This window comes from Adiantum capillus-veneris, chromosome 13 (genome assembly GCF_014529385.1).
Source record: "Adiantum capillus-veneris isolate H3 chromosome 13, ASM1452938v2, whole genome shotgun sequence".
Classification (NCBI taxonomy): Eukaryota; Viridiplantae; Streptophyta; class Polypodiopsida; order Polypodiales; family Pteridaceae; genus Adiantum; species Adiantum capillus-veneris.
Genome location: NC_140943.1, coordinates 35,023,400 through 35,167,578, shown reverse-complemented (window position 1 = coordinate 35,167,578; position 144,179 = coordinate 35,023,400). Strand labels below are relative to the sequence as shown.

The following is a 144,179-nucleotide window of genomic DNA, read 5'->3' as shown; positions in this document are numbered from 1 at the left end:
AGCTCCACCTGTGTGCTCCAAAAACCTGCGTCTTTCAAGAGACCACCTCGATGGTGTGTAAACGCCTCCGTACTTCGTTGCCCAAGTCTACCAAAAAACCCTCAAACCACAAGCTTAACACAAGCTGCAATTGCATCTTCAGCTCAGAATTTATGCACTCAACTTCAAGTATCTCCCGTGCTTCCAAAAGTGCATCAAACTCGCACACAATGCGACAACAGAAAATCTGGAATTTTTGTATACAGTCAGTCTGAGCTGAATATCAGCAAAACGGTGAGGAATTTGCAAAAAGTTTCTTCTGCAAAGTTGTAGACCACGTCGAAACGGATGGGCATGGTGGACAGAATTCTTAGATCTACATTCTACAAGGAGAAAAACGAATCTGAAAACAGTGCTGCTGCGCACACAGTTTTAGGGCAGCACCTTCACTTACACACAATCTTCCTCACTCCTTTCTGAGCTTCCACAAGAGCATACATCACTCTCAACTGAGCTCACAAGCTCCCATTCCATTCTCACAGCAAGTCTTCTGCTTTCTTAATCTCTCTACCGTCGAGAGAGAGCGAGCTATCGCCTCGAAGCTCTCAAAGCCGTCGTGCTCTCCGCGGTCACCATAGCTCTGATACCAATTGAAGGGGATCGGGGAGCACCACAGACGGAGAGTGAGAGAGAGAGGAGACACACGACACGCAGATATGGGTGGGGAGACTCAATAGAGTGAGCAGCCCTCTATACACTTATGCTATGTATAAGGTATACAAGTCAGTGGGCGCCTAGACTCTGGGCGGCCGGGCAAGGCACAGACGCCTATACCCCAACACCAACCGCTAACACAAAATATCCCTGAGAGTTCAGCTACGTCTATCTCTAAACAGTGGTCGCAGTGAACTGGCCACGGTGTCCACTAGACCACTCGTGTGTCTGCCACGTGTCACTCCAAGTGAGAGTCCACCCAGTGTGAACCCAAGACCAACCGTAATTGTCCATCCCGCCACAAAATCACTCACCGTCTCAGTGAGAGAAGACAGTGAAAACTGCTATGAAGACCAAGATAGCTGAAGAATCTGCATATTTATAATAAATGCTGAGCCAAACTCTCCAAATCATGTCAACAAGAGGACAACCTTAAACTGTAATTTAAAGATCAATCTCGCTCATTACATGCTAAGTGAGTAGGGTAGGGCAAGAAGAGTGTAGGTAGGGGCGAGCAAGGAGTAGGAAGGGGCAAGTGCTAGGTGGGTAGGGGCTAGGGGGATGGGTAGGGACGAGTAGGACAGTAGGGGGTGGGTAGATGTGAGTTGAAGGGGGGGAGGGGGGGGGGATCTGCGAGCCGTACAATCACTGGTCTTACCAGAAGTTCACAAGCCTATCTCTTTCAAAATTAACAATGCTTGACTCTTCTATCCATAAGGAAGAGGCTAATCTCATCTTTTGGGACATAGGCCATAGCAAATATGGTTGTCTACTCAGCATCTGCCAAGGTGCTATAGGGACTTGGTCTGGCAGCACCGGGTGATCCCCCATCCATACAGTCGAAAGACAAGCTGAGGGTTGTCAAAGTCGTCTAAGTTGACTTCATGTATTTGGTCCGGACAAGGCACTACTGAAGATGTCTCTGTAGATGAATAGGTGCCACTTCTTGGAGCTTCGAGACCTCGAGCTGGTGTCTAATCAATATTGAAATCAGCATATTCTTCTTGTAACATCCTTGGGGAAACTCATCGAAGGGAAGTTCATCAGAGACAGAACAGAGCTTTGCCATGGTCTAGGAGTCAAACACAAAGGAGGTTGAGAGTTGGGGGAACTCTTGTAAAGGAGATTTCTTGCCTCTTCTATGGTCCTTGATAGGCTCACCAAGCCCATAGACTTCCATTGTAGGAGCATCTAAGTCATCAGGTTCTATGACCTCGACACCTGCTTCTGAGTTAGGCAGCATATTGGCCAGCTATTGTAAGGACATTGGAAGATGGGGTATCCTCAAGCAAGGATTGAATAGAAACCACATAACACGGCATAGACTTGGTAGCTTCCAATCACTCAAGCAGGTCTTCCTCTCGCCCTTCAGGTGGGGTAGGCTGTTGGAGTTCGGGGTTGGACCCCAGTGACAAAGAACGATGATGCACCATTGGATCCATCCCCCTTTCAAGGCGAATAGGTGTCATTGGGGAGCTATGAGTATGTATCCACATGGCATCATTTCCTTAATCATGTAGCGCTTTAGTGTGCCGCAACCATGTGGGGAAGACGAACCACAACAAAATTCAAGCTAAAGGTGAAGTCTGGTACCTAGAGAGTCACCTTGTCTACTATGTCCAATGGGTAGATTGTCCCCTGGTCGGCCAAAGTAACTGTGAAGGAGGCGGGTCAAGCAGGCTGCAGACCTAATGCCAACATAGATGCCAGATCCACCAGCCACTATCACAACTGAAAATTGACGTCCCAAGACGAACACAGTGAGGCAAGGGCTTCTATAATCATTGAGGAGAGCAACGGGGTAGGATATCATATAGGACTCTAATGGTTGCACTGGGAAGTCAATCGCCACTAGGACCTGCTCTAGGGTAAAGCGACTGAATAACTACATCACTTTGAACATCTAGCAGAAGCATGTCATAGAGCGACACTTGCTGAAAGGTATTCTTCAAGATAGTTTCCGCTGTAGATTTTTCTCTTTGGATCAGTGTCTTCTTTGTAGCCCCATTGATATCAGAGAGCAGAGAATTCGGTCCGCCTCTAGCACTAGTGGATGGCTTGTCAACTGCGGGAAGAGGTGTATTCATTGGAGCTGTTGGAAGATTGAGGCTGAGGGCTGCCCTTTGTGCCCGAGTAAAGACACCATCTGGCTCCTCTACCAGTTGCAACTTATCTTGAGGGGCAACCACATGGGCAGAAGGAGACGGTTGAAGGATAGTGCTAACTGCTATCAGATTGATCTTGGAAAAGGTGAATTCAGGTTGGCTCTGACTTGGGCTCGAAGATGTTGATGCGCATTGTTTTGGACAATCCTTTCTATTGTGATCCTTAGCCTCAAGGTAATGTCGGCAAGGAGGAGACTCTTCTAGCAGAGGACATTTGCTTTGGTAATGCCCATATTCGCCGCATTTGTAGCACAAAATGGGCCAATTGGATGGGCGAGTCGGGGGACAAGGTGGTCTCTGCGCCTGCTGCATGGAGGTGGATATTAAGGTGTAGAAGATCTGAGGGGCTGAGGGAACATTAGCATGATAAAAGTTCTGAGATGGAAAAGTGCTCTACATACCTTGCATAGAGGGTGTACTCAGCAAAGGTGGCATGTAGTCTCGATCACCTTGCAATTCTTTTTGCAATGCATTCCTCATGCGCTCACACACATCATTCTTTCGAGCTTCCACAGCCTCATACATCTCTCTTGCCAGCTGCTCCTCAGCTCTAGCTATGAGCTAGATGATTTTACTCCCCAAATGAACTTGCCTGACAGACTAGTTAAAGAAGTACCTTAAATTGAAAAATAATAAATAGGCTAAGATTTGGGCATTCACTTGTGATGCATAGCTTCAACATTGTCGAGGTCCTAGAGGGCAAGGTAGCGCCTCAACAATAACTTTGGAGAGAGCGAGTGTTGAAACCTTTTTTTCTTATTTATTGAAACTACTTGTTGGCATGTCAAAGATGTTTATTAGGGTCCTCACGAACAACACCGAAACAGTCTCTTTTGGCAGCCATTTATCAAATGCATGCTGAGACTCATGAATATACTATGCACTCTTAAGCACTTTATCACTCAAATGTGTAGACCACCTGAAAAGCCAGTGAAGTTTGTATGGGATGCACCTGAAAAGCCAGTGAAGTTTGTATGGGATGCACCCAGGTTCAAATCGAGTCTACAACTTTCGCATTCATCTTCTTCTGTTCACATGGATGTTCAACACGCCAAGTTTGCTTTTCTGCCACAATTCACATACATCAAATCGTAATGGTATAGTTTTGGTATGAAATCTTCTGGACAGTTTCATAAGAGCCAAGACCATGTAAACTCTACCATGGTATGGTAATATCTATTGCAAACTTATCATCTGAATCGCAATAAAGCTTTCTATTGTGCATGAGCTCTAAACCATCATAATTTAGTAAGACCACAACAAACACAAGCTGAAGGTCTCTGTTGCAAAGTTATCATCTGAATCGGAACAAACCTTTCGATTGTGCATTTGCACTAAACCATCTCATTTTAGTAAGACCACCACAAACACAAGCTGAAGGTGTCTGTAGTTACGCTACTTGGATTAGTGGCATTATCATCTGAATCAAAACAAAGTACTTGATATCCATTCCACTGTAAGCATACACATTGCTATAAATATACATCTCACAATTAGAGGGACAAGTTGGCGCTTGTCGATATGTTGGACACCCTTATAATATGATGCACATCCTCACAATGGTTTTGCATACAAAACCAAATTAGAAGCCAAAAGTGACATATAACAAAAGAACAGTTATAAAGAGTTTACGATTGGCAGAAAAGGAGACTATTTGACAGACACCTTAGGATTATCATGCTCAATTTACATTGTGAATTCTGAAAACAACAAAGCTAAACGTTCTTGCCATTGAGAATATCTAGAAGGTTTTTAATCTTTCACAGAGTGCCAAAGTATTCTCAACAAAATAGCAAAGTAGAAAAAAAACCGCCAGTAGGTGCACCATATGATGTCAATAAGAAACACTGCCCATAATTAATATGTTATATTGTCACAAATGAGAGGTTACATCAGTACCCGAGTACAGGTTAGAATTAAAAAGTTGGGGCTTTGGAAGCTCAAAGTGAAGATGCAGATGGGAGCCTTGTGTCACCATAGACTATGAAGCAGCAACAGATACAGTCTCTGCAGGCACTGGCAATGTATCACTCTCAGAGATTTGCGGCGTCACATCTGCAGCATCTACTTCGTCCTCCTCTTGCCAGAGTACAGGCAATGCCTCTTTCAAAGCATGGACACTTTCAATGCAGGCAACCCCTGGAACAGAGCTTCCAACCACAACGCCACGCAAACCAGCAAGTTTTGCTCCTTCAATATTTCGCCGACTGTCATCGAAAAAGAGAGATTTGCTTACATCAACGCCCATGATGCGAATTGCATGCTCGAATGCCTCCAATGACGGTTTACATACAATGCGGGTAGTGGCATTGCTATTGAGGGTCTCAAAGCAGATGACTGTCTCGAAGCAATCCTCTATCCCGAGCCTGGAGAGCACTTGACAGGCATGAGCACGATCCGCATTGGTGAACACAAGCTTCCTGTGGGGCAAGCTTAATAGAAGGTCACGGAGCACGGGCTCATGGTGCAGGGCATGGTAAGGGAGAGGGCCATGTACGAACTGGTGGTACTCGTCGAAGTTGAAAGCGTATCCAAGAGCGACAAGGCCAGCCATGGTGGTGCCGTGGTTTTTGTAGAGGGTGAGGCTGAGTTGGAGGGCTTCATGGGCGGGGATGCCCAGTCGCTGCACCATGAAATCGATGATGTTTTTGGAGCAGGCGGCAGAAATGCCAGAGCTGAGGGGATAGAGGGTGTCGTCCAGATCGAAGATCAGGCACTCCATCTTCTATTCTGCTCTGTGAAGCTCGCCAACGAGAAGAAGAAGCGAAGATGGATGCCCCTTTCAACGATGTGGGGAACAAATTTCAACGTGAAGGGGCGTGCCAACCCCAGCTTTATGTGCCACGCGTCACATGCCTCGTGTGAAATTAACGTCTTTTGGCTTGGTCGGCAATGGAGATCTTTCTCGTCACTAAATGACACCTCCACAGGGAGGTGGGATCAATGGCCCACAGTAAGCATCACGAGGCGGGTGCAATCCGGGCCGTCCGATCGACATTTAAACTAGGTGTGAACTAAGCGTGAACTCGGAGATATGTGCACCACACCAAATTTGATGTGAACTCGGTGTGAACTCGACGTGAACACAGTGTGAACTGAGGAGGGCATGCACACCACACCAAATTTGGTGTGAACTCGGTGTGAACTAGGTGTAAACCTGTCCGCGACGTCGTGATCTATAAACTTATCCCCCACACCTCTTTAAACGAGCGCGCGTTAGCCTAGTGGTTAGAGTCAATCCCGTGGGGGAGAGGGTAGTGGGTTCAAGTCTCGGATCCGAGAAAGTGGAAATCTTTTACATTCCGTAGGCAATCCAACGGTCACGATCAACTGGTGATCATGAGCCATTGATCCCACCTCCAAATGGAGGTGTCAATTAGTGACGAGGATCCGCCTCCCCGGTTCACAAGAGAGCCGGTGCGAAGTGGTAATGTTTGTTGACTTTGAAGATCAGGCACTTCAGCCAATGAAAGCAACTTGCACTCTCGCTTCATGCAATTTCTGTTGAAAAGGAAGGCGGAAGTTTGCAATTTTCGAGGGGGATGGTGAGGGGAGGGGGGGGGGGGGCAATTCATCGTGGGCCCAAAAAAATGTTTCCTTTAACCAATCTCTACAGCGCACGTAGGGTACACAACCCTGCCCATTTCTTTGCATTAGGACCAAAAACGACTCAAAAAGGGCTGTTTGTTAATCTAAGGATTAAGGAATAGTCCAATAGTTATTTGACACGTATACAAAAGTATGGCACTCTTGTCTCCTCTATCGTGGGTTTTGGTGGTCCTATTTTGACGGAGAACCACTAAATATTTTGATCACAAAGCTGAAACTGCTATATTTAGGTGCTTTCGGCGAAAGAGCTCATTAAATTTGTGGCTCAAAGCAATGAAGTCTCGTCTTTTATTCTATTTTATATTTCACAAAAGCGTTGTCAAAAGATACGAAATCTATGTCAGAAGGCTCTCAAAACAAGAGCATTAATGACAAATCACCTACTTTTTTCAAACGTATACCTTTCTCGCTCTCTAGTTTGTGAGAGGTTTTAGTTTCTCTAGTTTCCGTCTATACTTTCTTTCTTCTCTAATCTCTGAGTTTCCATGGCGTCTTTTGCACGTCGCCCTTCACATAACATAACTTCTTGTGACTTTCATAACGTTAGAGAGGATGGTCTTTGGAAGTCCATATCTTTTCGTGTGAATGACTGGGTAACAATGCTTCCTTCATGCAAAGGTGTACACAGAGTGAAGAGAACTAAACGCGATAAAGTAAAAAACCATTGGACAGTTCGTGTTCTTGCTTTCAAAGTGACCGACAATGGCTGGCTAGCTAAGGTTCAACATGTGTACATGGCCAAGAATATGGTGTTAGACTGGGAAGAACATCCCACACTGCATTCTTACTGTAAGTACAAAAAAAAACTATTTGATACGGTGAATTTTTTTCATTATCCCATTGTTTTTCTCATTTTTTGATTCCATTCCAGATATATTTCCTTCAACAGCTGTGGAATGGCAGCCTGTGGAGAGTCTGAGTGGGACGTTCAAAGCAATGCATAAAGGGATTGCAGATGCTATGTATGCTGACAAGCCACCTTTCTTTTACAAAACAATGGATTTGTTTGTCTATTTTGCAAAATACAAAGTTCCATCACGAGAAGGTGCATATGGAGAAGTACATCAGTTACCCGTTCCCACCATAAGTTCACTTGATTGGGAAGCTCCTGATGCATGTACTATATCAAGCTTCAAATCCAAGATCAAAGAAGACATCCTTAAAGCTATGTCTCCAGGCAGGATATCAAGAAGGATTAAAATTCAATGGTTCTTGCCTATACATGTCTTTGTGGTATGTTTCAAAACAATGGATTTGCAGAGGACAAAGACGATGTGGCTTAATATAAAACTTTCGATGACTGAACTTGATAATGTTCTTGGAGATGGATGGAGCACCAAAGAAACTTTCCATATTGGTGACAATATTAGTTGTAGAGTAAGCCCAAATTCTATGTCTATCTCATATCAACTATGTCGTCAATCATTAGTTCTGGGCTACGACTATAGGAGATGGAGAAGCAAATTAGGTAGCTGGGTTCCTCTCGACTCTGAGGAAAATTGTCCAAAGTTTGAACTAAAGGTCACAGTACATCCACACACCGAGTATAGAAGCCTGATAGTAACAACACATTGGAGACTAAATGATGTTAGAGAATCTCTTGAGTTTCTTGATGAAACATCTCCCGAGTATAGATTCAAAGTGGATGAAATTGTGGTGAGCACAAGGATGGAAAATTCAACCTCTTGCATCACATGCCTTCCCCCAAAAAGAGTTGTATTTGAGCCACTTGCAAGGACTTGAAAAAACAAGTTCAATATTGTAATCATTTTGCAAATATATTTATCTTTTCTCTACTTATGTTGTTTTAAACTTACATGACATCATGATACACATTTAAGAATCGACAGTTGGTATTAAGTATTTGAAGTACAAAATTATGAATCACCAAAGGGTATATATATATGTTCATATGGACAAAATGAACAAAAGTGTACATAGATTTTGTGGACTATTCAATCATGAAATTCCACTTTTCTTTTTGCCTGAGAGGATTCTGCATGCTCAAAGACCCTTTTCCTTTTGTGTTCAGAAGGGGGTGAAAGTTCAGGAGTGGGTGGTGGTGGTGACTTGGCAAGGATTGGTGCTTTGGACCCCTTAGGGCTTGGCACGGGTGACTTGGCAGGGGTTGGTGCTTTGGGCTCCTTAGGACTAGCTGTCTTGGGTGATTTGGCAGCTTTCTTTGACAACATAAATGGTAGCTTGAAAGGTGAGCTAGGTGCCTCCCCCTTATTGTTCTTAAGTGTACGACGCTTTTGAACCTTGAATTTCAATGGTGAGTGGAATGGATGGCCCTTTGTATCTGCTCTTTTTTTTTGCAGGGCTCTTAGTGGGACTCTTCTACTTGGCAGGGATCTTCTTTTTGGTAGGACTCTTCCCCTTGGCAGGGATCTTCTTCTTGGGACTCTTCCCCTTGGCAGGACTCTTCACCTTGGTAGGACTCTTCTTGTGATCCTTTTTCTTTGTATGGATCTTTGCAGGACTTTTCTTCTTTTGATCCATTTTCTTTGCATCCAAACCTTTGGTGCCTCTACCTTTCTTTGGTGGCAAAGGAGAATCTGGATCATTTGGATTTATTGATCTTTCCAAAACCATAGAAACAGCCTTCTCTCTCACCCACGTGACCCAAGACTCTGGATAGTCATGCAACTGAAAAAAATAGAAAAAGGAACTAAAGGACATGACATACATACATAAAACATCAAAATAAATACATGAACCACACTTACAGTGAGTGTAGTCATCCGGCTGAAGGAGTACGAGTGGAAGTGCGACGCAAGAGAGAGTGTGAGAAGAAGAGCACGACGATATGGTGAACTCGCTCTATTGTAATGTGTAGAGCATAGTGAGTTCTTATTAGGTTTTTACAAAAGAATATGTGTTCATACCTGGCGTCCCGCTCACTTACCTAGGCGACCACATTGGGCTTTATACCCCAACAACCTCCCACTTAAAGTCCAATGTGGTACTTTAAGTGTGAGAGAAGCTACTATACAAGCTAATATACAAGAGATGTAGAGAAGTGATGTACTACCCTACACCTAACTACTTGCGAAAATGCGCAAAGCTCTCTGAGGGAAGTCCTTTTGTAAGTAGATCAGCAGGATTTTCTGTGGTGTGAACTTTGACAAGCTGAAGTTGCTTATCCTCAAGCATTTCCCTGATGAAATGATACTTCACATCCACATGCTTTGTCTTTGAGTGATAAACTGGATTGCGAGCCAATTGTATAGCACTTTGACTATCACAATATAACACAGGCATCTCTTCTTTGATTCCCAAATCTGTTACTAGTAGATTAAGCCAAATTGATTCTTTGCATGCCTCTGATGCTGCAACATATTCAGCCTATGTAGTAGACTGAGTAACACAATCTTGTAATCTAGAACGCCATGATACTCCTCCACCAGCCAATGTAAAGACATACCCTGACGTAGACCTTCGGTTGTCTAAGTCAACTGCATAATCTGAGTCTGTAAAACCCTTTACACTTAGCTCCTGACTCCCATAGCATATACGCATACTCTTTGTAGCTTTCAGGTATCTCAATATTCCTTTCACTGCCTCCCAATGTTTCTTGCCTGGGTTTGACATGTATCGACTTACTACTCCCACTGCAAATGCAATGTCTGGGCGAGTAGCAATCATTGCATACATCAAACTACCCACTGCAGACGCATATGGAATCTTATCCATTTTAGCCTGTTCTTCCTCAAACACAGGACAATCTTGTTTGCTAAGTTTCACATATGGTGGCAATGGAACACTCGATGCCTTTCCCTTCTCCATATTGAAACGTTGCAAAACCTTGTCAATATACTCTGTTTGAGATAACCAAATCAACTTCTTTGATCTATCTCTCTCAATGCGCATACCAAGTATATGACTTGCCTCACCCATGTCTTTCATGTCAAACGATTTTGCCATCTTTGACTTCAAAGCTGATATCTCTTCCAAGTGCTTGCCAACAATCAACATGTCATCCACATACAAAATAAGGATCATCCAACTACCATCCTTAGCCTTCTTTGTATATAGACAGTGATCGAACTCACTACGTTTGTAGCCTTGAGAAAGCATAAACTTGTGGAATTTATGGTACCATGCCCTCGGTGATTGTTTTAAAACATAAAGACTATTTAACAAATGGCATACCCAATCTTCCTTGCCTTTCTCAACAAACCCTTCTGGCTGCTGCATGTAAATTTCCACATCTAAATCACCATGCAAGAACGTTGTCTTGACATCCATTTGGTGCAACATCAAATCTAATATGGCAACCAATGCAAGAAAGCATCTCAATGTAGTCATCTTGACCACCGGAGAGAAGACTTCATCAAAGTCAATGCCTTGTTCTTGCTTAAAGCCCTTGGCAACAAGCCGTGCTTTGTACTTTGGCTGACTATCATGAGCGGTGATCTTGTGCCTGTAAACCCATTTACAGGGTAGAGCCTTTTTGCTCCGTGGTAATTTAACTAGCTTCCATGTCTAGTTTTTATGCAGAGCTGTCATCTCTGACTGCATGGCCAATTGCCAATTCCCGGAGTCCTTCATTTGCACTGCTTCCTTGTAACATGAAGGCTCATTGCAATCAGTCAACATGACATAATTCATAGATGGAACAAACCTATCAGGAGGTCGCGTGACACGTCCAGATCTACGCACAATTGGTGGCTCAGGCTCAGCCACAACCTATCTTGCCACAATGGTAGCATTCTATGTCACTCTTGCCTTTAGCACTGCGGGACTTGCTACGAGACTGATTCCTCTTTCCACCTTTGTACTTTTCTTTGGTCCTTCCCCTGACAACTAAGGCTGTTCCTTTGCCTTTGTCCATTGTCTTTCTATTGGTTTCTTCAGTAAGCAGACTTCCTTCTACACCTGCTATGTTCAAACCATCTGGAGGTGCAGAATTACTCAAAGATGTGCGAAAAGTGTCCCAATTTTCCAGCAATGTGATCAATAGGAACATAGCTCTAACAGGTTCATCAAACTTGACACCTTGAGCTGACAACTGACTGTAGATTGTGTTGAATTCATTCAGATGATTGGACATAGGTGTCCCTTCTTTCATCTTCAAGTCAACAAGCTTTAAGCCAATATACCTGTGAAGCTGCACTCTGCTTATCATAAACATCACTCAGCTTTAACCATGCTTGATAAGCCGACATCTCGTCTGCTACATTGAAGTAAACGCTTTCTACCAAAGTCAGCATAATGGTAGAAAGTGCCAATTCATCCATTTCGCTCCATTCATCTTCGTCCATATCTTCTGGTTTTATCCCCTTGAGCTTTATAGGTTTTATCTGCTTCTTTTGTACCAACACGTGCCAAATCTGCTTCTTCCACAATGGGAAATTGGTTCCATCCAGCTTCTTGATATTGTAAAGAGCAGTGTCCTGTGATCCAGCCATAGCTACGCTTCACAGTAGTTTACTTTTCTGGGAAAAAGTCGGCAGGGTTTCCCCTGTAAACTGACCTCTGAACCAATATCAACCTGTCAAATGAACCAAGAAAGCTTCAGATTCTGCAGAAATTTTGGCAGAGTCTCCTTTGTAAAATGGCTCTGGTGTACTAAAAACAGACCAAAAACAGCTCAAAAAACACTGTCTCTCTGACACTATAAGCTGCGGGTAAACCTGTCCTGCACCTGTACTGTCTCTGACTGTCCTGCCACTGTCCTGTAAGCATAGACTGCGAAAATGCCTCAACGGCAGTAAAGCAAAGATGCAATCCCAACTGTCTAACTCACAGTCAATACATCCTAGCTGCCTATCTAAGGGTGCTCGAGGGATCGCTCCAAGACCTATATCACCGAAAGGATCTCAACATTCGAGAATCCCCCAACTCAATAAAACCTCACTCGACCCTTAACAAAGGCTGCAATAAATCTGACAGTACATAGACTTCCCACAAAGTCATACATCCACAAATTTCCCACTATATGCTGTAACCGCTGCGGCGGTTGTTTGCTGCGTGACTCACAGCCAGCAAACCCTCAACAAACATACATCATCTCTGACAATACATCCCATGTGGAAGTACCTGCAATGTCAGGATGAAATATGGAATATCAAGCAGCAAACACAAGCTACCTAACGAACTAGTGGATGTCGCCTACAGTCTGTGTGTAGATGCACCCATGTCGTATGTGACACGCCTCCAAGAACTGCGAGCCGTCCTTCGATGTGTAGACAGCCACAAATCAACACTCTGGGAGTGTCGATATCCTCAGCACCTGCAGTCGTAGGCCGAAAAACCCCAAATTTGCAGAGTCAGATCTGCACCTGCCGAGACCACGTAGTCAAAAATGGCCTGTGCAGACCTTTGTCGAAGCCGAACGGTGGCCGAGATGACCTCAGAATGAATTTTTGAGAACACCTAGCCATTCGGGCTTTCCCACAGGATTTGGGGCCATGTCTTCGCCTGTCGAATTTCACTCCAATCTGAGCTGGTGACTCTAGCCTCCTGCAGTGCTACCCCGAGCCTCGATCTGAGCTCTGATACCAGTTGAAGGAGTACGAGCGGAAGTGCGACGCGAGAGAGAGTGTGAGAAGAAGAGCACGACGATATGGTGAACTCACTCTATTGTAATGTGTAGAGCATAGTGAGTTCTTATTAGGTTTTTACAAAAGAATATGTGTACATACCTGGTGTCCCGCCCACTTACCTGGGCGACCACATTGGGCTTTATACCCCAACACCGGCACCTTGACTCAAGATATCTCCATGCATTTGCAAGCACCCTCCATCCACAAGATGTTGAGTCTATCTGTAAAGGCACTTTTTGATTGTAGTACTTGAAAGCTTCTATATTGTAATCCTTGTTTGTGGTACTCAGGTGACCAACAATAAGTTTGGCAGCACTGCAAGAAGACATTGAATCAAAAAGCTACTAATAGAAAACAATGGGCCATCATCAAGCATAGATTATGCTTCATACTTACAGTTTACTTTTCCCATGGATACTTGACAATGAATTCATAAATATAATATCTTTCTCCAAAAGATTGAAGATAATAAGACTCCAATTTCCTCTACAAAATAAAAAACAAATTAGCTAAGAATACCACAAAATGTCAAAAATAACATGTAAGGAGTTAAGAATTACCCTTCAACATAGGGGTATAATATGTAATTGCAGGTCAGCATGTTAAAATCATCAAAAAAACTTGAAAGGGTTCCTTGCTTGTTGAAAAGGCACTGTGTCACTAGAGGGTCAAGTATGGCAATTTGCATAGCTAGAGCCTCTGGAAGATCCCTCATAAGACACCTGGAAAAGGAAACACAAGCCACAATGAGCCCCTTGTGCCTGTCTGCCATGCACATGCACATTATAATAATTAGCAAAGCAACACACCTGAGAGAGATATAGAGCACAGTGTCACCAAGCTCAATGTTGGGATTTACAAGCATACTTGTGTCTTGAGGGAATATGTCCAAATATGCCTCAGTATCTCCAAACAAGGAAACATCCACCACCATTTGGCCTGTGACTTTTTCATAAAGAAGAGAGTTGGATGCTCTTAAAATTTCAGCTTGCTCTTTAAGGATAGCGTCCTCGGATATCATGTCTTGCTCCCTCTCAACTTCCTTTCCTGCTTTAATATCCTGAGACTTTCTTGTCTTGTATTCATGTGTAACATCCTCAATGACAACCCCACAATCTTTCTGCTGCCTCGAAGGAGGGATGTTTAAAATTTGGAAGGCTCTAAGATCCTCACTAGGAATGAGCTCAAGAGACTTATCAAACTTGTACCTTAGCCTTGACACAAGCACAAAATCTTTGCTCATAAGTGTGACCCTGTGAGCAAATGCAGCTGCAATGTAGCTATCATTCATAAAGTCTATGAGAAAATCCTCAGTAGCTTCCTAAAGGCACATCACAGCTTGAGACTTCCACCTCACCGAGACAAAAGTTTTGATATTCATCATGCTTACAAGTCTATCAGATATCTCTTTCACAACCCTCATGAAAGAGAGCTTTGGAAAGTAGACAAGTAGACTTTTGTGCTTTTCTTATTTCTCTTAGGGACTTCACCTGATAATTCAATCTCTTTCTGGCATTGGGCCTCTGAAGAGGTTGTGGAGGGGGTGCTTTCTCTGCATCTTTCTCAGCATCACCTATTTCTAGATCGGTTGGGGCTTGGTAGACCTTCCTTGCAGTTTGCTTAGTCCTGGCCATTTGGGTACAAGAACACACCACGCGACAGAGGGGTAGGCCACAACCTTCAAGATGTTTCTATCGCGCCGTGTGTGAAGAGAAGGATAACACGACGCGATAGAAGGCTGACAAAAGCTGTGGAAAGCGTCGTATGTGACCACCGGAACGTGCGAAAATAATATCACAAAACTGCCTGTACGACGCGATAGAGGGCGCAACCACACCCTAGAACATTGTCGTATCGCGCCGTATGCGAGGTGAAATCTTTAAGCCGAGAAGCCCCGTACGACGCGATGAGAGCCCCACCCAGCAGTTGCAACATACGCTTATCGCGTCGTATGGGAAGCCATGAATATTTGGAGGTAGAGACTACCACAACATTATAGAAGGCACACAAACACCTTTGGAAATGGTATAGAGCATCGTATGCGAGGTCAAATTTTTATGCAGTGTCGACCTCCCACACGACGCGATGAGGGGTTCACCGAGACTCTGGGACTTGCACCTATCGCGTCGTAAGGGACGCTTAGGAAGCGGTACAAAGTAGAAAGTGAGCCCACATGCCCAACAGTTCCGCTCGCGTCGATGAGAGGAAACTTGGTTTGGCTTAGTGGACGGATGACAAGTGTACGGGTAGTTCAGGACGACACGACGCGAATGTCGACTATAGGAGAAAGCACAAAATGAGTACGTGACAAGTGTTTATATACATAAATCCGTCCGTACGACAATCGTTGTACGCATGCCATGTGGCACGTGTGCATGGCTGACACGTATCACTAACGATCATATATCGGATATATATATAGCTTGGTCTCAAATTTTAAAAATGTTCCACGTTCACTTGTCATATGACGCGAGATATTATCTATTTTTGTGTAGTCCTTTTGCCTTGCACAATCTTATCTTTGCAAATTGCACATTGGTGGACTCTATCGCTTCTTGTTTGCCTTGTCACGTACAACGTGCAGGGAAGAAGTTCCCAAGGTTGGGTCGAACGCCTATCGCGTCGTTTGGTGTTGTTTTACGGTTTTGGTTGGCTTTGTCCCGCACGACGCGCAGGGAAGCAATTCCAAAGGCCAGGTCCAACGTCTATCGCGTCGTTTGGTCCGTTTGGTGTTTGTGTGACTTTGTCCCACACGACGCGAAGGGAGGCATTTCCGGAGCTTGGATCAAGCGCCTATCGCGTGGTCCGGTTTCGTTTTGGTGTGGTACATTGGCACTTGTACCTAGCTTCACCTGTCGACTTTTCCTCTACTATGATGGAAGGCCGAGAGGAGATTTTGGAGGAGAGTCCAAGTGAAAAACTATTGGTGGCTGTGATGGATGGTGGCGACATGGAGGTGTACACCAAAGCATATGAAATATTCAATCCCGTGTTTGATCTTGCAGCTTTGTTAGACCATTTGAAAGACTTCTTGGTAGAAGAATTCAAAGAGTTTGAAGAAGCAGTTGAAGGCAAGTGTTTGGTTTTAGATGGGAAGGCGTATTGTCATCTAACCGAATATACTACAAACTCAATTGAGAAGAGCAAAGTAACAAGGAGGTTTGGAAGATTTTCTAAGAAGACTTCCTTTGTTTTTCCACCTACCATTTCTTGTCAATTACATTTGAAACCTTGTAACCTTGTTCCAAAAGAAGTTTCTTTTCTTTTCTTTTTGTTCCTTAAAGTTGACATGCAAGGCAAAGTTGATGAAGTGAAAGATACAGATGAGGCAACAAATAAAAATGTTTCCACAGTTTTGCATCTTGAGAAAAGTGAAATTCTAGAAGAGGAGGAGGTTGATGTTGCAGTTGAGGAGCAGGAGAGTGCAAATTTTGATGTTGCTCAATTTAGAGCTAGTACTGTCATTGATGAGCCAACAGATGAGGTAGAGGTATCTGAAGCTTCCCTTACTATTCCAAACCTTCCCTACTTCTTTATCAATGGGAAAGAGTATATTCCTCTCCATCATATCCAGTGTTTGCTTAATATGAGGGAGGACTCTTGTATTGCAACCATTTCTGAAGCTTCTGAGGTGGCCAAAGATTTTATTGACACAGAAGAAGAGTCAAAAGAGGAGTTTTTGGCACTCGATCTTCATACATCCAATAAAGATTTTTTGCCTGCTCCTGATGCACTTGCTCTATGCATGAGAAGAGTGGAAGAGGAAAAACCTTCCCTCAAAGATGAGGATTTTGAGAAGAGGCTTGTTGAGCTTGACATCCAATCTTTTGGCAGAGACTTTAAGCTGAAAAAATTTGGAAAGGAAGTTGACATAAGAGAGATGACCGGATCATGCAATCTCCTTCAAGAAAAAGTCATTGCCGAAGATGAATTGCAAAAGGTGATCCTACTGAAATCTTTCTTTTTTTCCAAGTTAGTTTTAATTACTCATTGTCTTGTTTTGCAGATTGAACTCCTTGACAAAGAAAATTTTCTTGGAAGAGCTAAAGGCTCTAGAGGGAAAGCAATAGAGGGCTCTTCAAGAAGGGATGCCTCCTCTCTCATGCACTACATGCCTACATTGGATAGTACCACCTTCTGTGCTTTCCACATGCAGTATTCTGAAGATCCTGAGTTGCCAATGTTTGCACTGAAGATATTGTCACGGTTTTTAGGGTACACTCCCCTTCAAATCAATGCAAACAAGATTATGCTACTTGAGAGAGCAGCAGCACTTCGAATGTTTGGATATGCTGCAGGATTCAATGCCTCAAGAGCAGGATACTTTCTTTGCTACTCTAGCTATGCAGCAGCAACTGAGGAGACAAATGTCAACCTTCTTGGGGGCTATAAAAGAAGAAAGTTTTTGAGATATAGGGGTGACATGCCTGGAGATATAAAAAAAATCAAAAACTGATGTAAATTTGACAATTTTTTGCACCAAAATATCTTTTTTGAATTTGGATCTCTTTAGAAAGAAGTACAAAGTTTCAAAGTGAAGCATTAATCTCAGATCTGTGGTTGAGCAGCATGGTTGTTTGATCTCATCCGTTGTAATTGCCTCCTATAGAACCAATTGAAAAATTCCTTTAGTGCATTGCTCCTTCTTTGTCCACCTCCCTTTCTCGTACATTTGAAAAAAGAAGTCCTCGCTTGATAGTGAGATTTTTCCATTCCCTGAGTATTCCATGTTGCAAGGGGTCCTTGTTTTGCAAAATATGGTCCATGCAGGTACAGAATATGCTAAAAATATAAAAAAAGTTAGTTGAACTCAATAGGATGCAAAGTAAAATACTATCCAAACTTTAGAAAGTAATTGAATACTCACCAAGTAATATGTGATGTCTTTTTCTCCCTAAGCATCTGTAATAGCAGTTATTAAAAGCTTTATTGTCTTTTTAAAGTCATCTGCATAAGTAGCAGAGCTAACTTGTTGTCTCAAAACTTTCAAAAAACTATCGAGCTTCTTCCACACTTCCATGCGTTTGTTGGCTACATCTGGTCTACTTTTGACATTGGTTGTTATAACACAAAGATCCTTCTAGCAGTTCCACATAGCATCAACTTGTTTGTTGTCATGGTTACTCAAAAATCTTCTGGCTTTTTCTCCACCCATTGAAACATCTTGCAAAACATCACCGGTTCCTTTTGAAAGAGTGGGATCTTTTTTTAGATGCACTTGACCACCATGAAAACCCATTTGAGAGAGCAAAGCCTCGCATTTTTCTATGCACTCGTCTGCAAGTTTATTTGGCTTAATAGAATATGCATAGTCAAGATGGAGTCGAAGCAATTTGTCCAAGATTCTAATCTCTACATGCATTGTGCATATATGTACATTTTTTAAATCTATTGTTAGAATTGGATCCCAAATCATAGAAGACGATGGGTAGTCGATGACGTTAACACTATTCCTCGATGGTGCTCTTCCAACCTCGTGTTCTGCAAGCCATCCTATTGTTCCAATGCTTGCCATGCAATATAGACATGGATACTTGGTATTGGCACCTCCACATACACCAAACATGCACTTTAATGCTTTTAGGTTGGCACTCAAGTACCATTCTACAAAAAAGTCACCCATGCCATCTACACAGAGTTTTTCACCTGCATTTTGGTCCTGTATAACAAAAGGGATATCGGTCTGCAAAAACAACCATTTCAATGTATCATGATTTTCTACTGGTATTTGAGCTGCTCCGATCCACCAAAGTTCCATTTCTGATTGAGTTTTGTGGTATGGGGAATCAAGCTTACCCTGGCTATAGTCCAATGCTCTATTCATAAGGGATATGGATACTCTTTCCATTTTTTGACATTTTTGAATTTGAGCTTCATCCAATTTCAGAACAAATATAAGTTTTCCTTCACAATCTACTTCTTGCATATTATAGTATCTCACCATAGTAGATTGAACATTTTTTATACTCATCCAAATGTTATTAAAAACATTATACTCAAAAAAAGATTTTTTTTTCTGTTTTTCATATGGCATCGTTCCTTCTATATGATAGTACTCTCCAAAATGTTCGGGTATTTCTTCGTTTAATAGAGTCCTAACTTTCCCAACATTATGAGGCCTAAGCAACCCAAAAGCTTTAATCTTGTAATACTTTAAAACCTGAAACCAGGTTTTAGAGATGGCCCTGTAACCCCTTCTACTCACCCCCACTGTGTCACAAACTTCTTGCATTTGAGAAGGTTGGACTAGTAAACCCATATCTTTCAGTAAACTTTGAAATACCAATTTTTTCTGAGTTTGATTTTCAGGAAGTTTCAAAAGTTTAAGAATATCACTTTTGTTCATTACCTCATTCAAAAATCTCACCTTTTCTTGACCATTGGACATATCAAATCCTAAAAGACTAGTCACATGTTCTCTAGTAATCTTTAATCTTTTTTTTCTTTGTCCAGAACCTTCTGTTAAGTTTACTACATCTCTCATTCGTTTTACTCGTGCTCTTAATCCTATTGGAGTTTCTTTTAAATTCCGAAGTTGGTGATTTTCTTGTTTTAGAGATGCTATTTGGTTTTCAAGTTCTAAAATTCTTACTGCATTTGAAGACAAAACAGTTTTGAGATATTGAATGTAATGTGTATGATCAATGTGTAAATGAGATAACCTAGAACTATATCCTAATAAGCCATCAACCCCATCACCAACAAATCTCATCAAATCATGAGGAGTGTTAAAAGATGGATACCTTCCGGTGCTAGGATCCGGTGGATACAAGCTCCCATCTGTCCATATATCAATGTGTTTCTTTCCCTCGTTGCGAAGTTGTTGTGCTTCATTTGCAGTTGTAACTGGTCTTTGATAGACACTCCGCGTAGTAGCATATTCCTGGCTTAGCTTAATGTTCAAGTGAAACTTGCGGTTATCACTAGTGGAAGATGTATTAGTCATTGTAAGTAATGAAGAAGAAGAAAGTATAATGAAAATAACGTAGCAGCAGAGAAGAAGGTGCATCAGAGAAGAAGAGAAAAAGCTCGCGAAAGGTGAGAGATTCAAAAGTGGAAACAACTATTTGCCGCCAAGTGAAGTAAATGAAAACAAATTTCGAGGTGAGCCACAAAGGAATGTGAAGAAAACGATATATTTTTGAATATTTAGAGATATGTACCTAGATACGCTTTAGATTGCGTAGATATGCTTTAAATGACCAAAACGGACAAATTTGGAGCCGTTTTGACCACAAACGGCTCTGCTAATTAGTACTTTAACCACGTCTCACTAGGAAGCCTTCCACATTAAATGTTGCAAAACCCAAGATATGTGCCAAAGATCACGGTTGGGATCTATACATGCCTATGCACTCTAGAAGTGCTACAAACAGAGGCGCAGAAGGACCTGCAAAAATACTGAAAACAACATACTTCAAACAACATATTCGCATAAGGCTGCTAATCACACTTGCACATAATCGGAGCTATACACGACTGGAGAGAGACAGAGAGCGAGATAGAGTGAGAGAGCGCGTGTAGGTGCACCTCCTAAAGCGGAGTGCTATTCCTAAAGCGGAGTGCTACACCAACACGACAAGAGAGAAGAGATGAGAGGAGAGAAGTACACAGGCATTGGGTGCAATCTCCACCCATGCAAGAGTGAGCATTTTCCTCTTGCATGTATTTATTTATAGATTTCTTGAATGCTCAAAGTGATTACATACTGGCCGACGATACATAAATGGCCATAGCTCATAAAGAGCACTTGAAACCTCATCGTGAGTAGTTGGGAGGGTTTGTCGCTACTCTTGTTGCATGCTAAGGTGATGTTGGAATCATTGCTGGCTATTGTTGTTGTGGGTGTTGACGACAATGCCAGTGTCGGCCCTGCAGTTTGCTGATTTTTTCCATGCGTTGATGTTGCACCCACGAGGGCTTGTCCTCTATGGAATTTTCTGCTCCGATAGATGATTGTTGGGTCAAGGTGTCACTGTCTCAAAATACTAAGGTTTCCCTTTATCCTACGTCCTTGTTCAAATCTTAACTATTACTACAAACGTAGGCGCGGAAGGCCCTGCAAAATAGTGAAAACAACATACTTCATGGCATAAAACAACATATTTGCATACCTGCTAATCACACTTGCACATAATCGGAGCTATACGCAAATGGAGGGAGACAGAGAGTGAGATAGAGTGAGAGAGTACATGTAGGTGCACCTCCTAAAGCGGATAGCTACACTGGCACGACAAGAGAGAAGAGAGGAGAGGATAGGAGATAAGAAGTACACATGCATTGGGTGCAATCTCGCGCCGTCCAAGAGTGAGCGTTTTCCTCTTGCACGTATTTATTTATAGATTTCTTGAATGCTCAAAGTGAATACATATTGGCACGCCATACATAAATGGCCATAGCTTATAAAGAGCACTTGAATAATAAAATATACATAAATGTGATTTCCTTTCACGTATTCCTTAGCTTTTTGCACATGTCACTTGTAATAAATAGTCATATTTTATTTTCATTATAGGAAGCACGTCATGCGAATAGAAGTGTTGGGTGAGAAGAACAATCCCTTTGTGATGCGCCCAAGATCGCGATCTATCAACATTGTTGCCTGCACCAGCAATGAGAGTAGAGTCGAGCAACCCCAGATGGTGTAGATTGCTATTGGCCATACATTGGAGCTAGTGCTTGTTAAATCACACATGCCAATTGAAAGCAACATGGATAAAGCCGGCATTCAAAGACACAGGCTGAGAGAGAGAGAGAGAGAGAGAGAGAGAGAGAGAGAGAGAGAGAGAGAGAGAGAGAGAGAGAGAGAGAGAGAGAGAGAGAGAGAGAATTCTACTCGCTCCTGTGTGTGAATACGTATGTATGTGTGTGAGAGAACAAAACATGAAATCCCAATTCATGACGTGAGAAATTGGTGCCCAAATTGGACAAGTCTCTGTGAGAAAGATTGTTGTGTGTGCACTTGAAGCTTATTCTCCTCTCTCTAGACTCAGAACAATATGTTTGTGTGGTGGGTGGGTGTGATCATGAGGTGAATGAGAATGTAGAGCCCAAATGGACACAGGCAAAGCCTGCGTTTGAGAGAGACAGAGAGAGAGAGTGTCTTTGTGTGTTAAGTGTGACAAAGTGTCGTTCTTCTAGCCAATTAGCAAAAATCGCTCCACAATCCGAGCAACAGAAGAGAGATAAAGGGAAGAGGAAAATTGTTGTTCCACTATAGATGGATTCTTGAGGTATTGGGTCTCTACACACCCCTATATGCATACATTGTGTATGCACACACACACACACATGCAGGAGGCCACTGGATATGGAGTTTTTGAATTCATTTGGTTCCCTACTCATTGGTAGAATGTGCCATCATGATGGCGAGGAAGACTGTTGAGGGTTTGCTGGTTGTGAGTCACGCAGCAAACAACCGCCGCAGCGGTTACAGCATATAGTGGGAAATTTGTGGATGTATGACTTTGTGGGAAGTCTATGTACTGTCAGATTTACTGCAGCTTTTGTTGAGGGTCGAGTGAGGTTTTATTGAGCTGGGGGATTCTCGAATGTTGAGATCCTTTCGGTGATACAGGTCTTGGAGCGATCCCTCGAGAACCCTTAGATAGGCAGCTAGGATGTATTGACTGTGAGTTAGACAGTTGGGATTGCATCTTTGCTTTACTGCCGTTGAGGCATTGTCACAATCTATGCTTACAGGACAGTGAGAGACAGTACAGGTGCAGGACAGGTTTACCCACAGCTTACAGTGTTAGAGAGACATTGGTTTTTTGAGCTGTTTTTTGAGTACACCAGAGCCATTTTACAAAGGAGACTCTACCGAAATTTATGCAGAATCTGAAGCTTTCTTGGTTCATTTGACAGGTTGATATTGGTTCAGAGGTCAGTTTACAGGGGAAACTCTGCCGAATTTTTCCCAGGAAAGTAAACTACTGTGAAGCGTAGCTATGGCTGGATCACAGGACACTGCTCTTTACAATATCAAGAAGCTGGATGGAACCAATTTCCCATTGTGGAAGAAGCATATTTGGCACGTGTTGGCACAAAAGAAGTAGATAAAACCTATAAAGCTCAAGGGGATAAAACCAGAAGATATGGACGAAGATGAATGGAGCGAAATGGATGAATTGGCACTTTCTACCATTATGATGACTTTGGCAGAAAGCGTTTACTTCAATGTAGCAGACGAGATGTCGAATTTTCAAGCATGGTTAAAGCTGAGTGATCTTTATGAGAAGCAGAGTGCACCTTCACAGGTATACTAGCTTAAGAAGCTTGTTGACTTGAAGATGAAAGAAGGGACACCTATGTCCAATCATCTGAATGAATTCAACACAATCTACAGTCAATTGTCAGCTCAAGGTGTCAAGTTTGATGAACCTGTTAGAGCTATGTTCCTGTTGATCACATTGCCGAAAAGTTGGGACACTTTTCGCACAGCTTTGAGTAATTTTGCACCTCCAGATGGTTTGAACATATCAGGTGTAGAAGGAAGTCTGCTTACTGAAGAAACCAATAGAAAGACAATGGACAAAAGCAAAGGAACAGCCTTAGTTGTCAGGGGAAGGACCAAATAAAAGTACAAAGGTGGAAAGAGGAATCAGTCTCGTAGCAAGTCCTGCAATGCTAAAGGCAAGAGTGACATAGAATGCTACCATTGTGGCAAGAAGGGTCACATGAAAAGAGACTGCAGAGAATGGAAAGCAGAAAAAGGCAAAGAGAAAGCTGAAGACCATGGTGAGAAGAACAAGTCCTCAGTGAAGATTCAAGAAATAAATGTGACAAACACTGTTGCAGAGGATGACAGTCTAGTGTCAGGAGACATCTACTTCTTGAAGAATACAATGGACTCAGCTCTTCTTAAAGCATCTGATGGAAATGCACTGAGTGACTGGATTATAGACTCAGAGGCATCACTTCATGTGTCTCCAAACAAGGAGTGGTTTACCTCTTATGTGACCACTAAAGATCATGTTCGGCTAGGCAATGGGTAGACATGTGAGATCTTAGGTGTTGGAGGTGTTCAATTGAAGTTTCAGAATGGCTCTTCTTTCACGCTGAAGAATGTGAGACATGTTCCCGCAATTACAAAGAGCTTGATCAGCACAGGTTTACTTGATGATGCTAGCTACGTCACCACTTTTGGACAGAACATGTGGAAGATATCCAAGGGTTCTATGACAGTAGCACATGGAGTAAAGTCTGGAGGATTTTAAATGATTTATGTATCAAATGTCTCTAAAAATGTAATCAATGTAACCGAGCAGCAGAGCGTTTCTTTGTGGCATAGCCGGTTAGGACATATGTCCAAGAAGGGAATGGAAATCTTGTCTCGTTCTGGTTATTTGCCTGGCTTTTCATTTAATGATTTTGAATTCTGTGAACATTGTCTGTATGGTAAGCAAACACAGCGGCCACATAAGCATAGAAGCAGTAGAAGAGATACACAGTTGGCACTTGTTCATAGTGATTTGTGTGGACCTATGCCTAACCTATCTCTAGGGGGAGCTTCTTACTTTATGACATTTATAGATGATTACTCGAGGAAAGTATGGGTTTACTTTCTCAAGCACAAGGATGAAGCGTTTAGTGTTTTCAAAACGTTTGTGACACTTGTGGAGAATCAGAGTGGCAAGAAGCTTAAATGCTTACGCACTGACAATGGTGGAGAGTATGTTGCAAAGGCCTTTCAGGACTTTTGTGAGTCAAAAGGTATAAAACTTGAACTTACTGCTCCTTACAATCCTTCTCAAAATGGTGTTGCTGAGAGGATGAATAGGACCATACAAGAGAAGGTCAGAAGTATGTTGTCCAATGCATAGCTGCCAAATGGGTTTTGGGCTGAAGCTGTATCAACAACTGTTCATCTTGTAAATAGATCTCCTAGCAAGGTTTTGCAGAAGGATTCAGTGCCAGAGATGGTATGGTCAGGCAAAATGCCCTCATACAAGCATCTCAGAGTCTTTGGCTGTAAGGCATATACTCACGTTGCAAAGGAATTTAGGAACAAACTTGAGCCAAAGAGTAGGAGGTGCATCTTTCTAGGCTATGGTAATTTTGTGAGATGGGATACAGACTTTGGGATCCCGAATCCAGAAAGGTTGTCCGCAGCAATGATGTTCACTTTAATGAATCCAAATATCATTCTAAACCAGAGAGGGTTGAGGAGATTAGAAGAGTTTTCTTCCAAGAAGATGGACCTGCACGTGCAAGACAAAATGTCAGGGCTCAAGAGGAGCAAGGACAGCATAGATTGGAACCACAAGTTGTGGCTGAGCCTGAGCCACCTATTGTGCGTAGATCTGGACGTATCACGCGACCTCCTGATCGGTTTGTTCCATCTATGAACTATGTCATGTTGACTGATTGCAATGAGCCTTCATGTTACAAGGAAGCAGTGCAAATGAAGGACTCCGGGAATTGGCAATTGGCCATGCAGTCAGAGATGACAGCTCTGCATAAAAACCAGACATGGAAGCTAGTTAAATTACCACATGGCAAAAAGGCTCTACCTTGTAAATGGGTTTACAGGTATAAGATCACTGCTCATGATAGTCAGCCAAAGTACAAAGCAAGGCTTGTTGCCAAGGGCTTTAAGCAAGAACAAGGCATTGACTTTGATGAAGTCTTCTCTCCAGTGGTCAAGATGACTACATTGAGATGCTTTCTTGCATTGGTTTCCATATTAGATTTGGTGTTGCACCAAATGGATGTCAAGACAGCGTTCTTGCATGGTGATTTAGATGTGGAAATTTACATGCAGCAACCAGAAGGGTTTGTTGAGAAAGGCAAGGAAGATTGGGTATGCCAGTTGTTAAAGAGTCTTTATGGCTTAAAACAATCACCGAGGGCATGGCACCATAAATTCCACAAGTTTATGCTTTCTCAAGGCTACAAACGTAGTGAGTTAGATCACTGTCTATATACAAAGAAGGCTAAGGATGGTAGTTGGCTGATCCTTATTTTGTATGTGGATGACATGTTGAGTGCTGGCAAGCACTTGGAAGAAATTTCAGCTTTGAAGTCAAAGATGGCAAAATCGTTTGACATGAAAGACATGGGTGAGGCAAGTCATATACTTGGTATGCGCATTGAGAGAGACAGATCAAAGAAGTTGATTTGGTTATCTCAAACAGAGTATATTGACAAGGTTTTGCAACGTTTCAATATGGAGAAGGGAAAGGCATCGAGTGTTCCATTGCCACCATATGTGAAACTTAGCAAACAAGATTGTCATGTGTTTGAGGAAGAACAGGCTAAAATGGATAAGATTCCATATGCGTCTGCAGTGGGTAGTTTGATGTATGCAATGATTGCTACTCGCCCAGACATTGCATTTGCAGTGGGAGTAGTAAGTCGATACATGTCAAACCCAGGCAAGAAACATTGGGAGGCAGTGAAAGGAATATTGAGATACCTGAAAGCTACAAAGAGTATGCGTATATGCTATGGGAGTCAGGAGCTAAGTGTAAAGGGTTTTACAGACTCAGATTATGCAGGTTACTTAGACAACCGAAGGTCTACGTCAGGGTATGTCTTTACATTGGCTGGTGGAGGAGTATCATGGCGTTCTAGATTACAAGATTGTGTTACTCAGTCTACTACAGAGGTTGAATATGTTGCAGCATCAAAGGCATGCAAAGAATCAATTTGGTTTAATCGACTAGTAACAGATTTGGGAATCAAAGAAGAGATGCCTGTGTTATATTGTGATAGTCAGAGTGCTATACAATTGGCTCGCAATCCAGTTTATCACTCAAAGACAAAGCATTTGGATATGAAGTATCATTTCATCAGGGAAATGCTCTAGGATAAGCAAATTCAGCTTGTCAAAGTTCACACCACAGAAAATCCTGCTGATCTACTTACAAAAGGGCTTCCCTCAGAGAGCTTTGCGCATTTTTGCAAGCAGTTAGGTGTAGGGTAGTACATCACTTCTCTACGTCTCATGTATATTAGCTTGTATAGTAGCTTCTCTCACACTTAAAGTACCACATTGGACTTTAAGTGGGAGGTTGTTGGGGTATAAAGCCCAATGTGGTCGCCTAGGTTAAGTGGGCGGGCCGCCAGGTATGTACACATATTCTTTTGTTAAAACCTAATAAGAACTCACTATGCTCTACACATTACAGTATAGCGAGTTCACCATATCGTCGTGCTCTTCTTCTCGCACTATCTCTCGCGTTGCACTTCCGCTCGTACTCCTTCAGTAGGATGGGGTAAAATTACATGGCATATGCACTCAGAGTGCATTACATGATTTATACAATGATAAAAAGTAAGATAAGAATGAGAATATACACAATTTGATGGAAACCACAAGATGGAAATGAAATTTTCCACTTATCTCCTCCAATGAATGAAGCGGTTGTAGAACTCTGCTGGGATAGTTCTTGTGACCATGGAAAAGTTGAATTTTCCATGATCAAAATCCTCCTTTTGCAGAGCTTGAGCTTGGTTATTTGCTGATTTTTTCTCTTTTTGTGAAAGTATGAAGAGGTTATGGTAATATGAATTTGATTCTAGAGAGAGAAATTGAGCTATATGTGTGTAGAGATGATAATTTTTTAGCTATGGAGTAAGGGAGAGATGGAAATGGTGAAGAAGATAAAAGAAGCCATGAAAGTTGCAGGTTTTAGTGAGAGATGGAGAGGAATGAGTGTGTGTGTGTGTGTGTGTGTGGAAGTAGGAACGGAGGTGAGAGAAGACTATGGGTTACTTTGTGAGAAAAGTGGGCAGACTGGGGTCCACATATAAAATTCATATCTCACTGTGGTAGCTCCAAAAGGCCTTCTTTACTATGTATGGTCCCTGCCATCTAGTTTCAAACTTGGCATCAAAACGATTGTCAAGTCGATTGTCATACCTTAGCACAAGCTCTCCTTCCTTGATGGCTTTGTCCTCGAGTTTCTTGTCAAGCTTCTCCTTCACTTGTGTAGCTTTCCTCTTGTAGCACTCATAGGCTGATCCTCTTTTCTACTCAAGCTCCACTAATGTAAGATGTCAATCCATCCATACCTCTTGATCATCTTGTGCACCTCTGCCATGAAGTTGCATTGTTGGAATGTTGAGCTCAATTGGCTGTAAAGCCTCTTGACCGAAACCAAGTGAAATGGTGTGAACTCTGTGGCTTCTCTATACGTGGTTCGATACGCCCACAAGGCACCATCCAAGAAGTCATCCCAAAACTTTGTTTTGTTATTCACCATATTTCTAATGATTCCTGCAATGACACCATTAGCCTTCTCAACCAAACCATTTGACTATGGGTAGTTGGGTGTTCTATGATGATGTAGAATGTGAAGCTCTTCAAAAACTTCCGTGAGTAAACCCTTCCTGAACCCTGGACCATTATCAGAAACAATCACCAAAGGTGTGCCAAATCTACAACAAATATTAGTGTAGACAAACCTGCTCATTGTTTTTCCATTTAGAAAAGCACTACTCCTACTTTCTTGGACGAAGCTTGCCCTAACACCACTGTCGAAAGTGACCCTTTGTTCGTCAATCTGTTGCACTCTGAAGTGGTTCCCATGCAAGCACAAAGCTCCATATTTGTGATACTGCAGCCACAAAATTGAAACATACTAAAATTTATTAAAGCAAACTAATCTTCATGTGGAGCTCGAAAAGGAAGTTGTGAAATATACATGCCAATTGCAACCCCTTGACATCTCTTCTTCCTCTTCAGTAATCAACACTCCATTCCTCTTTGCCTTTGAGAGTGTCACATCTAACCACTGCCCAGTTGGAAAGTCGGGCAATTTTTGAAGATGATTTGTAAAAGGAAGGTTTCTAGTTGCACGGTTGCGCTTGAATTGAAGGCGATCTGTCAAACGTTGTTGCTTTTCCCCTTCGTACCTCTCTAGCCACTTTTGCATGATGTCTGAGTTCAAAAGGCAAAATCTCATAACATTTTCTTTCATTGTGATTTCCATCTTCCTGACGATGCCTTGTCCCTACGGCTCGTCCCCTGTCACGTTGACGTTGACCTCAGTATTCCACATTTGGGTATCTTTGGATCAATTGAGACCAAAAATTCACTGATGAGGACAAGAGACTCTTGTATAAGCCATCCTTCGGCCATGCTACCCTCGGGGCAAGCCCTTTGACGAACAAATCCCTTTAAAGTCTTCATAAATCTCTCCAAGAAGAACATTCACTTGCTATGGACCACCCCAACAACTGCAACTTCATCGACCACATGCACAAGTACATGCATTTGGATGGTAAGAATGTTTGTTGGAAAGTACTTCTCCACCATGCACACTGCTTCAATAGCATTTAAGCGTGCTGCATCGATGTTGTCTTCTCTTATCTCTTTTGAACTAATCCAGCGTACCAGCTCACTGATTTTGTAGATTGTTCTTCTAATGTCACCTATCAAACAACCCTTTATGGCAATTGGTAAGGTGAACTGTAAAATTTTTTGCCAATCGTGGGACTTAAGACCACTGAGATTTTCATCTCTCATAAAAGCCGTTTTCAAACATCGCATGCACCCTGTGGAAGTCTTGAATGAAGATATAGTCTTCTTCACTTGTTGCTCTTCTGTGCGACTCAAAAACCATGGACCTTTTGGTATAGACCACTTTCCATCAGGTTTAAGTCGAGGCCACATCTCTGGCATTCGACCCACAACCTGCAGGTCATCTCTTTGGGCCTTGCTCTCCCTTTTTCCAGTGATGGTCTTCTAGATGATCTCCCCCACATTCTTGAAGATATACATTGGGTCGAGCAAATGATTAATCAGCAGGTCACTCCAGTACGGGAGATCATGGAAAATACAAAGTCTTTTCATTCTAGGTGGCATCCAATCTCCCCTCTCCAGTCACATGTTTTTCCAATCGCTTGCTTTCAGTGGATGCATGTCATGTTTGTATATGTTTGGTCCACGTAGCTCATGTCCTTCATGCAAAAATCTACCATGCTCCTCGTAAATTGTCTTGCTCAAATGCTCAGAGCGGTGAAAGCCAAGTCGAGGACCACATTTCGGACATGCATGATTGCCCGAGTAACTCAAGCCTGAAACATCACAAAATTAAACTATAAAAGCGTTGACATAGCCATGAATCACATGTGTGTGAGGGTTTTAAAGGCACTTACTTGAGCACTCACCAAAGCCTGGCCAATCTTGCATGGTCCACATGAGAATGCCTTGCACATGTACATTCCGTCGTCCGATTGGTTGGGACATATCAACCACATCGATTCCTGTCCACAAGATTTGGAGCTCTTCTATAAGTGGTTCTAGATAGACGTCCATGTTCTTTGCTTTGTACTTTTCTGGGACGATCAATGACAACAACAGATGGCCCTTCTTGATAGAGAGCCATGGTGGAAGATTATAATTAACCAGACAAATAGGCCACGTGCTCCATGACAAACTCCGTAATCTGAATGGGTTTACTCCGTCCATTGTCAGACCAAAGCGGATACATCGAGGTTCGTTCTTAAACGTAGGACAACTTTCCTTTATGTGCTTCCATGCACAAGAGTCAGCATGTACCCGCATAACATCATCTGTCGATCTAGTATTTGAGTGCCATGTCATCAAAGTGGCTATGGACTTGCACCTGAACATGCTCTTTATTCTTGGAATGATAGGAAAGTGTCAAAGGACCTTTGCAGGGATAAATTTTCCTTGTGTGTCCTCCTTGTACCTGTTTGATCCACAATTGGGACACTGTTCCAGGTTTGCATACTCATTGTAAAAAAGTATACAATCATTAGGGCATGCATGTATTTTTTGATAGTCCAATCCCAAATTAGTAAGAATCTTTTTAGCGGCTGGATGGGTAGGGGGCATGTGATTCCCTTTTGGCAAGATTTGCTCATTCAGCAACCGGTCGTAACATGAACAAGTCAGCCCTTTGATCACTTTATATGAACTGTAATTTGCACTTTACCATGCTTAGGACAAAATATGTTTACATGAAAATCTCTGTGAGACTAAGGCGTCATACAAACCTTAGACAAACTACAAATTAAGCATTGCCAACGTGGTCCAGAGAACTGAGATTTTTGTACCAGTGTAGAGCGGCATGCGTGCAAGACTTTGCATCATCTCGCCCTCTTCATCGTTGCTATCATGCCGTCGATATAAATGGGATGGCTGAGCTTGGTCCACAGTACTGCATTCAATGTTGTCACCTTCTATGTTCGAATCCATGATAAATAACGCATCCAACATCTGCTCCATCTCTACTTCTTGAAATGTTGCTTTAGGTAATTAGTTGGGAGGACTCAGTCGATGGATGCTCATTTGAAAATCGTCTTCTCTAGGATGAAGTTGGAGCCATATCTACTTGCGGAATTTGACCTTTAATCTCTAGACCATGAGATCGATAACGCAGGTCTTGTACTTGCTCTATTGGAAAGAGACCGTGATTGTGTATGTGTTAGTCGTAATTTTTTTTTTCAAAAGATCTAATGCTTGCAATGCGCACAAGGACACGCCATCCTATCGTCCATACTTTATCTACCAATGATGCAACAAATAATTAAAACACTCTAGTTGTTATAACTACACACTACTAAGTACATGACAAGCTTTAACAACCTCACATTCTCTAGCCAGGCCCGATCCTTGCACACCTCGATCTAGAGGTGCACGGAGATTAGGACCACAGGGTAATAATCTCGTCTTTATTGGTCAATGACTATATATTAAATTTCTTCAAGTCTGTGTGCACTTTTGAAGTTCGATTGCGTTTTTTCAACTATTTTCTGCTAGCTCTAACAACCTCACATTCTCTAGCCAGGCCCGATCCCCGCACACCTCGGTCTAGAGGTGCACGGAGATTAGAACCACAAGATAATAGTCTCGTCTTTATTGGTCAATGACTATATATTAAGGTTCTTGAAGTCTGTGTGCACTTTTGAAGTTCGATTGCGTTTTCTCTACTATTAATTTGACGCTAGCTCTAACCTAACCGATAATCTAACATAACCTATAATATAAACCTAACCTAACTTATAACCTAAACCTAACCTATAACCTAACCTAACCGAAGTCCATTTGCGTTTTCAGAAGTACACGAGTCATCTTCGAAGTTCGATTGCGTTTTTTCTACTATTAATTTGACACTAGCTTTAACCTAACCTATAATCGTTATGCCTAACTATAACCTATACCTAACTTAACTTAATGTAACCTAACTTATAACCTAAACCTAACCTAACCGAAGTTCGTTTGCATTTTTAGAAGTACACAAGTCATCTTCGAAGTCCGTTTGTATTTTTTCCACTATTAATTTGTCGATAGCTCTAACCTAACCTATAATCTCACCTAACCTATAACTTAAACCTAACCTAACCTAACCTAACATAAAAACAACACAATGGTGAGGCGTTTAGCAAAATGACAAGCCATACAGCTTGCCCACAATGCATATGCGATGTGGGCGAGCTCTATGGCTTGCCAATTTGGCAAATGGCTCACCACTGTGTTGTTTTAAAGTTGTGAAGCGATTTTATGGCTTGAAAATCGCTCGCAGACATATAGACAACACAATGGCGAGCCGTTGCCAATATGACAAGCCATATAGATTTCCCACAATGCATATGCCTTGTGGGCAAGCTTTATGGCTTGTCGTATTGCCAAACGGATTGCCATTGTGTTGTTTTTAGGGACACGAGGAGATTTCAACGCTTGAAAATCGTTCGCAAATATATAGACAACACAATGGCCAGCCGTTGGCAATACGGCAAGCCATAGAGTTTGCCCACAATGCATATCAAGCTCTATGGCTTTCCGATTTGCCAAACGGATCTCCATTGTGTTGTTTTTAGGGCTGCTTAGCTATTTTAGGGCTTGAAAACCGCTTGCGGTCCTAAAAACAACACAATGGCAAGCCTTTTGGCAATATGGAAAACCATAGAGCTTGCCCTCAATGCATATGACTTGTGGGTAAGCTTTATGGCTTGCCGTATTGCCAAACGGATCGCCATTGTGTTGTTTTTAGGGACACACGGAGGCAATTTTAGCGCTTAAAAATCGCTCGCAAACATATAGACAACACCATGGTGAGCCGTTTGGCAATACGACAAGCCATAAAGATTTCCCACAATGCATATGCATTGTAAGCAAGATCTATGGCTTGCTGTATTGCCAAAAGGCTTGCCATTGTGTTGTTTTTAGGACCGCTTAGCTATTTTAGGATTTGAAAACCGCTTGCAGACATATAGAAAACACAATGGCGAGCCGTTTGGCAATACGTCAAGCCATAGAGCTTGCCCACAATGCATATGCATTGTGGGCTAGCTCTATGGCTTGCCGTATTTCCAAACGGCTCGCCATGGTGTTATTTTTAGGGCCGCTTAGCTATTTTAGGACTTGAAAACTGCTCATGGACATATAAACAACACAATGGCGAGCCGTTGGCAATCGGGAAAGCCATAGAGCTTGCCCACAATGCATATGTGTTGTGGGTAAGCTTTATGGCTTGCCATATTGACGAACGGATCGCCATTGTGTTGTTTTTAATATGCGTGTGGGTAAGCTCTATGGCTTGTCGTATTATCGAACGTAGCTTAACATAACCTAACCTAATGTAGCTTAACCTAACCTAACCTAACGTAGCTAAACCTAACGTAGATTAACTTAAAATAACCTAACATATAAGATAACCTAACTTTACTTAATGTAGCTTAACCTAATATAACTTAACCTAACATATCTTAACTTAATCTAACCTAACGTATAAGATAACCTAACCTCACCTAACCTAACCTAATGTGTAACCTAACCTAATTGCAACGTAGCTTAATTTAACGTAACCTAACGTATAAGATAACCTAACCTAGCCTAATCTAACTTAACTTATAACTTAAACTTAACCTAAAACATAAACTCCATCAATTGCATAATTTCAAAAACGACATAATTCAAAACAAGATTTTTTCATAAACCAAAACAATTTTTTTTCATAATTTAAAATGAAATTTCACATCACAAACCATAATTTCTTTTAAAGCATTGAAATTTTAAAGCATTCAAAGTTTAAAGCATGAAATTTTCTTTTATTAATATACAAAGTAATTTAAATAAATTTAATATGCATTTAAAGGTTCGAGCACTCACATTCGTCCTATTGGAGCAATGAAAGTTGTTGTAAAAGTCTTGGAACTTGCAAAAACGCACACACAAACACAAAGTTAAACCCTAAACCCTAAATCTACAAGTAGACATGAAAACAATCTCACCTTAATGTTATGCGCTAACCCACAAGCAAGATTAGCACTTCCGACGGCTTGTTTTGCACCAGATCTGTGAGAGATTGGGAAGAAGAGAGCTTGAGAAAACGCGCAAGAACAAGAGAAATGCACAGAGAAAGCCTGCGATTTTGTTTTTTGCAGGTGCCGTCAGTACGGAAGTCGGCTTAGGCGTCAGAATAGCTGTCGGAACAAGCGTCGGAAAGTCCATTCGTGCGAACGTCGGAATAGGCGCCGGAATATACGTTGAAAATTTGAAAATCAAAATTTCTATAAAAATTAGCTCCCTCCATACATACACACACATATACCGATGCCCGCCAATGAAGCCGGTAATGTGGCGCCGGAATTCAAGTGACCTCTTGTAGTGTTGTGAAAAAATGTGATGTGATTATTCATCTTGTGGGCTACATTTGCTTTGTTCACCACTTCTTCAAATTCCAAGCGGAGATAGGTGCCAAAAATCTCACCAAAAATCATGTTTTTTATGCCTGCAAAAGTCGTTTAGTGGCCCCCTCCTTTGTTGAATTTTCACAATGCATCCAAGAGTGAGCCCCTCCTTTGTCATATCATGATACAAAGCGTCCAAGTTACCTTTACACATGCATGGAGGAGGATTACTGGTGAACAAAGAAATATATACATGGTGGGACTAGTGTGCGGACTATTCATGGATTTTAGCTCAATGAGCAGATGGTGTTAGAATACTGAGTAAAAATAATAATAAAAATATGAAAGAATTATGGATATGGAAAAAGATATTGGAATCATATCATATGGTCCCTCTTTTGTATTATTTTAGGTGAAAGGGGAAAAGGTATATAAGTAAATGAAAATAGTATAATAAATGTGACTAAGGGAGTAGAAATCAATTTTTTGTTTTCACAAGGGTGAAGGTGAAAATGTGGGGGGTGATTTGTATAAAAGAAAAATATGAGGTTAGAGTATGTACATATTGACAAAAAAATATGCTTATGGTGCAAGAGGATGAAAGAAGGCGTACACAAGTTTAATCAAACACACACCTAGGTATAAATATTTAAATAAAAGACCAAAATAATCATAAAAATTCTTATATTTAATCCATATATACAATGAAATATTTACACACAAAAATGTCATAATATACTTTTCTTTGTTATTTTATATATTTTTTTGACTCAACTAGCACAGTGACTAGCTAATTGAGGGTTTTAAGAAGATATGGAGAAAGTCCCCTAACTCACACACGCCTATGTACAATGAAATGGTAGGGATAGCCGTAGTGTTTAGGTGATTTTGGTAGGGTGAGGTAGCTCACTATGGCATTTTTGAATAGCCAAAAAACGGCTATCAGTATGATGAGTGTGGGAAGGAGAAGACACACATCATGTGGTGGAGTGCAAGATGAGACGAATATTCATCCACTCCTTAGTGTTCTATTAAACCAAAGTGAATTATGTTAGTGATGGGTTAGTGGGTGTCTAGCTTCGTTGACCTAAAACCCCAACAAACTCCCACTTGAAGGCCAACGTGACCCAAGTTACTTATATATGTACGGACTCGTATAGTTGTGATGTCCATGGCTTCACTCTACACCCATCATCTCAATGCAATATGAAAACCTCTCTAAGGCTAGACTCTTTGTAAGAGTATCTAAGGGTTTATCATCTGTATGCCCATTGATTAGCTCAATGCATTTTCTAGCCAATGTCTCGTATCACGATACCTGACCTCTATGTGTTTTGACTTCGAGTGAAACATGAGATTCTTAGCCAACACTATAGCACTCTAACTATGACAATGTAGCACTAGAGTCTGATGAATGCCAAGATCTCCCACTAGACCATACAACTTCCTTGCTAGCATTATAAATTGCAACATATTATGCCTCTATACTGGAAGATGAAGGGCAATCTTGGAGACATGACCTCCTCAAAACGATTGCTCCAAAAAACCAGAGTAGGATTTTTTATTATCCACATAATTTGCATCTGTGTAACCCAATATGAATGCTTCACTATTCCACACAACCCGCATAATCTACATCTATGTAACCCAATATGGATGCATCACTATTCCTAAGCATAAGCATAAGCATTTGCTCATTGTACCCTTAAGGTATCTCAAAATGTTAATTATTGCTTCTTAGTGCTTTTTGCCAGGATTTTTCATAAATCTGCTAGCCACTCCCACTGCAAACACAATGTCTGGTTTGGTGGCTACCATGGCATACTTAAGATTATCCACTACTACAAAGAGTACGGCATCTTTGCCATTTCTACTTTCTCACCATCAGCTTTGGGAGCATCATCCTTGCTAAGTTTTTCATGTGCCTTCATTGGGGCACTCAATGGAGCCTTTCTTCCCTGCATATTAATATGTTGCAAGATTTTGTGGATGTCACCTGAGATAACTCTAGTATTCCATGCTTTTTGTCTCTCTTTATACGCACTTCAAGAAAGTGATTTTCATCACCCAAATCCTTCATAGCAAACTACATTCTAAGTGATTTCTTTAGAATGGTAATAGCATCCTTAGAATTCTTGGCAATGAGCATATCATCGACATAAATTATTAAGATGGTTAGAAAACCATTATTCAACTTTCGGATATACAAGCAATGGGCTTTTTGGCTCCTCACATAACCTTAGATGTACTTGTAAATTTTTTGATACCACTACCTTGAGCCTTGCTTAAGGCCATACAATGCCTTTCATAGTCTACATGCCAGTTTCACCTTGCTAGGCTTGTTGGATCTAACTTCAACACCCTTTGGTTGCTTCACGTAAACATTCTCTTCTAGATCCCCGTAAAGAAATGTCATCTTCATGTCCATTTGGAAAAGTTCCATGTCCCCAACAGCTACTAGTCCAAGCATAATACATAATGTAGTCATCTTGACTACTGGAGAAAAAACCTCATCAATATATGTGCCTTTCTTATACTTGAATCCCTTAGCAACCAATCTAGCTTTATACTTGGGCTCGAGATAATCTATTGTGCATTTCTTCTTATACACCCATTTGCAAGGCAAAGCTTGTTTGAACTTTGGCAATTTTGTTAGTTCCCAAGTCTCATTTGCCACAATTAAATTATATTCTAATTGCATAGCATGTTTCCACTTCAAACTATCTTCCATTTGAATAACCTCTTGGTAGCAGGTTGGCTCTCCATAGTCAGTGACTACTAATATATAGTCTAGCCCTGGTTGAAAATGCTTAGATGCATGAAGAGACTCTCACAAATCTTCTCATTGCATGATTGCTAGAATTTGCTCTCTTTGAAGCGTTACTAGTGTTAGGAACATCACCAATAGATTGAATTGTCAATCTAATCTCAGTTGAAGTTACATCTTCAAATCTATCTTTTTGATATTCCACCTCTTTGATAGATTTTTTGTGCATCTTTGATTCACTGAAAATGACGTGTAAACTCCAAATTACTCATTGAGATCAGGATGCTAGAGATGGTATCCCTTTTCTCCATCGACACCATAACCAATGAGGATGTATTTGTGTGATTTGGTGGGTCTATCTTTTCACGTAGATCTTTAGACACATGTGAGAATGACTTACGTGTGCCTAAATACACAAAATGCTATCATAGTTTGGCTTCTTTCCAGACCACATAACCTTTGGAATGTTGTAATTCAATGACTTACTAAGCGATATATTGATAATGTAAACTATTGTAAGAACAACCTTTCCCCAAAACTCTGTGGGTAAGTTTTCCAGATAGCATTGTTGTGACTTTCTCCTTTATGGTTATGTTCATATGCTCTACTACACAATTCTAAGCATGTGTATATGGCATGGTGTATTGTGGCCTGATGCCTCATTTTCTACAAAAATCATTGAGCTCTATAGAGACATGGAGACGGTCCGTGGCGGGCAACAAGAGAGGCGACCTCTAAACACCCCTCAAGGCTCCCATGCTGCTCAATTGGGGTTGGGGCAACCACAAGCAAGGAACAAAAACAAACCCACAACCAAACAAATGAAGGGGTACCACCTAGTTATAATATGCGAACTAGGATGCAAGAGAGATTTTGTCACACCCAAGAAGATGCACCACAAGACACACACAAGCAATCTCACACCAAGACACGCACCAAATGGAGCAGAGAGAGCTAGAGCAAAGGGAAGAGAGAGAGGAATGAAACTTGCGTAATACCTTGTTTGTGACTTGCAAATGGAGATGGTTTGTTATGATGCTATCGTAGAGCTTGTACAAAACTAGCTCATACTTGGTAAATGCTAAACATTGCCAACACACACACACACTGTCTTAGGGTGTGGGAGACCTCTCACCACAATACCCTCTTACAATGGACACAAAATTGACAATGAAAACACACTAAAACACTTTCTAAAACAAGATCAAATCATAGAAACTTAAAATACACAAGTCACCTTGAATTCACCAAACCGTATTGCACAAGTGGAAGGACGAAAATTTGAACATCGAATCACACCTTTGATGCACCAAACCTCAATTTATTGATGATGGAGGACATATACAATAGTGGTTTTGAGATTTTTAAACTCACGCTCTCTCACTTGTAATGTGTAGCTTGAAAGCTTCGCTCACACCAAAAGTGAAGCTCACAAAGTGATTGCTACTCCTAAGTCTCTTCTCACGCATAGAGTATTGGGGTGCTATCTGAAATTTGGAGGTGATTTACAAGAAGGGGAGGGGCTTATTTATAGGTTGGAGACCTCTCATTAAGATTATTGAAAATCCTAATTTACAAACTAACAAATCAGGATTATGATTTTTTTCAGAATATCAAAACACTGCAGGACTTCTTTGTCTGCTTGAGTCATGAATGTGAGCGCAAAAGAGAGCATTTTTTATGGTAGATAAGGTGAAAGTAGAGTTTTAAGGAAGGAGAGAGAGAGAGAGAGAGAGAGCGAGAGAGAGAGAGAGAGAGAGAGAGAGAGAGAGAGAGAGAGAGAGAGAGAGAGAGACCATGCACATGTAGGCTTGAGGTGAGGTATCTTTTATGGTTAGGTCAATGGCTATTTTGTGCTAGTATGTTAGTGGTTAGTTAGTAGTTTGTAGTTAGTAGGATGGGGTAAAATTACATGGCATATGCACTCAAGGCGCATTACATGATTTATACAATGAAAAAAGTAAGAGAAGGATGAGAATATACACAATTTGATGAAAACCACAAGATGAAAAGGAAAATTTCCACCTATCTCCTCTAGCGAATGAAGCGGTTGTAAAACTCTGTCGGTGTAGTTCTTGTGACCATGGAAAAGTTGAATCGTGCATGGAGGAGGATTATTGGGCAATAAAGAAATATATACATGGTGGGACTAGTGTATGGACTATCCATGGATTTTAGCTCAATGAGCACATGGTTTTAGAATAATGAGTACATAATGAAAAAATAAGGAAGAATTATGGATATAAAGAAAGATATTGGAATCATATGGTATGGTCTCTCTTTTATATTATTTTGGGTGAAAGAGGAAAAAATATGCAAGTAAATGAAAATTATATAATAAACGTGACTAAGGGAGTAGAAACCGATTTTTTGTTTTCACAAGGGTGAGGGTGAAAATATGGGGGTGATTTGTATTAAAAAAAATATGAGGTTAGAGTATGTACACATTGGCAAAAAAATGTACGTATGGTGCAAGAGGATGAAAGAAGGCTTACATAGGTTTAATAAAACACGCACCTAGGTATAAATATTTAAATAAAATACCAAAATAATTATAAAAATTCCTATACTTAGGCCCTTTATACAATGAAATATTTACACACAAAAAGTCCATAATATACTTTTCTTCTTTATTTTATTTATTTTTTGGCTCAATTAGCGCAGTGACTAGCTAATTGAGGGTTTTTAAGGAGATATGGAGAAAGTCCCCTAACTCACACCCGCCTATGTACAGTGAAAGGGTGAGGATAGTACAGTATTTGGGTGATTTGGTAGGGTGAGATAGCTCACTATGGTAATTCCGGATAGCCAAAAAATGGCTATCATTCGCCCTCCCCCAGGATGATGGTATATTCATGTATCATCATGAAGCATCTTTTTCAAAGAGAGTGATTCTGAGTCCTTGACAAGATTTTCATTGTTTGGCCCCTGGGCATTTTGGCTTAAGTTACACGCATACTTCATGCGACAAAACTTACATGAGATAGTTGCCTTTTGACAAATCTTTGGTAGATCCTTTAATAGAAGGCGACTCAAATAAGGCTTTGGCCGATACCCATTTACCTTCTTGGAGTGATCTTTACCATTCAAGTGTATAAGTTGATAGTAACTTGAATTGAAGGCCTTCTTGACTATGTATGGCCCGTGCCATCTAGTTTCAAACTTGGCATCAAAATGATTATCGAGTCGATTGTCATACCTTAGCACAAGATCTCCTTCATTGATACCTTTGTCCTTCAGTTTCTTGTCAAGCTTCTCATTTTCTTGTGTAGCTTTCCTCTTGTAGCACTCATAGGCTGCTCCTCTTTTCCACTCAAGCTCCACTAATGTAAGAAATCGATCCATCCATGCTTCTTGGTCATCTTGTTCCCCTTTTCTATGAAGCCGTATTGTTGGGATGTTGAGCTCAATAGGCTGCAAATCCTCTTGACCATAAACCAAGTGAAATAGTGTGAACTCTGTGGCTTCTCTATATGTGGTTTGATACGCCCACAAGGCACCATCCAAGAAGTCATCCCACAACTTTGTCTTTTTTGCACCATCTTTCTAATGATGCCTGCAATGACCCCATTAGCCTTCTCCACCAAACCATTTGATTGTGGGTAGTAGGGTGTGCTATGACGATGTAGAATGTGAAGCTCTTCACAAACTCCCGTGAGTAAACCCTTCCTAAACCCTGGACCATTATCAAAAACAATCTCCAAAGATGTGCCAAATCTGCAATAAATATTAGTGTAGACAAACCTGCTCTCTGTTTTCCCATTTACCCTTGCCACACTTTGAGCCTCTACCCACCTAGTCATGTAATCTACATCCACTAGAATGTAGAGTTTACCATTTTTTGTTCTAAGCAGAGGACCCATAGCATCGATGCCCCACTTTTCAAAGGATCCATTTGCAAGCACGATCTACCTTCGACTATGGACCAATCTTCTATTTCCGTTTACCTTACAATTGTGACAGCTTTTACACCAATGTTGGACATTCACATGCAGGCTTGGCCAAATATACCCCGCAAAGCAAAATATTCTTCACAGTTAACTCTCAGGCAAAATGACCACTACATGCTTCCTCATGCAAACCTTTTAGAATGGCTAAAATTTTCTTGATAGTTGGTACTCTTCTGCATACTTGATCCTTCCCTCTTTGATAGAGGGAAAGATCAAGAAGGCTCCCTCTTTGATAGAGGGAGCCTTCTAGGAAAGAGATAGACACTTGCCTTCTTCATGAGTCTCCTCTTCTGAGCTTTTGTGAAATCTTGTGGAAACTCGTCCTCCAAAATGTAGCCAATAATGGGAGCCAATGACTCCAATCCTTGGTATCTTGGTTGCTTGACAATTGCTGCCACCATGATGATCTACACTTCTTTATCAACACATGTAATTGCTTGTTGTGCAAGTAAATCTGCACCTTCATTTAGTTTCCTAGGAATAGATATAGTTGCACTTCTTAGACTGATTAAACAACCTACGGATGACATAAACCTTTGTTCTTAGGGTTTCTTTCTTGCATGCCAAAAAGCCTAAGATTTGCTTCACAATGAGAAGTGCAACCCCCTTTACCATGAGATGTTGTATACCTTGACTAAAGCACATCTTCAAACCATGAAGTAGTGTGTCGTATTCTTCTTCATTGTTGCTAGTTGAACCTGGTAAATTGATCTTCTCTTTCATGACCACCTCTCCACTTGGGTTGAGCAACACTAGCCCTCCCCCTGCTTTTCTTGTGGCTCGTCGAAAAGCTCCATCAAAGAGCAAGGTAAAATCATTATGAATACTTTTTGGTGGTGGCAATGATAGGGTCTTTACTTCAGGCACCTTAATCTCCTTATCATGTACCCTATAAGTGAGAATCCCTGCCAATTGTGCACGCACACTATCTTCTACCTTGAAAGAGTATTGAAACTCTTTCAAGTTCAGAATCCACTTTGAGATCTTAGTACTAAGATTCATTTGAGGTGCCGTAAATATGAGAGAAAGCATCATGAGTTCTGCCTCTGCGTAGCCTCTCTCCAAGGCATTCATGACCCTACTAACAAAGTAGATGGGTCGCATCCTGGTACTGTGGGAATCTTGTTGTAACAAAACTGCACCAATTGTTTCTTTCCCAACACTAGAGCTAACAAAGAATGTGTACTCCCAACAAGGAGGCATGAGTGTTGGTAGCTCTGACAAAACGAATTTAAAGTTATAAAAGTACTCCTCAAGCTCATCAGACCATGCAGATTCTACTTGTTGTGTCAACTTTTGCAAAGGATGAAGTAACTCCGAAGCTAAGTGAATGAAGCGTACTTCACCTTTTGAATGAATGAGATGGCCTCTTTGAGATTCTTGGGTGAAGACTCCTCTTCAGTAATGCTGCCACTACTTTCTTCTTTTGAAGTGCTATCGGTCCACCATTTCACTTTGTGATGATCCTTCATGGAGCTCCTCTTGGCGTTTCTCCTTCATGTCAAAGACACCTTCTTATGATTGTCATTCCTGCAAATTAGCTTTCCACTCTACCAATCTTGCAAAAGCTCGTATTTTCATTAGCCATGGTCTTCCGAGGATAAATGGGTAACCATTTCCTTTAATAAACATGACATAGAAATCCATTGCCTTCTTAATGCCAAAGGCCTCTACAAAAACATATTTACAAATGCCTACACACCTAGCTTTGCTATTGTTTCCCATCTTCACTTTGATTTCAGGTGTCTCATGGATGTGCATGCCTAGTCTTTGCATGAGTCCCTATGTCATGATACAAATTTGTGCACCCCCGTCCACTAGACCTTTCCTAACCAACCTCCCTTTGATATAACAATCTAGCACAGGTGTAATATCCTCATTCATTTCAGCTTGTGCAATTTTTACAACAAGCACACTCTCTTTTACCTTTCTCCTAGTGCTAACTGCCTTCATTGAATCCCTTCTAAATTGTGGACATAATGCAAGAAATTGGGGCCATGAGATATCAGGGCCCTTACCTCTCATGTCTTTCAGCAGGTTGTATGGAGCCATACCATATCCAAGAGGGAAGTCTTGGAGGTTGATACGATGTCAAGTCCTCTTGGCTTCCTTGGTCTCCTTTGCCTTCTTGCCCCGTCCATGGTGACTCTGTTATGTGACTCCTTGTTTCTCTTTACCTTTTCCTCGGGCACGCTTAATGCCATTTGCTTTGATGTCAAACTCATTTGACTTTGTCACCTCTACCACATGCACATTTGGATCTGGCAAAGCTGGAACTCCTTCTACCGCTTGTATAGGTGGTCTTGCTGCATTTTGCCTTTGTAGAAGCCTTGGTTGTTGACCAGTCCTTCACCTGCATTCATCACTGGGTAATTCAAGTTAGGTCTCCCTGGCTCCCCACGGGGCCAAGGAAAATTATCCATCCCATGTCCAAACTCTCCACAATTCCAACATTGCAAAATTCACCTAGGATGTGGCTCTCGCTCTTCTGTTTTCTTTGTTTGTCCCTGGGGACCTACACCTTGTGCAAGGTGAATTGAATAATTGCTCAAGGACTCATTTAGCTTCTCAATCACCTCAGCTGTTACCTCAAGAATCTCTCTAGATTTTGATGCTTGCAATTTTCCCTTGCGTCTAGGACCCTCTAGTGGAACCTCTCCTCTTAGACACTAGAGTTTCCTATACTTCTCAATAGCCCTAGTTTCAGCTGTATCAAAGGTAGAAGGTACGTCCGTCTCAAATTTTATCTTGAGTGTGGGAAAGAGACCGGCTATGAATCTCTCCTTCTTTAGGAACTTTGCACCATCAAAAGGGTTGGAAACATTTCTCACCCATACATCCCAAAGACACAAAAACTCTTGTTTATACATGTAGTAGTCATCTAAGTCCTTTTGCTTGTGAGAAACAATGTCTTGCCATAGCTTTTGAGTGTTTTGGGGGTCAAAGAAGTACCACTTGAAATGTTCAATGACTTCCTTATAGCTTCCCCTAACATCCTGAGATAGAGAGTCAAACCAAGTGCCAGCATCTTTCCTAAGGACCACTTCAAACATTTCTAAACATTCATCATCTCCTATCACTCTCTTTATGCAGCAAGCCATTTTGAAATTTGCTAAATATAGCTCGGCATCCTTGCTAGGCTCTCCAAAACAGAGAGGATATCATGACATTTGGCATTGGGTCTCCATTGAATCGATTTTTTTTCTTTCTTAGAAAATTTACACAATAATGTTTTTTAAATTGCAATCTATTCTATAACAAAATAAAAATATGCACATCAAATGATCTATGATAATCAACAAGAGGCAAGATGACAAGGTTTGGTGACGCTAGAATTTCTCCTACTTTTTAAGCACCAAACATGAACACCATACGCTGCTGAAAATGGATCTTTCTACTAATTGCAACGTTTATTCTAATGTGTGGAGTGAAATGGAAGGGAAAAAACTCTATTCCAAGGCCATTATGCATGGTCTATGCATGACCTAGTGCTTAAAACAACACAAAAAAATAGACGTCCAAGCTAATCTTGTACCTAATGAGAGGCAAAATAAAAGGATTTACCGAAGCGTTTATCTCAGCTAACCTAAGAGGACCTAAAATCCTACGAATTACACGTTGAAATTGCAACTTAGTACGAATAATTATGTGTATCTTTTGCCTTGCAACGGGAATGAAAGGATCATACAAACTCTCATGATTCATGCAAACTACTTGACTATTCTAAGTTGAACCTACCTGAAAACATACACAAACCCTCCTCAGTGGGGGCACAAAAATTGAGGTGGTCCGGGGTGGGCAACAAGAGAGGCGACCTCTAAACACTCCTCAAGGCTCCCGTGCTGCTCAATTGGGGCTGGGCAATCACAAACAAGGAACAACAACAAACCCACAGCCAAACAAGTGAAGGGACACCACCTAGTTATGGTATGCGAACTAGGACGCAAGAGAGATTTTGTCACACCTAAGAAGATGCACCACAAGACACACACAAGCAATCTCACACCAAGACACATACCAAATGAAGCAGAGAGAGCTAGAGCAAAGGAAAGAGAGAGAGGAAAGGAACTTGCGTAATACCTTGTTTGTGACTTGCAAATGGAGATGGTTCGTTATGATGCTATCGTAGAGCTTGTACAAAACTAACTCTTGCTTGGTAAATTCTAAACATTGCCAACAAACACACACACATTGTCTTAGGGTGTGGGAGACCTCTCATCACAATACCCTCTTACAATGGAAACAAAATTGACAATGAAAACACACTAAAACACTTTCTAAAACAAGATCAAATGATAGAAACTTAAAATACACAAGTCACCTTGAATTCACCAAACCGTATTGCACAAGTGGAAGGACGAAGATTTGAATGTTGAATCACACTTTTGATGCACCAAACCTCAATTTATTGATGATGGAGGACGTATACAATAATGGTTTTGAGATTTTTGAACTCACGCTCTCTCACTTGCAATGTGTAGCTTGAAAGCTTCTCTCACACCAAAAGTGAAGCTCACAAAGTGGTTGCTACTCCTAAGTCTCGCCTCACGCATAAAGTGTTGGGGTGCTATGTGAAATATTAAAGGTGATTTACAAGAAGAAGAGGGGCCTATTTATAGGTTGGAGACCTCCCAACATTATTGAAAATCCTAATTTACAAGCTAACAAATCAGGATTATGATTTTTTTTTTTAATATCAAAACATTGCGGGCCTTCTTTGTCTACTTGAGTCATGGATGTGGGCTCAAAAGAGAGCATTATTGATGGTAGATAAGGTGAAAGTAGAGTTTTAAGGAAGGAGAGAGAGAGAGAGAGAGAGAGAGAGAGAGAGATACCATGAACATGTAGGCTTGAAGTGAGGTGTCTTTTATGGTTAGGTCAATGGCTATTTTGTGCTAGTATGTTAATGGTTAGTGTTAGTAGTTTGTAGTTAGTAGGATGGAGTAAAATTATATGGCATATGCACTCAAGGTGCATTACATGATTTATACAATGATAAAAAATAAGAGAAGGATGAGAATATACACAATTTGATGAAAACCACAAGATGAAAAGAAAATTTTCATCCTATCTCCTCCAATGAATGAAGCGGTTGTAAAACTCTGTCGGTGTAGTTCTTGTGACCATGGAAAAATTGAATTTTCCATGATCAAACTCCTCCTTTTGTAGAGCTTGAGCTTGCTTATTTGCTGATTCTTTCTCTTTTTGTGAAAGGATGAAGAGGTTATGGTAATATGAGTTTGATTCTAGAGAGAGAAATTGAGCATTATGTGTGTAGAGATAATAATTTTTGAGCTATGGAGTAAGGGAGAGATGGGAATGGTGAAGAAGATGAAAGAAGCCATGAAAGCTACAGGTTTGAGTGAGGGATGGAGAGGAATGAGTGTGTGTGTGTGTGTGTGTGTGTGTGTGTGTAGGAAAGGAGGTGAGAGAAGACTATGGGTTGCTTTGTGAGATAAGTGGGGAGACTGGGGTCCACACATAAAATTCATATCTCACTGACGGTAGCCCCAAAAATTATGAAAAAAGTTGAGGTAATTATTTAGCTTGTGGGATACATTTTGTTGCTAGTCACTTCTTCTAATTCCGAGCGGAGATAGGCACCAAAAATCTCACCAAAAAGCCTGTTTTTTATGCCTGCAAAAGTATTTTAGTGGCCCCCTCCTTTGTTGAAATTGCACAATGCATCCAAGAGTGAGCCCCTCCTTTGTCATATCATGATACAAAGCATCCAAGTTATCTCTACACATGCATGAAGAAAGATTATTGGTGAATAAAACAATATATACATGGTGGGACTAGTGTATGGACTATTCATGGATTTTAGCTCAATGAGCACATGGTGTTAGAATAATGAGTACATAATGAAAAAATAAGGAAGAATTATGGATATGGAAAACGATATTGGAATCATATGGTATGTGTGAAAGTAGCTATCCCTAGCAAATGAACTCCACCTCTAAAGTCATCATCACAATCTATGCCTCGATCGGAATGGAGTCCTCAATCGGAACTCCAACGCTAACACCACTTGCAATGCTAATGCAAAAAAATCCACCTTTGAGCAATGTGCTCAAAGGTGCTCAGGAAAATGGTCTCTTGGAAGATTATATAGGAGCAAAAAGTACACTCCCACTACAAAACTACACTGCGGTAGTCCTCAAACACACCTCTCACTCTCTCGTTGATTCCAGAGAGCATGTTTGTGGGCCAAAATAGAACGTAGGGGTGTCAATACAAAAAATATCTACATGTGTGATTTCAATGTCGAAGGAAGATCGTTGGAGGTAAATACTCAATGGCAAGGACAAGAGAGATTCTAGTTTTGATGAGGGATGCCGATGTTGACAGGATGCAAGAAGGTTGATTGGAAAAAACCAAATTGATGTCGTAAGCCAAGAAGTGTCGAGAGCCAAATCTGATGCCAAAAATGCCAGTTGAAAGCTACGTTTTGCTATACTACGCACATAGAGTTTTGAGGGCAGAAATGGATTGAAAAGGGGGGTACTCCCAGTACAATGAGGAAGTTTAGCAAAAAGAAAAACCAAAATTTGGGTTCAAACAATGTGCACAACGTGGATGAGAATTTTAGCTCTCTCTCTCTCTCTCTCTCTCTCTCACACACACACACACACACACACACACCTGCTTTGAGCTCATCATATCCCTCTTCTCTCTCTGCTTTGATCACTGTGTGTTGCACTCTGTGTTCTGTGTGCTATCAAGCTCACTCATAGCTCTTATTCTCTCTACACACACCCTTAATCCACCCAAGCCTTAGTTTTCTAGGTAGAGGGAGCTCATGCAGATGTGAGAGGGGAAGATCCGCCATCACCATACCTTTGATATCACGTGTGAGTCTAGGTGGAGCATGTGTGCAATGAGTGTGGGAAGAAGAAGACACACAATATGTGGTGGAGCGCAAGATAGAAAGGATACTCATCTAGTCCTTATTGATCTATTAAACCAATAAGTGAATTATGTGGGTGATGGGTTAGTGTGTATCCAGCCTAGTTGGTCTGAAACCCCAACAAGAGCTTCCATTGGCAAGAGTAAGTGCAATCTTCCAGGCATTGTTAGTCCACGTGACAATATTCCCGCTAGGGACACTCTCAAGAGAAGTTTTAAAATCATTATGAGACCTTAAGCTTGGGAACTTCGCACTCCACCCAACCATCCCCTTCTCTACGTATAGAAGGCCCCTCGTGCTAGTTCCCATTGGGCCGTATCTTGGCCCTTGGCCTCACAATACTTCCCCCTTGAAGAAGCATTTTTGTCCTCAAAACAAAAGTTGGATAATTCTTCCCAAGAATACTAATGTTTTCCCAATTGGCACCTTCTTCGGGTCAATCTTTCCACTTAACCAATGCTTGGTGATGCACATGATGACAAGTACGTAAATCACAATAGTCAAGAATCTGCTCGAGTTCATGCGGTTGGGTGGAAGGTTCAATAAAATCATGATAGTCAAGAATGTGTTTGAGTTCATGCGGTTGGGTGGAAGGTTAAATGAAATCAACCAAAACTTGTTAATCAACTACATTGTTGTCCCAATGCAAGCATTTATGTAAATGACTTAAATGAAAAACTAGATGAAGTATGAGAGTGTGCACGGAAAGAAAGTTTGTAAGCTATATTGCGAGCTTGCTTGAGTATTTTGAACGAACTACAATATTTAGGAGATAACTTTGGTATAGGACCAGCCTTTAGAATTTATGAATGCTCTAGAACATGTAAGAATACCTCTTCACCTTCCATAAAAGTGGCTTGCCAATGTTTCTCATCAGTGTACTTCTTGTGTCTTTCATGTGCTTGTCAAACATTTTGATGAGCAATTTTCAGTATATCCATATGATCTTGGATAAAATCCTTAACCTGTTGAAGTTTCTCAATAGCTAGCCCCACTGTAAACTGCGACCTAGAATGAATATCGTACATAAGCATAAAGGGACCAACTCGAATAGGAACATGCTTTGCACTAGTATAAGAAAATTCTAGAATAGGGAGATAATGTTAGTATACCTACAATGCCCACCTGTCAATTTTACCCACCACAATGTATGTTGCACAGTTTGTAAGGTTCCCATACAAGGAGAAGCCAATAGTGCATATAATTCCCCATAATATTCCTTTTTGTAGAGATACATTCGCCGGATGGCGGTCGGAAGTCAAAAATTGATCAAAAAAAGGCCGGCCAGTGTGGCTGGTAGTCAATAACTGGTGGCCGGTGGCCGGATTTCAATGGCCGTGGCCGGTATTCTACTTGGACTTGTCTACACAAGGGTGGCTACACAAAGAGTGCATGGATAGATCTCTCATGAGAGAGAGCAGTCCATCAAGGCTCCCTTACATCTATAAAAGGAGGCCATCTCCATGACCCTGACACACATCTCCCACATTTGTGCCTACTTGCTCTAGTTATCTATATCGCCATCTAAGCTCCACCTTGAGAGCACATGGGTGGATGACATCATCAATTTGTAATAGTGCTAATCTAAAATTTAATTTTCCACTAGTCTACTTTGCATCATATCTCTGTCTACTCTCCTTGCTACAAGATCCTAATTTGTTTCCCATTTCTTACAGATAATTTTTCCAATCGGATTTATTTTTGCTAATGAATGCTTGTAGCATATCCTCTAGCCCCTGGTTATTTTTGCTAATGTATGCTTGTAACATATTCTCTAGCCCCCGATTAACTCATTCAATTTGGTCATCCATCTCTGGATGATCTAAAGTATTGAGATTGAGATGTGTTCCCAACCATATAAAGACAACGCTCCAAAAGTGATTGTTAAACTTGGGATCATGATCACTAACAATATTTCTAGATAATCCATATAATTTATACAAATTATCAGGAAATAACTTGGATAACTCTAGAGTTTTAATTGTGGACTTGATTGGAATAAACTTGCAAAGTTTAGTCAACCAATCTACAACCACCCATTCCAAATCATTAACTCATACTATGGTTGATAGACCCATAATAAAATCCATAGATATGATTTTCCATTAACCATTGGGAATCTCCAAAGGATGTAAGAGACATCCTGCCTTCAGGTGCTCTGCTTTGTTAACCTGACACCCATGTAAACATGGCTAGTCAAACTATTGTTGTATGAATGCATAAGCTTTCTTTATGCTTGGGTTCCTTGCACTTGGATTGTCATGACATTTATAAATGATTTGGCCCCGAATGTCTACATCCATTAATACACAAACTCTCCCGTTGTGAAGTAGGTACCCTTCTTCAATGGAAAAAATCTTCCATCTAGTCAGTTCATCACTCAAAAGAGAAGAACCGGGTGTGGATAAAATAAACACAATACAAGCCCAAAAGGAAAGGCCGATTGATTTTGAAAGCAAGAAACTTGATTTTATACATCAAAATCGTTATGCTTATGAAAGGGAGCTATATGCAATAGTGCATGATTTGAAAAAGTGGCGACATAATTTATATGGTGCTCAATTTTACATATTATTTCATGAAAGTATCAACTGGTTTTACACAACGATATGATTTTAAAGTCTATGTGGGATGAGATACTTCAAGAGTATGATGCACAACTCCGTTATAAGAAAGGACGATGCAATGTGGTAGCGGATGCTCTCAGTCATATGCAATGTGGTAGCGGTGTACGGTGTGGTAGCTAGAGAAACCTTAAGTGCTTCAAAACTTTGCAATTGATCCTCTCCCCAATAAAAAGCTTTGCCCTTGGCTGTCAATTGGTCCGTCGTAGGAACAACAATTCTCACATAGTTTTTAACAAACCTACAATAAAAACCTTCAAGCTCTTCCAAATTTTTAGGAAGAGACCATTTATGGATGGTTTTCACTTTTGGAATATTTGTACCAATCATAATTAACTATTCACTAAGATCTTTAATCCTTGTAAGAAATTCATCCATATCATCCTTCTCGTGCATAACCTTGGACTCTAGCAGGCTTATGCAAATAAGCAACTTTTGCTAAATTTTCATCCACATACAAAGTAGCTACCATATCCCACATCTGTTCTGCTATTCTTGATGATCAAATGTGTGGATTAATGGAACGCTTAACAGAAAGCACAAGCAATGCATGAGCTTACGCATCCCTCCCAGCATCTCAACATGAGAACTACTAGAACATGCACCATCATCCACAGAACCTATATCCACAAAGCGTGATTTTACATCATAACCTTGCACAATTTTCCCAATGCCCTTTGTAATAAGGACATGTTGCATCATGTATACCCAAATTGGGTTGTAGTCTCCATCCAGTTTGTCCTTATTCGTAGACAACATGAGAAAAACATCATTGTTATCATCCATGGCTTGTGATTTCACTTTATGCAAGAACTACATGTATAGAAGGAAAAATGCACAAAAGCAACCCATACTATATAGTACAACCCACGTCAGACTATAAAGTACTACTTTGCAGAAATCTACACATTCAAAAAACTTGCACAAAAGGATACAATTGCATGCGTAGTAGTGCCAATAGTGGAAATGGAGGTCAAAATGATCCCACATAAAAATTCTAACAACCCCTTCATCAAAGTTCTTCCCCTAAGGTTATTTCCCTCTGTCAACACTCACCAAATTTCACCTCAATCGAAGAACATGAGTTGGTGAGTTGGTGAGCTGGTGGCGACATTACCTTGAATCTTGAAGCCTGTTCTAATACCAATTATTGGAAACACATTTGCTAGCATGCATGTGAAGATGGAGAATATGAACAGGAATATCAAGAGCACCCCTACATAAGCTGCATATGTGTAGCGAACATGTGTCTTTGCCTCCAACAGAAATACACAACTCTTTTGTACCATTAAAATATCTCATCATACCTTTCATTCCCTCCCAAATCTTCTTGCTAGGATTTGTCATGATTGTGACTCCTAGGAAATAGTATTACTAAGTGTGCCAATACAAAGATAAGGCTTCGTCATAGAGTGATGGACGTATATATAAGTCGGGGAAAACAAACCTCCTAAAGAGGAAAAAAAGTGCCTCGGGGGTGTTGAGTGTGTTCACACACATCACTACCATAATATGGTAACACAAACACTATGGTAAGGCCGTGAATTTTATGAGTTTGACCAATGAAAACCAAGGAGAGGAGGAGACAAATTATGACAAGGTGTGTCTACCACCCTCTTGATATCGACTCACCATTAATGAATCCTAATCCCAAAGAGCTCCTTTACTATTCACAATTTCTCCTAATGAGGACCATTGCATCATTGCTACTTACAGAGGGGGATCCCTAATGTCATTATAAGATATTGGGTGAGGCATACTCTCTTCTTCACTATGAATGACATAGATAAATATTGCAAAGACTCATGCAAAAATTCATGGGATGATCCCCTTTCCCTACCTTTCCTTGTATTGTACCCTCTCTCCTGTTTTATAATTTGGTCTCTTGTAATGTAGGAACCTATAACACTTTGATTCCCTTTGCTACACCCATAGCATATAATTTGTTTTTCTTGCCTTTTAGAGATGGTCTTTTATTTAGTTCTATCCCAAACTATTGTGCCACTTTTGTCTCATAGGTCACTTGGGCCTTTTGTAGAAGTCAATAGCTAGATGTGTGTGTGTGTGTGTGTGTGTGTGTGTGTGTGTGTGTGTGTGTGTGTGTGTGTGAGAGAGAGAGAGAGAGAGAGAGAGAGAGAGAGAGAGAGAGGTAGAGTGAGAGATAATCACTACTTTTGGAGATAGGTCATATCTACATAGTGTATAGGAAGACATGGTAGTGGTACTGTCTCTTAGAATAGCTATTATGATCATAGGTGTGGAGAGACTAGAGTGAAATTATAGATTGCCATAGCAATGGACACCACACATCAACAAGCAAGTGATCTTCACCTTCCTTGTGAGGCAAAAGAAGAGAGTTTATTGAGCTTGAATTAGCAGTACTTGTACCAACTACTCTTGAGTCTCTAGTGAGGCATGGAGACTCTTGAGTAGTTGTGAACACCTACACCCATTTCCTTTGCAAACAAATGAGGACAGTAATCGAGTAGTTTATATATAGGGCCAGTTCATCTACTCTACCATTACCACATGGGTGCTAACTGTGGACTTTCACTTTCTTCAATGCCAATTAGATGGACTACACGAGCAAATCACATGACCACAATGTTTTAATTGTTGAGCATATATGTCACACTCTATAGGCATAGTTACCTTTGGTGGCACGCATGTTGAATAGAGCCATTAGCAAAGGCTTTTTTGAGAGCAAGGGCACTAACACTATTGTGCTGATAATGGAGGTTGGGGATCATGTGCTCCATGGGAACTATCGTTCTATCATGAAAGACCCCACATTGGTTGAGCTTTATGCTTTTGTGCTTGACCATGAGCTCCATTGTTGAGCAAAGGGAGAGTGTCTTAGAGCATGGGTTGGGCTGAATTATGGAGATGATTCTCTAGGCTCGATCAGGTATTTACACTTTGAGCTATCATTGAGCAAGTTCGAGCACATGCCATCAAACCTATCATTAGGCTTTTGATATGACACCCCGACATCACAAGTGTATATCAATGAGGTATGAGCCGCCTATATTGATAGAGAGGAAGATAGAGTTTCACGGCTATCAAGCACCCTTACTCCTTTATGGAGATAAAATTCTCATTGCTCACTAACCAAAGTGACTACAGAGCATTACAAAGCTATGCACACAAGAGAGTGTGATTTGCTTGTGAACCTTTACCAAGACGAGGTCAGTGCCTACCCATATTTGGGAATCCTTCTTACAAGCCCCTCTTATCTCTATGGAGGAGGTAGCTACATTGAACCCCCCTTGCAAAGTTCAAGCAGGATGAGATGATGCCATGAAGCAATGGCATATGTGAAAATATAAGTGATAATACCCATAATGACAGCCTAATCAAGAGATCAATCTTTAGAAGATGTGCTTCAAATTAGCATTTGACTTGCACAAGGAGCTAAGAAATAAATTGCTTACCCTTTTTGGCACAACTAGAATTCTAACTTTGTTTTTTCATCCTTAAAAAATGCGCTATTAGCAAATAGGTAGAGGCCATAGGATTACACACAATTTCTCGAATTTGTCAATTTTCCAGCTTAATTGGTAGAAGATGTAATTTGCCATTCAGATTGTCAAAGTTTTTACTTCATTGGAAAGTCTACAAGAACACATTTGTTATGTTTGGCAGCTTCCTTATTAGACAGACTTGATAGGTATTAAGAAGATGTACATTCTCTCATGGCTAGCTCATCATGTATCTCGCAGCAAGCCTCTTGATTTGATCACTTGTTTTTTATAATGGGCTATCGGAACATATGGAGATGTTTGATCCATAAGTCTTTAAGGCCTTTGGCAACATAGATGAATATTTCTCCATTTCACACACACACATTCATAAGTTACACATTCATAAGGAGTGCTCATGGTTACACACAGCCAAAGTTTCCGAAAAGTCTACGAGGTGAAGAGTCACAATGGCCGCCTGTGTGGATGCAAACATGGATTAATGATGTGTCCAATTATGGCAGTGTGAAAACATGGCCATTCACATATCCCTTGTGTAAACATGCTATTGGCTTATTTTGTGTAAAACATTATGTGGTTAATCTCACATAATTTTGCACATCCAAATTTGGCTATGATGGATGGGCAGTACACCCTTCTGAGACCCAGTTCCAAATGTGTAAGGATTGTCTTTAATGTTAACAAGTGATCATACAAGCTCATTGCTCCTCAAACATGTAGAGATAAGGCTCAAGCTGAAGACTATCATCTACAAAAATGTCAATGTACAATCATATCACAAAAGGTGAAAGAATGCTCTCTGTCTGGCTTCTATTCTTCCGCAGAAATGGGGTTTAGGATACAAAAGAATGGGGAATGTATCAAAAAATGAGATCAGCCACCTGCATTTTATAACCGCTTAATAGAGCTCTGCTCTTGAGAATTTGACCCCCTTTCGGAGCTGCTGGGATGGCTCGTGTAGACGCTTTTCCCACGACCCTTTTGTTGATGAGCAGCATATCTTAGCGGAGGTTTCGGCTTTTATGCTAGCACCATTACATTTCCTGTCTATCTGCAGATTTTTTTTATAAAAAGGCTGCATTAATTACATCAGCAGAAAGCTTACTAAAAATAACCCTGAACCAAACTACTCATCCAAGCAGGCTTTGTTTGCAGAGCACAAAAAGAGGCTAATACACTTGGGTTGGGCAATTCCCCTTACAGGTATGAGCCATGTACTATGATGCTCCATACCCTCAGACAAGAGCCATGCATAGACATCGCTCATGATCACTGCCGGTCCAGTTTCCCAAGGAGGATTAAAGTGTTTGACAACGGGCCCTGACACATGATTTGCCCAAGGAGGAGAAATCAAGTTTTTTAAGGGTAACTTTCCTGAAACACCAAGGCAACATACTAATCTCCTAGGAGACCGTCAGGACTTTAATGCACAAGCAGATTGATTCATTACAGACCCAATCTAGCAGGCTTCACAAACCTGATGATGGATGTATGTGCTTACTCAAACAGCTTTCAAGCACAAACTAGAGAGAACCTATTCTAGGATAGTCACTGATTAAACAGTTGACTTTAATCCCACTTACAAACCCTCCCGTAGCTATCTTTCATTTTTTCTCCCTTCAAAAGAACATCCCTCTGCAGAAGTTGATGATAAACATAATTTACTAGATCTGGCTAAGAACAAAATTATCTATCAAAAAAGCCTTTACAAGATGCGTGAACTGGGCAGAGTAACTCTTCAACATGATTTATGCCATATTCCCCCTCACTTGACGGTATCGTCATTTAGTTTGCATACCTTGTGAATCTTTCCATTACGCAGATGGTATCTCACACCAGCCCAGTCAATTGACTGGGTGAAATGAGAATACACAGCAGAAACAGGGTACAGAAAGTTGTCAACAATAAGAGCCCAGAAAACCTGCAGATTAATCCAGAATAAGTTTTCAAACCTCTATGCCTTCCTGCATTCATCCCAAACGAGCAGATAATTCATATATGATTACTCCTATCAAACTAGAAAGTCGCTCACAAGAAACCAGTTGAAGGTCTTGATTGAAAACGGCTCCTGCTCCGGCGACAGAGCATTGCATAAATCTATCTCCACCCTTGAAAGATGTCGCAGGGAAACCATCTCGATCATCACACACACAAAGTGACAGCACGCAAAGATAAGACCTGCCCAACAGAGTAACAAACGCTCATTATTAGTACAGGACCCTTCAAAAAATGGTCACAACACTAAATTGAAAGACACTGACATAATGTGGCATTTCCTCATTAAATGTGTAGTACCATTGATCAAGCAGCCTACTACAGTAAAACCTTTTCAAAGAAGTTGAGCCAGAGAAATTGAAATATTTCAACATTGTATGAGCACATCACAGTTTTTGATAAGCATCAATAAGCTCAGACTCCAGCCGAAGGACAACAATTCAAGCTTCTGAAAAAAATTTACCAACCATTAATGTGAAAGCCGCGCACAAGATATACGCTGCCCAAAAGAAATCTGAAAAGTGCTAGTAACTGCACTGCAGACATTACAAAGGGCAAAACAAAGCTCCAGGATAACCAGCAATGTGAATAAAACAGAGCCCGGTTCATTAGCCAGTTCACATGAGTGTTGTATGATTCTAACACAAAGGTTTGCTTTCTCAAGTAGTTCCAGTATCTGAAAACAGAGAAAACCTCTGTCAGCTTCAAATAGTAGAAGAGTTCAAACAATCATTGAAAACCACAAGGTCTATTTGTTGTTATACTGTGAAAAAGTGATATTCTTTGCAAGAGGGTGGAAAAAGATTGCAACTGGAGGCGAACTGATCAACCTCTTGTTCGCTCCTGTAATACATGCACAAACACACAGAAAATTGATGAAATCAATTTGCTGGATGTGACAAGGTTAGTATTTTCTGTCAGGCATTAACAAACCCCTATTGCATTTGATACTTGTCTATCTTAATCAAAGACTCGAGAAGTCAGTTGGACTGGGAACATGCTTTTTCTTATGAACGGATTCTTCGTACAATGTAACCTATCCAATGGCCCTCCATTGTAAAGACATACTGCCGCTCACTTTTGTTAAATCAAGCTATGAACAATTTTGTATCTCTCATAAATTTGGCGAGTCCTAACTTACAGTCGATTTAATGACTAGAAAGATCACATTGATGATCAGAGTCGTGCGGGTACACCAGGGACACTAAAAGACCTATTACAACACAAGGGAGATCAACCAACAATCTTATTTGAGCTTTACCTTAATATGATAACTAATCTTGAACATGAACCCACAAAGCAGACCAGGCAGTATTATGGAGGGGAAGTGGACATACTATGTAGTCATATCATATATGAACCTCATACTAATACAGAACCTCACAGAGGCACTCAATTACTATGAGTACTGAGAGTCCGACTATAAGCCCTGAAAAAGACCAAGCTTGTCACCTTCCACAATACGACTTGCTTTATCGGTTGGCAAACTTGGATCTAAGTGTACGTACACCAAGTAAAGCCAGCAAAGTATGTCCAAAAAGTGTATCTTGGGCTCAATTTTGACTTCAATATTTTTAGAACGGAGAGTTAATTCCAACAAGGAAGATGCATCGCTTCAAAGGAGAAGTGCTCACAGTGTAGTAGAACATGAGCTTATGTTGCTTTGAGACAGGAGAGGCATACATTTATTTGGGAGACCAAAGGAGAGCCGATAACATTCATGGATTGAGGTAACCATAAAGGGAGGACACGCAAACACATGAAAGAGAGGATCAAAATATTGTATAAGAAACTAATATATAGATGGCAAATGAGGTCACCCCAACTAATAGAAAGCAAGAGCTAACAGAGGATTACGAAGCGAGGAAGCAACTGAAATGGGCTGCCTATACTGCAGAGACAGAGCCTCATTGAAGATTTCAAGAAGCCCCTAGGTTGGGAATAGATAGCCGAGGTTCTCAGGTGTTATATACTTTTAAAACGTTCAGCCTAGTCTATCAACCCAATCGTCTAGTGCCTTTTCCTGTAATTTTGTGAGTTCTTATCTGTAGTCAACCCCAAAGCGGAATGTACTAATGTCATGGATGTACTTGTCCCCATAGGTTGTTTCAACCTTCTGTTGACATTGATGTCCCTGAAAAAGTTAAAACAAGCCAGGCATACCTGCCACTGCAGCAAGTGTCATGTCATCTGAGTAGCCACCATAACGTAGTCCAGTTACCATTCCATATCGATTTTCCCGAAAATCATCAGCATGCATCTGAAAAGTTTCTTGCTTTATTAGCTATGGCTGGCCAACAATGAGAAAGGAGCAAAGAAAAGATGCAAAATTATTGTCTGGTAAATGTGTATACCATCATGCATCCTCCCCAAAGAAAAAACGTCCGTCCACCTGTTGCAAAGCCCATAGAGCAAGGCTACATAAACCATTCATCAGTTCAGTATAAACTTACCTGCTAGCAGCAACTTAGCATGTGAAGTGTGGTCAGTCAAAGCAATTTTAATTTACCATGTGATATTCAAACATGCAATAACTGCCCAAGCTTCCTGATGGAATATCAAAAGGGTAGCCTGTCAAAACAAAAATCTGCACAATTAAAAAAGTCAGTGGAGGATTAACAGCCTCCCACAGAACAAGCTGATAGCTGACAGCATGAACTGTCAGCAGCAAAATTAGCTACAACCTTTGGATTCTCCTCTATGCTGGCTGCCAGAGCGCCCAGTGTGCCCGGATGAAGCCTCACATCATCATCTAAGAATAGCACATACTTGGTTTCCTTGTGCATTGAATCAATACCTGCCTATCATGGTACATGTATATAAGCACAACCATTTCTTGTGAAGGCCTATGATCACATGTCCACCCACTAGTCACTGAACAAAACAGGCTTTTAGCAAGAAAAGACAAGTAATCACCAGTTGGTTATGTATTTTTTGGCTGCAAGTGGTAGACAAGCCAGCCACAATTACTTTTGCAGTCACTTGACCCTGCGAGGACAATTATTTATTAAGATAACCCATATCATATCTTTGCGACCATCACAAGAAAAGCTTAATACAATTTCACATTAATCCAGCTACCCAAAATGTTAAAGAAGAGAGAAGAACTAATCATCCAGTTTATGCTTTCACAACATGCTTTTTTACAGTTGAATGCACGTTGTTTTTCACTTTATAGGCAATCATAAGACAAGTTACCAAAGGCTGTGGTCATCGGGTCTATGGGCATTCCCATATGTGTGATATGCAGGTGAATTCTACAACTTCAGGTTGCTAATGTCACCGACACACTGGCTTTGCCTGCCAGGTAGGCTTGCTACAACCACCCCTACTGTGAATAAACAGGTTAGCCAAGTGATCAGCCTTCACGACATTCTTTACTGATACAAAGTGAGGCTGCTTGCTGAATCTATCCAATAGAGTCCACATGCCATCAAGCCCACCCTAATTGTTTGGAAGATCAGAAATAAAATCCGTAGAATACTCTCCCGCAGTTGATCTGGAATCGGTAAAGGCTGGAGGAGTGCTGTCGCTTTGTGCCTTTCATACTTCATCTTCTCATGTACCATGCAAGTCCGCACAAAAGAATCCACGTCCCTCTTGAGCTGGGGGTAATGATGCAACAGCCCCAAATCTTTCATCTTGAAAGTAGCATTCAAATCAGCCTTAAATTTAGCAATATGTGCCGGTGATCAACAAATCATCCACATATAGAACAACAATGAGAAGTACATTGCCCTCACGCTTTACATACAGTGTGCTTTCAAAAGCGCACCGCATGACGGTGCAAGCCTATGGGACCAGCCTTAAAATGGCAGCATGGAATTGTAATGGATCAATGAAGTTGGATGTAGGCGCATATGAGGATAGCTTTAATGAAAGAGAAATTATTTTTTACTCAGAAACGCATCAGACTCCTAGCGGCACATTACCTAGAGTGACGGGATACCATTGGAAGACTACCTGTAGGCAAGATGTGAGATCAACACATAGAGGACGGGGTCAGGAGGAGTGGCAGTCCTATTCAAGGAGGAGCTTCAACCCCTCATTTGTATTGTTCAGAGAGATGAGCAGGCCAAATATATGTGGGTCAGAGTGAGAGCGGAGACAGGGAGGCCACTCTACATTGCAATATGCTATTTTGCCCCCAGCACATCTCATTATGCATTGCACAGGGGACAGTCACCGTACATGATATTGGATGAGGACATATGGGAGTTCTTTAGGGATGCAGATGTCATTCTTTTGGGAGACTTTAATGACAGGACGGGCCAGTCTCAGACAACTTTCTACGATACCTCAGAGGAAATATTGAGAGAATTGGATGTTAGTGATTTGGGATTGGCCAGGCGTTCGCAAGATGAAGAGCACACTGGATATGGGGGACATCTGACAGATTTGGGGACTGCACATGGACTCGCCATCTTGAATGGCCTCCAAAGATTTCTAACGTCGAGTGGGTTCACTTGTTTTCCTCATAGACATGGGGCTAGCACAGTGGATTATGTTTTGGCTCAACCCAGTTTCATACCCTCTGTACAAGACTTTAGAGTCGCGCCCACGCCTATTGTGGTAGCAATAGATCATGCTCTCCTCACGTTTACAGTCTCATTCCAGTTCAGTACAGCTCGACTAGCACAGAGATCTACGCATACCCAGTACACTTTTACTTCGGAGACTGATTCTGTCTACATAGATGGTATCTACAGACACTTGTGGACAGAGGATCCGAGGAGACCTCTACGGGAGCGCACTTATATATTAATAAAGACACTACAGGATGCAGCAGTAGAGGCATACCCACACACTGAGCCTGGGCAGTGATGACGTTCTGGCAGCATACCCCAGAATAGCTCGTATGATGAGGAGTGCAGAGAGACCAGAGCCCGACTTCAAAGGGAGGCACTTCTAGGAGTTATTACTCACAGGAAATCATGGATTGCTTGCAATTTGGTACGACGAAAGAAGAGGGTGTTTCTAGCTCGACTAGAGCAGGATTTATATCAGTTGTTTTTGAGCAAGGATTTAGGCGAGGCATGGCGACTCTTCCATGAGCACTCTCCCCTACCAATCATCACTTCTACGGAGGTATGGCCCATGGGGTCTGTCACGAGGACATGGCAACTGCTAACCTTAGTTGTTGGTTTCTTTCCAATGATTTTTGTTTAATTTTCAAGACCCTCTTTTTGAAGTTGCAAATGGTCGGACATTGTATGGCCAATGTGAACGATAGTTTCACCTGCAGACGGGAAGTGGTCGGCACTGGAATTCGTATGGTAAGAGGATGTCTAGGCTCAGAGCAAGATCATATAGGTTCCCCCGTCGCACTTAGCAAGTTGGTGGATACTAGGAAGTGAACTCAATTAAGGCGTAAAGTCAAGGTGGGACTACCAACAAAAAGTATCCGACAGTTGGGCCACATTGCATTTTTGGATGCGGTCCCAATGAGGATAGATGGTCAGAAGACCAGCGGGAGCCTGACGGAAGCATCTCCTAAAAATTAGGGCACTGCTATTTTGGGCCGTGAAATGTGTTCGCGTCATTACCTCTGGTATGACAAGGGGAACATTTTAGTACTCTGCTACAAAGTCAATTGATACACCAGTTGAGAGATTTTTAAGCAGGAAACCCAATGCCGAGAAATTGCATGCATGAGTGCCAAGTGGCACTTTTTGGTCAATTTACCAAGTTTGGGAGAACAGAACTCGTAACTGACTTTTTGGAGCAGTTTTGGAGGCTGTTAACTCTCATTTTCAGCCATTTCTCTCCATTTTTGAGCTTCCCATGACTTTGCCTAGGTCCAAGGAGCTCATTTTCAGCATTGGAAGGCATCAGATGCGTGTTTACAGGGCTGTTTTGCTGCGTTTTCAGCGATACGCAGGTTTTGGCAGCCATGGAAATCTTCCCCTTTTTGCATCTATTTGTTCATAGATGCATTACAGGTCAAGGGCAGCAGAGGGGACGCTCGATTTATGCTAGGAGGATGCTTCATTGAGAACCTATCACAGGTTAAGAGCTATGGAGTGCATGCTTTCCTCTCTATGTACAGTGTGGTGCTAGGAGTGATGACCTACACACTACACACTACTCTCTCTCTCCCCTACGTGCAATTATGTGATACCCCACAAGAGGGCTCTTCGTTTGACTGATGTACAGCTATGTGGGTTCATGCTTTTGTGTTGAGGCAAGAGCCTCCTTGAACAGGAACAGGGGTAGCTAACTGCTACTCCAAAGCAGGCACCGGTGAGGGTCATAACCTCACCGTACAGGTGCGTTTTCAGCGCTGTGTATGCGCTGTAAATTGACCGTTTTTCAGCCATACGGACGCCAAAACCATTGGGAATAGTGCCCCACTCGCAGAGGACAGTCAGGGCACTGTTTGGGGCTGAAAACAGGGCAAAAACCAATAAATACAGTGTGCTGAATTTACTGTTTTTGGGCAGGAATCAGAGGGTTTATGCCAATGGAAGTGAGTTCCAGCAGGGGAATTGGTTTCGCGCAGGTTTTGGGGCCGTTATGATGCCGAAATTTGGCCAAATCAAGTGGTATCTAGTTGGATATAGACAAAGGATTCCCAAGACTCTACTTTGTAAATTTACCCTCTCAAAGTATAAAGAAATACCGAAAGGGGCGCCAATTTTGGGACCTACAGGTTGTCGGCGTCTGCTCGGGGCATTCTAGCTTCCGAGCCGTGTGTTCTTAAGTGTTAATTCCCGTTGTAGGTTCTCTTTGCAAAGTGCTCTGTGTGTGTGTCTAAAGTAAAGAATTTCGGGTGAAAGCCAACGCCTACCACCCCACCATGGGCCGGTTTCAGGGTCAGTATGCATCATCCCTCTATACAGTTCCAGATCCGCATCCTTGAGCAACAGTTGAGTAGATGGGCAAAGAGAGAGGGTGTACAGGTAGCAGGACAGGCGGGTTTCAGGAGAGGTTTCTCTACTCTTGATCATATTTTGACACTCAGAGCCATTATTGAGGAGGGAAGATCTTGTGGGAGACGGCTCTATTGTTGCTTTGTGGATTTCCGCAAAGCCTTCGATATAGTGCCCAAAGCTAGATTGATGCGTAGACTGCAGGAGATGGGGGTACCCAAAGAGTTGATTTGGTGGATCATAACTCTATACAAGTCAGTAGTGGGGTATGTATGCACTCTAGAGGGGATTTCTTATTTGGTTCACTCCACGATTGGGGTGAAACAAAGCAGCCTGCAATCTCCTACACTATTTGGCATGTATGTGAATGAGGTTGCTAACTACATTGAGAGGGATGGTGATAGAGGAGCACAATTGGCAGGGACATGGATCCCACTATTGTTATATGCTAATGATATTGTGTTGATTTCTGACTCCCCAAAGGGGATGTAGCGTCATTTAGATGCTTTGTACACACTTGCCCACGATAGTGGATTGTCTGTTAACTTGGGGAAAACCAAGGTTATGGTGTTTAACACCACACCACCGTGGGTCAAGAGGTCAGCACCGACTTTTACATATGGCGAGGAGACGGTGGAGTAGACAGATGCATACACCTATCTTGGGGTAGTCTTCATTGGACCGGTGTTTTCATTGAGGAGAGTAGCAAAAACTAGATTGACGAGAGCTTATGAAGCCTTGGGAGGAGATGTATTCGCAGGTTCAATTTCAGGAACCTCGAACAAAGCTCTGGCTTTTTGACACTCTAGTGGCTTCAGCTATGCTTTATGGGGTTCAGATTTGGGGACCCTCGATGGACAACCATGGCATATATGGTAGCACTGATAGATGGAGATGTATGGAGAGGCCTCTAATCTCTATGATCTCTCGAATGATTCGGCCTTAGGCCTCAGTGCCACATGAGATTGTTCAAGCCGAGCTAGCTGCCCCCCCTATCGCGGTCGAGACCCTTACTAGATCAGTATCCTTCATGCATAATTTATGGGACCTTCCCAGAGACAGATATGTCGAGCTAGCCCTTGAGTCGTCTCAACAGCTAGCGTTGCAGGGGGACACAACATGTTGGTATGGGCAGATAACATCATGGTTTCAGTCACATGGCTTCAGCATGGATAGACTCCCTCCATTCCAATACTCCTTGGATGCACCCTCCCTATCTCTCACACGGACAGAGATCACTAGACTCATACGTCAGGACTTGATTCAGCTAGATACCAAGAGCACAACACAAGAGTTGGGCACGAAGATGGATTTCTATAGAGAGCATCTTCTCCAGCTAACAAAAGACGGATATCTGATCAGACCGGCCTATATGGATACTCATTTATCCTATGGGATACGATGTTGTAAGGTGCAGCGGAAGTGAATGTTGAACTTTGCTCAAGATGAGTGCTCCGGACTATGCTCAAGGATTCCTTTCACTTATAGAAGGGAGAGCCTTCCGTTCTTTAATGAGAGAGTGCAATGGACACAAACAAAGTGAATGGACACTGTGCATGAAGGTGCATGAGACTGAGAGTTAGAGAGAGAAGAGAATACGACACCAGAATGTTGTCAAACCCTCCTCCGATAGCACTCTCTATGACGAGAGCGGTCTACTATTGATTACACAAATCTCTACAATGCTTGGACTTACCGACGATGTCGACAACGATGAGGACAACGATGTGACGGACTGGAATCTGAGAATGCTAAGGGCTGAAATCTGCAAATCTTGTATCTGCTGAATTCTGACTCTATGTCGATGACGATGGTACGATGACGACGCGCTGAAAACGCAGATGTTGAAATCTGTGTTTTCCGGGCTGAAGCTGCAAACTTCGCGGGATCTAACCGTGCGGCGAAGATTTGTTGCGGGAAGGTGAGATTTGCGAGGTTCGGGGGTTCTACTGCAATGTTTGACTACTAAAAACTGAAAACGCTGGTGCTTAATGAGGTTCCGTCACAACGAATCTGCAAAACGCTGAAGTGTGATGCACATGCAAATACGCTAGGGCTGATCTTTGTCTTCTGCTGTTACCGGTGGTTTGCAATGCAAAACGCTAGGCTGATCTGATGGGGTTCTGTCACCAAGATGATGCATAAGCCAAAACGATGGCTGCTCTCGTCCAAAAACGCTAGGTGTTGCAGTCTCTTGCAAAACGCTAGGCCTCTGTGGGGTTCTGCTGAGAAGTTGCCTTTTGAGCAAGGTGCTCCTGCTGCCTCTTCTGCCAGAAAGTGCTAGCGCTAGGTTTCTATATATATAAACTTAGCAAAATTGCCCTACCTACTTTCCACAAAAGTCACTTGAAAATAATAAGTGAAAAATGTCAAAAATAGGGAAAATAGGTCTATGCACTGAAAAAATGCTCCTGTTGGGTTCTTATGGAAATCTGATGGGAATGCTTATGATCATGTTGTGTGCAACCGGAGGATATGCATCTAATCTAAGTGACTGGTCATGCACAGTCTACGAACAGACTTACAAAAGTGCCAGATCACTACATATTCTAGACTGACTTGACTGAACTGAACCCTGATCATGTTGTAGCTTGTCCACGGACACATAGGGTTGGATGTGTCACGTGACAGATGTGCTATTGGTCAGATGCACACATCATCGCATCAGCTAGAGAGTGAGTCTGGCAGATTTAGGAGAATACTAGTTGAGGCCAGGATATACCATTTGTGTCATATAGAGCCAGAGACAAAGTTACATCACATTTGTCATTGTACTGTATACTATGAGATACGAGGTCGCTTTCATTGTCTATTCAGAGAGGGCTTTGGACCATTGGCTAGAGTCATGAGATATCAGGATCAGAGATGCCTCGGGTTGTTTTTGCTAGAGCTACGCAGACACAGGGAGACTCTCTTAAGGAGATCATGCAATGGGAGACATTCACAGAGGGAGATTACTGACTTCTTTAGAGCAAGGACTCAGCAACCAGATGAGCATGCTTCACAGCAGACTTCAGAGCCCACTTATACCAAAGGTATATTAGTTGATAGAGCCATTGAGCTCCGGAGAGCTAGACGCCCATGTCTACGAGGCGACCACAACATCAACGGAGGCTCCATCAGAGGATCATTAACTATTCTAGCACGACGCCTACTACGACTATTTACAAAGGCGGACATTGACGAAGCTCTTCAGCAATGGATGCAGTACTTTCTCGGACAACGCCTGATGCCCGGCATCCTCGGGCACTAATGATGATGATGATGATTTTAGTCTTTCAATTTGCTTCACTTCATTTTTATTTTTGTACGCAGACATTGGATTAGATCCACCAAGATTGTGCCTTTTGAAGACGTATAATGTAACATTTCATTCCATTTCATTTTCCCGCATATTTCCTTATCAACACACCTGCTGCTGCACTTTGACAATGTTTTGCATTAAGTGGATCCTAAGAATAAGCAAGAAAGTTCTATATGACCATTGACTTCGGCTTCCATTGTCCTTGTCACCTGGATTCAATTGTGCCTCTGAATTCATCCGCACTTCTTCTTCAACTTCCTATTCCACTTCTTCTTCCATACTCTCGTATTTTTCCTCTAAGTCATGATGGCTAGAGGGTGTCACGTTCATGGTTGATTACTACAGATTCGGATTAAACTCTTCCTACAAGAAGAATTGATTGGTTGTCTCATGTAAGGTGCAGCGGAAGTGAATGTTGAACTTTGCTCAAGATGAGTGCTCCGAACTATGCTTAAGGTTCCTTTTTTTCTTAGAGAAGGGAGAGCCTTCCGTTCCTTTAGTGAGAGAGTGCAATGGACACAAACAAAGTGAATAAACACTTGTGAATGAAGGTGCTGAGACAAAGAGATAGAGAGAGAAGAATACAACACCACAATGTTGTCAAAACCCTCCTCCGAAGGCCCCACTCTCTATGGCGAGAGCGGTCTACTATTGATTGCACAACTCTCTACAATGCTTTGGACTTGCCGACGATGTCGACGACGATGAGGAGGACGACGAGTCGGGCTTAAATCTGAAAATGCTAATGGCTGAAATCTGCATATCTTTATCTACTGAATTCTGACTCTATGTCGGTGACGATGTCGATGGCGACGATGCGACGACGACGCACTAAAAATGCAGATGCTGAAATCTGTGTTTTCTGAGCTGAAACTCCAAACTTCGATGGATCTGACCGTGCGGCGAGGATCTGCTACGGGAAGGTGAGATCTGCGAGGTTCGGGGGTTCTACTGCCATGTCTGACTGCTGAAAACTGAAAACGCTGGTCCTTCTTGAGGTCTAGTCGCGATGGAACTGCAAAGCGCCGGTTGTTATGCTGCTCCAAAAACGCTAGGACTGATCTGTCTTTCTGTGGAAAACTGCTAACGCTTGGGCTGGTGTGTTGTGTCTTGTTGTCGCCGAGGCTGATCTTTTATGCAAAAACGCCAAGGCTGGTCTGTTGGTTCGCCGGCCCACTCTGATGCGTGGATCATGTGATACTTGAACTTCATAAAGGTCTGCAATGCTTGCTTCTTTGGGCCGCGTCAAAAGCGACACATAGTCTTCTGTGGCTTCTTCAATGCTTCAACTTCGTCTATAGTCATGCGTCTACCTTCTTCAAATATCTCCGAGGATGAAAATTCCTGAAACCACTCCCGACACAAAAACATGAACATACCCATTCCATGTAAAGTGACTGGAAAAATTCTAGTCTTCTTTAAAGACTGTGCATGCAATGTAGATGAACATATAGACGGAGCGCCAAACCGTTCATCAAACACATATAAACAATGGACTCGAAACTTATCTTTTTGATCTAAATCTATCAACTGTGGCAAATCACAATGGAAATGCCGATGCTTGATGCTCAATCTTTCTTGTGCTCTTTCTGAGACTGTCATGCCAAGGAAGAGACATGGAATGTGAATTCCTTGGGTGCGGGTGCAAACATTTCATTTTTTCATGAGTAATCCGCATACATCCGTGCTCATTCATGAGTGAATCGTGTTCATCGTGCAATATGTCATGCCTAAGAAAAGGGATCACATAAGGACGGTGACACAAAATACAGGAAAGCATCACGAATGAAACACTCGAACAATGCATGTTGCCTAATGTAAGGTGCAACGGAATGAATGTTTGAACTTTGCTCAAGATGAGTGCTCCGAACTGTGCTCAAGGTTCCTTTTACTTACGGAAGGGAGAGCCTTCCGTTCCTTTAGTGAGAGAGTGCAATGGACACAAACAAAGTGGATGAACACTGTGAGTGAAGGTGCATGAGACTGAGAGATAGAGCGAGAAGAGAATACGACACCAGAATGTTGTCAAACTCTCCTCCGAAGGCCCCACTCTCTATGGCGAGAGCGGTCTACTTATGATTGCACAAATCTCTACAATGCTTGGACTTGCCGACGCTGTTGACGACGATGAGGACGACGACGAAACAGACTGAAATTTGAAAATGCTAAGGGGCTGGAATCTGCAAATATTTATCTGTTGAATTCTGACTCTATGTCGGTGACGATGTCGATGTCGATGGCGACGATGCGCTGAAAACGCAGATGCTGAAATCTGCGTTTTCCGGGCTGAAACTGTAAACCTTGCGGGATCTGACCGTGCGGCGAGGATCTGCTGCGGGAAGGTGAGATCTGCGAGGTTCGGGACTTCTTCTGCGATGTCTGACTGCTAAAAACTGGAAAACGCTGATGCTTCTTGGTGTTCCGTCAAGGGGATTCTACAAAACGCTATGCTGATGCAAAAATGCTAGGGCTGAAATCTGTCTGTTGCGGGGAATCTACCACCCAACGCTAGGCCTTGCTGTGTAATCTGCTAACGCTAGGGCTGATCTGCTGTGTCCTTTAGTTGCCGAGGCTGATCTGCCATGCAAAAACGCCAGGGCTGGTCCTGTGGATGAAAAACGCTAGGTATCGTAGTTGCAAAACGCTAGGTCTTTAGATGGGAGTCTTGCTGAGAAGTTGCTTATTGAGCCTTGGTTCCTGTTGCCTCTTCTGCCAGAAAGTACTAGCGCTAGGTTTTTATTTATACAAACTTAGCAAAATTGCCCTACCTACTTTCCAACAAAAGTCACTTAAAAATAATAAGGAAAAATATAAAAAATAGGGAAAATAGGTCTATGCACTGTAAAAATGCTACTGATGGGATTTGATTGGAATCTGATGGTCATGCTGTGTGCAACCAGAGAATATGCATCTAATATAAGTGTCTGAACATGCACGGTCTGCGAACACACTCACAAAAGTGCCAGATCACTTCCTATTCTAGACTGACTTGACTGAACTGAACCCTAATCATGTTGTAGCTTGTCCACGGACACATAGGGTTGGATGTGTCGCGTGACATCCCCTCCTTTTCAAAGTGAGGTACTGGTACCGAACAGTATGGCGTCGAGGGAGATCGCCTATAGCATCCGGAATCCTGGAAGGGACTCTTCACCGGCCCACTCTGATGTGTGGGTCGTGCGGTACTTGAACTTCATAAAGGTCTACAACGCTTGCTTCTTTGGGCCGCGCCAAAAACGACACAAAGTCGTCTGAGTCTCCTTCAATGCGTCCACTTCTTATATGGACGTAGGTCCACCTTCTTCAAGAATCTCCGAGGCTGAAAACTCCTGAAACCACTTCCAACACAAAAACAAGAACATACCTAATCCATGTAAAGTGACTAGAAAAACTCTTGTCTTTTCTAAATACTATGCATGTAATGTAGATGAACAAATAGACAGAGTGCCAAACCGTTCACCACACACATGCAAACAATGAGATCGAATCTTGTCTTGCTGATCTAAATCAATCAACTATAGCGATTCACAACCGAAATGCCCATGCTTGGTGCTCATACTTTCATGTGCTCTTTCTACAACTGTGTTGTGCCAAGGAAGAGACATGGAATGTGACTTCCTTGAATGCATACTTTTCAGCTTTTCATGAAAAATCCGCATACATTTGTGCTCAATCATGAGTGAATCATGTTCATCGTGCAATATGGCATGCCTATGAAAAGGGATCACATAAGGGCAGTGACTAAAATACAGGAAAGCATCACGAATGGAACACTCGAATAATGTGTGCTGATTAATCATTCGAACACATAATACTTCCAGTGAGGGTTCTTTGGACCTAGGCTCGAGAGCCAAGATCGGTTCTTCCTGAGGGATCGTCTCTGCAATGAGGTTAGCTTCACTAGAAAAAGTATCAACTAACACATCATCCTTGTGAACAATCACGTCATCTTTATGCAAATCATCATGCTTGGGAGAAATCACATCTTGATCATGCAAATCATCATCCTTGTCACTGTCATCCAAATCATCATGCTCATCGTTATCATTCAAATCATCATGCGTATCATCATGCAAATCTTGTGTGTCATGCTTTTGAGAAGAAGAGACTGAGAGAGTCTCCTTTTCCCAAATCTGTGCAAAATGCGCCTGCACAATAGAAAAGAGTCGCAAGAACTCTTTCATGTGTTGGTCGCTCTGTTCTTGTCTTGCTTTGGCCTCGCGATCAAATGTTGCTTGTCTTTCGTTGTTCTCGCGATCCAATTTGGCTTGACTTTCTTTGGCTTCCAAGTCGTACTTACGCTCTATGGCTGCCACGCTTTCTTCGTAGTCACGATCTATGGCTACCATTGTTTCTTCGTAGGCCTTTCTTTCTGTTTCTCTTTCTTCGCGTTCTAACTTTCTTCCCATAAACAACTGCTTCAACTCCTCCATAGGAGTTAATGCAATCCTTGGCGTAGATGGGAAAGGGGGAGGGTGGGGAAAACTTTTCTTCGCCTCTCTCATGCTCATCACCTCCAAGCAAAGTATCCATTCCGCTTCGAGTGATGACCATCCACTGATGTCGTGGGTTCTTGTGGGTCCTTGTGGTCTTAAGTTCTTAAGTTCACAAGGAACTTGGGTTCCTGCACGTCTTGGTTCTTAAGTTCACGACGAACTTGGGTTCGTGAGGCCCGGAGTCTTGATTATTGGGGTTCGCTTCTTGAGGTTCTTCTTTAGCTTGCAATCTGTGTTAGAGAAGGATCTTCTCTTCACCGAAGTTCTTCTCTTTTCCGCGGCCGCACCCCTTGAAGACCTTGCCCTCACACCAAGGTTGCTTTTTCCCACCTCATGTCGATTGGCCGGCCGCTAAGTGCACGGTCCGCTCTCAATGAGTGAAAAGAAGCACACGAGGAGGCTGGACAAGCCCTTCTTTCTTGGGTTTCCTGTCACTCTTCAAAAACACGATTAGAAATCGACACACCCAAGTGAACTTGGGTTCGTGCGATCGCAACAAGCAAAAAAATTATTGTGATTCTTCTGGTTCTTTCCTTGAGTGATATAGAACACTGCCAAAGCTCTGATACCAATGTTAGGTGCAACGGAATGAATGTTTGAACTTTGCTCAAGATGAGTGCTCCGAACTGTCCTCAAGGTTCCCTTCACTTACGGAAGGGAGAGCCTTGCGTTCCTTTGGTGACAAAGTGGATGAACACTGTGAGTGAAGGTGCATGAGACTGAGAGATAGAGAGAGAAGAGAATACGGCACGAGAATGTTGTCAAACTCTCCTCCGAAGGCCCCACTCTCTATGGCGAGAGCGGTCTACTTATGATTGCACAAATCTCTACAATGCGTGGACTTGCCGACGATGTCGACGACGATGAGGACGACGACAAGACAGGCTGAAATTTGAAAATGCTAAGGGGCTGAAATCTGCAAATCTTTATTTGCTGAATTCTGACTCTATGTCGGTGACGATGTCAATGGCGACGATGCGACGACGACGCGCTGAAAAAGCAGATGTTGAAATCTGCGTTTTCCGGGCTGAAACTGTAAACCTTGAGGGATCTGACCGTGCAGCAAGGATCTGCTGCGGGAAGGTGAGATTTGCGAGGTTCGGGACTTCTGCGATGTCTGACTGCTGAAAACTGAAAATGATGATGCTTCTTGGTGTTCCCTCGCGGAGAATCTGCAAAACGCTATGCTGATGCAAAAACGCTAGGGCTAAAATCTGTCTGTTGCGGGGAATCTGCCAACGCTACGCCTTGCTGTGTAATCTGCTAACGCTAGGGCTGATCTTCTATGTCTTATAGTCGGCGAGGCTGATCTGCCATGCAAAAACGCCAAGGCTGGTCCTGTGGATGAAAAACGCTAGGTATTGCAGTTGCAAAACGCTAGGTCTTCAGATGGGAGTCTTACTGAGAAGTTGCTTGTTGAACCTTGGTTCATGCTGCCTCTTCTGCCAGAAAGTGCTAGCGCTAGGGTTCTATTTATACAAACTTAGCAAAATTGCCCTACCTACTTTCCAACAAAAGTCACTTAAAATAATAAGTGAAAAATGTCAAAAATAGGGAAAATAGATCTATGCACTGTAAAAATGCTACTTATGGAATCTGACTGGAATCTGATCGTCATGCTGTGTGCAACCAGAGGATATGCATCTAATATAAGTGTCTGGACATGCACGGTCTGCGAACAGACTCACAAAAGTGCCAGATCACCTCGACTTGACTGAACTGAACCCTGATCATGTTGTAGCTTGTCCACAGACACATGGATGTGTCACGTGACACCTAATCATTCGAACACATAATACTTCCTGTGGGGGTTCTTTGGACCTCGACTTGACAGCCAAGAACGGTGTAGCGCGAATGTGTCGTGCTCTCTACAGTGTGGGTGCCCCTCAGTGCAATGTGCGCGACAATCTCACTCAAACAAATGGAAACTCTCTCAACAGAATGAAACACAGGAACAATGGATAACAACAATAGAGACACAACAGTGGACCAGAACATGCGGACTCGACTAGCTCAAAGAACCATGTACAGACTCGGGCGTGGCAGCACACTCAGCTCCAGCCCAAGGCTCACAGGTACAAAATGGGGTGTCGAGGCTCAGATGTGCAGGGATGGTGAAGCAGTGCTCAGTGTAAGACCCGCTCTAGACGACTACGTACAAGATAATAGAACTGCCACAAACGACTACTCATATGTACCACCGTAAAGAGGCACCAACGGCTCATAAATGTCAACCATGTGGTGACCTGGCCAAGAGGTCCACTAGGCCACAGTCGCTCGTCGGTAGGTATCCTGCCACGTCACTCCCAGACCACACGTCCGTCCAGAGGGTCCGTCCAGTGTGAACTAGTCCCAGTGTGACCCACTGTCCAACTGTATGTCCTGTGAAGTGACACTGTAGCCCTGCTACAATCGGTTCTTCATGATCGATCAAATCTGCCTATGGGGATGCTGTGGACCTCGACTCGAAAGCAAAGATCGGTTCTTCGTGATTGATTGAATCTGCACAACGGGGTTAGCTTCGCTAGAAAAAGCATCAACTAAACCATCATCCTGGTGAACAATCACATCATCTTCTTGCAAATCATCATGCTTGTGAGAAATCACATCTTGATCATGCAAATCGTCATGTGTGTCATGCTTTGGAGAAGAAGAGACTGAGAGTCTCCTGCTCATGATTTTGTTCAAACTGCGCCTGCAGAATAGAAAAGAGTCGCAACAACTCTTTCATGTGTTGGTCGCTCTTCTCTTTTCTTGCTTTGTTCTCGCGATCAAATTCTGCTTCTCTTGCTTTGTTCACGCGATCAAACTTTCTACGAGGCTTCTAAGCGTGCTTGCTCATGCTCACGCTCTATGGCTGCCACTCTTTCTTTGTATTCACAATCTATGGCTGCCCTTCTTTCTTCAGCCAGCAAGCGCGCTTGCTCATGCTCACGCTCAATAGCTGCCTTTCTTTCTTCGCGTTCTAACTTCCTGTTCATAAACAACTGCTTCAACTCCTCCATAGGAGTTAGTGCAATCCTTGGCGTAGATGGAATAGGGGGAGGGTCGAAAAAAACTCCTGGTGGGGACAACTCTTCTTCGCCACTCCCATGCTCACCACCTTCATGCGAAGTATCCATTCCGCTTCGGGTGATGACCATCCACTAAAGTCTTGGGTTCTTAAGTTCATGAGAAACTTGGGTTCTTGTGGGTCTTGGATTCTTGGGGTTCTTGAGTTCTTGAGGTTCTTGAGGTCCTTCTGTCGCTGGCAATCTGTGTTAGAGAAGGATCTCCTCTTATCCGAGCTCTACTCCTTTCCGCGGGCGCACCCCTTGGCGGCTTTGCGCTCACACCAAGGTTTCTTTTTCCCACCTCACTTCGATTGGCCGGCCGCTAAGTGCACGGTCCGCTCTCAATGAGTGAAAAGAGAAACAAGGGGAGGCTAGACAAGCCCTTCTTTCTTGGGTTTCCTGTCACTCTTCAAAAACACAATTAGGAATCGACACACCAAAGAGGTCTTGGGTTACGTGTGACCGCAACAAGAAAAAAAAAATTATGTGGTTCTTGTGGTTCTTTCCTTGAGTGATACAACACATTGCCAAAGCTCTAATACCAATGTAAGGTGCAGTGGAAGTGAATGTTGAACTTTGCTCAAGATAGTGCTCCGAACTGTGCTCAAGGTTCCTTTTTTCTTACGGAAGGGAGAGCCTTCCGTTCCTTTAGTGAGAGAGTGCAATGGACACAAACAAAGTGGATAAACACTTGTGAATGAAGGTGTTGAGACAGAGAGATAGAGAGAGAAGAATACAACACCAGAATGTTGTCAAAACCCTCCTCCGAAGGCCCCACTCTCTATGGCGAGAGCGGTCTACTATTGATTGCACAAATCTCTACAATGCTTTGGGCTGGCCGAGGATGTCGACGACGATGAGGATAACGACGAGACGGGCTGAAATCTGAAAATGCTTATGGCTGAAATCTGCAACTCTTTATCTGCTGAATTCTGACTCTATGTCGGTGGCGATGTCGATGGCGACGATGCGACAACGACGCGCTGAAAACGCAGATGCTGAAATTTGCGTTTTCCGGGCTGAAACTGCGAACTTCGATGTATCTAACCGCGCAGCGAGGATCTGCTGCTGCGGGAAGGTGAGATCTGCGTGGTTCGGGGGTTCTACTGCGATGTTTGACTACTGACAGAACCGCAAAACGCTGGCTGTTATGCTGCTCCAAAAACGCTAGGGCTGATCTGTCTTTCTATGGAAAACTGCTAACGCTAGGGCTGGTCTGCTATGTCTTATTGTCGCCGAGGCTGATCTTCTATGCAAAAATGCAAGGGCTGGCCTGCTGTGTGAAAAACGTCAGGCCTTTGCTGTGATGCAAAAACGCTAGAGCATCTTGGGGGGGTCCTGTTGAGAAGGTGCTTGTTGAACGCGAAGTTCCTGCTGCCTGTGGTGTAGTGAACCTAAATCTTAGAGATTGTCATGTGGAGGTATGCATTGAAGGAGATTTCTCTTATGTATTAAATGTGGACAACTTCTGCCCAAAAGTGCTAGCGCTAGGTTTCTATATATACTTGCTTAGTGAATTTGCCCTACCCAGTTCCCAACAAAAGTCACTTAAAAATAATAAGTGAAAATGTCAAAATAGGGAAAATAGGTCTATGCACTGTAAAAATGCTCCTGATGGGTTATGATGGAAATCTGATGATCATGTTGTGTGTAACCAAAGGATATGCATCTAATCTCAGTGTCTGGACATGCACTGTCACCGGCCAGTGGCAATTCCATTTTTGTTTATTTTCTCTTTCTTTGGGGAATTTCGTTTGTTTTACCTTTTGGAAACACCCCTCTGGAAATCTAACTGCCCTGCATTGCATAGCCAGTGTGGAATTGTTCAGAGAGAGTCCAGGCCTGAGGACTAAAGAGCACTAAGGTTGGACAAGGACTATGGTTAGCCAAAGTGGGGTCATTGGCCAGCCAAAGCGGAATCCTTTGCTACATAGGCTACATTTCAGTTATGGGTGTGGCTGCAGTGTACAAAGAGAGTCAGATGACCTAGAAGAATGTAATGGCAGAAACTCCTAAATTTTAGGGACTGCTATTTTTGGACAGCAAAATGTCTTCACGTCATTACGTGCAGTTTGACATGGGGATCATTTTGTTACTCTGTGGCCAAGTCAACAAAGGCTGCAGGTGAGATATTTTTAGACCCGAGGGTCTAAAGCGGAAAATGCACAAATGAGTGACACTTGGCACTCTGAGGCCAGTTTACTACTTAAAGAGAAGGCAAAAACGTGATTTTCAGCTGTGAGCTCGTTTTTGAGTGTTGTCACAGGTGGGAGAGCTTCAATGGAGTGCTGGCTTACCCTCTATGTACAGTGAGGTGCAGGATGTCATGACCTGCACACCTCTCACTGCTCTCTCTGTCCCCTATTCTTTATGGTTATGCCCCTCTAGTGGGCTTTTCAATTGACCAATGTATAGTTGTGTGGGTTCATGCGCGATTGCCGAGGCAAGAGCCTCTTGCACAGGTATTGGATTAGCTAGCGGCTAATCCCCCACAGGTACAGGTGATTCGGAGAGGTTTCACGTGCGAAATCTCGTCCGATTCAAAGGGCAAGTAGCCCTACAAGCGTGGGAGCTCGAGAACTTACTACGGATGCGACCGGCACGCGAAACGGAGCCCGAAACAGTGAATTACAGCCTGCTGTGTATTTTTGCAGGTTTAGGGTTTCGGCCCTAAACGGACCCCAATACCCCCAGGAGATTCGGGGACGCGAGGGGACCGCTGCACAGATGATCTGGCGCATTTTTGGGGCAGAAAACAGAGAATTCAGCGTGCTGCAGATTCTCGCCAGGTTTTGCAAAGTGTCTGTATGCGTCGGGAAAGTCATCTAATGCGTGGGGATACTGACTGTGAAGGATCCTAGTACAGTTATGCTGCCGAAATCGGGCCAAAACAAATGAAATTCAGCCAAGATTGTGCGAGGCAGCTTGTAGGGAACCACAGTTTTTATTCCCTCTTTTAAAGAATAAAGAAATACCGAAAGGGGCACCTATTTAGGGGCCAATCTGGTGTCGGTCTTCTCATATAGGTGCAATCTACCAACCTGTATCCCTTTCCCCTTTGTTGTGTCTTGAAAGTACACGTAAAGTGGGCGACAAATTAAATGGGTGAAAGCAAATAAGGTTTAAGTCTAAGGTCTACCGCCCTTTTTGAAGTTAACAGGCCGGTTACATGGTTCCATCGACGGGATTAAATCACTTTTTCCTCAAAAAGTGAGCCTTGGTCAGTTTGGGTTAAAGACACAGAGAGAGTTTGGGATGACCTTGAAAACACAGAGAGTTTGAAAGTAGATCGAGTGGATTTACAGGTGAGAAAGGCTACGAGAGTTTTCCTTTGGATACAGGTGAGAAAGGCTACGAGTCTTTCTTTGGATTTACAGGTGAGAAAGGCTACGAGAGTCTTTCTTTGGATACAGGTGAAAAGGCTAGGAGTCTTTCTTTGGATTTAGGATGGATGGCAGCAAGGAAGAGGGTTCCTCTTCAGAGGATAGACAGCCTATTACAACTGCACATGAAATTGGCGAGAGTTCAGGCGAAGCAAAGAAAGCTTTGCAGGTTGTTACTGCTGTGACCATGTTCAAGCAATTGATGGAGAATCCAAGATTTATGGAGTTCATACAATCTTCATCAATAGCACATCAAGTTCAAGGCAGTTTTGGCATGCCAAGAACAGTGTTTAGAGGTATGCAAGGCATGGTGCCCAACCCCATGTATACAAACATTAGTTTGCACCCAGGATTTCAAGGCACACAAGGTCAGTTTGGGGTGTCACAAGGCAACTTGGGTATAGCTAGTTTTTCAATCCCATCAGTAAATATGACACTTGGACATCAACATGTTACTAGCCAGAGAGTACAGATGGCCCCCACAGATGTAGCCATTTTGTAAACTGTCTCTTTTGACAATTTGGAGTCAATGGATAAGCTAAAGCCATACAAAGAAGATGATCAGTGTGAGTCCATTGACATATTCAATGGCTTTGATGAGAGGACAAAGGTTTTCTCTTTCCTCGAACAGTTTGACAAAGCATTTGTTGGAAGGAGCATTTAAAGTCAAGAAAGCTGCCACTTTTCTGGAGAAAAAAAAAAATGCAAGTCAGTGGTGGAATACACTGTTGTTACAAGGACAGACTCCTTCCACTTGGAATGATTTCATACAGGTACCGAATTAGCTAAAGGCTAATTCAAAACAAGTACAAGATGATTTAACAAGATTTCTTGCGAGAAATCTCGTGTAAATCAGAGGGCAAGTAGTCCTACTAATGCAGAAGATCAAAGGCTACGAATTGGTGCGATTGGCACGCAAAACAGAGCCCGAAAGAAGAAAATACAGCTTGCTGTATTTTTCTGTAAATTTAGGATTTTGACCCTATTTGATGCCTTTTTATCCCAAGAGCTTCGGGGAAGCTAGAGGACAGTAATGCAAGTGATCTGGAGCATTTTAGGAGCTAAAAACAGAGAATTCAGCGTGCTGAATTTCCAGGACAGGTTTGCAAAAGTGCTCTATTATGCGTGGATAATCACTTGGATATGTGGATTTTTGGTTGTGAAGGTTTCTACTACAGTTATGCTGCCAAAATTGGGTCAAAAAGAGAATTCTCAGCCCAATAAAAGTGACAGCATAAGGATAGATCATAGGTTAATCAAGATGAAGAGCAGAGAAAGATTGTTTTCGATACTCAGTATGCAAATCAGTGATATTGCATAAAGGCTGAAATTGCCTGAGAGTTGGAAGATTCACAATGCGTTTCACGTGAGTCTTCTCAGACCCTATGTGGGTGATGTGCCAGAAGATATGCCAGCTGAAGATCAACCAAAAGTCGAGGAACTTGACGAGATCTTGGTCCCGGAACAGATTTTAGCACATAAAGAAAGAAAAGAAAAGACAAGGTTGCAAGGTGCTGTTTGGTAAAGTTCAAAAGCTATTCACCTCTGGATGTCAAGTCGATGGAAAAAAGTGAACTTGCAGAGTCACTAAAAGTATGGGAACTTAAAACCTTGGTTTGTAACCTACCTTGACCCCTTGAGATTCAGGGCTACATGGATTGTCAGTGTGACAATGGCTTCTGAAAGAAATGATGTACATGTTACTTACAGTGAGCTCAAATGAAGTGCATGTTACATGAATGTTAGAGCTGTACAGATTTTCAGTTTGGCAATTGCTCTTATGGAATGTCCAAAAGTTTGTTTAGTGCTATAGAAGTGAGTATTTCTTGTCAGTTTGTCAAGGGTACAACAATTATTTCTATTGAAGAGTACATGTGTAACTGCATTCTTAAACTGTCGGTTTGGGTATGCTCGAAAGGTTACTGGATCCAACGTGTACTAAAAGACAGTGGCAAAATGTGACGCTTCCATTTTGTCATTGGAAAGTTATAGACTCAAAGCAATGGCAGAGTGTGACGCTTCCACTATGTCATTGGGACAGGGTTCACACGCAGGCAATACATGTGTCAACGAGGTGTTGACTGTGAGCATGTATGTGTCGTACATGTGCTGACACGGTGTCCGGACACCCGAGTGCTGACTGTAAGCATGTACGACATAGGTGCAAACGAGGACGTTTGAGATTTCAAGAGAGGGGTATGTCACCAGCCAGTGGCAATTCCATTTTTGTTTATTTTCTCTTTCTTTGGGAAATTTCATTTGTTTTACCTTTTGGAAACACCCCTCTGGAAATCTAACTGCCCTGCATTGCATAGCCAGTGTGGAATTGTTCAGAGAGAGTCCAGGCCTGAGGGCTAAAGAGCACTAAGGTTGGACAAGGACTATGGTTAGCCAAAGTGGGGTCATTGGCCAGCCAAAGCGGAATCCTTTGCTACATAGCCTACATTTCAGTTCTGGGTGTGGCTGCAGTGTACAAAGAGGGTCAGATGACCTAGAAGAATGTAATGGCAGAAACTCCTAAATTTTAGGGACTGCTATTTTTGGACGACAAAATGTCTTCGCGTCATTACGTGCAGTTTGACATGGGGATCATTTTGTTACTCTGTGGCCAAGTCAACAGAGGCTGCTGGTGAGATATTTTTAGACCCGAGGGTCTAAAGCGGAAAATGCACAAATGAGTGACACTTGGCACTCTGAGGCCAGTTTACTACTTAAAGAGAAGGCAAAAACGTGATTTTCAGCTGTGAGCTCGTTTTTGAGTGTTGTCACAGGTGGGAGAGCTTCAATGGAGTGCTAGCTTACCCTCTAGGTACAGTGAGGTGCAGGATGTCATGACCTGCACACCTCTCACTGCTCTCTCTGTCCCTCTAGTGGGCTTTTCAATTGATCAATGTACAGTTGTGTGGGTTTATGCGCGATTGCCGAGGCAAGAGCCTCTTGCACAAGTACTGGATTAACTAACAGCTAATCCCCCGTAGGTACAGGTGATTTGGAGAGGTTTCACGTGCGAAATCTCGTCCGATTCAAAGGGCAAGTAGCCCAACAGGTGCGGGAGCTCGAGGACTTGCTACAGATGCGACCGGCACGCGAAACGGAGCCCGAAACAGTGAATTACAGCCTGCTGTGTATTTTTGCAGGTTTAGGGTTTCGGCCCTAAATGGAACCTAATACCCCCGGGAGGTTCGGGGACGCGAGGGGACCGCTGTACATGTGATCTGGCGCATTTTTGGGACAGAAAACACAGAATTCAACGTGCTGCAGATTCTCGCCAGGTTTTGCAAAGTGTCCGTATGCGTCGGGAAAGTCATCTAATGCGTGGGGATACTGACTGTGAAGGATCCTAGTACAGTTATGCTGCCGAAATCGGGCAGAACAAATGAAATTCAGCCCAGATTGTGCGGGGCAGCTTGTAGGGAACCACAGCTTTTATTCCCTCTTTTAAAGAATAAAGAAATACCGAAAGGGGCGCCTATTTAGGGGCCAATCTGGTGTCAGTCTTCTCATACAGGTGTAATCTAGCAACCTGTATCCCATTCCCCTCTCTTGTGTCATTATAGCACAGGTAGAATAGAGGACTAATAATGGGTGAAAGCAAATAAAGTTTAAGTCTAAGGTTTACCGCCCTTTTTGAAGTTAACAGGCCTGTTACATGCACGGTCTGCGAACAGACTCACAAAAGTGCTAGATCACTTCCTATTCTAGACTGTGACTGAAGTGAACCCAACCCTTGTCATGAAGTAGCTTGTCCACGTACAGATAGGGTTAGATGTGTCACGTAACATCTCATACCATTGGATCCGGCAAGTCACCTGGCATGGAGATAAATCAATGCAACAAACAATACCACAAACTCATTGAAAAGAGACTTGATCTGAAAGCGAATGCTACGGACAAGACACACTGAGCCTCAGTTACCCACTCAAAGATATGCCCTCCAACAGGTGCCCCTTGCGGTACGTCTTGGTTTTATTGATCAAGTTTCCCTGTATGAGCCCACTCACATAGCCTGCCTGCTAATGGAGCCTTGGCAGCACCTGCCCTCATATCGAAAGGTCACTTTGAAAAGTTATTTTTACAAAGTGCCTAAAAGCTCTAAAAATCAACTGTTAACAATCACTAGCACCAAAAAAGCAAGCTAGCGCCCCATCAGCAACTATCCATACGCGCTACAATGTTAGAAAGGGTCTGCACTGCACAGCCCACCATGAATCATGCCACAAATCCCACCGCAATTCACGGGCCCTCGTGCACAGACTTGGGCACAAGGTTGGCTCCAATCATCCCTTCCCTCCTTGCTCTTGGCCAGCAATGAGCAAGCTTGAAGCTTCAAAAACTCTTCTAATGTCCCCGAGTCCAATTTCCCCCCTACTACGCTACTTCTCTCTCTAGCTCTATTCTATAGTGTACTTAAAATTAGCATGACCACTTCTTCTCATGTGACGAGCAGCTTGTCTTGTAAAGTGGCATCGTTGAGCACTTCGCAAAGTTAAGTTTGCATACATACAGATGTCGCAGCCATTGAACAAGCCACACATATTTCAGACTAGTGGAGCTTTCTTTGTAGAGCTAGGCTTCTAGAGGCTCATGGTTTCTTGTGACTAATTTAATTGTTTTTTGTTCGCACTTCAGTCCCCCCGTTACTGTTCTGCCCCTTTGTTCCCATTCACCATTATTCCCTTCCATATTTCTCTACCTTATTGTCCCCTCCTTTGGAGATGTTTGCTCAGAGCATTTGAGGTGCTCAGCTTTCAGAGAATGGCCAAGTCCCACTTCTGCTACTGTTGCTGCTACTGCTCGTGTGCTTTGAGCTGGTGTGTCTGTTTGTAAATATACTTTGATACTTTAACAACCCAGCAAGATTTTAAGAACTGTTCTTTTGATAGGGTCGACCACTTCTCTGCAGAAAAATGCATTGATCCCAAAAAATGGTCCATCTTTTGTATCCACTCAGATGCCCAAGTCCAAGTGTCGCTTCTGTATTAAAAACTCATGTCCACACTCTTCTAATCAAATCTCCATGAAAGATTGATCTTAAAAGAGTAAAAGAAGATCCCACTTCTAATAAGCTCTCTTTGAGACACAGAAATAAAAAGTGTAAACACCCTTAAATGATCAAAGTTACTATGATTAAGAAAAACGATGACTCGTGAAATCCGGTACGGTGACATAGATGTAAATCCATGCTAACCTGCAAATCCAGTAGCAATTCTGATACCACTTTATAAGCAGGATCATCTTCACTCTCAACAACAAAGAAAAATTCTGTCGGACCTCCATATAAAGATATAACCTGACAATCGAAAAAAAATTGGTGCTTGGAAGTTCTCGTCTCACTTCAACCAGCAAATGTAAAGAAAATTTAGAAACACCCATCCAAAACAAGTCATCTTGCCTGACTCCTCCAATTGCTTCTACTGTGTTCTGAAACACCCTTGACCGGCATTATAACAGTTACACGTGGCAGCTTCCTTTGAGCGGAATGTTCCAGATCATTTATATCTGGATAAATGAAGGAAAAGCTATTTCCTGACTGCTCTCCTTCCTTGATTCTTTTCAGCTTTTTGTTTCTGTGAAGTGGGACAAATGATTTGACTAGTACAGTGTTATGTATACACCTGATAATACTGCTTCTTACCTTACAGAAGCTGCAAATGCCCAGCCCAGAGCAAGAAACAAGCATATCACGCAGCCCTGCAGTAATCCAAAGTAAACCAAAATAATAATAATAATAATAATGAGATTAATACTTCATTGACACTCAGCAAAATGGACTTCTACAGACTGTGCAGGAGTTGATCGACAAGCTGAACGTTTGAGGTCACATGAAGTTGCAAAAAGAGCTTTATGGCATGGCTAATACAAAAGTGCTTTTGTTAGCCTTCAAATTGTTGCTTATTGGATCCCTTTACCATCAACATGGAGTCTTGAGCTAAAGTGTTTGAGAGCAGCATCTATGCATAACACACTGGAATTGATTAATCATGCAATTCAAGTTCCATAGTCACAAGAGACAGTTTTGTGTGTTTCGCTGTTTCATTGTCTCATTTCATTTTGTGAATTTGTTTCGAGTATGCCCAAAAAAAGCATATAGGTATTGCGGGGTTAAAGAACACATACCTAGATCCAAGCCAGCACACTAAAGCGAGACGTTGCATTAGGGGTTTCTTTAGCCTTTATAGGTTTGTACATATATGAGCATGTTTACAGGGGGTCCAAGGGTGGCTGAGACCCAACACACATTATGTACATGATAACGAAATGAGCATTCAATCATACAAGGCCTTAGAAAGCTGTTAAGATAGCCTATTCTTGACATAACACTGAATTGTGGATGTGTGCGCACATGTATATAGATCAGGCCATGAGCGTCAGTGTGTATGTACGTGGATGGTTGATAATGTAAGAAATTAAATTGTGTGTGTGTGTGTGTGTGTGTGGAGAGTAGGAAAGGACAGCAACAACATTCACAAGAAAAAGGACATAGAAGCACGCTACAACATGTGTGTGTGTGTGTGTGTGTTTGTGGCATACTGCGCAACCGGGTCCATGAGGTCCTGTACAAGAACACGCACCTCAAGAACAGGTGCCTGACCATTCCAAGCTTTCTGAGCCTCCTCAAAATCCTCATACAAACAGGTTTTGATCTCAGAAGTGGTCTCCGAGGAATTTCCCATGGATTTCCAACGCTTAAATACACACAAAGATTCAGACATATAGTAACAAAACCACCCACACAGCAAATGCCTAGCAAAAAGTGCACTACAACACACCACCCCCCCCCCCCCGGTCCGTGGTTTGGTGCTCGTGGATTTAATGAGGTCCTGTTGGCAAATACTGAAGCCATAAATTTGTTGTAGGAAATGTCTATCAAAGATGCAGCGGAAAAGGGTGAATCGGGTGAAGAACTTGTCTACAACCGCGAGCAAACCTCCTTCTGACCAGGCAACCAAAAGATCTCGGATCTATCGCAATAAATCTCCTCATAAAGATATGCGACAGTTTCACACAAAAACTTAGCCATGGTCAAACTTATTAATAAATCATTTTAATGATATATTTTATAAGAATTTGACAAAGGTTTTGCCCTACCTAAGCCTTTAGGAGTTTATAACCTACAAATCTCACATGTAAAGGGAGCAACTTGGGCCATCGATTTGCATCAATTGCAGCTAGCGCCAGCAACAAACCGGCCCTAGCGTTTTTGCTTCAGATCGACCCTCAGCTCTAGCGTTTTTGCTCCAAATCGGCTGATCAGCCTAGAGCTTGCAAGTTCACCAGATCAACCCTAGCGTTTTAGATTTCAGCCCTTTTCCTCGCCGGAACCGGCTCTGGAGTATCAGCTTGTACTGTGTTGATGTAGTATAAAGATATACCAAAAGGGGCGCCAAGGTTTGGGGCCAATACTCTCTGGAGTGGAATTCCGCCACTTCAGATCGCCTGTCATCTCTCTCTCACAGTTCAATTGTTATTGAACAGCTAAAAGCGCTAAAAGTCTATTTCGTCTATTCTTTTCTATTGGCACGTGGTGCCCGTCTTGTGACAGTGGTATCAGAGCATCAGGCATGTGCTTTTCTAAAAGCATACCGGTCCGACTAAAGAGCAAACAAAACCAAAGACTACTGGAATTTTATTTGAAGTATCTTCGGCTCCCGATCCCGGACTACTGGAATTTTATTTGAGGCACTCCAGCTTCTGATCCTGGACCTATTAGTGTCACGTGACACATCCAACCCTATGTGTCTGTGGACAAGCTACAACATGACCAGGATTCAGTTCAGTCAAGTCAGTCTAGAATAGGAAGTGATCTGGCACTTTTGTGAGTCTGTTCGGAGACCGTGCATGTCCAGACACTTAGATTAGATGCATGTCCTCTGGTTGCACACAGCATGATCATCACATTTCAGACAGAACCCATCAGGAGCATTTTTACAATGCATAGACCTATTTTCCCTATTTTTGACATTTTTCACTTATTAATTTAAGTGACTTTTGTTGGGAAACTGGGTAGGGCAAATTGCCTAAGTTCACATATAAGGAAACCCTAGCACTAGCATTTTTGGCAGAAGGAGGAAGGAGAGCAACATGCACCCAGTGCAGCAGGCCCTTTGGAGCACCTTCTCAAGCAAGATTCCCCCAAAGCACCCCTAGCGTTTTCAGCTCTAGACCATCAGCGTTTTCAGCCCTAAACCTCAGCGTTTTCAGCAGTGACTTCCCGGCGTTTTCAGCCTAGCAGTTCAGCTATTTCCAGCCTGCTGCCATAGCGATTTACAACCAGCAAATCAACGTTTTTAAGGACTGCAGCCAGTGTTTTTCAAAGGCAGCAAAGGCAGCGTTTTTAGAGACAGCATGACCAACGTTTTTGGACCAGCAGAGATAGCGTTTTGAACCAGCAAGGCAGCGATTTGCAGCAACAGAACTCAACGTGTTAGCAGCAGTAGAATTCAGCAGAAGACCCATCAAATTCAGCAGAAGAAGAACATCCCAGAAGATAGTGTTTTCAGCCGTCGTCGTCGCCGTTGTCTCCAAGTTTAGATCCACCTTGCATCATAGTCTCACCACTTGCATCAGCATCTTGTACCAGATTGTGCAATCAATAGAATAGACTTCTCTCGCCGTCAAGAGAAGGGCCCTTGGAGGAGGGTTTGACAACTTCCTAGTGTCGTATTCTTCTCTCTCTATCACTCAGTCTCAACACCTTCATTCACACTGCAATTCACTTTGTTTGTGATCATTTGCACTCTCTCACTAAAGGAACGGAAGGCTCTCCCTTCCGTAAGTAATAGGAACCTTGAGCACAGTTCGAAGCACTCATCTTGAGCAAAGTTCAACATTCACTTCTGTTGCACCTAACATTGGTATCAGAGCTTTGAGAGTGTTCTGTATCACACTCAAGGAAAGAACCACATAATTTTTTTGCTTGTTGCGGTCGCACGTAACCCAAGACTTCTTGGGCGTGTCGATTCCTAATCGTGTTTTTGAAGAGTGACAGGAAACCCAAGAAAGAAGGGTTTGTCCAACCTCCCCTTGTGCCTCTTTTCACTCATTGAGAGCGCACCGTGCACTTAGCGGCCGGCCAATAGACGTGAGGTGGGAAAAAGCAACCTTGGTGTGAGCGCAAGGCCGCCAAGGGGTGCGCCCGCGGAAAAGAGTAGAGCTCGGGTTGTCACGTGACACATCCAACCCTATGTGTCCGTGGACAAGCTATAGCATGATCAGGGTTCAGTCAGTCCAGTCAATCTAGATTAGAAGTGATCTGGCACTTTTGTGAGTCTATTCGTAGACCGTGCATGCCCATTCACTTAGCATAGATGCATATCCTCTGGTTGCACACAGCATGATCATCAGAATTCCCATCAGAATCCATTAGAATCAGTTAAGGGAATTTTCCAGTGCATTTAGCCTATTTTCCCTATTTTTGACATTTTTCACTTATTATTTTTAAGTGACTTTCCAACAAAAGTAGGTAGGGCAATTTTGCTAAGTTTGTATATAAGCAAATCCAAGTTAGCACTAAATGGCGGAAGAGGCAACAGGAGCTTCCCGCTCAACTGGCATTCTTCTCAGCAAGAACCCTCAAGCGCCAAGCTTCCCATAGCCTAGCGTTTTTGGACAACCTCAGCACTTCCCCATCCCTGGCGTTTTGTAGAGTTGCTTGATCGCCACAGATACTCAGCCCTAGCGTTTTCTCCATCAGTACCTCCCCTAGCATTGGCGTTTTCAACATTGCTTGGCCGCCAACAGTCCCCCAAGCCCTGGCGTTTACAGATCGCCATCAGCAGTACCAGAACTTCCCAGCTACCTAGCGTTATTACTAGCGTTTTTCAAATTTACCAGCGTTTCCTATTTTCAGCCAACCTGTAGCAGAAGAGGCAGCATTTTCAGCAGTTAAGGACAGCAGCAGATTCAGCCCTAGTTGGTTGCAGAAGACCCCCATTTTCAGCCATAGAAAACGCAGCCAAAACGGTCATTTTCAGCCACCGAAACAGCCCCGAAATTCAGCAGATAGAAGACCACAGATTTCAGCCCTAAAGTCGTCGTCGTCATCACCGTCGTCGTCACCGACATAGTCCCAGGTTGCATCAGTCCATTGCATCGTCATTGTACCACCTTGTGCAATCAATAAGTAGACCACTCTCGCCGACGAGAGTGGGGCCTTCGGAGGAGGGTTTTACGTCGTCTCTGGTGTCGTATCTCTCTTCTCTCTCTCTCTCTCAGTCTCATACACTTGCACGCACAGTGTCCATTCACTTTGTTTGTGATCATAGCACTTTCCATTAAGAACGGAAGGCTCTCCCTTCCATAAGAACTAAAAGAAACCTTGAGCACAGTTCGGAGCACTCGTCTTGAGCAAAGCGCAAACAATCATTCCGCTGCACCTAACACGGGTGTAGAGAAGATCCTTCTCTAACACAGATTGCAAGCGAAAGAAGAACCTTAAGAACCTCCCAAGACCTTCAAGACCCTCAAGAACCTCAAGAACTCAAGTCCCCCAAGAACCCAAGACCCACAAGAACCCAAGTTCCTCGTGAACTTAAGAACCCAAGACTTCAGTAAATGGTCATCACCCGAAGCAGCATGGATACTTCGCATGGAGGTGATGAGCATGAGGGTGGGGAAGAAGAATTTTCCCCACCAGGAGATTTTTCCGACCCTCCTCCTTCCCAATCTATGCCAAGGATTGCACTAACTCCTATGGAGGAGTTGAAGCAGTTGTTTATGGAAAGAAAGTTAGAACGCGAAGAAAGAAAGGTAGCTATTGAACGTGAGCGTGAGCGTGAGCAAGCGCGCTTGGCGGCCGAAGAAAGAATGGCAGCCATAGAGCATGAGCACAACAAAAGGAAAGACACCTTGTTCCAATTCTTTCCTCAAGTGCAGGCACAGATGCAAGAAATTCGAGAAAAGGAGACTCTCTCAGTCTTCTCTTCTCCAAAGCATGACACAGGATTCGCATGATGATAAGCATGATGAATTGCCTGATAATGATAAGCATGATGATTTGGATGACAATGACAAGCATGATGATTTACAGTATGATCAAGATGTGATTTCTCACAAGCATGATGATTTGCATGAAGATGATGTGATTGTTCACAAGGATGATGTGTTAGTTGATACTTTCTCTAGTGAAGCTAACCTCATTGCAGATTCAATCAATCACGAAGAACCGATCTTGGCTCTTGAGTCGAGGTCCACAGAACCCCACAGGAAGATTCGACCAAACACGAAGAACCGATATTGGCTCTCGAGCCTAGGTCCAAAGAACCCCCACAGGAGGTACTATGTGATCGCATGATTAGTCAACAAGCATTGTTCGAGTGTTTCATTCGTGATCGTTTCCTGTATTTTAGTCAGCATCCTTATGTGATCTCTTTTCCTAGGCATGACATATTGTTCGATGAGCACGATTCACTCATGAATGAGCACGGATGTATGCAGATGATTCATGAAAAGCTGAAATGTTTGCACCCAAGGAACTCACATTCTATGTCTCTTCCTTGGCATGACACAGTTTCCAAACGAGCACACAAAGGATTGCGCATCAAGCATCGGCATGACCATTGTGATTTGCCACACTTCATTCATTTAGATCAGAAATACAAGATTCGATCTCATTGTTTGCGTGTGTGTGGTGAACGGATTGGCACTCCGTCTATTTGTTCATCTACATTGCATGCACAATCTTTAGAGAAGAGGAGATTTTTTCCACTCACTTTACATGGAATGGGTATGTTCATGTTTTTGTGTTGGAAGTGGTTTCAGGAATTTTCATCCTCGAAGATTCTTGAAGAAGGTAGACGCATGACTCTAGACGATGTTGAAGCATTGAAGGAGCCACAGAAGACTGTCGATTTCGACAAGGCCCAAAGAAGCAAGCATGACCCACGCATCAGCGTGGGCCAGCGATGAGTCCTTTCCAGGATTTCGGATGCTAGCTCCCTCGATGACATACAGTTCGGTACTAGTACCTCACTTTGAAAAGGAGGGGATGTCACGTGACACATCCAACCCTATGTGTCCGTGGACAAGCTACAGCATGACCAAGATTTAGTTTAGTCAAGTCAGTCTAGAATAGGAAGTGATTTGGCACTTTTGTGACTCTGTTCGCAGACCATGCATGTCCAGACACTTAGATTAGATGCATGTCCTCTGGTTGCACACAGCATGATCATCACATTTCAGACAGAACCCATCAGGAGCATTTTTACAATGCATAGACCTATTTTCCCTATTTTTGACATTTTTCACTTATTAATTTAAGTGACTTTTGTTGGGAAACTGGGTAGGGCAAATTGCCTAAGTTAACATATAAGGAAACCCTAGCACTAGCATTTCTGGCAGGAGGAGGAAGGAGAGCAACATGCACCCAGTGCAGCAGAGGCCCTTTGGAGCACCTTCTCAAGCAAGATTCCCCCAAAGCACCCCTGGCGTTTTCAGCTCTAGACCATCAGCGTTTTCAGCCCTAAACCTCAGCGTTTTCAGCAGTGACTTCCCGGCGTTTTCAGCCTAGCAGTTCAGCTATTTCCAGCCTGCTGCCATAGAGATTTACAACCAGCAAGTCAACGTTTTTAAGGACTGCAGCCAGTGTTTTTCAAAGGCAGCAAAGGCAGCGTTTTTGGACCAGCAGAGAAAGCGTTTTGAACCGGCAAGGCAGCAATTTGCAGCAGTAGAACTCAACGTGTTAGCAGCAGTAGAATTCAGCAAAAGACGATCAAATTCAGCAGAAGAAGAACATCCCAGAAGATAGTGTTTTCAGTCGTCGTCGTCGCCGTCGTCTCCAAGTTTAGATCCACCTATAGTCTCACCACTTGCATCAGCATCTTGTACCAGATTGTGCAATCAATAGAATAGACTTCTCTCGCCATCGAGAGAAGGGCCCTTGGAGGAGGGTTTGATAACTTCCTAGTGCCGTATTCTTCTCTCTCTATCACTCAGTCTCAACACCTTCATTCACAGTGTCATTCACTTTGTTTGTGATCTTTTGCACTCTCTCACTAAAGGAACGGAAGGCTCTCCCTTTCGTAAGTAATAGGAACCTTGAGCACAGTTCGAAGCACTCATCTTGAGAAAAGTTTAGCATTCACTTCCACTGCACATTACAATTAGTCACTCCCACCCTTACTGCATCGCGCACCGAGTGCGCTCCCGTCTTCATCGCTCTGTCTTACAGGGCATAAAGCCATAAAGAACCCAAGACATGGCGTTCATGGATTCAGCAGAATATTTATAGTTTCTTCTCGACGAGCTTCACGACATTCTTTCGCGGCATCTTCAGCAAAACCTTCCGATGCTGCAAAGTTTTCAACAATTTTTGAATTACATGTTACCCCCTCTAATGCCACAAGTGGTACCTCCTCCTCCGGCAACAGAACGTACGAGGACTTCCAACCGACAACCTTCCCAGCTGTAGCAGGGCTACATTGTCACTTCACAAGACATACAGTTGGACAGTGGGTTACACTGGGACTGGTTCACATTGGACGGACCCTCTGGACGGACGTCTGGTCTAGGAGTGGCACGTGGCAGGGTACCTACTGATGACCGACGATGGCCTAGTGGACCTCATGGCCAGGTCACCACATGGCTGACATTTATGAGCCGTTGGTGGCTCTTTACGGTGGTACGTATGAGTAGTAGCGGTCGGTTATCTTATCATTTTTCTTCACCTTTGGTCCAGCATCGTCGAGAGGGCAGTGAGTCTATGCACAGAGCACATCTTCACCATCCCTGCACATCTGAGCCTCGACACCCCATTGTACCTGTGAGTCCTGGGCTGGAGCTGAGTGTGCTGCCACGCTAGAGTCTGTACATGGTTCTTTGAGCTAGTCGAGTCCACATGTTCTGGTCCACTGTTGTGTCTCTGTTGTTATCCCTTGTTTCTGTGTTTCATTCTGATTGAGAGAGTTTCCATTGGTTTGAGTGAGATTGTCACGCACATTGCACTGAGGGGCACCCACACTGTAGAGAGCACGACTCATTATCCGCGCTACAGGTACTTTAAAATGAGAGCACCTGTAGCGCGGATAATGTGTCATGCTCTCAAGAGTGTGGGTGCCCCTCAGTGCAATGTGCGTGACAATCTCACTCAAACAAATGGAAACTCTCTCAAACAGAATGAAACACAGGAACAATGGATAACAACAACAGAGACACAACAGTGGACCAGAACATGCGGACTCGACTAGCTCAAAGAACCATGTACAGACTCGGGCGTGGCAGCACACTCAGCTCCAGCCCAAGGCTCACAGGTACAAAATGGGGTGTCGAGGCTCAGATGTGCATGGATGGTGAAGCCAAAGCTCTGATACCAATGTTAGGTGCAACGGAATGAATGTTTGAACTTTGCTCAAGATGAGTGCTCCGAACTGTGCTCAAGGTTCCCTTCACTTACGGAAGGGAGAGCCTTGCGTTCCTTTAGTGACAAAGTGGATGAACACTGTGAGTGAAGGTGCATGAGACTGAGAGATAGAGAGAGAAGAGAATACGGCACGAGAATGTTGTCAAACTCTCCTCCGAAGGCCCCACTCTCTATGGCGAGAGCGGTCTACTTATGATTGCACAAATCTCTACAATGCGTGGACTTGCCGACGATGTCGACGACGATGAGGACGACGACAAGACAGGCTGAAATTTGAAAATGCTAAGGGGCTGAAATCTGCAAATCTTTATTTGCTGAATTCTGACTCTATGTCGGTGACGATGTCAATGGCGACGATGCGACGACGACGCGCTGAAAAAGCAGATGTTGAAATCTGCGTTTTCCGGGCTGAAACTGTAAACCTTGAGGGATCTGACCGTGCAGCAAGGATCTGCTGCGGGAAGGTGAGATTTGCGAGGTTCGGGACTTCTGCGATGTCTGATTGCTGAAAACTGAAAATGATGATGCTTCTTGGTGTTCCCTCGCGGAGAATCTGCAAAACGCTATGCTGATGCAAAAACGCTAGGGCTAAAATCTGTCTGTTGCGGGGAATCTGCCAACGCTACGCCTTGCTGTGTAATCTGCTAACGCTAGGGCTAATCTTCTATGTCTTATAGTCGGCGAGGCTGATCTGCCATGCAAAAACGCCAAGGCTGGTCCTGTGGATGAAAAACGCTAGGTATTGCAGTTGGAAAACGCTAGGTCTTCAGATGGGAGTCTTACTGAGAAGTTGCTTGTTGAACCTTGGTTCATGCTGCCTCTTCTGCCAGAAAGTGCTAGCGCTAGGGTTCTATTTATACAAACTTAGCAAAATTGCCCTACCTACTTTCCAACAAAAGTCACTTAAAATAATAAGTGAAAAATGTCAAAAATAGGGAAAATAGATCTATGCACTGTAAAAATGCTACTTATGGAATCTGACTGGAATCTGATCGTCATGCTGTGTGCAACCAGAGGATATGCATCTAATATAAGTGTCTGGACATGCACGGTCTGCGAACAGACTCACAAAAGTGCCAGATCACCTCGACTTGACTGAACTGAACCCTGATCATGTTGTAGCTTGTCCACAGACACATGGATGTGTCACGTGACACCTAATCATTCGAACACATAATACTTCCTGTGGGGGTTCTTTGGACCTCGACTTGACAGCCAAGAACTGTGTAGCGCGGATAATGTGTCGTGCTCTCTACAGTGTGGGTGCCCCTCAGTGCAATGTGCGCGACAATCTCACTCAAACAAATGGAAACTCTCTCAACAAAATGAAACACAAGAACAATGGATAACAACAACAGAGACACAACAGTGGACCAGAACATGCGGACTCGACTAGCTCAAAGAACCATGTACAGACTCGGGCGTGGCAGCACACTCAGCTCCAGCCCAAGGCTCACAGGTACAAAATGGGGTGTCGAGGCTCAGATGTGCAGGGATGGTGAAGCAGTGCTCACTGTAAGACCCGCTCTAGACGACTACGTACAAGATAATAGAACTGCCCCAAACGACTACTCATATGTACCACCGTAAAGAGCCACCAACGGCTCATAAATGTCAGCCATGTGGTGACCTGGCCACGAGGTCCACTAGGCCACCGTCGGTCGTCGGTAGGTACCCTGCCACGTGTCACTCCCAGTCCAGAGGGTCCGTCCAATGTGAACCAGTCCCAGTGTAACCCACTGTCCAACTGTATGTCCTGTGAAGTGACACTGTAGCCCTGCTACAGGTTGCCCGCCACAAGACCGCTCACCGTCTCGGTGAGAGGAATACTGAAAAAAACTGTGAAAGAAAACCACTAGGTGCTGCATCCGTACATTTCTTGAAGCAGGTGCTAGGCCCACCCATGACCTTACATCAAAAGTGGAGTAAAACACTGTCCTGCTTGCAACGCCTTAAGCCTTTGAATAGGCAAGAACCCAATATGATTGCATAGTCCAAGAATCCGATTCCGCAAAACAGACTGAGGCTCCTCAGCAAAGAGATATGCTCGGTTTGGATCCAACGCATCTTTATCCTCCATAACTATAGTGAGAAGAAAATGACCTGGTCCGCACTTGCAGATGAAATTGTCGAAAAGAGGGATGATCAGAAGCTCGAGTAATAACGCGATGCGGTTAAGCTCCATCTTAAAGGCATCATCACTGCCACCAACAGTCTTGTTACTGGGCATCTGTCCATCTGGATAGAGCTCCCAGCAAGCATTTTGACCTGGATGCCAGTCTGACCAAGGGCGAGGGTGGCTGGTTAGGGCCGAGGCAAGGGAGGAGGTGGGTAGGGGCGAGGGTGGCGAGGGAGGGCTAGATAGGGGCGAGGGGGAAGGGGGAGTGGGTAGGGGCGAGGGGCGAGGGTGAAGGAGTGGGTAGGGGCGAGGGCGAGGGCGAGGGCAAGGGAGGGGAGGGTAGGGGCGAGAGGGGTAGGTTGGGGCGAGGACTTAAGGGGGTAGGTAGGGGCGAGGGGGGGGGGGGGGGGGGGGGGGGGGGGTGGGTAGGGGCAAGGGGTGAGGGGAGGGTAGGGGCGAGGGCTTAAGGGGGTGGGAGCCAATTGGATTGGGTAGGGACCAACTCGAGAGGGTAGCGACCGATTGGATTGGGTAGGGGCCAATTGGAGAGGGTAGGGACCAATTCGAGAGGGTAGGGACCGATTGGATTGGGTAGGGGCCGATTGGAGAGGGTAGGGGCGAGGGGATTGGGATTGGGTATGGACCATTTGGAGAGGGTAGGGGCGAGGGGATTGGGATTGGGTATGGACCAATTGGAGAGGGTAGGGGCGATAGGGACCAACTCGAGGGGGTAGGGACCGATTGGATTGGGTAGGGGCCGATTGGAGAGGGTAGGGACCAATTCGAGAGGGTAGGGACCGATTGGATTGGGTAGGGGCGAGGGGATTGGGATTCGGTATGGACCAATTGGAGAGGGTAGGGGCGAGGGGGATTGGGTAGGGGCCAATTGGAGGTGGATTGGGAAGGGACGAGAGAGGAAGGGTAGGGTGAATGAAGGTTGGGTAGGGGCGAATGGGCAAGGGGGAGGGACTTAGGGCGAGGGCGAGGGTAGTGATGGGGACTAGGCGAGGGGGAGAGTAGGGCGAGGGCGAGGGGGAGAGGGGGAGGGAGGGTGAGGGACAGAGGGTAGATAGTGGCAAACAAAGAGCACCCAGCTATCAGGAGCAATACAGCTATCAAGATCTTGGAATTCATCTTGCAGGACGGACTCTGAGAAGGGAGTTTGCTAGACACAGAGGAGAGCTTTCTTCTGGTCAAAGAAGCAGACACCAAAAGGGTTGATGTTTTAGGGGGGGCTCATGTGGCACATTAGATTTAGTTACTGTGGAATCATTTGAAGAGGGTGTTCTTTCAGGCGAAGAGTGAATAGAGACTCCATAACAAGGCATAGATTTTGTGGCCTCCAACCACTCGAGCAGATCTTCATCTGACCCTTTAGGTGTAATAGGCTGTTCTTGTTTAGGTTTTGTTTCCATTGACAAAGAAACTTGCTGCACCACGGGATCCATACCACCCTCTAAGAGAATGGGTTGCATCGAGGAGCCAATATTATGTATCCACATTGCATCATTTCCCCAATCGTGGAGTGCTTTAGTGTGTCGCAGCCAGGGTCTTCCAATAAGCAAGGGAAATCCGCCCTCAACTTGGGGAAGATGAACCACCACAAAATCCAAGTTAAAAGTAAAGTCTTGTACCTGCAGAGGCACATTGTCCACTATGCCCACTGGGTAGACTATCTGCTGGTCGGCCAATGTAACTGTGAAGGGAGCACGGCGAGTAGGTTGTAGACCTAGAGCTAACATAGTGAATTCAAGCATCAAATTGATTCCAGCTCCACCATCAACGATGACGCCGGATAGCTGGTGCCCAAGAATAGATAAAGTGAGACAAGGACTTTTATAATTGATGAGGGGAGCAAGGAGAGTAGGACCAAGACTTTGCTGTATTTTGTGCAATCCCTTTATATAGTAGCAATCCTTATCTTCATGACCCGATTTTTCGCAGAAGTGGCAATAAGAGCGAAGGGGACAGTCCTGTGGAGGGTGTCTTGCAGAGCGGCATGAACTACACCATACCATAGCCTTAGTCTCCTGCTGAGACCTGAGCTCTTCTAACTCTCTTTTAGGTTGATCATAAGCCTCTTGATGTGGAGGCTTCTCCTATCTGAGAGAGAAGGATCTCTCTTCCTGAAGGGCCCGCTGTAACTATAGGGCTTCCAGTTCCCTTCTTAAAGAAGTCAAGGGGTCTGATGGGATGTCCATGAGTACAGGGGCAGTATCTAAATGAGAAGAGTCAGTGAATTGCCTTCTTGCTCCCTCTATTCTAGTAGCAGTAGCAACAAAGTCCTCCAGACTGGCTTCAGGACGGAGACTTTCTCTGAGCTTTTGTTGAGAAATCTTAGGAAGAGCCTTCTCTACCCACTTCTTCACCATGAATTCCCCTTGTTGCTGAGGCAGCTTGGCGACCAGGGACTTTGTTCTGGTCATGAGCTCTGCAAATGTCTCCTTGGGCTGGAGCAATAGGTTGGCTAACTCATCTAGAATCTTCTCTTGATAATCCCCTGGTCGGAAAGCTTCACAGAACTGCTGTCTTAACATGGTCCAAGTAGTAAAGTGGTTTTCAGCAAACTGATTGTACCATTTATCTGCAAGACCATCCAAGGTGGACGAGAAGAGCACCAAGTATGTGTCTTCTCTGTTGAGGCCACGACCTCTGCAAAGAGAGACAAACCTCCGAGCATGGTCGTCTGCGTCTTCTACGGAGAGACCTTTAAAGGTAGGGAACTTGATGTTCACCTTCGCACAGAACACTTGTGAGCTCCTCCATGGCCTCTTGCTCCTAAGTCTGTTGCTCACTAGCTTGCTGTAACAAAATGGGGGAGAGACTTACCGGAGAAGGTGACCTGGAGGATGTAGAACCGGTCGAAGGAATGGAGGTAGCCGTATGAGTAGGTATGGGTGATGCGGTTAATATGCTTCTACTAGGCACCAAGGGTTGACGTCGTCTGTGGTAGTACTTTAGAGGACTAAGTAGTGCACTGACACTCCAAAGACCTCCTTGTATGTGTCATGCAGTAACCGCCAACCCCACCAAGCTTTGGGCAAGAATACCTTCACTTGGGCAAGACAACCTTCACTTGGCTGAACATTGGTCTATCTGCTAGACCAGGGCGAGTGACTAGACCACCTGGCCTGGACCAGGACGAGGAAGGACTAGACCAGGAACGAGAAGGACTAGACCAGGACGAGCACTGGGTGGCCCAGGGCGAGAGAGGACCAGACCAACAAGGCGAGAGACTAGACCAGCTAGATTAAGCTGTCAAGGGTGAAACTTGACCAGACCAACAGGCTACTCAACAGAGTGAGACTTCAATTGAGGTGCCACCGTGATCGCCAAAATGAGAGCACCTTTAGCACGGATAATGTGTCATGCTCTCAACAGTGTGGGTGCCCCTCAGTGCAATGTGCGTGACAATCTCACTCAAACAAATGGAAACTCTCTCAAACAGAATGAAACACAGGAACAATGGATAACAACAGAGACACAACAGTGGACCATGTGGACTCGACTAGCTCAAAGAACCATGTACAGACTCTGGCGTGGCAGCACACTCAGCTCCAGCCCAAGACTCACAGGTACAAATGGGGTGTCGAGGCTCAGATGTGCAGGGATGGTGAAGCGGTGCTCTGTGTAAGACTCCCTCTAGACGACTACGTACAAGATAATAGAACTGCCCCAAACGACTACTCATATGTACCACCGTAAAGAGCCACCAAAGGCTCATAAATGTCAGCCATGTGGTGACCTAGCCACGAGGTCCACTAGGCCACCGTCGGTCGTCGGTAGGTACCCTGCCACGTGTCACTCCCAGACCAGACGTCCGTCCAGAGGGTCCGTCCAGTGTGAACCAGTCCCAGTGTCAGTCCCAGTGTAACCCACTGTCCAACTGTATATCCTGTGAAGTGACACTGTAGCCCTGCTACACCAGCCGTCTGTGCCAATCCGGGGAGCCTTCGAGAATATGGTGCAGCCATTTGACCCTGATCCAATGCAGCCACCTTTGCCACCGTCGTTGCCCCCACCACCACCGCCACCAGCATATTTATTATCCGATTTCAAGGATGTCGGCACGACAATCAAACTTTTCACTTTTTCTGGGGTGAAAGATCGGAAGAAAGCATTGCAGTTCCTACAGCAATTTGACAATATCTATGCTTTGGGGAACTATACAAAAGAATCCAAGATTTCTCAAGCAACGGGATTTCTTAAAGATAATGTTATGCAATGGTGGAGCTCAATCGTGACACAACCGCAGCTCCAAGGACCTAGCAAGCTTTCAAGACAGTTTTTGCATGTAGTTACATGACTTCTATGTTCGAAGTCCAGATTAGGTCCAAATGGGGCAACTTGAAAATGCTTGCCACAGAGACCATGGAGGACTATAACCAAAGGTTTCTCGACGTATACCTTCCAATGTCCTTCTTTAAGTTCATTCCCTTGGAGGAGCAGTGCGAGCACTACACCATTGTAGGAATATTGTTTCTCCAAGCAAGTTTCAACCATGAAAGAGCTTATGGACCATGCCGCGGTCGGCTACAAAATGATGAAAGGAAAGTTGAAGTTAACCACGGAAGCAACTCTAGCCACTAACCAGAACTCCCGGCAACAACGAACAAATTCTCGAAAATCTCGTGAAACTAGTCTCAACGGCCTCGTCTGACACACCGTCAACGAGATGCCTTGTTACAAGAAGGCCAATGCTTTGAATGTTTCCAAACACGGCATACGTTCAATACATGTCCTGAGCGAGCACGGACGTCCTCAGTGCAGCCTTTTGCTCCCACGTTAGACAGATCCCCTGTGTCACATGCACATCTAACCCTATGTGTACGTGAACAAGCTACTTCATGTCTAGGGTTCAATTCAGTTAGCATAGCTTAGGAAGTGTTCTGGCACTTTTGTGAGTCTATTCGCAGACCGTGCATGTCCAGACACTTAGAGTAGATGTATATCCTCTGGTTGCACACAGCATGATCCTCAGCATTACCATTAGATTCCATCAAGAGCATTTTACAGCGCACAGAACCTATTTTCTCTATTTTAGCCATTTTTCACTTATTATTAATAAGTGACTTTGTTAAGAAACTGGGTAGGGCAATTTGACTCAGGCAATATATAAGAAAACCTAGCGCTAGCGCTTTCTCGTAGAAGAGGCAACAAGAACCTTCTCAGCAAAACTCCCCGGCGGAATGTCACAAAACGGGAGCGTACACGAGCACTTAGAAATCTGAAAAATATAATACTTCGCAAAAGGGAGAGAAGGGAGAAGATCGACACAGTATTGGGGACCAGAAGATGGGCTGGTCCCCCCCCCATTAAGAGTATTCTTTTATTCAGGGAGAATTCTTATACAAGCACGAGAACCCGAGGAAACCCCTCCGTTCTGTAATCTTAGACCCGAAGGTCGTGCTTTCCCGTAAAGGGCTTGGGCACAAGGCCGTTCCTTCCCGTAAGGGACTTAGGCGCGAAGCCGTACTTTCCCATAAGGGACTTAGGCGTGAAGCCGTACTTCCCGTGAAGGGCCTTCCCGTAAGACGGGAGATTCCTGCAAAACAAACCACACAAAGCAACAATTCTCAATGCGTATCAACACCTTATACCTGTCGCTCCTTGCTCGGAGAATCGACCTCCGTACTCAGTCGTCACACGAACACTTGCAATTTCCGTCGCCAGTCTCTACTCCAGAATCCCAACGCTAGCACTTTCTGCTGCTCCCGGCTTGTCCCAGAACTGGAGAGCTGACTACCCTTTTATAGGGTCTGGCACCCGGCGAGAATAGAGGCCCAAAAAGCAGAGCCTAGCGCTCCTAGAGAGAGGAGAGAGAAAGATCGCAAATTCAGCCCCCTCCCCCCCCCCCCCCCCTTGCGTAGCTTTTTAGCGCTGCCTTTTTTGAGGGACTTGCTTTATTTTATTAATAAAGGCCTGGTCACTTAAAAGTGACCGGCCACTTTAATAAAATAAAGTGTGAACCTGTTCAAACTTTAAAAACTCACTTAGTTAATGAAAACAATGCTAGACGGACACATTCCAGGCGTCCCCGGGTGCAGGACACGACACAGATGCAATGCAGACACAGACTCCTCGCGGAAAAACATCTGTCCTCCCGCGACTGTTCCTGCTTTTCGTAAAAAGCTTCATTGAACCCATCTTTATTCTTGTGCTTGCGTTCTTACGCGTATTTTCTTACTCAGTTCGGATTTCCTCCTTAGCCTACGGGGTGCCCCCCTTACTGATGCACCCGTCACCCATCATGTGATGCATCAAGGGCACTCGTAACCCGGCCCTTTCCACCGAACTTACGGAAACTCCTTCGCGATGTTTACCGTCACCCATCAAATGACACATCAGAGTTGTCCGTTCTTGATGGCAGTTCCTGTAGCTACAATCTTTTAACAGTTCCTAGTGCACACAATAAAATATCCTAAAAAAGAGATAAATCATTAAAAATAAGAAAATAGTCCAATTAGCAACATCCCTCTAGCTTCTAAACAGTTGACCTCAACTGTAGTGCTTGGATATATACCTCCAGTATCTCGAGATAAGCTGCTAATTCCTCTTGCATCATCCACTGAGCATCTAGATTTGAATAGTTCTTAAACTTAACCAAATACTTCCGTGTTATCTTTCCGGATTTGAGAGACCGCTCCTGATGACTTACTATCTGCTCCGGCTGGAGTATTTCTTCTGTTTCCTCAACCTCAAGAGGTTCCTCAGCATTAGGCTGGCTTGGAGGCGGTCCCACATACGGCCGGAGTAAACTGACATGGAAAGCATTATGGATCTTCCAATTAGGCGGTAGCGCTAATCAGAGCGTGACATCATTTACTCGCTCAGTGATCTTAAACGGCCCATAATAACGGGTAGAAAGTTTTACCACCTTCCCCTTATGAGACGCTTGTTTCTTAAGTCTTGCCTTCTCAAACTTGAGTAGGACTAACTGTCCGATTGTTAAGTCGAGATTCCTCCTGTGCTTGTCTGCAGCTTTCTTATGCTTTTCCTGAGAGCGTAGAATAGCTCTCCTAACTTGCCCGTAGGCTGTGTCCAAATCCCAGACAAATTCATCTGCTGCAAAGATCTTATCCTTAGTTAAAAGGATGGGTGGAAGCAAAGGCTTACCATAGAGAATCTCAAAAGCTGCTTTCCCCGTCGATGAGTGTATGGTATTGTTATACGCATACTCGACCAGAGGCAAATATTTCTCCCAGTCAGATTGCCGGTCTGACACATAAGCTTTTAACATATCCAATACTGTGGAATTGGCTATCTCACTTTGCCCGTCCGTTTGAGGATGGTAGGCAGATGAAAAATTCAGCTTTGTACCAAGATTATCCATCAACGCACGCCAAAAATTTCTTGTCATGCGAGGATCTCGATCACTCACAATAGACTTAGGCATTCCATGATGCTTAAAGATCTGTGCCAGAAAAACCCTAGCCATATGATCTGCTTTGATCGTTTTCTTGACCGGTATAAAGTGTGCTTGCTTGCTAAACCTGTCCACAATGGTCCAGATCGCGTCATTTCCAGTCTGAGTTCTAGGGAGGTCCATGATGAAGTCCATGGCAATACTTTCCCAAGGTTCATTAGGCACAGGCAAAGGTTGTAGCAACCCAGGCATCTTATGCCGATCATACTTCACTTTTTGGCAAACCAAGCATTCCCTGACATACTTATCAATGTCTGCTTTAAGGCTAGGCCAAAAGAAATATCTTTCCATTGCTAAGGTCGTAGGGAGAATACCCCGATGACCCGCATAAGGCGAAGCGTGTGCTTCATCCATGATCTTCTTTCTTAATGGTTCCGCCACACATATGGCCTGATGGTGGTAGAGATAACCGTCCCGAATGGAATAGGGAAACTCATTCTCTCCACGATGTAGCTTTCCCCAAATGGTGGAGAAGTCTGGGTCATTCGAATACAAATCCGGTAGTGCTTCTAATTCTTGGTGATACACGGAAGTGATAGCGTTCACCCTTGGCCGCCTAGACAATGCATCCGCGACCACATTCTTACTCCCAGCCGTGTGAAGGATCTGGAAATTTGCCCATCTCATCTGCTTCTCAGATAGTTTCCTTTGCGTAAGAAAATACCGCAAACTCTGGTGATCAGTCTTGATCACAAAATCCACTCCTAGAAGATAGTGCTTCCAGTTGGATAAGGCGTGAATCACAGCCGTGAGTTCCTTTTCATAGATTGATGCATGCAACTCTGCATCCTTAAGTCGTCTGCTCTCGTAAACCACTGCATGGCCTTCTTGGTTTAACACTGCTCCGATGCAATCGCCTGAAGCATCGCAGTGAACCTCAAATGGTTTCCTTAAGTCGGGCACTATCAAAATAGGTCCATGGCTTAGCAAGTACTTGAGCCGATCAAAAGCTCCTTGTTGTCTCGATCCCCATCTGAAAGGAATCTTCTTCTTTGTCAAATCATGAAGTGGTCCTGCTACATGAGCAAATCCTCGGACAAACCGTCGGTAATACGAACATAATCCCAGGAAACTACGTACATCATGTACCGTAGTGGGAATAGGCCATTCTTCTACCACTCTGATCTTGGCAGGATCCATACTCACTTGATTATGAGAGACTATATGGCCGAGATGGTGTATCTCTGAGAGAAAGAACTCGCCCTTCTTTGCATTCACATGCAAATCATGCTTTCGCAATTCTTGAAACACTAAGTCCAAGTGCTTCCGATGTTCCTCTTCTGACTTAGAGAAGATGAGTATGTCGTCAAAGAATACTCCTGTAAAAGCTCGATACGGGCTGAAAATGCGGTCCATCATGCGATTGAACGTCGCAGGAGCATTGGTCAAGCCGAAAGGCATTACCAAAAATTCATATAGTCCAAAGGTTGTGCGGAAAGCAGTCTTATGGACATCCTCAGGGGCGATCCGTATCTGATGATACCCACTCTTTAAGTCTATGCGACTAAAGACGCTTGCACCCTGCAACTTATCAAGTATATCATCAATCCGAGGGATCGGAAAGCGATTCTTGATTGTGATCTTGTTTAAAGACCTATAGTCTATGCACATTCGAAACGTGCCGTCTTTCTTCTGCACCAGTAGAACTGGAGAGCAGTAGGGTGAAGCACTTGGTCGTACTAACCCTTTCTCTAGAAGCTCGTTGACTTGCTTCAAAATTTCCTCTTGCTCAGCAAGACTTACCCGATAAGGGGGTTGATTGGGAGGCGAGCTACCCAGTATGAGATCTATGCGGTGATCTTTCAGGCGTACCGGAGGGAGTTCATCAGGGAGTGTTTCCGTGAAACAATCTTTGTGCTTTTCAATAAATTGAAGACGCTTAATTTCCAGACTAGAGACAGAGTCCCTACTAGTTTTATCCTTTTCACGTGCAAAAATCAAGTAAGCAGAAACACACTTCTTCATTTCTTTCTTAATGGAGATATGGCTTACAATTGGGAACTGCCAATCTCCTGCATCAGCTTGAATCTTTATTTTCTTACTCCCATGATCAAAAGTGAGGGTCTTTTCCACATAATCGGGAATAGGTGTCATGTGCAAGTGCCATGGCATACCCAAGATGATATCACATCCCTCGATGGGTGCCATCAAAAATGATTCGCGGTCCTTGTACTCGCCAATCCGAAGATTGAGCTGTCCTTGCACGGGAGTTGCATTGGTTGTCAACCCCTCGAATGCCGATCCGGATGTAACCGGTGTGCCAAGCTGAGCCGGTGTGAGGCACAATCGTTCCGCAGTATCCAGGGAGATGAAGTTATCCATGGATCCTGGATCATAAAGAATCAGTACTCGCTGGTTGTTCAAAGACCCCCAGCCCTTCAGAAGTTGACGCTTCCCTTTCTCCATTTCTGTGTTTCCTTGAACATCTGGGATTGAGTTCGAGCTTGGCGGTGCGGGTTCCTTCCTTGCTTTCTCTTGCCTCGTAGAGGCTTGTTCTTGCCGTTGCTGCTTTAGCGGGCATCCCGGTTTCATATGTCCTTTCTCGCCACAGTAGAAGCATCTTCCTTCCGCTCTGAAAGTTTGAAGTTGAGTAGGAGAAAGATACTTAGTTCGCTTGCCAATGCCCTCTGGCTTCTTAGAATGATCATTGTCCCTAGATGGAGGACGTTTTCTTCCTTGGCTCCCATGGTCATCGTAGACCCCTCTTTGTCTTGCACGGTAAGTGCTATGCTCCATTTTTCTGGGCGTCCCAATTGAGTGCAAATCCTCAGCAATGATTGCTGACTCCATCATCCTCTGAAGAGTATCATGCGGATACACCTTCATAATCGAAGCTGCGGTTGGAGACCCGCTTCGAACTTTCGTTTCTTTTCCTCGTCGGCAATCTTCATGAAGGGAGTGACCTTCAGAAGAACCGACCAATACTTGTCCACATAAGTCGTTACTCTTTCATGTTCATTCTGGGCAAGCCAGTCCCATTCCTTTCGTATGTCCTGCTCGAAGTCAGGTGGAAGAAATTGTTCATAAAATTCAGATTTGAAGCTCTCCCAAGTTTTGGCCTGAGAACCTTCCAGAATCTTGGCTAACCACCAATTACTTGCCGTTTCCTTGAGGTGCATCCCCACATGGCGTGATTTGGATCTTTCTGTGAAGTGCCCATTGGTAAAGGCGACTTCAAACTGCCTGATGAAGGAAAGTGCTTTGGAGATGTCTCTCCGTCCGTTGTAGGTTTCGAACTTGATGTCCTTGTCGCCCGATTTGAAGACTCTCATGCGATTTGAGACTTGGACCATGCTTCTTGAATCGAGCTTATCTTTAGGTGATGTAGGGTAGTAACAGTAGTAGCGGCTTCCTTCTTTGACGAGTTGATCGAGAAGTAGAGTTAATCAGGAGAGTAGGATGGAGATGAGATAGAGATGTCCTTGCTCTCGTCTAGCAGCGAGCGCTTTTTCCTGGCCTTTCCTTGGTGTAGGCCGTTCATTCGATCCGAAGATCCTCTGTGCACCTCGGCACGTTCTTCTTCTTTTCCTCCTGTGGTCTCACGCCAACATATTGTCTTGATGCTGGCTGCATCGGTTCCTTTTGTTTTCTTCATTCCGCCCAAGAGCTTTTGCACATCTGGGAATAGTAAGATTTGTTGCAAATCCGCAAGCTGGGCTTGCACTTGTTGAAGCTCCTCTTCAACGCTTTCTTGGCCCGACATGGTTCTTCCCGTTCTTCCCGGAATCGTCCTTCTTTGCAGAGAAGAGAGGAGTCCGAGCTCTGATACCACTGTCACAAACGGGAGCGTACACGAGCACCTAGAATCTGAAAAATATAATACTTTGCAAAAGGGAGAGAAGGGAGAAGATCGACACAGTATTGGGGACCAGAAGATGGGTTGGTCCCCCCCCCTTAAGAGTTTATTTTATCAGGGAGAATTCTTATACAAGCACGAGAACCCGAGGAAACCCCTCCGTTCTGTAATCTTAGACCCGAAGGTCGTGCTTTCCGTAAAGGGCTTGGGCACAAGCCGTTCCTTCCGTAAGGGACTTAGGCGTGAAGCCGTACTTCCGTGAAGGGTTTTTCCCGTAAGAAAGGAGATTCCTGCAAAACAAACCACACAAAGCAACAATTTCAATGCGTATACACCTTTACCTTCGCTCCTTGCTCGGAGAATTCCGTTCGTCGAAACACTTGCAATTTCCGTCGCCACTCCAGAATCCCAGCGCTAGCACTTTTTGCTGCTCCCGGCTTGTCCCAGAATTGGAACGCTGACTACCCTTTTATAGGGTCTGGCACCCGGCGGGAATAGAGGCCCAAAAAGCAGAGCCTAGCGCTCCTAGAGAGAGGAGAGAGAAAGATCGCAAATTCAGCCCCCCCGCCCCCCCCCCCCCCCCCTGCGTAGCTTTTTAGCGCTGCCTTTTTTGAGGGACTTGCTTTATTTTATTAATAAAGGCCTGGTCACTTAAAAGTGACCGGCCACTTTAATAAAATAAAGTGTGAACCTGTTCAAACTTTAAAAACTCACTTAGTTAATGAAAACAATGCTAGACGGACACATTCCAGGCGTCCCCGGGTGCAGGACACGACACAGATGCAATGCAGACATAGACTCCTCGCGGGAAAACATCTGTCCTCCCGCGACTGTTCCTGCTTTTCGTAAAAAGCTTCATTGAACCCATCTTTATTCTTGTGCTTGCGTTCTTACGCGTATTTTCTTACTCAGTTCGGATTTCCTCCTTAGCCTACGGGATGCCCCCCTTACTGATGCACCTGTCACCCATCATGTGATGCATCAAGGGCACTCGTAACCCGGCCCTTTCCACCGAACTTACGGAAACTCCTTCGCGATGTTTACCGTCACCCATCAAATGACACATCAGAGTTGTCCGTTCTTGATGGCAGTTCCTGTAGCTACAATCTTTTAACAGTTCCTAGTGCACACAATAAAATATCCTAAAAAAGAGATTAATCATTAAAAATAAGAAAATAGTCCAATTAGCAACAGAGAACACCTAGTGTTTTCAGCCATCAGAATCAGCCTGGTGTTTTCATCAAGTGCAGATCAGCCCCAGCGTTTTGCCACTTCCAAATCAGCCTGGCATTTGCAGCTCTCCTAGCGTTTTCTACAGTAAATACATTTTCAGCCCTAGCGTTTTGGGAACAGCAGACCAGCCCTAGAGTTTGCAGTTTCCGGCGATAGTTCAGCATCATTGCATCAGCGTTTTGCATTTTCAGCAGTCAGACTCCGTACCGCAACCCCCAAACCTCGCAGATCTCACCTTCCCGCAGTAGATCCTCGCCGCACGATCAGATCAGCCAGCGTTTTCAGATTCAGACTGCTATTCGCAGATTTCAGCACCTGTGTTTTCAGGCGTCGTCGTCACCATCGTCATCGACATAGAGTCAGAATTCAGCAGATAGCAGATTTGCAGATTTCAGCCCTTAGCGTTTTCAATTTTCAGCCCGTCTCGTCGTCGTCGACATCGTCGGCAAGTCCATTGCATTGTAGAGATTTGTATAATCAATAGTAGACCGCTCTCGCCATAGAGAGTGGGGCCTTCGGAGGAGGGTCTGACAACATTCTGGTGTCATATTCTTCTCTCTCTCTCTCTCTCTCAGTCTCAGCACCATCATTCACAGTGTTTACCACTTTGTTTGTGATCATTTGCACTCTCTCACTAGAGGAACAAAAGACTCTCCCTTCCGTAAGTAAAAGGAACCCTTGAGCACAGTTCGGAGCACTCATATTGAGCAAAGTTCAACATTAACATCCGTCGCACCTTACATTGGTATCAGAGCTTTGGCAGTGTTTTGTATCACTCAAGGAAAGAACCACAAGAATTATTTTTTTTGCTTTTGCGATCGCACGTAACCGAAGTCCACTTGGGCGTGTCGATTCCTAATCGTGTTTTTGAAGAGTGACAAGAAACCCAAGAAAGAAGGGCTTGTCCAGCCTCTCCTTGTTTCTCTTTTCACTCAATGAGAGCGGAACGTGCACTTAGCGGCCGGCCAATCGACGGGAGGTGGGAAAGAGCAACCTTGGTGTAAGCGCAAGGCCGCCCAGGGGTGCACCCGCGGGAAAGAGAAGAGCTCGGGTAAGAGAAGATCCTTCTCTAACATAGATTGCAAGCTAAAGCAGGACCTCAAGAACTCAAGAATTCAAGGACTCAAGAACTCAAGCACCCAAGAACCACAAGAACCCAAGTTCCTCATGAACTTAAGAACCCAAGACTTCAGTGTATGGTCGTCACCCGAAGCGGAATGGATACTTCGCATGGAGGTGATGAGCATGGAAGTGGCGAAGAAGAATTTTCCCCACCAGGAGGCTTTTCCGACCCTCCCACTTCCCCATCTACGCCAAGGATTGCACCAAATCCTATGGAGGCTTTGGTCAACCGACGATGGACATGATGAGACAGCACGAAGCGTGGCACGAAGAAAGAATGGCAACCTTAGAGCGTGAGCGCGAGCAAGCACGCTTGGCGGCCGAAGAAAGAAAAGCCAAATTGGATCGCAAACGCGAAGAAAGACAGTTAGAGCGTGAAGCGTAGAGAGACCAACACATGCAAGAGTTGGTCCTACTATTTTCAAATGTGCAGGCAAAGATTGAAAAGAATCAAGAGAAGGAGACTCTCTCAATCTTGTCTTCTCCAAAGCACGACACACATGATTTGTATGATCAAGATGTGATTATTCAGGAGCATGATGATTTGCATGATAATGATGTGATTGTTCACAAGGATGATGGTTTAGTTGATGCTTTTTCTAGTGAAGCTGACCTCATTGCAGATTCGATCAATCACGAAGAACCGATCTTGGCTCTCGAGTCGAGGTCCCAAGAACCCCCACGGGAAGTAGTATGTGTGCGCATGATTAGTCAGCACGCATTGTTCGAGTGTTTCATTCGTGACGGTTTTCTATATTTTCGTCATCGTCTTTATGTGTTCCCTTTCCATAGACATGCCATATGGTACGATGAACACGATTCACTCATGAATGAGCACGGATGTATGCGGATTACTCATGAAAAGATGAAATGTTTGCACCCAAGGAATTAACATTCCATGTCTCTTCCTTGGCATGACACAGTATTCGAAAGAGCACAAGAAGGATTGAGCATCAAGCATCGGCATTTCCATTGTGATTTGCCACAATTGATAGCTTTAGATCAGAAAGACGAGTTTTGATTACATTGTTTGCGTGAGTTTGATGAACGGTTTGGCACTCCGTCTATATCTTCATCTACATTGCAAGCACAATATTTAAAAAAGACTAGAATTTTTCCAGTCACTTTCCGTGGAATGGGTATGTTCATATTTTTGTGTTGAAAGTGGCTTCAGGAATTTTCATCCTCGGAGATTCTTGAAGAAGGTAGACGCATGACTATAGACAAAGTTGAAGCATTAAAGGAGCCACAGATGACTTTAAGTCGCTTTCGTTGCGGCCCAAAAACGCAAGCGTTGCAGACCTTTATGAAGTTCAAGTATCACATGACCCACGCATGAGCGTGGGCCGGCGAAGAGTCCTTCCCAGGATTCCAAACACTGTTGGCTATCTCCCTCAACGCCATACAGTTCGGTACCAATACCTCACTTTGAAAAGGAGGGAACGTCAAGTGCACATCCAACCCTATGTATACGTGGACAAGCTACTTCATGTCTAGGGTTCAGTCAGGGTTGTTCTCGTCCGTCGGACGGAACGAATCGTACAGTGGCGTCCGGTGGCGTCCCGTCCGGTCATGGCGTCCGATCCGTCCGGTGGTTTTTTAGTCCGTTTGACCGGTTTTTAAGTCCGTTGACTGCGCTTTTCTTTGGAAGGATTTTGGGTTATCTTTTGGCATAGGATCCCTCCCACCTAGCCTAGGATCCCCCCCCCCCCCCCTCACCTCCCACATGCCTTGAGCCTCTCTCTCTCTCTCTCTCTCTCTCTCTCTCTCTCTCTCTCTCTCTCTCTCTCTCTCTCTCTCTCTCTCTCTCTCTCTCACACATTGCTTTGGATTCCATTAGGCTCCTCTCTCTCCCTCTCCCTCTCCCTCTCCCTCTCCCTCTCTCTCATTGCTTTGGTCCTTCACCTTGGATTCCATTAGGCTCCTCTCTCTCTCTCTCTCTCTCTCTCTCTCTCTCTCTCTCTCTCTCTCTCTCTCTCTCTCTCTCTCTCTCTCTCTTCCAATACTCTCTTGAGGCTCCATCACTGGCAATCACACGAACAGAGATTAATAAAATCATCCGCAAGGATCTTATACAATTGGACACTAAGAGGACATGGGTAGACCCTACACAAGAATTGGGCAGGAAGATGGCCAACTACAAAGAAAACTTCCTACAGCTATGTGAAGATGGTTTTGTGATTCGCCTGAGCTACATGGATACCCACCTGTCTCATGGTTTGAGATGTGCTATTGGTCAGATTCGTACATCCTCACACCAACTGGAAATTGAATTTAGCAAATTTAGGGGAATCCCACCTGAGAGCAAAATTTGCAAGTTATGTGGAATGGAGCCGGAGACAGAATTACACTACATATGCCATTGCACCGTATACTATGAGATACGTGGGCGTTTCCATTGCCTATTCAAAGAAGGCTTTGGACCTCTAGATAGAGTCATGCAATACCAAGATCAAAGGTGCTTAGGCCTATACCTACTGGAACTACATCGACGCAGGGATAATCTAATGAGAAGACAAAGAGCACTACAACCTCAGAGGCAGATCACAGATTCAGATCGAGAGAAGCGGGAATGGAAGGAGAAGCAAGAGGCCAGCAGCGAGCACAAAGGAGTACCCACATTCATACCAAGGCACCCTCATGGCCAGGACGATTGAGCTTAGGAAATCGAGATGACCACGACCGAGATGCAAAAGCACACTTCACCGGAGGAGACTACAACAAAGGATTAGAAGCATTCTAGCCAGACATCCAGAATGCTCCTAAGAAGTTTATCTAATACTTTGTATTTAGTTTTTTCGCATTTATTTTCACACTTTCACACTTTTCAGACATTGTAACAGATTCACCACTTTTGTATCAGTTTGGTCTCATAGGTCACTCTGGCCTTTTTGAAGACGTTAATATAACATTTCATTTCATTTAATTTCTCTCTCCCTCCCTCCCTCTCTCTCTCTCTCTCTCTCTCTCTCATCCTCTCATCTAACTCTCTTGTGTTCAAGGGCAAGTGTCTACACTTTAAATCTATATAAGGATGCCCTCTTTCTCTTCTTCTCCATTATGTTCCAACTCAAGGCTCAAGCTCATGAGCCATTCTCAAGCTCTCTCATGAGTCATGAGAGATTGCAATTTGCTAAGCCTCTCAAGCTCTCCATTGCGTAACCTCTCAACTTTCAAGCTCTAAATCTCTCAACTTTCAAGTGTTCTATTATGCCTCCCCCTCTTCATGAAGCTTTTGAAAAGCATTGCCGTTCCTATGAGAGAGTGAGGGACAAACGAAACGTTTGTAGGTGGACTTGCAAGTATTGTCCCAAGATCAGGTTCTCCTCCTCCACTCGACTCATCATCCACTTGACGAAGATGGGAGGTGAAGCCGGTCCATGTCCCAATAAACCCGACGACATTTTGAAAGAGTGCAAGAAGAAGTATCTCCCTTTGAAAACGCGCAAGGTGGGGATGAAGAGAGCCCAAGAGGAGATAATGGCGCCCGACATTGATGTTACCGACTCGGAGGAGGATACAAGCGGCCCTCCTCCCTCTACCTCCATTGCAACCGGTGACGCGACGGCAAGCTCAATGGCTACCAATAAGAAGAAGGCATTGGCAAGTGCTAGTGGCCGTCCTCCAAAGCAAGCAAGGCAAGCCTCTCTCTCGCAATCGGTGGGTTTGAGCTCCGGTCCATTGTCTTTCCTCAAAGAGAGACAAAGGCTTGCGGACATTGAGATTGCATGCACCATCATTGAGTGTAATCTTGCGTTCAACATCCTTCAACTAGAGCGGTGGAGGAGGATGGTGAAAGCTATTGCGGCCCGTCGGTCCATGTGAGGGGTGGACGGGTCCATCCTATGCGGACATGCGCAACAACAAGCTCGACGAAGAGCGGACAAGAATCAACAAATCCCTTGAGCCCGTGCGAGCCGGATGGGCAAAATATGGGTGCTCCATTCTCTCCAATGGGTGGAGTGATCATAAGAAGACGAGCATCATTAACATACTCATGTCATGCCCTCTTGGCACCTACTTCTTGCGGGCGGTTGATGCGGGAGCAAGAGGCAAGAAGGTCATGGGAAAATTCATCTACAAGCACATCAAGGCGGCAATAGAAGAGGTGAGAGTTTAAGTTGTCCCCTCTTCTTGTGCAATGTGTAGTATGTACTTACTACTTTTTGCCCTCTTGATAAGTGTTCTAAATTTTTCTCTCTTTAATGTAGGTCGGGCCCGCAAATGTGGTGCAAGTGATCACCGATAATGCATCCAATTGCACTAGAATGAGCCGACTACTTGAGGTCGAATACAAGAACATTGTACGGACCCCTTGTGCCTCCCATTGCCTCGATCTTCTCATGGAAGACATAGGAGAACTAGAATGGGTGAAGGCCATTCTCACCCAAGCCCTCACTATCGTCAACTTCATCAATGCTAAGGTGAGAATACTTGCAATTTTTCGCACGTACTCCAACAAGGAGTTGAAGAAACCCTCGTGTCACGTGACACATCCAACCCTATGTGCCCGTGGACAAGCTACAGCATGATCAGGGTTCAATCAGTCCAGTCAAGTCTAGATTAGAAGTGATCTGGCACTTTTGTGAGTCTATTCGTAGACCGTGCATGCCCAGTCACATAGTGTAGATGCATATCCTCTGGTTGCACACAGCATGATCATCAGTATTCCCTTCAGAATCCATCAGATTCAATCATGGGAATTTTCCAGTGCATTCAGCCTATTTTCCCTATTTTTGGTATTGTTCACTTATTATTTTTAAGTGACTTTCCAACAAAAGTAGGTAGGGCAATTTTGCTAAGAAAATATATAAGCAAACCCAAGTTAGCACTTTCTGAGCAAAAGAGGCAGCAGGAGCTCCCCGCTCAACAGGCGTCTTCTCAGCAAGAACCCGTAGTACCCCCAAGCTTGGCGATTCCCTCTCCAAGCCCTAGCGTTTTTGGACATCCTCAGCACCTCCCCATCCCTGGCGTTTTACAGCTTTGCAACATTGCAAGCAGTACCAAATCCCTAGCGTTTTCAGTTGTAGTCATCGCCAGAACTTTCTAGCTACCTAGCGTTTTTGCTAGCGTTTTTTAGATCTCCCAACGTTTTCTAATTTTAGCCATTCTGCAACAGAAGAGGCAGCGTTTTCAGCAGTCAAGGACAGCAGCAGATTCAGCCCTGGCCATTGCAGAAGACCCCCATTTCCACCCTCGAAAACGCAGCCAAAACAGTCATTTTCAGCCACCGAAAACAACCCCTAAATTCAGCAGTTAGAAGACCGTAGATTTCAGCCCTAAAGTCGTCGTCGTCATACCCATCGTCATCATCGGCATAGTCCCAAGTTGCATCGGTCCATTGTATCTGCATTGTACCACTTTGTGCAATCATAAGTAGACCACTCTCGTCGACGAGAGTGGGACCTTCGGAGGAGGGTTTTACAACGTCTCTGGTGTCGTATCTCTCTTCTCTCTCTATCTCTCAATCTCATACACTTGCACGCACAATGTCCATTCACTTTGTTTGTGATCATAGCACTTTCCAATAAGAACGGAAGGCTCTCCCTTCCATAAGAACTAAAAGGAACCTTGAGCACAGTTCGGAGCACTCATCTTGAGCAAAGCGCAAACAATCATTCCGCTGCACCTAACATTGGTATCAGAGCTTTGGCAGTGTTCTGTATCACTCAAGGAAAGAACCACAAGAATTTTTTTTGCTTGTTGAGGTCGCACGAACCCAAGTTCGCTTGGGCGTGTTGATTCCTAATCGCGTTTTGTTGAAGAGTGACAGGAATCCCAAGAAAGAAGGGGTTGTCCAGCCTCCCCTTGTGTCTCTTTTCACTCATTGAGAGCGGATCGTGCACTTAGCGGTCGGCCAATCGACATGAGGTGGGAAAAAGCAACCTTGGTGTGAACGCAAGGCCGCCAAGGGGTGCACCTGCAGAAAAGAGTACAACTCGGGTAAAGAGAAGATCCTTCTCAAACGCGATTTGCAAGCAAAAGAAAACCTCAAGAACCTCAAGATCCTCAAGAACCCAAGAACCCAAGACCCTCAAGAACCCAAGTTCCTCGTGAACTTAAGAACCAAAGATCATAGTGCATGGTCATCACCCGAAGCGGAATGGATACTTTGTATACAGGTGATGAGCATGAGAGAAGCGGCGAAGATTTTTCCCCACCAGGAGATTTTTTCGACCCTCCCCCTTCGCCATCTACGCCACGAGTTGTACTAACTCCTATGGAGATGATGGTCAAGTCGATGTTGGACATGATGGCACAACAACAAGAAACGAATCGAGTTGCGTTGGCACAGCTCGCAAGCAAAGCAGAACAACAAGAAGCTAAGGACCGTGAGCAAGCAGCTAAGGACCGTGAGAGCGACGAAAGAAACACAAGACTTGCCGCTCAACAGGAAGACAATCGCCTTGCTTTAGAACGCAAGCGCAACGAACGCAAAGAAAGAAAACAACAAAGAAAGGCGGAAGAGACAGCACGAAGCGCATTCCTTGAGGCCGAGCGTGCAGCTCAAAGAGTGGCCTTGGAGATCGAGCATGAAGCTCAAAGAGAGCTACGCACTCAAGAATTGGTTCGACAAGTGCTAGCCTCGAAGACTGAACCACCCAAAGATCGTGGGAGTTTCTCAAGTGACGCAAGCCACGATGCAAATTCCAACCATCCAGTCACAGAGAAGTTGACTTTCAATAAGTATGATGGTAAGATGGATGCTACGGTTATTCATTCTTGGTTGCATCAATTTAATGCTTATTTTGCGACAACTAAGAAGACAGGAAATAGCAAGGTTTTGATGGCAGCTTTGTACCTTGCCGGTGATGCCATCAATTGGTACCACGCATAGCAAGAGGCACAGCTAGCCGCGCACCTAGAGGAAGCCGACGGATTCACGTCCCTTTCCTTCAATTGGGTTGATTTCCAAGACAAGCTCAAGGCGCGGTTTATGCCACCTCAGTACCTCACACGATTGAAGGACGATTGGCGCGCTCTCAAGCAAAATGGTATGCCGGTTATTGTCTTTTTCTAATCGTGTTTTGCAACTAGGTACCCAAATACGCAAGTCGGATGATGAACGCAAAGAGGCATTCCTTTTCGGGTTAGTCGACTATATCAAGTTTGATGTAGAAGTCTTCGATCCAATCGATCTCAAGTAAACCCTCACAAAAAATAACAGTATAGACAAAACGATTGAAGGACGATTGGCGCGCTCTCAAGCAAAGATGGTATGCCGTTATTGTCTTTTCTAATCGTGTTTTGCAACTAGGTACCCAAATACGCAAGTCGGATGATGAACGAATAGAGGCATTCCTTTTCCTGGTTAGTCGACTATATCAAGTTTGATGTAGAAGTCTTCGATCCAATCGATCTCAACAAGGCGTTAGCGATTGCTCTCGCCAGGAGATGAAGCACAAACAAGGGAAAGCCTAAGAGAACAAGACTTCCACAAGTACCACCTCCCTCGCAGAGACTTCTCAGAACCCCCCTCAGAACGGTAAGAATGGTGACTCTTCTAACCAATCTTTCAAAAGTCCATCAGTCAAAAAGAATTCTTCCAATGAATCTAAGGGTAAGGCTAACTCAATTGCTAAACCTAAGCTTTTATCTCCTATGAAAGGTAGCACAAGGAATTGTAGGAGGATACATCACGTCGAAGAGCAAAGCACTTATTTTAAGGAAGGTCGTTGTTTTCATTGTCACATTAAGGGTCACATAATAACATGTCCTAAGCTTGAATCGAATGAATCTCTAAAGAATCCCACAGAACCCCCACTTCCTCTGTCAATGCAATGAATGATAACACACGAGTGTGCCCACATTTCTACCTACCCACCCTCTCCATTGATTGATTCCCTCATTAATCTAATGGTCGTACGTCGAACAATCGACGATTTAAAAAGGCGTTTTTTGGTCATATTGTTTGATATACCCAGGTAGTATGCATGAATGTGATCATCAGTCCCTCTCTCTGTTGAGAGAGAGCCCCCCGCCTCGAAGTTAGTCCGAGATCTCCTATCGAGGTCTCTGGCATTGTTTTTCCTCCTGGTATGGACGCTCCTCCTCCTCACAGAGGAGTGTCTTGATGTGTTTTTTGGAATTCAACAAGCTGCCTTCACTAGACGATTTGTTGTTTCTCCTCTCTCAGGATGTGATATGATTTTGGGCATTCGATGGTTTCGTGATACTAACGCTCTCATTATTTTGCGGCTAACACTTTTACCTCTCAATGCCAACAGTGATTCTCCTATTGTCATTCATGGAGAGGACATTGTTCATTCTCCATCTCTCATTGCTAATATGCAGGACAAGATTGAAAGGATTTAGGAGAAGGAGACTCTCTCAGTCTCTTTTTCTCCACAGCATAACACACAGAATTTGCATGATTATGAGAAGCATCATGATTTGAATGATAATGATTTGCATGATGGTTTGGATGACAAAGATAAGCATGATGATTTGCATGATCAAGATGTGATTTCTCACAAGCATGATGAGTTGCATGAAGAAGATGAGATTGTTCACAAGGATGATGTGTTAGTGGATACTTTTTCTAGCGAAGCTAACCTCGTTGTAGATTCGATCAATCACGAAGAACAAATCTTGGCATTCGATTCAAGATCCCAAGAACCCCCACAAGACGATTCGATCATTCAAGAAGAACCGATCTTGGCTCTCGAGCCTAGGTCCAAAGAACCCTCACAGGAAGTATTATGTGTTCGCATGATTGATAAGCACGCATTGTTCGAATGTTTCATTCGTGATCGTTTACTATATTTTAGTCAGCATCGTTATGTGATCCCTTTTCCTAGGCATGACATATTGTATGTTGAGCACGTTTCTCTCATGGATGAGCATGAATGTATGCGGATTTTTCATGAAAAGCTGAAAAGTATGTATGTCAGGAAGTCACATTCCATGTCTCTTCCTTGGCATGACACAGTTGTAGACAGAGCACATGACAGTATGAGCACCAAGCATGGGCATTTCCGTTGTGAATTGCCACAGTTGATCGATTTCGATCAAACAGAAAAGATTCGATCTCATTGTTTGCATGTGTTTGATGAACGGATTGTCACTCCGTCTCTATGTTCATCTACATTGCATACACAGTCTTTAGAGAAGACAAGATTTTTTTCCTTCACTTTACATGGAATGGGTATGTTCATGGTTTTGTGTTGGAAATGATTTCAGGAATTTTCAGCCATGGAGATTCTTGAAGAAGAAAGAAGCATGCCTCTCGACGAAGTTGAAGCATTGAAGGAGCCACAAAAGACTGTCGCTTTCGGCGCGGCCCAAAGAAGCAAGCGTTGCAGACCTTTATGAAGTTCAAGTACTGCACGGCCCACATATCAAAGTGGGCCGGTGAAGAGTCCCTTCCAAGATTCCGGATGCTATTGGCGATCTCCCTCGACGCCATACAGACTACCTCACTTTGAAAAGGAGGGGATGTCACGTGACACATCCAGCCCTATGTGTCCGTGGACAAGCTACAGCATGATCAGGGTTCAGTTCAGTCAAGTCGAGTCTAGATTAGAGGTGATCTGGCACTTTTGTGAGTCTATTCGTAGACCGTGCATGCCAGTCACTTAGCATAGAAGCATATCCTCTGGTTGCACACAGCATGATCATCAGTATTCCCATCAGAATCCATTAGAATCAATTAGGGAAATTTTCCAATGCATTTAGCCTATTTTCCCTATTTTTGGTATTTTTCACTTAATATTTTTAAGTGACTTCCCAACAAAAGTAGGTAGAGCAATTTTGCTAAGTTAATATATAAGCAAACCCAAGTTAGCACTTTCTGGCAGAAAAGGCAGCAGGAGCACATGCTCAACAGGCACCTTCTCAGCAAGAACCCCTCAAGCACCTTCCCGCACCAACACCTAGCCCTAGCGTTTTGGTTTCCTCTCAGCCTTGGCATTTTTGCATAGCCTCAGCACCTCCACAAGCCTGGCGTTTACAGTTTCTCATCACCAGCCCGGCAGACAAGCCAACGTTTTCACTAACGATAGCAGATCAGTTCAGCGTTTTCTATTTTCAGCCATGATCGTCAGCAAGTTCCCAGATCTGCCAACGTTTTTGGTTTTCAACCCTTGATTCACTAGAGGAGCAGCGTTTTCAGTAAGCATTAGAAGCAGCAAATTCAGCCCTAAATGATTGCAGAAGATCCCCATTTTCAGCCCATAAAAACGCAGCCAAAACAGTCATTTTCAGCCACCCAAACAGTCCCGAAATTCAGCAGATAGAAGACCACAGATTTCAGCCCTAAAGTCGTCGTCGTCATCACCGTCATCGTCCTCGGCATAGTCCCAAGTTGCATCAGTCTATTGCATCGTCATTGTACCACTTTGTGCAATCATAAATAGACCACTCTCACCGACGAGAGTGGGGCCTTCGGAGGAGGGTTTTACAACGTCTCTTGTATCGTATCTCTCTTCTCTCTCTATCTCTCAATCTCATACACTTGCACGCATAGTGTCCATTCACTTTGTTTGTGATCATAGCACTTTTCCCTAAGAACAGAAGGCTCTCCCTTCCATAAAAACTAAAAGGAACCTTGAGCACAGTTCGGAGCACTCATCTTGAGCAAAGCGCAAACAATCATTCCGCACCACCTAACATTTATTTTCCTTATTTGTCGAAGTCTTGGGTAGGGTAATTTACTGGGCTTGCTATATAAGCAATCCCTTGCCTCCATTGTATACACATTCAGTTATTCATTGCCAAGGTTGATTGGTTCAGGAGACTCTCTCTCTCTCTCTCTCTCTCTCTCTCTCTCTCTCTCTCTCTCTCTCTCTCTCTCCTTGGTCTCTACGCTTCCGCATCGTCGACTTTGACATGGTATCAGAGCCCTTGGTGGAGCTCCATTCTTGAAGGCCTTGGACGTGAAGGAGCAACTTTGAGAAGAAGACAAGAACCGTTGTCGCCTGTGTTGCTGCTTAAAGCAGCGGCGTTGGAATCTCCTTGTCCCTGCTTGCGTTTTGAAATGCTGATCTCAGCGCTAGGAGGCTTCCAAACAATGTCCTTCAGACCAAATCCAGTAACATTTTCATGAGCATAAAGATGTCAGTTTGGTCTGTCTTCTGGTAATACCAGTTCCTAGGCAAGCATTCATTCTCTCACTTAGTCAATGCAGCGAAATCAAGCAAGTGTCAGGTCCATCAAGATAGCATCAATAAAACAGCATGGCTGATTTGCAGCATTATGTAATCTATCGGGCGATTCTGTTGTTTGGTTCTGCATGATCGTTTAATTATGTGAAACAAGATCGAGAAGAAATGGATTAGCTTGTAAGCTCCTGTGCTTGTCATGGAGCTTTCTACTTGACCAAAAGGCTAGTTATTTGCAGAATTTTTTGCTGCAACGCGGGCAGCTCGTGTAAAATTACAGAATAGGGAGGCAGAACAAAGCAGAGAGACAATGTAGGGTCACCTGTACTTGAATGGCGAGCCCGAGAGGGTGCAAGCAGAGAGAGGAGGCCCATGCCAGCCACAGATCAAGGCGCTGAAGATGGGTCATTTGGGCGGGGACGCAGATCCAGTTGAGATCTGGGGTTATTGAAGGGAACCTTAATTTGGAGTTCGCACTGCAAGTTGTTAGAAGTACTTAGAGCCGAGTCGCACCCAAGGTGAGCAGGGGCAGTGAGGATAAAGATGAACTTTGGTCGCACCCACAGGGGAAAGAGCTAGAGATGACAGCTGACTAGAGGAATGCGCTGAAAAGTGAATCAGCCTTGATGTTTCATTGGCCTGAGGCTTCCGCCAAGTGCTCTGCTTGCTTTTCTTCCTGAATTATAGCCTAATACCTTCATTTTTGTGTGGATTAGTGGAACGATTGCGAGGCTACGAGATTCCAGGGACTTTACTATCAATGGCATTCATAGCTACTCCTTCCCACTGCTCTCCCCGGGTGCGACCCAGCTCTTAGGAAAAGGAAAGTACAGGTTGTCATTGGAGGGGCCATCCCTCAACATAAAGAACACCATTAATCTCTTAAGGATAGCAAGAAGTGCTTAGAAATACTTCAACTTGCATGCAAAGGATTTTAAACATGCTCGTTTTAGGAACTATTACAACGACTAAGACTATTATCCCTAGCACAACTCAACTCTAATGACCCCAATCGCTACAACTCAAGAAGAAATCAAAACATCAATTTCCAAAAGATAAATCTATATCCTCAGGAGGATGGATATTTCTACTCTTCCCATTTTTGCTTAACATCTTCCTTCTCTATCAAGTTCTTTTTTCCAACTCACAAAGTGTGAGTATTGAAAGTGTGAGTGGTAATATATTCAATCCTCAAAAAAAGCACATGGGAGCCCTGCTCACATCCAAGTAAAGGCATCAACAAGATCACACTCAAAAAGTGTGGGTGGTAATATATTCAATCCTCAAAAGAAGTACATGGGAGCCCTGCTCACAACAAGCCAAGGCACAAAGTGTGAGTGGTATTATATTCAATCCTCAAAAAAGTACATGGGATCCCTTCTCACAGCCGAGTGAAGGCATCAACAAGACCACACTTCACCATAACCAAAATTCATGTGTACATGCTACAAGGGAGCCACAGTGAGGCAAATACCCTAGCAAAATTGGGAGCCACCCACCCAAAGAAACATAAAAACATAAACAACCATTAAAGCCGCAGAAGTGACCTACATGTGGCTATCACCATGTTGAGGGAGCTTCCACCTCTCTCCCATATGTCCACATGCCGTAAGAAACCCACAATCGATCAAGGGAGGACAGAAAATCGTCCATCGATCGACCAACCAAAACAACATCCAATGCCCCAAGCAAGGCCGCGGTATAAGAATAGACATTGCTCATCTACGTGGGTATAAAAATAACCCTTGCTCATAAAGAGCTCTCCACTCATAATAAATCAATTTCTTAACCCATAAATCAATTATCCTTGCTGATTGTCGGCCATACAACAAATATACGTTAGTATTGCTACTTCTCTGTTAATAAGGAAGCAACTATCCTCATTTGCTATGTTAGTAATTTGCAAGTTATCTCTTGTCAAAAATATGGTTGAAATTACGCATTAAAAACATTAAAATAAAATATGACTAATTAATTTTGTAATGCCTTTAAGTAGTGCCCCATATCCCTAGAATAAGCAATATGCGTTATATCCTGATGTATCAAGATATCATTGGTTACAATCATCATTCAATATTCAAGATCAATTCCAAATCCATAAACAGTGTCATCATCATCATCATAAACCAAATCCAATTCCATACAGTATAATCCAAATCATTTCCATCATATACCATGGTTAACAAAATCACATGGTAGCAGTGGTGGCCAGTTGTAAAGTATAATCCAAATCATTTCCATCATATACCACGGTTAAGAAAATCACACTAGTACAATAGTGGCTAGCCATAGTAGTTTGATTTTTAATTGGTGTTGCTTAAACCAGCGATCGATACCCATAAGGCATGCTACCTAAATCATCAAATTTGCACTTTTGCTACTTAAGAATGGTGAATCTGTATTTATGGTTTTGCTACTCAAACTAGAAAATATGTACTTATGTAGCCTAAACCGATGGACCTACACTAAACAAGCCAGTGTTTCCTAAATCGATGAATCAGTGTACTTTTGACCATTTGATTAGACAAGGCATATTGTGTGATACAATTAATCTTTAGAAGTACTAGGCTCCACCCTCGTTCAGCCTTTATGTCTTTAGTTCACAGCTTTATGGAAGCTTCATTGAAAAGTTAATGATTCAAAAGCTTTTATTGTGCTTATGACAACACATAAAAAGAGCTCAAAATTAGTAATTAGAAACATCTCTAAAAAACGCACAGGGAGCTTTCATGATGGAAAACCTTGGTCCTTTTGCTGAAGACAATGGCTTTGAAGCCTTAACATTTTGCCTTCCCATTCTAGTACGAGGTTACGGACTTCAAAAATATAGAGTATTGCACGTATTTTCACCTGGTCTCACTTCACATAAACACAACCTGTGTTATTTTTATCATAAGCGACCAAGCATTGCCTAGGGCCAAACTGTTGAGTAGTGTTTCCAAACGGGCACAATGATGATTTTTGTACCTTTGAGGCTCACCTACAAGAAAGACACTGTTTTTTAAATCTATGAGACTCACCTATGGGAACAAGTTTTGAATCAAGAGAGAGTTGAAGGGTCAAACCACGCATGTGATTGCTCTACATGTGGGTGGATAGCAATGCAGCTGTAGTGGCAGGCTATTAATGAGAGAGTGTTGCAAAGAGAAAAGCACACGGGAAAATGAGATGCATGTTGATGTAAATGAGATGTAGGTATGAAGTGTTTCATGTTGAAGGGATGAGAGAGTGTTGCATAGAGAAAAGAACAAGGTCAGTATTGGGATGAGATGCCTCATATTCAAGGGCCCTCCTTGGTGGATTCACTCAAGAGAAAGAACTACTAATATGTTTCAATGTGCATAAGAATCTTAAGTTTTGGGAGGGGATCCAAGCCCGGTGAGATAGGGAAGATTGGACGGGGTGGATTAAGAAAAAGATGGGTGTGTTGGGCTTTCTACTTATGGAAAGAGTTTCATGAGTTAGCCTCCTCTATAAAAAAGAGCGACTAAATGTAAGTGGCTGACAATCGTTAACATGATTCTCTAGAGCCATTTTTGTGATTGTTGAGCGAAGAGTGTTCCACGTAGCCTAGTCCAAAGTTAATTTTGTGATCATTAATATCAATTTTCAATAGATCTTCTAAAAATCAGCAGCAAAATAGACACGAGGTGGAGCCATGACTCACGAGCTTTTTTAGCAAGAAGACATGAGAGCAACGAGGAGACAGTCAGTGGACAGCCCTGTAGCTGGCATGATTAGGGCATGGCCACGCAAGGTGCAGTCATCAATGATTTCAAATTGGTCCTATTGTGCTCGCTTTTTAATTAGAAGCCTTTACTGAGCCATGCAAATTGGTCACGCGAGGGAAACTGAGCCATGCTCGCTGCCGCTGTAGGTCAATTGCACCACATGAGTTAGTTTCCAAGTGTTGAGGATGTGAAGCAGCAAGTCAAAGAAAGAGCTTTTGGTTGCTGCATTAGGGTGCCAGGATGCTAGGCAAAGAGCATGCGAGAGAGAGAGAGAGAGAGAGAGAGAGAGAGAGAGAGAGAGAGAGAGAGAGAGAGAGAGAGAGAGAGAGAGAGCAATTTGACAGAGAAAATTGTGTGTGGTGGTGTACACACACACACACACACACATATACACACAATCGTCAGACCTTGTTCAAACAACAAAACAAAGAAAAACAAAAAACTGATTTTTTTTTTGTCCCTCTTAGGTGTGTTCACACCTTAGATGTGTTCTCTCTCACAAACTAGCGTTCACACACTCGTTTGTGAGAGAGAAGGAAAATCGACAATGAGCATAGAGAGAGAGAGAGAGAGAGAGAGAGAGAGAGAGAGAGAAGAGAGAGTGATTGAGTGTGTACACATCAACACACATATAGAATTGTTTTTCTTTTTTGTGCTCTTGACTTCGGTGACACCGATAGTATTATCTCTTGAATTGCCGTTTCGGCATTGCCGGTTTCCTTCGGTGTGCATGTGGCATCGATCGTTGCGTCCTCATTTTCTACACGCTCTGCTCGGCACTCCGCATCGGCCTTTGACACTGACATAGACAACTACCCTTGGCATTTTACCCATCACCTGGTTTCTGTAGATGACAACGCTCATGACATGGGCGGGAGAGGTACCTCTATCATAGAGGAGTGAAACCCGGCATCCGCATCGAGCACAACGATTATGCTTTATGGCATAGTTTTTGCTTCGACCTTTTCGTGGCTACTCGACTAGCATATTTTCGTCTAGCGATGGAGATTGGCATCGACTTCCTAGTCTACACTGACACACAGGTTTATAGGGGGGGACTTTTGAGCCCACATACACCCAATTTATAGGTTCTCAAACACGCACATGTACAATGCCTTCACACGCACTCTTGGCAGTCATTTGACACTAGTTTTCTGTGCGGATGGTTATGCATTGACAAATGCAGAGTTTTTGTAGCTGTTTCAGAGACTTGGACCGGAAGATCCCTTTTTGAAACTGTGGCTTGTCTTGAGTCTGCTTAGCCTTTGGAGGATCATTTGCATGAGGTTTTCTTAAGTAGGGGTGTTCTCAAATGTTGAGACACTTTTGGTGATACAGGTTGTTGGAGTACCCCTGTTTCATCCTCTCCATGGCTATGTATCTGGACGAAAACTTTTGCTTTTGATGCCGAGTTGACAATCACATGACAGTTTGTTATGTCAGTTTTGTGCCCAATGGTTGCTTTTGTCAGTTTACGCATTGATTTTTTCATGTCGGGTTTAAGATTTTGCTCCTTGTACAGAGGAGACTCTATCATATTTTTCTTGCGAGTGACCATATGCGTTCTTGGCACTTTTGAGTGCTTACATCCAGTGATTCTGTCGTATTTTGTCTTGAGTTTCTGCTCCCATTCTAGGGGAAACTCTGTTAAAATTCTCCTTGCACTTTTTTCAATAAATCATTGGTCATTTTCTCTTGAGTTATGACTGCGAGTAGTGCTTTGGAAAGGGAAGACTACTACATAAAGAAGTTCGATGGCACAAATCTTACAATTTGAAACCAATGTATGCTTGACATCTTGGTCAATAAGCACTACTACATTTGCCCCCCTACAGCGACGACTACAACGATGAATTATCGTCGCATTAACGAGGCAAAACGACGTCACTCTAACCGTCGCTATTGTATGTCGTATAAACGAGGTTGTTAGCGAGGGTTATAGCGACGTGTAGCCGTCGCATAAGCAACTAAAATGAGAATTTTTAAGCGACATTTTTTTTTTTTTTTTAAAGGTTGCATCAACGACGGTCTGGATGCGCAACGACTATATGACGTGCAGTTTTCACTCGAGATCTTTGAGTGATTTCTCTCCCCTCCCTCCCTCTCTCTCACACACACACACTAGCTCTCGGGTGAAACACGCAACAAAACTCTAGCTCTACTGCTCTCTCTCTCTCTAGCTCTTCTACACACACATACAAACTCTAGCTCTTGAGTGGAACACACTCACCCACAAACTCTAACTCTCTCTCTCTCTCTCTCTCTCTCTCTCTCTCTCTCTCTCTCTCTCTCTCTCTCTCTCTCTCTCTCTCTCTGGCGCCGGTGTTCTTGCATTTGTGATTGCTCTCGTTGCTCATATTGTTTGCATTTCACATAGTAGTGCGGACATTGGTCGGACCGGTGCGTACGTAAGTGATACAAATTTACAATTTCGGCTTCAAGATGAATTATGGTAAACAACGCTCTCTCTCTCTCTCTCCTTTTGCTAATTTTTTAAGTTAGAACTTTAAATTAAATAAAAAATAGACGATTATGTTTGTTTATTAAAAATATGTATTAAAATATTTACATAGAGTCTTAAATAGCAGGTCCTCAAGCCAATCTTAGATCTCAAACCCATGATTTCTGTCATGTAAGTCGTTGTTACAAGTCCTAAATCGGCTCCCTCTGTTCAGTTAAGGAAAACTTTTTTGATGTATAGCAGAAGATCTATAAAGAAGTCACACACACAGAGAGAGAGAGAGAGAGAGAGAGAGAGAGAGAGAGAGAGAGAGAGAGAGAGAGAGAGAGAGAGAGAGAATGTTAGAGCCTAACATAGAAACAATGCTTGCGAACTTCGAAAATGATCCATTGGCCACTAGTCGCTTCAGATCTCGCGAGCCATATAGCTTGCCAACATGCCTCATTGGCACGTGAACAAGCTATGTGGGCTCATGAAAGCTCAAACGGCTCGCAAATTGGCCATTTTCAAAGTCCCAACAAGCTGTATAACTTGTTCACATGCCTCATTGGCACATGGGCTCCATGCGCTAAAGCTCGCCGATCGACCATTTCTGAAGTCCACGACAAAAGAAAATGCTCACAGACTACTTTGGAAACGGCCCATTGGCGGACCATTTGAGCTTCTGCGAGCCCACATAGCTTGTCCACATGCCAAAGAGGCATGTGGGCAAGCTATAGGACTCACCGAGAGCTCAAACAACTGACCGCTGTGTCGTTTCCGAGCGTTTTTCGCTCGAGGACTTTGAAAACAGTCCATCGACGAGCTATTTGAGCTCTTAGCGAGCCGTATAGCTTGCCCATATGCCTCATTGGTACATGGACATTCCATGTGGGCTCACAAGAGCTCAAACGGCTCGTCGATGGACCGTTTCTGGAGTCCACGATAAAAACTTGTCCCTATTTCATACAACTCGGGACATGTGGGTTTAACATGAAAATAACGAAAACTTGGTACATGTCGATACTTGGTACTTGGTACATCTCAGTACTTGGTACTTGGTACATGTCGGTACTTGGTACTTGGTCCTTGCTTTGGTAGTAGGTTCCATAATGAGACTTTGTACTTGCAATTGGTACATGGTCCATGGTACTAATTGGTCGGTGTAGCTTTGCGGTACTGTAATAAATTAACATGAAAAAAAAAACAACAATTGAATAGAAAGACTAGCGTCCCTTGCGATATTTCTTTTATATTCTTAAAAGACTTGCATAAGAGCGCTATAAGATCAAAATGCCTTAGTTCTTAGAAGTAGAGCAACTAACAGAAAACTTAGGACTAGGTTTCACATGCCACATCATTATTTGGTAGCACAATGATTACAATTTGAATCCAATTTTAGAAAAATATATATATAAAGACAAATAAATAACATTGAGATAGTTACTTAGGCTAATTATCTTATCAACCACTAATTAATTGTTTGACAATAGATAAATTTAGTGATGCAACAAGCATATGTCAATATATATCATTAGTAAGTTTATGTACATGTGTCCAAAATGTGTGGTGATCAATCCTCACATATACAAAACAAATCTCATCATCACCTACGATGTAGTAATGAACAATGAAAAATACATATATACAATCCCAAATATACAAAATAAATTTTTATGCAGGATCAATGTGTGATCCATCACTACTGGAAGAATGACTATCATCGATCTCATGATCGCTAGTGCCACCACCACTGGTCCGAACCGTGGCACTACAACTGTCCCCATCTCTGCAATCATCACCATCATGGCCAGTGGTCGCACCGCCACTCCTCTCAGCCTCTCGACATCGCCCCTCGGCGTCCTGTTGAGCCACCTCTGTCATAGCCTCGTCATGCTGCTCTTGTATTAGGTAGTGAATTAAAAAAAGAATATATTACAGTTACCATGAAAAAAACTACAAAGCAAAACAAGGATACGTACAAGAGGATATGGACTGTCAGTAAGTGTATGTGGCGTACTCTATCTCCTGTGTCGTCGGTGCACGACCATAGTCTTTTGTCTGCATTAAGACACAACCAAAGACTTATTAATTTTTGCATTCAATAATACTACCTTTAAAAGTTAAAATTTGGATGGTCTGTACTCACAAATGTGGCCACAAATCCATTCCGTCCCATCCGCCCTAGTCTAGATGTGTGACATAAAGCTACTCTCTTTCGTGCTACCTCCTATGAAAATTTGAATAAACAAAATAACATAGATTAAAGAAAAGTTAGAATCAATCTAGGAAAGTTCATATTAATTCTAATATATATTACCAAAGGCACACATCTTTTGTTGGAGAAAATTAATGCGTAGGCGCGTCTCCTTGCAGCAGAATTGCCATGTCTCCATGCAAATGGTTGCCTTCCTCTTGTTTGACGGCACCATACAATAGCGCCTGTTTATTTTTTAAATTACAATAAGCGTCATAATATACCAGATAACTTATTAGACTTCAATGTTTTGTTACTTTTATTGAATTTTTTATTTTGGTCATTTGATAAATGTCTCATGTTTTTATGGTAATTGAAATCCAAATTTTTATGGTACACCACCACCTCCTACTAGTGGTAGCCGGGGTGCACAGAGTTTCGATACTACACATGAACCCGTTTACGATGATTTCTACTACGATGAGCCTATTATATGCTGGTGTGCTCGTTGTTGTGGCACGTATCACAAGCCACGACGGGAGTGCTTTTCGCATCAGATGACTTATGGTACTTTTGAGCAAGCACCACTACCTGAGGAGCGACATCGACCTATGGTATAATTCTGATCTCCCTTTGTTTGATAATGGAATTTTAAAAATCAAAGATTGATATATATAATGTAACTCAATTATATATGTAGGTATCTTCACTTGATGATGAGGATGACTTTACTACCGGTGGCGCACATGTCTCTCGCACATGGCACGGACGGGTCATTTGTCAGTTTTGCAGCTCGAGGTTTCTCGACATCCTCTACCTCCTCCATTGGAGGTTGAGATGGGTTGAGATCATCCGTTGCCTACTCATTTACAGGATCTAGTACAGACCTATGATAGTAGACGATACGAAGGCTCGCAAGGAGGACCACTTCCTTCAGATGGGGTGGTTTTTGGCTTTTGGGGCAATCGCTACATGATTGCTCCATCCACCATCAGTGGAGCGGGACGAGGCCTCTTTATTGCACATGATTTGCATGTGTCCCCTCATTCAGAGGTCACCCTTATGTCTTTTTGTGGACCTATATATAGATGGGGTCCATGGCATCAGCTTACTCACTACATCCAGAGCATGACTACTTATGGATTATGTCTCAATGTAGCCTCTCTTTCTGCTAGAGGTATTACACATGCAGAAGGCCAAAGACTCTGTGTTGATGGAAGTCCTTACTCTCAAGGAAACATAGCAGGTTTAATCAATAGTAGTCGAGGGAGAAGTGCAAGAACTAATTGCACGTTTGTGGAGTATGAGAATAGTCATGAACCAAGACATACAAGTAGGGATGTACCAAGATATATAGTTGTCCATGCTTTTAAATCATTACGTGTTGGTTATGAATTGCTAGTCAATTATGGATGGCATAGACCTCCACGAGCACCCTTAACAGATAAGGGTTGATACAATTCCTAATGTTATTTTGAACTTTTGTACCCTAATTCTACTCTTTAATTTGCATTACGTTCCGTGCTATTGCTAATTTAATTTGATATTGTTTTTTACTGTCTCCAAATGTTATTGAATTCTATGCACATCTCTCTCTCCTTTTATATAGAAGCATGTTGTTCATACAATCTTCTTTACCTTCAAATATGCAGATTCCAGATTATGACATTGATAATGTCACAAATCAACATTCACATGATGTATCTCAAATGTCAATAGAGTGCATGAGGATCCTGCGTAGGAGTGATCCTAATACGTATGCAAAACTAAAGGAAAAATATTTTAAGGACTTTAATGGACGTGATGATATCTTTGATAACGACAATGGCATGGCTGATTTTATTGAGGATTGGCATCCAAATGATAGTGTGAGTGATATTCCTAACAACGAGAAGTATCTTCAAGAAGAAGCTCTAAAGCATATCTACGAAGGAAGCCAATTGACATGACTAAGTGCAAGCTTACTTATTCTTAATCTTCAAAATTGTTTTGGATGGAGTAATGTATCCATTTCAACACTATTGAAGTATGTATACATCTAGCATATTTGTTTGGTTACACTCTAAACATTGGTGCTTGTTATTGATCATATTTTTAATCAACTTGCAGGCTACTCTCTCAAAAGTTCTTGCATCACACGATGAGGTGAAGAAGATAATAAGTAGTCTTGGACTTGACTATTCTTCCATACATTCATGTCCCGACGATTGTATTTTATATAGACATCAGTACCAGGATAGAGTGACGTGCCCAAAATGTCAAACGCCTTGTTATAAAGAGGAGAAATGTAAGGTCCCTAGAAAGGTATTGACACATTTTCCCTTGGCTCGGCGTATAAAACATATGTTTCGAAGTCCCGAATTAGCTAAGCTTATGACATGGGGAGCGGAGCACAAGAGCAAAGATGGAGTAATGCGAATTCCGCAGGATAGTCCTGCATTTGAGCATATTGATTCGCTATGGCCAGATTTTGCAAAAGAATCACGCAATTTAAAGATGGGTGTAGCATTAGATGGTGTGAATCCATTTTCTATAAAAATCAAGTAAATGGTCTACATGGCCGGTGGTAGTTATTAACTATAATCTACCCCCATATCTCAATATTAAGAAAGAGCATTTAATGCTCTCACTCTTAATTCTGGGAAAGCGACAAGTTAAAGACCTGAATGTTTATTTGGCTCCTCTCATTGACGATCTTCAAGATTTGTGGAGAGGGATTGATGTCGTTGATATGTCAAGAAGCATTGGTCAAAGACAGTTCATTGTTCGTGGGATTTTAGCATGGACTATCCACGACTTTCCAGGATATGGTTTTTGCTCAGGTAAACGGTTTAGATATATACATTGTCTCATATGTTTTTTTGTATGTTTATTGCGCTAATAATCTTTGTTATGTTTTTCATGCAGGAATATGTACCAAGGGTTATAAAGCTTGTCCTCTGTGTGGTGATTGGTTGAGATCAACTTATAGCAAAAACCTCAACAAAAATATATATCTTCGACACACACGATTTTTACCTGAAGAGCATCATCTACGAATATAGAAGGCAAGCCATACATTTTAATGGGAAGGTAGAAGAAGGGAGATGTTCAATACCAAACATACCAAAGGATTGGTATCTAAAGTGGACTGTTGGACCCCCTTCGATCCGAAGTCAGAGATCATAAGCGGCGATGACGACGACGTTGTGAAGGTGCGAGCCAGAGGAAAACATTCTTTGGCTCAAAGTCCTCCGATATGGTACACTTTGGAATATTGAAAGGATTTGAAGATATGTCATCTTCTTGATCCTATGCATATATTTAAGAACGTTGGTCATTCGTTATGGCAACACCTTGTTGGCTTGAAAGACATAGTGGCAACAAGAAATGACTTAAAGGATCGAAACTCAAAGCCTAATCTATGGCCACTTTTTGATGAAACTGGACGTGAGACAACCCTATGAGCCTGCCCCATGGATACTCAGCGCAGAAGAGGTACAAACTAACAACAAGAGGATTCAATTGATTCGTACGCCTATAGGATATGGAGCATCTTGTCGAAACATGTTCACTTTAGATGACAAGAGATTGTCTGGTCTAAAAACACAAATTGGCACAATTCTGTGAAGGTAAAGTTTTATCAATCTTCGTAAGTATATATTTTCTTGCATGTTTTGTTGATCGGATTAATCATGTATACAACATGTTCTACCCCTTGCTATTGATGGATGTACTACCCAAGGAGTCCATAATATAATATATCGCTTTGGATCACTTGTAAGGTATTTATCGCTCATTAAATTTTAGTATAAAATTTTAGTTGATAAGTTCTTAATTCAAATATAACTTTAATATCTTCTTTCTTTTATTGATAGATGGATTACATCTAAAGAAATTGACAAAGGGTTAATTCCACAAAAGAAGCGTGAATGTATAGAGCTTCTTTGTTTAATGGAGAACTTTCAACCTCCTTTTTTGATATCCAGGTTCATTTGCTAATCCATCTAAAGGACGAGATAGAGCTTACTTGTGTTGTTTCTACTCGATGGATGTTTTGGGCCGAGAGATTTATGGGAGTACTGAAAGGTTATGTACATCAAAAAGCAAGACCAGAGGGTTCTATGGCGGAAGGATGGATGCTTGAAGAATGCATGTATTACGTTTGTGAATATCTTCAGTGAACCAATTTTGAAGCTCCCCGCATATGGACAAATGAGTCTTCTTCTACCATGTCAGACGAGGTATTGTTTGGTAAGGGAGTCCCTTTTCGACTTAAGATTCAAGATAATTTGGATATTTCTACTTTCATTGACTATAATAGCGAATGCATGCAACAATTTGTTGATGAGTACGAGGAGGAACTTGTAAACCAACGAGTTGGCAGATGTAAAAACATGAGATCCAGACGTCAAACTAACGTAAATAACATCAAAGACGTACCTTCTTTCATGGATTGGTTATACACCTGTATGCAATGGGTGGATAGAGATCATGAGGCAATCTCAAGGGAACAGATAGAGTTTATGATCGGATGTGAAAGAAAAGTAACTTTTGGGTTTTGAAAACTTTAAACTAAACAAACAATATCTTATATCATTTATATATTGATCTACGCTCCAATGTATACCAACATGTGGGCTTATGGTCAACATCTTCGGATAAAAGCTATTGACGACTTACGTCTAACTCAAGATTATTCCGTTGTTGCCTCTTTCAAGCAATTATCACGTGCAAGTTCAAGAGACACAAATCTTGTCGATAGTGAACTTGGTTATGTGGGAACCATAGTCGGCATTTATGAAATATCGTATCGGATCTTCAAACAGGCGAATGAAATCCCTGTTGATACAACAATGACATGTAGACTTCTTGACGCTATACATAATTCTAAAGTTTTGATTTGTGCATTTTGACAGGTGATTCTGAAGGTGGATGGGTTTCGTGCCGAATATAAAGGCAATAGTGCCACAATGAGAAGAGAACCATCCAAATTTTGGTCCGTCAACTCCTCGAAGTTAATGCGTGCAACAAGAGAGCCTTATATTCTACCAACTCATGTTGAGCAAGCGTTCTTTTACAAGAACCCAGATTCTCATCCATGGTGGCAAGTTGTGCATGTCCAACTTACAGGTCGTCAGTTGTTTGATAGCGTTGACCTTGAGGAAGCAAATCAGGATGAATTGGTAGCATCCTCAAATCTAGACACATCCACGTTAGAGACGTGTAGAATTTCCCTTGCTGATCATGATGACATTGTAGATGATGAGAACGACAACCATCCGTACTTTGACACTACAGACATTGAAGAGGAAGAAATAGTGGATGTCGAGCACATGGAGGAAATGAACGTCAACACAGATTTAACGATAGAGGAGTTTGAAAAGTAAACAAAGATAATGAAGATGATATTTTATTGACGGTTACTCTCAGAGATGACAATGAGGACTATTAGCGGTGCGTGTCAACTCACAAATCAACCTATATTGGGTAAGATTTAATCTCACAGTAGTTCATTTTGTTAAGTCATGATTTTTATTCTTTTAAAATCTTACTAATAAGGGTGGGTGGTGGGGAGTCTCGTGGTGATAGCCTCATATGGCTAGTGTTGGGGTTCGATTCCCTTCAGACTCGTTTTTCTTTCTGTAGCTATGTACAAGGTAATCAAAACACGTCGTTGCCCAATTTACTATGAGATATGAGGACGTTGCCACCGCCAGTGAAGCATACTACCATTCTCTAACTGGATGCAGTATCATGTAACTCTGCATTTTCTCTTACCTTCACCATACATGAGTTAGGCATCAACACTGGTTGTGATGTTTTCCTCATCATGCGTTCAACAGGCACCTTCTCAGCAAGACCACCTTCCCGCAACTGACCTAGCGTTTTCAGCCCATTTGAAAAGCCTAGCGTTTTTGCATGGCAGATCAGCCTTGGCATTTTTGAATTGCAGATCAGCCCCGACAACAGCAAAAGATAGATCAGCCCTAGCGTTAGCAGATTCCACAGCAAGATAGCAGATCATCCTAGCGTTAGCATATTTCCACAAGAGGAAGACATTCAGCCCTAGCGTTTTTGCATTAGCATAACCATCCAGCGTTTTGCAGATCTACCGCGACGAAACCCAAATTTAGACCAACGTTTTCAGTTTTCAGCAGTCAGACTCTGCAGTAGAATCCTCGAACCTCGCAGATCTCACCTTCCCGCAGCAGTTTCTCGCCGCACGGTCAGATCCACGAGTGTTTGTAGTTTTAGCCCGAAGAAACGCAAATTTCAGCATCTGTGTTTTCAATGCGTCATCGTTGCATCGTCATCATCACTGTTGTCACCGACATAGAGTCAAAATTTAGTAGATAAAGATTCACAAATTTTAGGCATAGCGTTTTCCAGATTTTAGCCCGTGCCGTCTTCGTTCTCATCGTTGTCGACATCATCGCCAAGTCCATAGCATTGTAGAGATTGTGCAATCAATAGTAGACCGCTCTCGCCATAGAGAGTGGGGCCTTCGGAGGAGGGTTTGACAACTTTTCTAGTGTTGTTTTCTTCTTTCTCCCTTCCATAAGTAAAAGGAACCTTGAGCACGATCGGATCACTCATCTTGAGCAAAGTTCAACTCTCATTTCCGCTCCACCTAACAGCTCTACTACCGGCCTGGGGTATTATGGTATGGGTGTGTGTATGAGCATGGCTCTCTCTCAGTGGTATCATCTTGTATCTATTTTTCATAATCTGGATGTCTTCGTTTATGTTTCTGTGTATTGTGATTGAGAGGGATACATGGTGTGTGTGTGTGTGTGTGTGTGTGTGTGAGGTCGGCTGGTATGAGCACAGTAATTGTAGCTGAGGTTGGCTAACCTAGATCTCTATCAGGGCCAGAGTTGAAGACACCCGGTCATCTAACATTGGCGATCCTGCTGGGGAGTTGTCTTGGAAGAAATTCAAGATACCAACCATGGTGCAAGACCTCACAGAACGTTGAAGCGGGCATAAATCAGATGTCCATCAAAGATGAGTCCAGAGGTTTGATTGTGTTGGAACAGTTTGGGTATACAAGATCGGGCTGTTTGCAGATTGAAGTTGCGGATGTGAAATCGCCCGCACCATCAGATGCTGCTCTTCCTGAGATATACCTCTGGTTCATGGGTTTTTTTCTGGTTTTCGAGGACGATCGGCTTGAGTTGAATGCAGGGGTAGGAGATGCAAAGTTGGATACAATTAATGAAGGTGTTTTGAAGCATTTTCTAGTGGAGCAAGGTCCGTTCTCAATCCTATGGCTGCTATGTTTGGAGGGATGTTCGAACAAGAGGTGGTAAAGGCTTGCTTTGGGAAATTTCATTCGCCACCGAACCGCCGAGCCTCCTCTTCATATCCGACCTGCTCTTTACACTATATGCTTCTGAAAAAGCGACTTATTGAGGAAGAGCTGGGCAGTGCCTTGAAGAAGCTAAGAAAGATATCATAAGCTGGAAAACACTAATCACTGGGTATTGCCATGATGAAAAGTGTCGTAGGTGGTTTGAACAATTAAATTTGGAGGGCTTGTTTCCAAACTCGGTGACATTCCCTTCTGTCCTAAAAGCATGTGGGAGCATTTGAGAAATAGAGAAAGGGAGGGAGAACATATTTCTTTGCATCTACGGAGCATATCTTAATGCCGCATCTATGAACATTGCTTTTTCAGATTCCATGACATGTTTCCATGAGTTTGACTCCAAGAGGGTCGACGTTCTGCTACGACATTGTAGATGCTTTTGAAGTACTTGCGGCCATTGAAAGGACTTGTCACGTCATATAGAAAAGGTGGGTAGCTGAGCTGGCAATGATGAGAGGACGTAGAGGGAACATCTGAATGGAGATTAAGAAGGCTGTGTCAAAAATCAAGCTGTGGATGTAGAAGAAAATCTTGGAGGATGGGTTGTGGATGGGGTAGCCTTTGACACAATGACTAGCATGGTAACAAGTGAAAATTGTTTTTGTTGCATGGTTGCATATACCAAGCTTGTTTTGAGATTTAGTTGGTACATAAGCGTAACAAGGTGGTCCAAACACGTGAAGAAGGCATAGTCAGGTGGGACCCAAACCAAAGAATGTACGGGATGGTGTTGATTGTGCTGCAAATGACAAGCTGTGGCAACTGTTTCTTCCTAGAAGGTATTAGGGAGACCAGCAACAAAACAATAAGAGAATCAAGTACGGTACGGTTTTTACAGTCAATAAGACCATTTTTTTGTGGGGTAGTAGGTACCACTGAAGCGTTGGAAGATCCCATGAGAATTACCACTAAGTTCTAAACGAGGATTGATGTACTAAATGAGATCATAGATTGGATAAAGAGGTCCAATTGCAGGTATGCAACAAACATATGACATCGTTGAAATACATGGAGAACAACTGGAGTAGAGTCGTCTTTTAGGAATTCAATGATACTAAATTGAATAAAATTGTGAATAAAGGTAATGAAATAGATTGTGGGTTAGAGAGTCCATAGGCAACGGACCACAAAGATCAATATGCACTAATTAGAGAGGTTCAATTGTAGCAGCATGAAGAATATGAAATTTTTGGTGAGCCATCCTGCCATAAAGGTAACCTTCACAAAGCTGTCGATCAAGGCAAAAGGCGTTGCTATAGGAAAGACCATGTTTGACAATATGTTCTGTAGATGCACGACGGACGGGCTTTCTTGCCGTGTTCACGTCCATGTCGACTCTGCACTGATGTTCACGTGGGTTTTGCTTCCAGAGTAAGGTCAATTTGATCAGGCTCAGCTTCGCCTGCACAGCAGAGCTGACACAGGATCATGAGCCGGAGTTAGATTGTTGACGATCTAGTAGAGGTTGTAGGTTTCACTGAGATCGCGCAGGGTGTGAGCTTGATGCCGACAAAGGTGAGAGTGATGTAGGGATGGTAGAAGAGTCGCGGAGAAGGGAAAGCAGTAGATGGTGGGAGCCAAAAAGTCGGTGTCCAAGAAGAAGGGCCTCCTTTCGAGCCCGCTGGATGTTCTGTGCACCATGCTCACTCAGCTCCAAGTTGTCGTTGTCTCCCTGCTCAGGTATATTATGCTCTACTTGCGCTCTTACTACTACTTCGGCATTACTTTGCTTCACGTGCCTCGGGTGCCACTTGGTGATTGAATCAGGAATTGGCAGCTTCATGCTCATGCATACGCAACTTCTTAATGGCTTACACATGCCTGCAAACAAATCAGGACTCGAGGTACACATTTTAAAGCTTAATATCGACTGAGCATAGCAGTTGGCTGTTCGTGCATAGTATCAAGTTGCTGGCAGCATACTTATACGCCTACACTAGCTTGAAGATGAACCTGTAAAACTCATACTAGTTATTGAGCGAGCTGTAGTGTTAATATTGTAGAAGTATACTGCACCTAGAAGGCAATCTCCATGCATAGTATCAAGTTGGCTGTTCGTGCATAGTATCAAGTTGCTGGCAGCATACTTATACGCCTACACTAGCTTGAAGATGAACCTGTAAAACTCATACTAGTTATTGAGCGAGCTGTAGTGTTAATATTGTAGAAGTATACTGCACCTAGAAGGCAATCTCCATTTGCTGTATTAGATGATGATATATGGGAGTTCTCCAGGGATTATCCTTCTTGGAGACTTTAATGCCCGGACGGGAAACCTTCTGACAGTCTTCTATGACACCACGCCGCATGGAGGAGATGATGAGAGAGTTGGATACCATATTGAGCTGGGCACTATGACTGGGAACATATCTAGAGCTCATGGCCCAGTACTCCCTAGATGCACCCTCCTATCTCTTACACGGACATAGATCACCGGACTCATACGTCAGGATCGAATTCAGCTAGATACCATGAGCACATGGATACAGCCGACAATGGAGCTGGGCACAAGGATGACTTTCTATAGAGAACATATTTTCCAACTCACAGAGGACGGCTTTGTGACAAGACTCAGATACATGGATACACACTTATCTCATGGGCGGTGTCGGATGGAAATACTGGGAAATAGCTTGTATGTTGACAACAATGTGGGTGAGTCGATGTATGCCGATAGAAGATCAACAAACAAGCCTGATGGGATTGTTCATCAGTTGAGTCCTTGAGGCATGTAAGTATGAGAGCTGAACCGTCAAGAGGCCACCAATTTGTGAATCTAGGTCATTACATCATTGGACTGAATGCTATTGTCTACAACCATAGCAAGGGTTTGTTGGCATTTGCACATTTGCAAAAGTAGACTGTTTTTCCCTTTCCACATAGTACTCAACAACATGAGCTCTTGCGCCTTGACAGCCACCATGACCAGACATTGCAAAAAGCCTTTTTAAGCCAAGAGCATCCTTGTGTCAGCCAAGTAGGGCATCTCCGGTAATAAATGTGCTCCAAGAGATGGCATCAGCAAATAGCAACACCGTATGCAACACATGCAAGTTTCCACATTCTCCATACCCTTTAGCAAGCACCATATGCAACACATGGTTGCCACATTCGGCATACGACATGTCAAAGACAACTTTATGCCTCAAACCTTCTCTATGAGCCTAGCTGACAAAGTTATCTCACCCATGTAAAGTTTTTGGAGCAACGCCACATGGCTTAAAGCCGCTTAATGCAAAAATCAGCCATATTTGGCAATATGTCTGGCAGTCGATGCGTTCCAAGCTGAGATGGCATTTCAACATTGTTGAAAATCAGTCTCATTGATCTTATCCAGTAGCGAATGCACGCCAAGAGGTAAAAATCCCAGTCACATCTGACTGCATATATGCCAATTGAAGCACAGCAAGGAAGACATGTCTAGGATCTGCCCTTGACTAGGAATGTGGTCGTGCATTTTTTTACTCATGTCAAGTTCTTGTGCAGTGCCATATGTAAGCATATGGAGGGACACTTTCACTTAGAATTACTGACAACAACAAAGAGCTTCCTTTCCGGAGCCATGTAGGCATACCAAACTGCAACAAAGGAGTTTTAATCACTCAAAACAACAGTTGACAAATACAAGAGAGACAAAATTAAAATCAGAAAAAGATCACAGGCACAAGAGGCGATTGACGGCGAAAAAGAGGGACAAGAAACAAATGCCTTGATAGGTCTACAAATGTGAGAACCCAAATACTTCTCAAGGAGGCTGAGCCATGTGAAAGTCTATTTCTTATAGAACCCCTCTTAGTTTCACTTAGTAGGAAAGTAGAGGTAAGGTTTTAAGACCAACCTCATGTTTTGACACATCATTCAAACCTTTCAATATAAGTAGCTCCACAAACTCATGAGACGTCTGAAGCAAAGTAATGTAGAGTGCAAAGGGTCTCTCAACGTCACTCTAAAGTAGGATTAGCTACCCTTTGTCTACTATGCTTATGTAGGGAGAGTTGGCAACATCTACTATAGTATATGCTTGAATGAATGCATAGTGCTACACCATCACATTAGATCTTGCCATGACCAAACGTGAAGACACACATAAGTTGAGCCAGATTCAAGCTTGTAATGCTAAATCAATTTCCGTTGCACAACAAAAAATCTCGCGGTTGGTCTACAAACATATTAAGTTCAAATGTTACAACTAAGTATTGCACGCACCTAGACCTGGCAAACAAACAGAGACTAATACAAAATAGCTGCATTGCGACAAATAATAAAGCATTACAGAAAATTCTCAAATCAAGGTTTCCTTCTTTCTAGCCTAGCTGTAAATGCCCCATTAACATGCCGATGTGGTAATGATGAAAATACATAATACATTAGGAGGATTTTTTTAATTTTTTTTTGGGGGGGGGGATACCCCACTAAGTAATCCATGTGGTCATTTCAAAACTTGCTAAGTTTTTGTTCATTTGCTTCACAAATGAACATAATCCAATAGAGCAATCCATGCGGTCACTTACGTACGGAGATGTTGATCAGTCTCATTTACCCAATTGACCTTATAATATAAAAATAACATAAACAAAAGTGTTGCATGCAAACACCTACCCAAAAAACAAAGAAAGATAGACCATGTTCAAAGCGATGAGGAAAGGGCCACCCAGACCTTTTTTTTTCAAATCATGTGCACAGATCAGTAAAACGATCAGCTACAAAATCCGAAACTGACAGAGAAAATCATATTGAGATGAGAGATATCTCTAGAATTCCAATGTCAGCCAACACCTTGATTAAGCAGTCGATAAGAGCTAACCCTCGCGAGATTGTCCCAGCTTCTCTGTCAACATCTTCTATCAAACTATCAGTTAGCCAGAACCTACACAATAAACATCCCTGAGAAAACATTGGCAAGAGGATAGCCAAGACAATTTACCAAAGAGAGAGAGGGCCGGAGGGAGAGACCTGGAACCTGCACATGCGCACACACATTGCAGGTCATGAACATTGGGGGTGGCGTGGCGTGGCGTGGGGTGGGGTACGTGCTCGTTCGGCCTACTCGATGCTCACTAGCGCTGCTGTGAATGAAGTGTCCCACGAGCGATTTGAAAGAGCGAGGGAGTATTTTATGAAAGTGCCTTGCATGAGAGACGCCATGGCAGTGTGCAACCGTCGGTACAAGCCTCGTTGGTTTTCGTCACTTAAGCAAGGCTCAGTCACTACGTTGTTTATGTAGCAATTTAAATTATATAGCATCGATTATGCAAGGCTTTCCGTAGTTTATGCGACGACCCATTAAAAAAAAAAAGAATGTCCTTGCTTATACGAGATATGCCTTGCCTATGCGACTCATTCGTCATCGGTTAAATGACATGTGTGAATTATTAGTCCCTCGCAAGCCCCCCCTATGGCTATTAGTGAAGGGCTTGGAAGCGCCATTGAAAGATCGTAGAGAGAATGCTTACACTGATGATCAGTGGGAAGATCTAGATGCATGTGCTATGGACACGATTAGATTACATCTTGGCAAGACCATATGCTTCACGATTATGGACAAGACTACAATTCGAGATCTTTGGGACTCTCTATGCACAGCTTGGGATGGAAAAAGTGCTTCTAACAAAGTTTTCTTTATGAAAAAACTTATGCATTTGAATATGAAAGAATGTAGTAGTGTTAATGAACACGTGAATGAGTTCAATAGTACATTTTCTCAATTGACATCAAAAGGGCTGAATTTTGATGATGAAATGAAGGCCATTTTCTTGCTATGATTTTTGCCTTCTTCTTGGGATACATTCAATATTGCGATTAGTAACTCTATACCAGGCGGTAAAATGAAGTTCAATGATGTTAATAGTGTATTGATCACTGAAGAGATTAGATGTCAATCTCTCAATAGTGGTGGGCATGGAGATGCATATATAGAAAGTGGCCATAATTGCAATAGGCAAAGAGGGGGATGTAGTCGCAGTTGCGATCGTTCATAGGATTGTAAGGATTTCCATAATCATAGCAAGAGTCAAGGCCGTGACTTGAGAAATGTAGAATGCTATCATTGCAGTAAGAAAGGACATTTAAAGAAAGATTGCCGTCTTTTACAGCGTGAAAAGGGCAAAGCTATTGTGAAGTTTGACGCTTCAAAGAGCAGTGTGAAGATAGAGAAGGTCAATGTGGTTGAATCTCCACCTCTAGAGGTTGTTCTTGACATGCAGTAATCGTCAGATGTCTTGTTTTCACTTCCAATTTGAGTCGAGATGTATTATTAGCTCTTGATGAGTGTTATGCGCAAAATTGCATCATTGATTCATGTGCCAGTTTCCATGTTACTCCCCTTAGGGAATGGTTATCCACATATACTGCTAAGGTTTAGTCGAGCTTGGAGATTCCTATCAACTTGACATATGCGGTATGGGAGATGTCAAGTTATGCATGACCAATGACACTGAATTTATGCTTCATCGAATCAGACATGTTCCTAAACTGACTAAGAGTTTGGTGTCAGTTGGCCAGCTTGATTCTACTGTTTTTGGTAATGGTTCTTGGATGGTGCGTAAAGCAAATTTGGTTGTCATAAAAGGTCGCAAATCTAGTTCATTGTACTCTTTATATGTCTCTTCAGTCAAAGAGAGTTCTATCTATGTAGCCGAGAAGCCTTCTCTAGAGTTGTGGCATACCTGGCTAAGCCATATGATCCATAAAGGAATGAAAATACTTCAGTATTGGGCTACTTACTTGTGTTAAACTATACAGATTTTCAATTTATGTGATCTTTGCATCTATGGCAAGAAAACTAGGAAAACTTTCTCGCCATTACATCGAGAGTTGGGAAACCCTCTAGATTTGGTTCATAGTGATTTATGTGGGCCTATGCCACACAAATCTCTAGGGGGATCATTGTATTTTGTGACATTTATAGATGACTCTACTCAAAAGGTGTGGGTCTACCTCTTGAAGGGGAAAACCGAAGTGTTTGCTACATTCTAGAAATTCTTAGCCATGGTTGAGAACCAATTTGGTAGAAAGCTTAAAGATTTTTGAAATGACAATGGTGGAGAGTATGTCTCCACAGGGTTCAAGAATTTTTATAGAAAACAAAGGATTCGGCGTAGTTTACTACGTTGTACCTGCTCAAAATGGCATTACTGAGCATATGAATCACACCATTCAAGAAAGAGTCCCATCCATGTTATCTATGGTGGTGAATTTACCTCCTGAGTTTCGATACACATCATAAATAGATTTCCTACTATTCCATTGAATGTCAAGATTCCGTAGGAGCTGTGGATTGGCAAGAAGCCTAGATTACGTGTGTTTGAGTGTGAAGCATTCACACACATTCCTAGAGAATTTCGCAAGAATCTAGATACCAAGTCACAAAGTGCATCTCCATTGGTTATGGTGCATATGGAGAGATGGGATATTGTCTCTGACACCTGGAATCTAGAAAGGTTATTCATAGCTCACAAGTGATATTCAATGAGTCTAAAATGCATAGATAGCCTGTAAAAGAGGTTGAATATTGAAAAGTCAGATTCGAGGATGTAGCCTCCACAAATTTGGGAAAACCAACTTAGTCTAATGGTGATTTTCCTACCACTAGTAGTACTCCAAAGAGAGTGGAATCTAGCAGTCAGGCAATGAGGAGATCTACATGTGTATCTCTACAAGGTAAGGCGTGCTTGCCTTCTAGCAATTCAACATAGTCCCATGTCTCATTGCTCACAAACGAGTTATATCAAATTGCATAGCTTGCTCCCACTTCATGCTATCTTACATTTGAATAGCTTCTTTGTAAAAAGTGGGCTCATCCCAATCAGTGACTAACACATAGTCCAATCCTAGCTCAAAACGCTCAGGTGCAGCTTGCGGTGGTGCCTGGGGTTTGTGTAGTCAGAGATGCCACTGTATGTGTGCGAGGGTCTGGGGCCTTGATTGGAGAGTTTTTCTCTCATCAAGAGGGCCATGAACATGGGTGGTGAACTCTGCACTTTCACCCCTCTTCTTGCTTTTTGGTGATGGAAGCTGCGTGAAGCGGAGCTCTCTTGTACGCATGTGCCAGCTACTCAGGTTTGGCAGTGAAGGCCCTTTGTTATTGTTGTGAATGGGCGAGTGTTTCCCCATGTTCACCATGTTTTTTAAAATTTTTTTGGGCTGAACATCATGACTTTTTGTATAACTCATGATTGGCACGGTTTTTGATCTGTTTGTGTGCATGGTTGGGAGCAACTATGGAGCCCCATCTTGCATATGCAAGGGTTGTTGAGATGGTGTGAGGTTATGGTTTTTACGATAAAAAGTGTAGAGATTTTCCTTGGTATTTTTCCCAAAATTTATTGTTTTTTTTGCTTCCTTGGATGCAATTGCTCAGGGTTAGAGGTATGGCAATGTAGAGGGAAGCCAGTCGAGGCTAGTCGAGCTTGTGGCTCAAAAAATTTGTGAGTTGAGATCAAACCTTTTCTTCTTGACTGAGCTATTCTCTTTGTCCTCTTTTCTTCATGTTGGCTTGAGGTGTTATAGAGGCTAGCCCCTCAACCCTTCACATAAACGCGTGCCCCCATGGACGAGGGGAGAGTATTGCTTGGTTGCTTTGATTGCTAGGTTGGAGTCCACTTGGGAATCAACTCAAGGCGAAGCTTCCTATCCTTGGTTCTAAGATGATTTTGTAGGATTTTGATCACTTGTGGAAGTACTTGGAGGCATGTGACTGTGGATTTGAGAACTGTGCACTCAATGATGACCATAAACATGGTTTGCTCTTTATGATGTCTTGCCAATAGAGGCACTTTGAGTTCTTGCACTTACTTGAGAAGTATGCCAAGGATGATGCTATGCATGAGACATGTGGTAGTTGGACAAAGATAAAGGATGTGCTTGTGGATTTTAGCCTTTCACATGGCAATAATGAGCATGTTGATGAGTATGCATGTTTGTCAAAAAATGAAGACATTGCGTTTGATAGCACACATAAAAAATTTGACTTATGCAAATTTGTGAATGTGAATTTTCAATATGAAGAAGCTCATGTGGGTAAGCCTATGGTGGAGCATACACTATTATTAACTGATGGAACATTGAGAAGGATTACCTGATCACCTATTTTTTGAAAATCTCATTTTTGTTAGATTGGAGAGGTTATTTTTTATGGAAATGTGCCTCTCAAGAGAAATGTATGTAATCCAAAGTTTTGTAACCCTAAAGAGACTCTTTGAATTAATCAAACTATTGCGTCTACTATGTCGTGTTTGTTTGTTTCTTTGTGTGTGTGTGTGTGTGTGTGTGTGTGTGTGTGTGTGTGTGTGTGAGAGAGAGAGAGAGAGAGAGAGAGAGAGAGAGAGAGAGAGAGAGAGAGAGAGAGAGAGAGAGAGAGACCTTATCTCTTCTCTACGCACACTGCAAAGTAGCCATTGTGAAGCTGACACCACCAACGAGTTAGTAATTGTGAGGGCTATGCACCAATGCCAAGCTTGTGAGTTTTTGGTTCCGTCGTGAGGTGATCTCCCACGAGCTTTTGAGTAAGTTTTCTTGCAAATTGGGCGTCTGTTTGCGAGTTCTTCATACCAGTAGGTTCACGAAGAGAAGAGCTACACATTAGGATCATACATATTGAGAATCGGTGACCTCTCATAGACTGCCTGTCTTCATACATGTTTGTTGTACCAAGTAGTTACAGGTAGGATATAGTGTTAGAGTCCATATGGTAGTGACCTCTTAGTGGGATTTCCTTTGAGTTTCGAGACGATTCAAGGACTCTTGGTATTGCTTTTGGTAGCATGAGTATCATAGGTTGTTTGCAGTCACAAGCACATAGGATGCCCGCGTTTGATTTTCTTAAGTAGTGATTGTCTTAGA

General features: G+C 43.1%; 2 protein-coding genes across 3 annotated transcripts; both read right to left on the bottom strand.

Moving 5' to 3' along the window:
• Positions 1–4,692: 4,692 nt before the first annotated feature.
• On the bottom strand, positions 4,693–5,654 carry LOC147443801 (uncharacterized protein C24B11.05-like). Its single transcript, XM_086526600.1, has one exon. The coding sequence runs from the start codon at positions 5,578–5,580 to the stop codon at positions 4,840–4,842; it is 741 nt and encodes a 246-aa protein (XP_086382726.1). The 5' UTR covers positions 5,581–5,654; the 3' UTR covers positions 4,693–4,839.
• Positions 5,655–55,015: 49,361 nt separating this feature from the next.
• On the bottom strand, positions 55,016–119,052 carry LOC147443800 (Nucleotide-diphospho-sugar transferases superfamily protein). 2 transcript variants are annotated; one of them, XM_086526598.1, is made up of 14 exons: positions 118,940–119,052; positions 83,099–83,154; positions 82,856–83,030; positions 82,652–82,753; positions 59,272–59,343; positions 59,040–59,156; positions 58,865–58,942; positions 58,710–58,772; positions 58,519–58,615; positions 57,120–57,198; positions 56,823–57,031; positions 56,393–56,538; positions 56,159–56,281; positions 55,016–55,411 (listed from the first exon to the last, which is right to left on the bottom strand). In XM_086526598.1, the coding sequence occupies exons 1-14, from the start codon at positions 119,024–119,026 to the stop codon at positions 55,259–55,261; spliced, it is 1,557 nt and encodes a 518-aa protein (XP_086382724.1). In that variant the 5' UTR covers positions 119,027–119,052; the 3' UTR covers positions 55,016–55,258. The 2 variants fall into 2 exon arrangements, with proteins under 2 accessions (XP_086382724.1, XP_086382725.1); XM_086526599.1 differs by having other exon boundaries at positions 82,856–82,962; positions 118,940–119,021.
• Positions 119,053–144,179: the final 25,127 nt, after the last annotated feature.

Coding starts and splice junctions, on each gene's coding strand:
- LOC147443801 (XM_086526600.1), bottom strand. CDS start 5,580: ATGGAGTGCCTGATCTTCGATCTGGACGACACCCTCTATCCCCTCAGC.
- LOC147443800 (XM_086526598.1), bottom strand. CDS start 119,026: ATGACCCATCTTCAGCGCCTTGATCTGTGGCTGGCATGGGCCTCCTCT. Junction 57,199..58,518: donor GACACTTGCTGCAGTGGCAG/GTATGCCTGGCT, acceptor CATGTATTACAG/GAGCGAACAAGAGGTTGATC. Junction 56,282..56,392: donor AGACCTTCAACTGGTTTCTT/GTGAGCGACTTT, acceptor ATTAATCTGCAG/GTTTTCTGGGCTCTTATTGT.